This window comes from Callospermophilus lateralis, chromosome 2, assembly GCF_048772815.1.
Source record: "Callospermophilus lateralis isolate mCalLat2 chromosome 2, mCalLat2.hap1, whole genome shotgun sequence".
Lineage (NCBI taxonomy): Eukaryota > Metazoa > Chordata > Mammalia > Rodentia > Sciuridae > Callospermophilus > Callospermophilus lateralis.
The window spans coordinates 1,910,596-2,046,541 of NC_135306.1; the positions used below are offsets into that span (position 1 = coordinate 1,910,596).

Below are 135,946 nucleotides of genomic sequence, written 5' to 3' on the forward strand. Positions count from 1 at the left end.
AGTCGAGCCACAGCCTGACTCCCAGTAGGGTGCCTACAGCAGGGCGGAGGGGAGAGAACCAGGAGGACATAGCCAGGGACCCAGAGGGTCTCTTTTGGATGCTCGACATGAACCTGCCCTTCAAGGACCTGACTGTTGGAGACTGGCTGGGCCACCTGTGGGCTCTTGAGGTCCCTGTGTCTGTGAGCACAGCCCTCTCTCCTGAGTCTCAAAAGTGCAGCTTAGCGATAGCCCGTCCATGCCTGTCTGAGAGCCCAGTACCCCTTCTGGAACCTCCCATGGGGGTCAGCCCAGCCCTGCCAGGAAATACCTGGGAGAGGCCATGTGGGCCCCAGGAACCAGCTGCACCTGCCCCTCCCCAGCTGCTCTTCTCGACACCTGGGGCCAGGCAGACATCTCCAGGGCAGGCTACAGCTGAGCCTGGCAGAGATCAGCTCTTCTTCCAAGGGGCTCTGTCTTCCCCAGACAGGAGGTTGCAGACAGGGTGCGGCAGTTGGGGGACCCCTCCAGGTCTGGGTTCCCCCTGGGTGGCGGGGAGCTGGGGCAGCCCCTGGGCGGCTGGCCTGGAGTGAGATAAGCAGCCCCACCCTCCTGCACTGGGCTCCATCTATGTGGCCTGCCGACTGCCCACTGGTGCCAGGTCCTCCCCTGCATCATGTCCAGCCCAAGTGTCCAGCAGGATGGCTTCTGAGCACAGCATCCCTGCACCCTGGTTTGGGAAGGGGATCCTTCACCCCACAGAGACCTCTGTGCACCCTCCCTGCCCTCCCATAGCACTGGGCTGTCCACCAAACATGAGGGGCAGCCAGCACTCCTTTGACCCTGTCCCTGCCTCTGTGGCCAGGATCGATCTCTGGCCTGTGAAGGCACCTGGTGAGCGGGGTGTTGAACATCTGCAGCAGCACTGCAGGGACCCAGCAGGCCGGGCACTGCGGGCTTGGAGAAGCACACCTGTGTCCCGAGTCGAGTTCCTCGCCTGAGACTGACCCTGTCCATGACTTCCCCCACCCTGCCCCACCATTGCCAGGGCAGTAGGGGTGAGCCACTGGGCAGAGCCCGTGTGGGCTGGGTTGGCCCTGCCACCGTGCCCTGCCACCGTGAAGAGGAACTGCTGCTCTGAATGCCACGGAGCTTCTGCCCTTGGCCCTCTCTTCTCTACGATGATCTTGGGGATGTCACCTCCTTTCTGGGGGCATTTCCAGGGTGGCTGGCTGGCTGCTGCTGCCTGAGCTCAGTCACTGCCCCGAATCTCAGCAGAGGCCTCTGGAACCTCTGGGTCCCCAGGGCCTTCCCACTGCCCTGCAGCTCCACTATGGCTCCAAGCTGCCACTAGCCCTTCACTCTAGGGTCCCTGGCAGGGGCTGGGAGGGTCCCACTGTGTCCCGCTCAGTGAGAGAGGACTGGCAGCAAGCCCTGGCCCTGGTGTGGGACAGGCACGTTTTACCTTTTCAACTTTATTACAGGAGCGGGTGGAGCCTGGGAAGCCTGCCTTCTCCCCTGGTCAATTCCGCCCCTGGAGGCGATAAATCTCCAGGCCCATGATTTGTGACTCTGCGCTCCCAATAAATTAAATCTTTCTCGATGAAAAGGTTGGTGCTCCGGCTCAGCTTCAGGTCACTGTGTTTGTCCAAAACAAGTAGCTGAGAAGGAAACCCAGCCACCAGGCTCCTGCTGCCGACCCCGCCAGCTGCCTTCCCTCAGCCAGCAGCTCGCTGGCACCCTGGCCCGGTGGGAAGGAAAGGTGGCCTCAGGGCAGGGAATGAAGGGCCCTCCAGGGGGACTGCCCCCAGGCATGCCCCTGACACAGGATCCTTCCCCACAGGTGCATATTTTGGCTGCTGGTCTAAAAGTTCCAGAAGCTGCCAGTACAGAGGTGGGCACCTCTTGCCCTCCCCACACATCTGGGGCCGTGCTGTGAAGCTCTGCCTGTGAGTGGCCTTAGTGCTCTGAAAGAATGTGGCATTCTGCGTGACATGTGTCACCCGTGGGACAGGCAGAGGCCCGGGGTCAGACGCTGGGCTCCAGCATCTCTGCCCTCACACTTTCCCTGGCCACTCTGGGAGCCTCGGCTTCTGGTCTGAGAAAGGAAGACATGACCATCCGGGAGAACCGCCCTGCCTGGGTACAGCAGGTGGTGACCACACCCGAAGTGCTGTCCTCTGAAGCCAGGCCGCACACCACCCGGAACTGCACACCTCCAGGACCCATGAGCAAGCCGTCCCCCTGTCTTCCCCACTCGGGGCTCTAAGGTGGAGCTTGGTGCCCAGGGCAGCTTGGCCCTGGGCAGTAGGTCTCACCCAGTGCCCTCTCACACCAAGAGAAACCCAGGCCAGGGCAGAGAGTGCCACCTTCAGCAGATGGTGCCATCAGTGGGGACCACAGGGGGCTTCACAGAATCATTTAGGACTCTGAACCAGCTGCCCCCCCCCCCCCATTTAATAACTGCAGATCTGTCAGCACCAAAAGCCATGAGGCCTGCATTTTGGAATTAAGAGATTTACGGCCCTAGCCAACACTTGTTCTCAGGAAAGTGCCAAGAAGCTGCTCTGCAGGAGCACACCCCGCAGCCTGAGGACACGGGGTCTCACGTGGGGCCCGCCAGTGCTCGGGTTTCAGTGGGATTGGGCCAGGGTCCCGGAAGCCCACATTCTTGCCCGGGCAGGGGCTTAGGTGCTGGTCCCAGAGACAAAAGGCCTAACCCCGGGCTTCCTGGACTCGGGTTGCAAAGCCATTAGGCTGATGAATCGAGCATCTGCGAAGCTCTGGCCTTTCTGGCTGATTGCACTGGGAGAGCCCCCTCCTGGAGGCCCATCTATTCTCTCCACTGAGCTCTGGCTGGGAGGGGTGTAGAGCCGTCCTGTCCCGGGTCACCCTGGGCGGGGGAGGGCGGGCATGGGAGGAGGAGGCTGATGGGCAGGTGAGTGCTGCCAGGTAATATCAGTGTCGATTCTCACACAGTCATGACAGAGCACACCCTGGTCCCAGTCTGTGGTGTGCTAGGGACAGGAGGGGAGACAGGAAGAGGCTGGGTTCGGGAACTCTGGAGCCCAGGGAGCCCATGCCCAGCTGCTTGGGAGCATTCAGCGAGGCACCCTGGGAAAGCTGCCCACCCAGCTTCAAGAGCCCCGTTCACACAGTTGTCCTGCCTGGGGCGGCTTCAGGCCAGGCCCACCCTGTCTGTGGGACCCACGGTTGGCAGCAGGTGTCCCTGCCGCACCTCCCCCCAGCGCCCACTCTTCTGGGTTTGCACCCCCTCCGGCCATCCCCTACTGGAGACTGGCTCCCTCTGAGTCTCCAGCCCAGGCCTCGCACCGCTGCCTCCTTCACGTCCCTCTCTTCTCTGTGCTCCCCTTCCCCAGGCTCCCCCACCTGGTGGCCGGCCCCACCTGGAATCTCCCCAGCATGGGGCAGGCCTGTGCCCTGGGGACAGGAGCGGGAGGGCAGAGTGGGCTCCTCAAGGGGAGCGAGGAACACAGAGACCTGGGCTTTGCTGTCCCACACCCAGCTCCTGGAGGAGTGTCGTGGGACTGCCACAGCAATGACCCCGAATGGAATGGTGGCTTAAAAACAAAGGGAAAGGGCTGGGACGTGGCTCAAGCGGTAGCGCGCTCGCCTGGCATGCGTGAGGCCCGGGTTCGATTCTCAGCACCATGTACAAACAAAGATGTTGTGTCCGCCGATAACTAAAAAATAAATATTAAAAAATTCTCTCTCTCTCTCTCCCCTCTCTCACTCTCTCTCTAAAAACAAAAAAAAAAAAAAAAAAGGGAAATTATTCTCTGTGCACCGGAAGCAGAAATACAGGCGCCCTGGGCTCCGTCAGGAGGCTGCAGGCAGGACCCTCCCCATCTGCTGCAGCTCCTGGTGGGGCTGGCTTATGGCAGCATCAACCCCTGCCCTGTGTCTCTCATAGGATGCCTGTCATGGGCTAGAGTCACTGTCACCCCCGGGCCCTCTTCTGGAGGTGGCTCTCTGAATCACATCTTCAGGGACTGTTCCCAAACTGGGCAGGTGCACAGGTTTGGGGCCCAGGGCGTGGGCACACCTTCAGGAGCACTGCCTGGCACACTGGGTCCCAAGAGCCACCCGGAGCCTCTGGGCCAGTCCTCTCACCTGGAGGCTGCACATGGCCTCTTGGCTGGAGGAACACGGCAGGTCCCTGAGCCCTGGCCGCCTCTGGCCTTGGGTTCATGCATTCAGGGAAGCAGCCCCGCCCAACAGCCACGCAGAGCCCCCAGGAGGCCCCAGGCCAGCTCTTCCCCTGCCACAGGGACTTGGAGGAGTCTTGGGATGCTCGTGGGTGCTGTGCCCAGCTGAGGGTGCTTCTTGTGGGCAGAGGGACTTCTGACCCCCGCCACACTTGCACCTCTGCAAGCTCAGAGGCCACCTGGTCACTGCGGAACAAGACCAGAAGGGAATCTCAGCGTCCCTCCTCCGCAGTGCCAGTGTGGGTGAGGGTCCCACCCTACCCCCACCCCGTGCACCCTCCTGCTCACACAGGGCGCTACCCGGCTCCCCAGCCCCAGCAGGATTGCCAATGACCCAGTCCTGGTGCCAAGACCCCAGGACCTTCAGGGCTTGGCAGGTTCCTGCAGCACTCTGCAGGGGACTGTCACCCAGCTCAGATGAGTAAAGTGGCCTCCTTTCTGGGAGGCCACTTACTCAAGCTCATGTGGTCGCTGGGGGAAGATCCAGGCCACACCTGGGTGTCCCAGCCTGTTCCTCTCCGGGCCCATCTGCCCTGCCCACAGGTTCCCCAGCAGAGCAGGAGCCCCAGGGGCCTATGCCTCCCCAGAGGCCCCACCAGCCTCCCCAGAACACCTCCTAGGCCGGGGGAAGTGGGCCCAGGGTGCAGGGGGAAGTGGACCCAGAGCCCCCGCCCCCAGCACCGTGAACAGGCGCCACCTTCTGCCCAGGTGTGGGTGCAGAGCTCACCCCCTGGATGCCGGCTCCTTGCAGGGCAGGTGTGGGTGCTGGGAGGGGCATGAGGCCCAGCAAGGTGTGGTCATGCCAAGAACCTCTGGGGCCAAGCTTGAGCGCTCCTGCTGGCAGGGAGAGGGCAGGCCTGGCAAGGGGGCTCCTGCATAGCATCAGGTTGCACAGGACGGAAATCAGACCCCAGCAGCTGAGAAGGGCAGAGCCTTTGTGCCCCGGTAACCGCCAGCCCTCCCGCTGCCCTCCCGAGTCTCTGACTCTGTGCTTTTGTCTGGAAGCACAGGGGATTACCCTGGGGTCCGGTTACATTCCCAAGTCTCCAGGCTGCGAGGAGTTCAGGGCGGGTGGCCAAGGTGAGCCAGAGGCTGCCCCCACTCAGAGGGGCTTCCTGGTCTCTACGTCTGGGGGGCTGGACAGTCCAACCGAGAGGGCCCGAGGAGCCCCACTCGCTCAGAGGCTGAGAAGCCGAGGGGCCCACTGGCGGTGTGGTGGTTGAGCGCGGCTCAGGGAAGGTCTCCGCGGGACTGGGGGCATTTGGCCATTCAATTTCTTTTGTTTTCTTTTTTTTTAAATCTTTTTTTATTGGTTGTTCAAAACATTACAAAGCTCATGACACATCATCTTTCATACATTTGACTCAAGTGGGTTATGAACTCCCATTTTTACCCCAAATACAAATTGCAGAATCACATCGGTTACACGTTCATAAAACAAACTCTCTTCAAGTTGTTTTCTTTCTTAAGAGATGAGGTCTCACTGTTTGTCCCAGGCTCTGGAACTCCTGGTTCAAGTTACCTTCCTGCCTCAGGCTCCAGAGTGGCTGGGAGGACAGGTATGGGCCACCAGGCCTTGCCTAAGGGCACATTCAAACCCAGGCGCTGGTGGAGCTGCCACAGGGGGTGGGCATCTCAGTCAGTGAGCACAGCCAGTGCCAAGGGCCTGGGGCTGGGGAGAGCTGGGCAGGTCCAGGAGTGGGAGGAGACAGGGGAATGGAGCAGGGGAAGGGAGGTCAGAGATTGAGGTTCACGTGGGGTAGGTGGAGGGTCTAGGCAGGGAGTGGCCTAACTGGGCAAGTCACTAGGCCACCATGGGAGGATGGGGAAGGGCATCAGCTGGTCATGCATCAGTGCTGGTCTGGATCAGGTTTGCAACAGAGATGGGGGAGCACAGACTTCAGGTCAGTGGGAGGGGTGGGTGGCTGGCCCTTGCAATGGGTCTATAGGGACATGGGCAGGCAAGTAAGCACTGTTTCACAGAAGAAGAAACCGAGGGTCAGAGAGGGTCACAGGTGGTGCCCTGGTGATATAACCAGCAGGGGCCAAGCCAGATCAAACCCCCACCTGGAGATTTCCACAAACCCTCTTGACCGCTGTGGCCAAGGCCCACCTCCTGGGCTCCCTGACCCAGGCAGGGCTTACAAAGGGGGCTCAGTCCTGCAGCAGGGTGTCCCCCTTGCTGGGCGGCCTCTGCTGCCCCCTGGCTGCCACCCTAGCCAGGCAGCATCAACCTGGCCATCTATTACCTCAGTGCTCAGTTTGGGGCCCAACCTGGGGTTTGCAAACAGGTTCACCAAATTGTCGATTAAGTGAAAATCAATCCTGAGCCATTCATCACGGGCGCTGGGGCCCGCACGAGGCTGCCATCGATCGGGGCCCCCGGGGAGCGATGGAGGCCAAGTGCAGCCCACATCTGCTGCATCAGGGCAGATGCCGCGATCCATCATCCTGAAGGGCTGTGCCTGCCCTGGGAGAGCAGCTGGACAGGGTGCAGGGCCCGCACCTCCCAAGGCTCTGGGCAGTGCTGAGTCCCCGCCAGGTCACTTTCCCTCCAGAGCCAGGCAGTGCAGCTGGATGTGGGGACGGCCCTGCCGGCCTCAGGCAGGCCCACGGCTGACTTGGAGCTGCACGTCCAGGGTCAGTTCACAGCCAGGCAGCCCTGACACCTCTCATGACCAGCACTGAGGACAAGGGGGCAGAGGCTCAGCCTACCCTAGCTCTGAGAGCTGCCATGCGGGAGGAGCGCTCTGCCCACTGTGATCCAGTGACGGTCGGGGCACTGAGGCAGGAGGATCGCAAGTTCAAGGCCAGCCCCAGCAATTCAAGGAGGCCCTAAGCAACTTGGGAAGACCCTGTCTCAAAATGAAAAATAAGAAGAGCTGGGGTGTGGCTCAGTGGTCAAGCGCCTGGGCTCAGTCCCTGGTGCCATCACACACACGCACAGAGAACCACAGCTTTCTGACATTGGGCCAGGTGCCCCCAGGGAGGGTCCGTGAGAGAGGAGACAGGGTGTGGGGCTTGAGGCGGCCCCAGGTCCTGCAGGACGATAGCACACAGGGGAACCCAGAGAGGGCCAGGAGCTTAGGGCAGCAAGCTGGGGGTGGGGACCTGGCGGGGAGGACAGGGTGACAGAAAGGCAGCTCCACAGAGCCACAGAGGGTCCCCGAGAGGAAGCACAGGGGAAGGACGCAGCCGGAGGCTGCCTGGGCCTCAGAGCGGGAGTGGCGGCGTTCCTGCCAATCAGGCTGAGAAGACCTGGCGTGGCCCTGGTGGGGCTCGGGCTGCCTGAGGCCTGAAGTGCTGCAGGGCAGAGGCCATCTCAGTCAGTGAGCAGAGCCAGTGCCCAGGGCCTGGGGCTGGGGGAGGCCAGGCCTCCCAGGAGCCTTTACAGGGCATAGAAATCTCCAGCACCCAACGGGATAGAGCCACCAAGTCCGGCACCCAGTAAAGATCAGCAGGTGTTCAAAACAGGGGGAAGATAACCCGCAACGAGGAGAAACTCCCTTCATAGAACCACTCGGAACTGACAGGCCGGAGCCTTGGTGGGCATGGGAGGGTGGCCTTGCCCTTGTCCCAGAGGGAGCAGAGCATGTGGGGGACAGGTGAGGCCCAGGAAGGCCGGAGCCAGTGGAGGACAGAGGGGAAGCTGGCTGGAGTGAAGTAGACAGCCCTGGGCAGGCCGGGCCCCCACAGGCCGCAGACTCACAGGAGGCACTGGGCGGACTCTAGAACCCTCAGGCCCGGGAGGAAAACACGGAGAGAACCTGCAGCCACTGAGCCCGGCCCACGCAGCACCGAAGGATGGAAACCGGAGTAAACTGAGACTAGAGGGGAGAGAGCACCTCAGGGTCAGAGCCCAGAACTCGAGCTTCGTGCTGGGAGCCCCCAGGACAGAACCACCCAGAGACAGCCTCATTCCTTGGGAGCCAGGCGCACTCACCCCCTCACCCAGGAAACGCTGAGGGATGCTTCACACTCAAGAGGATCCCACTGTGAGAAGCGGGGCCTGCTGGGAAGGGGCAGCCAGATGGGCAGCCTCCTGGCCCACCCACACACCTCCACTTTTGTTTTTTAAAATCTTCTAAAATAATGGGGGCTGGTGTCGTAGTGGGTGGCTGGGGACGTAGTGGGTGGCAGATGGCTCACCTTGTGTGTGCAAGGCCCTGGGCTCAGTCCTGCAAAGATAGTGCAATAACAACGACTGACCCGTGCAGGAGAATGCCCAGGGATGGGGGTGTGCGGTGGCCACCCCACCGAAGTGGAGGTGGCCACGGGCAGAGGTGGGCCTGCTCACTGCCTGCCCCTCACTCCAGGGGAGTGGGACCACCAACTTAGACACAGGTGGGCCAAGTTCAAGAGGCTGATTCCCGAAGCAACCACTAAAACACATGAGGGTCATTCCTAACAAGACAGACACAAGGGACCCATAAAAATAAGAAAAGGGTGAAGAAGAAGGAAAAGGAAGGAAGAACAGGAAAAACTAGAGAGCCAGCTCCCTGTGATGTCAGAGATCATGGTCCAAAAGCTAGAAGGTGCGTTGGTCCGCTGGGCCTCGCTGGGACCAATACCAGCAAGAACCCCTGGAGGAGGTGGGCCTGGGCAGCATCATGGTGGAAGGGCCTGGTGGAGGAGCCCGCTGGCCCCGGGAAGCAGAGGAGAGAGCTCCAGGAGCCAAGGACCAGACCTACGCCCCAACACACGCCCTCAGTGCCCGCCTCCCCCAGCCCTGACCCACCTGCCCACAGTCACCACCCAATTGCTCCATTCGAATTCTTGATCCATCAAATGGATTAATCCACTGGTGCTGTCCCAGCTCTCACAATCCAGCCTCCACCTCTGAAGATTCCTGCGTGAACACAGGAGCTGTGGGGCCACCTCCCATCCAAACAAAAACCGGGGCACCGGTCGCGTTACTCAGCCGTAAGCGGGGGGCCATCCCACGCTCCACCACGTGAGACCGGCACTCAGTGAAGGAGCAGCGCCCAGGGGAGGGGCCCAGCGCGGTCCAGGTCCTGGACATAGAGAGGGAGATGGGGTCTCGGAGGCGTGGGACGGGTGCACAGTTCAGTTGGGGTGATGAGAATTTTTGGAAATAGCTGGACATGGTGGCCACGCCTGTCACGCCAGCGGTCTGGGAGGCTGAGGCAAGGGTCACATCTGAGGCAGCCACAGCCACTTAGCAAATGAAAATAAAAGACTTTTCAAAAAAAGTGCTGGAATGTCGGTCAGTGGTGAAGTGCCCTGTGTCCAGCTCCCAGTGCCAAAAAGAAGGGTTTTAGAAATAGTGGTGGTGGACGCACACCAAGTGAACGCATCACATACCCCTGGGCTGCACACTTGGACGTGGCTAAAGGGTACATTGTATGTCATATGGGTCAGTTTTTTCAAAATTAATAACATTTGGTCTGGGGCTGTGGCTCAGAGGTAGAGCGCTTGCCTAGCATGCATGAGGCACTGGGTTTGATCCTCAGCACCACATAAATGTAAAATAAAGATATTGTGTTCACCTATAACTAAAAAATAAATATTTAAAAATAATAACATTTAAAAAATTAATAACATAATGTGCCAAAATCCATTGAATTTTAAAACTGAAATGTTTTGTCTGTGGTGGTGTCGTGGGGTTCGGTGGCATGCATGAGTAGTTCCTCCATTCCGGAGGCTGAGACAGGAGGATCTCTTGAGGTCAGTTCAAGGGCAGGCTGGGCAAGATAGACTGTATCTCTCTCTCTCTCTCTCTTTCCTGCAGTTCTGGGTATTGAATCCTGGAGGGCTCTGCCACTGAACTACATCTCCAGCCCTTTTTTATTTTTTATTTTGAGACAGGGTCTCACTAAGTTATGGAGGCTGGCCTCAAACTTGTGACCCTCTTGTGTCAGCCTCCCAAGTTATTAAAACTGCAGTTGTGGGCCACCACCCTCAGCCACCCTGTCTCTTAGTGAATAAATGGGGAATTGTATGGTATGAGTTATATCTCAATAAAGCTTTTTTAAGGCAACAATGATCTGAATCTATTTTTAAAATCCTGGAGCAGGGCTGCAGGGTGCAGCTCAGGGGTCAAGTGCTTGCCTCGCGCATAGGAGACCCTGGATTCCGCCTCTGGGAGCCTGCCTGGCAGGACAGGCCCTGAGGAGGAGGAGGAGGAGGAGGAGGAGGAGGAAGGCTGGGAGAACAGCAGAAGAGAGCTCTGGGCAGGGCCCCAGAGGAGCACAGGGGGTGCCGCTCTGGGGAAAGCAGAGTCATGGATCCTGGCGGAAAACCTCCCCGACTCGGGAAGGGCCCAGTGGAGGGCTTCCTGCTTCAGCCAACCCCCTGAGGCTTCTGCGGCCGATTAGAAGATATTGCCAGGAGTATGGGGGTGGTTAGGGCTGGGTGTGGCCCTGGGCCCCACTGCACACACATGTGCACACAGGAGCACACACCCTCACAGGCAGGGGGACCCGGGGACGTCAGGGCCACTCAGGCGGCGTCCAGATGGATTCTCTCCTGGCTGACCCAGAGCCTTGGTGACACTGCCCGGTGCTGAACAGTGCTCCTGCCCCGGTACCTGGGACCCGGAGCGCACAGGAGCAGAACGGAGCACTTCCCCGCGCCCTCTGTCCTGCCGGCTCGGGAACAAATTAGAATCTCACTGGGATCCTCATAAATCTTCCCTCCTGACAAATCCACAGGAAGAGGAGGCCAGGGGGAGGGCGGAGGGAGCCAGTCCCTGGCTAATTCCTCCAAACTGCTGTTTATTGAAATGAGGCACCAGGGTAAACGGAGCTGGATCAATAGCAGGCTGTCTAATACAATCAGCTGGCCAGCCTGCCCCGCCAGGTGATGGCCCCCAGAGAGGCCGCCGGCCCCTCCTCGCACCAGAGGGGACGCTGAGGGGAGCTAGTCCATCTGTGGCTGCTGGGCCCCTAGGGGCTCCCCGCTTGGCAGCTACCCCCTCCCAGGGGGACCCAGAAAGATGAGTGCCTTGTCCAAGGCCAGGGCCAACTGGTGGGGAGCAAGGCCCGCAGGGCGCTAGGCTCCATTGGGGCGAGGCCATGCCTGGCAGCCATGCTGCCCCGACCTGTGAGCCCAGCAAGGCCACCCCTGCTCAACCTCCAGGTGACCTTGCACCCTGCCTTGGGCTCTTGGAGGGTCTTCGCTGGAATATAAGTGACCAGGGTCAGTTCTTCTAAGACCAGGGTAGGATCACCAGTATATTGCGTGGAGGCTTGGTGTCCTGGCGACTGACCTCACTGGTCACCAGGCCCTGACTCCCACTTCAGGTCCCCCAGGAGCAGCCCCCTGAGGTCTGTTTTCAGAGCAGCAGGATGGGCTGCACCTGGTCATCACTCTGGCAGGCCATTTGGTTCCAGGCCCCAGAGACCGGAGGGTTGGCCCAGTGTGGTGTGGCAACCCCAGAGTGCCTGGCTTGGCCCCGCCACCCATCAGCACGGAGGTGGACCCTGCTGCAGGTACCCTCAGGGGTCCTGGGAGACAGGGGTCACTGTTGCTCAGGGTGGCCCTCAATCCCCAACATCCCCAGCAAACATGCTGCATCTGAGTCCCCCTTTATGCCTTCCAAGTTGTCTAAAGATAACTGACCGATGGCCCTGGGGGCAGGCCATCCTTCCCCTCTGGGCTTCCAGCGAGGCTGAACATGGGGGAGGCAGTCAGCCAGTGCAGCAGGGGTGACCTACACAGCCACAGAGTCCCTGCGAATTCATCAGTTGTCTGAAAAATGGGCAGGGTGCTCTGGGGTGGCCAGGTCCACCACGCTGCCTGTCCATGTCCACAGGGAAAGGAATAGATCTCCACGCAGTGCCCGTCCCGTCCACCTCCCCTGAGTGCGAAAAGCATGGAGGGAGGTAAACCTCACCTTCAGCGGCCTTGGGTCCCCAGCCCTGGGGGCCACCTGCAGCCCCCGAGAGGCGGTGGGTGTGTCTGACGTCCAGGAAAACATGAGGGAGGGTCATGAGCCGCCACACAGGGCCTGCCCCGGCTGTTCTGCGGTGGCCTGGCTGGGTCAGAACGTCCGCCAAGGTCACAGTGGGGTGGGGTCTCTGTGGTGATGGCAGGAGGGGAAAGGGTCCGAGAAAAGGTCAGGTCAGTCCATCAGTCAGTTAATAAGTCCAGTGTCAAGTTCTGCAGCAGCCTGAGGGCCCAAACCCACTGTGCTTGCCCTGTGGCCTCGACTCGGGGAGGTTGGAGCCCTACTTCCAGCACGGGCTCAGTGCGTTCAGCTTGCGCAGGGTGACTGAGGTGCCAACCGGCAGCCTGAGGAGGCAGCTGGCAGGGCCTCACAGCTGGACAGAGCTCTCTGGGGTTTTCCCCTCAGCTACATGCACCCCACAGATGTGAGCGCTTCCCAGGACCAGCTGACCAGCGGGTTTTCCATGCATCCACGGGGATGTGTGAACAGAGTAGGCAGCCGTTGAGCAAGAGGCTGGCCTCCACCACGGCACCAGGCAGCGTCCAGCCCTCTGGCCTTCCCATGACTGGTCAGGCTGCTATCCCCTAGGGCCACAGTTAACAACAGTGGACAGATGCATGCCCTCAGGAGACACCTGAGAGGGGAACCACTAGGTGACTGACCAGCGGCCTCCAGGCCCATCCTCCGAGAGCCTGGGCCCCACCGTCCCTCACTGGGGCTCTTTCCATGAGCCACCCCCCAGCCAGATGACCTGGCAGCTGCTGCAGAACTAAACCTTGGGGACGCTGCTCCGGACCCCTGGTCTTGAGGCTGTGTCCACAGCCCTGGCCCCATGGCCTGGGGTCCTCTCAGCAGGGCCACTGAAGTCTGCTCAGAGCTTGCCATTTGCAGAGGCTAGAAAAGGTCGGAAACATCTGGCAGCTGGGGTCTTGAGGTGTCCCTGGGTGATCACAGGGACAAGGTGGGTCCTGCCCGAGGGTAGCTCACAGGTTGAAGGGAAGCTGTTGTGCAGGCTACCACCTGCCCCCGAGGCGGGGCCCTCATGTCAACAGGCCTGGGGAGGAGCAGGTGCCCTGCTGGCTGGAGGCCTCCAGCTCTGTCCCTCTTGTCCCCATGCTGGCCTGAGACCTGAGCTTGCAGCCACACCTTCAGCCCCAGCCAGGACCTGCCCCTGAGTCTGGCCTCAGCTTCCCCCTCAGGGGCCTCCCTGGGTCCCCCGACTGAGACAGCCCCTGACAACCTTCTCCAGGGTGCCCAGGGGGAGGCGGCTTCTACGGCCCCACGGGGAGATCCGGGAGTCCGTCCTCCTTGGCTCTGATTACTGGAGGTCCCAGGCAGGGAAAGCAGACAAGTGGGGCTGGAGGGCCGGGAGGCGGCTGCTCAGGAGCCCACCCTCCACGGCAGGCAGCTCTGAGCAGAGCAGACCCCCTCTTGCTGAGCAGCAGACCCCTGGGAGGCCCCCCAGGCCCAGCAGGGGCGGCTGGGGGCCGCTCCCCTCCCCACACCCCCGGCCCAGGCTCCCGCACAGGGAGAGAGCGAGAAGAGCTAAGAGGAAATCAAAAGCAAATGATTTTCGGGATCATAGCTCTTGAGCCCCAGCGAGATATTACCCATTTTTCACAGCAGACAAAAACATTTTCCACGGGATCAATTTTCCCTGCAGAAGTCGCCTTCTTTCAACTCACAATCCATCATATTTCCCCATTTGCAATTTCTTGGTGTCTGAGTGTTTTAAGTTTCCTATGAATTATTTTACAAAGCTCTTTCTTACTGCTGGGATGAGGTGGTCCAGCCCTGCAGGAGGGCCTCACGCCACGGGTTGTGGCCAAGGGCCGCCGGGCACTAGGAAGGGCTGGCGGGGCTTCTCAGCCAGGGGGAACCCCAGGGGCCATCGGCCTGTGGCCAGCACGGTGAAGGACCAGGGTGGGTGTCTGGCAGGGACAGAGGTGGCAGGAAGGGGAGTGGCGGGGACGGGCTGGGGCTCGGGAGGTGGGCGCTGGGGAAAGTTTTTGAAGAGATTTATTCTGATGTGTGGCGGAGGGTGAATCATCCTTCACCAGGCAGCCTGTGTGAAGTCCCTGGCCTGTTGATTGGTCTGTCACAGTGATTTGTAGCTCTCCCCCTGAGGTAATGGGCAGCAACTGGGCTGGGCGGAGGCAGCCGGACAGATTGCTGAGCAGAGAGCGGGAGCCGCGCGGCCCTGAGATTTATTGACCTCGACCCACGGAGGTCCCTTCAGCACTTTTCATCTGGCTTCTCCCCGTCACCAGTGAGGGTGACGCCCCACCAGCTCCCTGGGGCCCCCTGGGGCAGAGACACAAGGCCCGAGAGCCACATCCCAGGGGGCATGCCATCTGTCCCCTGGGGCTCTGCCCCTGGACGAGGAGAGGGTTGGTCCCTGTGCGGTCCCGCTGCCCTCTGCTCAGCTGGGCTAAGCTTTGAAACAACGGCTTGATTGAGATGTCCCTCACATGCTGCCCAGGCCACCCACTTAACACGTGCCGTTCAGGGCGGGGTTTGGCTCGGCGGTACAGTGAGTGGACACCCTGGGTCCCCTCCAGCGCCACGAGCATCAAGTGCCCAGGGCAGAAAGCGCTGTAGCTGGTCTCCAGCATGTCCAGGGCTGGGCCGCCGTCAGTCTCCAGGGTCGATTTTAGAACATTGTCAATCCTGTCCTCACCCCGTCCCTGCAGCCTGACCTGCCCTCGGCCCATAGACCTGCTCCTTCCTGTCTCGCCTCAGTTCTCCCTAAGCTCCAGCGCCAGGAAGGACCGTTAGTACTGCTCAGCGGGGTGGACGTGGGCTGTTCCCCTGGGCTGGGGACAGTGCTGCTGTGGACACTGCCCATTCCTGGCGGACATGCTCTTGTGGGTGGTGCATCCCACGTGGCATCTCTGGGCTATGGGCAGTGGGAGAAGCTGCCCCATGTTCCATGTTCCACGAGCTCCCTGGTCATCAGTCAGACCCATGCTTGTCCCAAAGAGTGGTGCCAAGAAGGGTAGAGGAGCCAGGCAAAGCCACCTGGGCGGCCTCTGGGCCCCGGGTGGCTTTGCCTGGCTGGGCCCAGAGGCCACCCAGCTGCGTCCACCTGGCCTCTACCCTGCACCACCTACCTGTGGTGGTGGGCCCTGGCACTGAGGCTGGCTCGCCAGCTCTGCTCGCCCCCACCTGCTGGTCACTGGCTTAGGCCTCTTTCCTCTTTGGAAAACTGAGGTTTGGGGCCAGCTTGAGGGTCTCTGCTGTGTGGGCCCTCACAGTTTGAAGGGTGGGCTCTGTCACCGAGGGGACAGCGACCCAATCCAGGACAAGTCTGGAGCTGCTGGGCTGCCAGACCCTGAGGGGTAGGTAGGGACACCTCTTGCCTTTCCCCAGAGGGTCGCAGGGCTTGGGACACCAGCCTTAGAAGGAGGGTGCTATGGGGCTGGGGATGTGGCTCAAGCAGTAACATGCTCGCCTGGCATGCGTGCGGCCCGGGTTCGATCCTCAGCACCACATGCAAACAAAGATGTTGTGTCCGCCGAGAACTAAAAAATAAATATTAAAATTCTCTCTCTCTCTCTCTCTCTCTCTCTCTCTCTCTCTCTCTCTCTCTCTTTCTCTCTCCCTCCCTCTCTCACTCTCTCTTTAAAAAAAAAAAAAAGGAGGGTGCTATCTGGCCCTCAGTGAGGGTGCTCCACTGAGGGGGGCACAGTGTGGCTGAGGCCCAGCGGGGGCTTTCCCACCTCCTCAGCCCACCTTCCTACCTTCCCAGCTCCCACCTCCCACCACCTTGCCTCTGCTCATCCATCCCCTGCCTGGTCCTGACAGACTGCTCTCTGACCCAGCCCCCAGCCCCAGGTGGAGCCCTGGCCCTGAAAAAGAAGGGTAGAGGGAAGGCTGCAGCCTAGGCCAGGGCTCCAAGATCACCTCACTACTGCAGGGCAGCAGGCCTCTCTCTGTAGGACCCTGTGTTGCTTGTGGCCAGGGAGGACCCTAGCCCTCCAACCCTCCCCTAAAGGCTTCCTATACCAGGGACCCCCATTCTGAGGGTTGGGGGTGGGCCCGGGGCCAGAGGGCAGCAGTGTAGACCCCCTCACCCCAAGTGGCTGAGCCCTGGGCAGCAGCACATGGCCTGGCACTGTGGCCTGCTGGAAGCTCCCAGCTCCCTGTGGGTGGCACCCCAGTGTGTCCGAGGGCCCACCACTCCTGGCTCCCCAGGAAGTGTGGGGACAGCCCGCCACCTGGGAAGGAACCTGATCCCCCTTTCTGCAGATGCCCTCCCCCCTGTTTAGAAATCAGCAATCACTCCCCAGGAGGTGGTGGAGCCCAGGCGAACCTCCCGGGCACCCTCCAGCATCTCCGGGCGGGCATCCTGGCTGGCGTAGGCACAGGCACCGCAATCTGCTGTTTGCCCCTGGAAATTAAATTCCCTCCACCCCGCCGGCAGCCACCGCCACCGTTCAATCAGCTGGAACTGGTTCCCCTCCCCCTCGGCATCTCTTAAGTATGCAAATGGCGACACTCGCTAAACGGTCAGCGGGATTGATCCTGCTGTTTTCATTGGGAAATAAAATTAAAACGGAATGGGGTTATTGGGCTGCCCCCGCGCTCCCCAGGGCCCGTGCCCTTCAGCTGCTTGGGTATTCTGGGGACAGGTAGGGCGGCTCTCTGGCCCCTGAGCCCCCTCCCGCTGGACAGCCTGACCTTGTGAACTTCTGGAGGGTGCAGGTGTGGCTGGGGCTGGGGGGCGGGACCCCAGTAAGTCCTCCAGGCCTTGGGGGCCTAGGTCCACCAAACGGCCCCAGGTCACCCTCTTCCCTCTCTGGGCTGTCTTCAGCAACCAAGCCCAAAGAGGGGCTTTTCCCACCGCTCCCAGCACAGCTGCTGGCACCTCCGCCGGAACTCAGGACCCCACTGGCCCACCCGGCCAACAGAAGGGTCCTTGGGGCAGAGAGGGGTCTTCGGGCCCCAGAGGATGGCCCTAGGATGGTGGGATTTCAGCTGGGTGGGGGGTCTTATGGCCTGCGGACAGCTTAGACTCCAGCCTGGCCTGCATACTCCTGCCGCCCAGGGCCTTGGCTCCCGACCCCCATCCTGAGCGGCTCCTTCCTGCCCGCAGCAGACCTCCCAAAGGCCTCTTCGTTCTGATGGCCACCGGGTCAGCACCTGGGCCTGTCGCCCTGCCACAGAGCCTCCCTCTGCAGTCCTCCTCCCTCGCCCTCCTCCTTGGGCTACTGGTCTGTCTCCCAAGGCACAGGAGGCCAGGCTTCAGGGGGCCAGGCTGGGCCCAGAGCAGAGCTTAGCGCCCAGTATCAGCTGGGTGCCATCTGAGCCAGCGTCTGCCCAAAATTCCACCTGCGAATCCTCGGCAGGCTCCCACAGCCCCTCGGACGTGTCCACAAGGTTTCCAGTCTGTGGGGCGTGGCATGCCCAAGGCCCCACAGAGGTGGAGGAGGGTCTGGGGCCCAGCTGGCCACCTCATGGATGGACACATGGCCTCTCTGGTGGGGCCTGAGTCTGGAGTCTCTGGTGCCAGGTAGGAAGCTCCTCCTCCATCTGGTTTAAAACTAGAATGTTAATTACAATGCATGATTCTCACCGTGATTAAACTGATTCATTCCCAACAATCAGGGCTACACTGCATAATATATTTAATTAGCCAGATCTCCTCTGCACGTTGGCAGGACGGAACTGGCAAGATCTCGGTGTAATACACTTAATTCTGAAATAAATCATTGTTCGGATTGACACTCGCTGGACCGGCCCTGCCCAGGGGACCAGTGGCACTGTGGGGTGGGCTCTGACATCTCCAGCCTGGGGCTGGAAGGACCCTCTCTCTAGCCTGGCGCTTCCAGGATGGAGAATGAGTGCCCAGGCCGGGGTGGGGGGCGGAGAGAGGCCAGAGGGAGCCGGAGCTGAGTCTGCCCGGCGGGCTGCTGGGGGCCTGAGCCAGGGGTGCGTGGGGTCTGTGTGGCTGTGATCTCAACGAACGCGGGGACCAGAGAGGCCCTTCTGGGTGCCATGCTGGGGGACCCAGGAGACCCATCTCAGCCCTGCCCCAGGCCCCCGTCTGGGGTGTCCACCACTGTGCTCTCCCTAGGACAGGAGGTCCACAGCGCTGCCCTCCTGGGGGCTGGTCAAGGAGGCCCAGGCCCTCTCCCTGGGACAGCTCACCGTAGCCCCCAAGGCGTGCCACGCATGCTGCCGCTGGCAGAGAGACCGGCCTTGCCAGTGGGTCAGGACTGGGGACAGGGGATGGCCTCCCCTATTGGGCCCCTGAAAGCCCGTGGGCTCTGCTACCCTCCCAGTGCTGGGAGGGCTGTGGCCCTGCTGGGAGGGCCCTCCTGCAGCCTCCCGCTGGGCTGGGCCCTGCACTTTCAGGCACTCTTCCCCAGAGTCTGAGCCCCACAGGGCCGGGCGGCTCCCAGGACAGGACCGATGAACCCAAGAGCAGACAGCGAGGTGCACAGCCATCTGGAGGTCAAAGAGGACACGTGCAATTCAGGGGGATGGTCCTGGGACCCCGATTATGCAGGCCCTTTGTCCCTTGCAGTGGAATCCCAGGGACAGGAGGGGATCCCTGTGTGTGTCCTTGGCCTCCTGGGAGAGGGACAGGAGGAGGGGAGGTGCCCGCCTACCCAGGCTCTGGTTACTGCCTGCTCCACCATCTGCCACCCGGGTGGCCCAGCCTCGTGCATAATTCAGGCACCTAGAGAGGCCCCAGTGAATGGCATCGAGGGTGGAATGGCCTGGTCAGATGTCGTGACACCAGACACTGGTGCACAGGACACGTGTCCCTCTGCCCCTCTCTGAGTGAGTCAGGCCGAGCAGGGAACTGTGTGGGTGGTCCTGGCCTGAGTCTGCCATAGCCCCTCAGCTGGCCCGTGGACCTTGGAGGGCTTGGGTCCCAGCTCTGCCCCTGCCACACCCTCAGCCCCAGGCCTCAGTTTCCTTACCTGTGAGAGGACCAGGGCAGCACCTGCCACTTGGAGTTGGAGTGGGACTGACCACCAAGCAGCCTGTGGAGGCCCAGCATGGCAGTGGTCAGCTGGGGCTGGAGTCTTGGAGTTCACCTGGGTGTGGCCAGTCTGCTCTGACCCCAGGATGCCCTCTGCAGGCCACGCCCTCTGTACGGCGACACCAGAGGCGAATGTGGCCTCTCCTGTCGGACTCTTTACTCTCTCTCTATATGAGGTCTTGGGCCCTGGCTGGCACCAACCGACAGGGACCCACAGCCTCACGTGGGCCACGGGCCTGTGCCATGGCCACCATGCCCACACTCTGGGGGCAGGAGTCTTTGAAGGGGGATCTGTTCCAGGTCTCATGGGAAGAGCAGAGCCAGGACTCCCTGACCAGGGCCCTGCCTCACTTTACCTTTCCATAAAGTGGACTGGTGCCCCCTGCTGCTAACCAGAGCCTGGGAAGTTGGGGCAGTGAGGCCTCCCTCCTGGCCCTGACTAGGGCTGCATGGTACCCAGGTGGCTCAGTCACCCTCTCCAGGGGCCCTGCTGCCAGTCAGTCCCAACAGCTCCCGGGCCTGGCCACACAGGCCCAGGAGCGACGTAAGCCAGCCCCTTAACCTGCTCCTGGAGAGGTGCCCACGGGGCCAAGGGGCGTGGCAAGGCACTGTGGTCCTCAGGGTCGAGGGCCCCTGCGAGGGCATGGGAAGGGCTTCCAGCTGAGAGGCCTCCTGGGCTCACTGGACAGGCCACTGCTGGAGGGCCACTGACCCCAGGGCTGTGGTCCCAGTGCTTCTCTAGACCAGCCCCGTCACCTGCCCAGTAACCTGAGCCACGCCTGCTCTGCTGCTTTTTTCAGAAAGGAGGGATCTCTGCCCTTGAATAATCCATGAGCCTGGTCAGCGGTTGGCCCTGGAGGACAGCTGGCAGCTGGCAGTTCCTCACAGTCAGCAGCATCAGAGGGGAGCCGCTGCCCGGGCGTGCGAGGGCGAGGGCGGGCGTGCGGGGCTCTGGGGTGGACCCCACAGTGCTCCCGGGCAGTGTGCCTACAGCCCTGGTCAGGCCCTCCCTCCCCACTGCCAGGACCCCAGCCCCCAGGCAGCTCCTCACTCGAGGCTCCCTGGTCATTGTCCCACAGGACCTGTCCAGGTGACACTGGCACTCCTCCCTTGCCCCCAACCTGCGTCGCAACAATGCCACCACAGCCTCTCTCCACCATGCCCAGGTCGCGGGGTCTGAGAGGACCAAGACCCTGTCTGATACCTCTGCTGACTGGACCAAAGGCAGAGCTATGACCCTTGTGTGTGGGAGCAGGTTGGCGCCACATCCTTCCCCACGGTGGCCTTCCTGGCTGTGAGGCCGCTTGGGCCTTGGTGCTCCTGTCTGTCGGTGGCCTGTCTTGTGAAGAGCAAGCCTGACACACAGTGGCATCTCCTGAGCACCGGGCGCCTGGACTGGGACTCAGAGGGTGTCCCTTGGTGAGTCCTCACCTCACCCTGGACTCTGGGGCAGAAGGGGAAACCAAGGTCTGGGAGCTGAAAGACCCTGGCTGACCTGTTTGTCCATGGTGCAGAAATGGACAGACCTCTGTGGCCTGAGGTCCCATCAGCGGGGGGCCCAGGACACTCCACAGAGGCCTGAGGGAGAGCTCATTCAGCTCCCAAACAGAAACTGGTGTCCTGTGCTGATGGGCAGGCAGAGAGGCCCCTTCCCTGCCACACTCAGCCACCCCAGGCGATTCCACCCCAGGCGATTCCAGCCCAGCCCAAGGAGGTATTCAGAGGTACTGCCAGCCTCGCCCAGCCAGGTTCGGGGTTCCCTGCACTGGTCCTGGCTGGGGTGTTTTTGAACCCTTCCCCAGGGACTCCAATAAGCCCCAGGTGAGTGTCCGCCCTCAGTGAGCGCCTTCCCTAGCCCTTTGGCTAATGTGGTCTGGATTTGGAGCTCAGGCAGGGGCTCCGGGGAGAGGCTACAAAAGGGCCCCTTCCTGGGCCTAGGACTTGGGGACCTCCGAGCAGCGGGCAGCAGGAAGGTCAAGCTGTCCTCCTCCTGCCCAGCCTGGCCTCCCTTCTCCTGCTCCTGGGGCCTGGGTGTTTCTACCTCCCAGCCACAGCCTGAGCTCTGAAGGGGGAGACAAGAGCCAGGATTCCCTGCCCAGGAAGTGCAATGTGCCCCAGCTGCGCCAGGGCCTCTGGGAAACCCTGGGGAGGAGGAGGTGGCAGGGCCCTGGGCAGCCTCCAGGCAGCACAGAAAGTCCTGCAGGGCAGGTGGGGGCCACAAAAACTCCCCAGTCACCCAGAGCATTAGGGAGGGACGGTGGGGCCCAGCCGACTGGGCTGGGGGACCTGGTACTTGCTGTGTCCAGGTCTGTGGCATCTGCCCCCACACAGGGCCAGAGCAGCTGGGTTGGGGATCCCTGCCCCAGGACCTGTCCAGTGGGTCCGACCCCCGGCTCTTTGACCATCCCTAAGGGCTCTCTTCCTCCACAACTCCACCTGAGCTGCCTGGGGGGCCCAGGAGGGACCACTCAAATGGGCGACCCTGCCTGGGGCTGCAGCCAGGCCTGGACAGCTCCATGCCTCGGAGCCCCTGTCCACCCAGAGGCCGCCTGGGACGTGTGGAAACAGAGGAGTCACATGTTTTAAATTTTTCTGGTTTTACAACCTGGAGACAGGCTTGTAAATGGCCTCGCCAACAGAGAGATGCAGTCTGGCTTTATGAGGGCAGTGGGTGGGCCCAAGCACGAGGCAGGCTGACCCCACCCCACCCACGGGCCCTTCCTGAGCCCCTGGGGGACCTTTGGCCATGAGCCATGACATCCAGAAGCCCAGGGGACTGTCCCTTCGGCTCATAGAATAGTGATTCTGGCCCATGCTCATTGATCTCCCTTGGTTTTTAAAGGAAATTTTATTTGTTTGGGGTTTCTAGTCATTAAGTTGAAACCAGTAAAACAGCAAAATCAATACACCCAGGACACAGCACAGCCATCCACCCCATCACAGCCCAGGGCTTGCCCTGGGGAAGGGCCCCGGCTAGCACCCGGTGGACAGGCTGCCTGGAGGTCCTGCCTGGTCTCCAAGGGGAGCATGGAGCTGGGGTGGGGGGCAGAGGATGCCGCAGCAGCAGCCACCCGAGCCTAGAGGGTCTCAGCCACGCCCCTCCCCTCTCGCCCTCCGCACATTTGGAGACTTTAATCTGAACCCAGGATGCCTGTGGGGTTGCTGGCCCCTCAGGGAGGCAGCCAGCTCTGCGGACGGTGCCAAGGGGACTCATGTGGGTCTCTGGCGGGGCGGGGGTGAGAGGCCCAGCATGGCAATGGCAGGGCGGAAACCCTGCCCAGACTAGGTCTGACCACTCTGCCACAGGAAGCCACAAGTCCCCTCCCCAGGTGTCCCCACAGGAAGCCACAAGTCCCCTCCCCAGGTGTCCCCACGGGCACCACCCACACAGTTCCCTCCCCAGGTGTCCCCACGGGCACCACCCACACAGTCCCCTCCCCAGGTGTCCCCACGGGTACCACCCACACAGTCCCCTCCCCAGGTGTCCCCACGGGCACCGCCCACACAGTCCCCTCCCCAGGTGTCCCCACGGGCACCGCCCACACAGTCCCCTCCCCAGGTGTCCCCACGGGCACCGCCCGCACAGTCCCCTCCCCAGGTGTCCCCACGGGCACCGCCCGCACAGTCCCCTCCCCAGGTGTCCCCACGGGCACCGCCCGCACAGTCCCCTCCCCAGGTGTCCCCACGGGCACCGCCCGCACAGTCCCCTCCCCAGGTGTCCCCACGGGCACCGCCCGCACAGTCCCCTCCCCAGGTGTCCCCACGGGTACCGCCCGCACAGTCCCCTCCCCAGGTGTCCCCATGGGCACCGCCCACACAGTGCCCTCCCCAGGTGTCCCATTCCCTCCCCAGGTGTCCCCATGGGCACCGCCCACACAGTCCCCTCCCTAGGTGTCCCCATGGGCACTGCCCACACAGTCCCCCTCCCCAGGCATCCCCAGGGCTGGTGTGATTGCTGTTTTGCTGGAGGACAGGTCAGGCTGGATCCAAGGTACAGCAGAACTGAGCTCAGGGGACCTCGGGCCTGTGTTGGAAAGCTCCGGAAAGCTCCTGTGCCAGTGGCGGCAGAGCTGAAGGAGGGGCAGCCCTGTGATGGCGGGGACGGCCTCAGGCAGCTCAGGGCCCTGCTGGCACAGGGTGGGTCCCAGCAAGGAAGAAGCCTGGCTCAGTTGTGTACCAGGACCTGCCCAGCCCTGTGCAGCCCCTTGTGCACTGGCCGGTGGGCCTGGCTGGAAGCGCAGCCAGCTCTGTTTTCCACCACTCGACCCCTGGCCAGGTGGGAGGGCAAGGCGGGCAGCAGGCCTTAGCCAAGCTCTGATTTGGGCAACAACTTTATTAAGACATTAAGACTGCGTTGTGGTCCACGGGTAGAGCACTTGCCCACGTGCCCAGGCCCGCAGCCAACCCCAGCACCACAGAAGATAAGGTCGAAAGCACGCAGCCCGCGGGCGCCCGGCTGAAGTGGAGGCTGTTAGGTACTCACCCATGGTGAACCGTGGTCCCAGGAACCCGGAGACCCCGACGCCTGCTCTAACGTGGACGAGCCTAGGAACAGCACGCCTTGGCATGAAGGACAAGAGTCAGGGAAGCCGGCTCGCTTGAGGTCCCCAGAGACTCAGTCCCTGGAGACAGAAGGTAGAAGGGGGTGCAGGGGCTGGGGCTGTGGCGTCTGTGTTTGATGGGGACAGAGCTGTCATCTAGGAAGAGGGACAGTTCTGGAGATGGACGGTGGCTGTGGCTGCAGGATGAGGATGCGTCTGACGCTCATGGCTGTAAATGGACACTAGAATGTACCACTGGACTCTAAGCTGCCACTTGAGGTGGCCCTGGGAAGCCAGGTGCTCGCTAGCTGTGCTCAGGAGGGTGTTCTGGAAGAGGCTGGCCTTGGCCTTGAGCAAGTGGAGCAGGGCCTCCCAGTCAAGCATCCAGGTTGGTTAAACAGGGAGGCAGGCCAAGTTCTCCCCGCTGACCGCTCAGCTGTTTCTAACTCTCGCCCTGTGGACATTTCGTAAAAATGGAAGCATAAGTCTGTGTTGTTTTGATCTGGCTTATCTCACTGAGCATGATGCCCTCAGAGACATACGTGTTGGGTACCAGGAATTGCTTGACCATTGAGCCACACCCCCAGCAATTTTTAGTTTTTATTTTCAGACAGGGTCTCACTAAGTTGCTTAACTTTGTTCTTTTTTATGGCCAAATAATATTCCACACCACAGGTGCTCCCGGCTCTTTTCTGAACTTGGCTGAACACTGCTGGCTCTCCTGGGACCCCAGAGTGCAGGCAGACGGCAGGAGGTGGACTTCTCGGCCCCCAGAGTCAAGTGAGCCACGTGCTTGTGATAAATCTCTTCTGGATATATCTGCATTTACATCCACATCTATTACTATATAAAGAGATTTATTTTGATTTTTATATGTAAGAGATTTATCATGATAGATGTGATCCCGTTGGTCCTGCTTCTCTGGAGGACTCTGGCTAATTCAGATGGGAATGTGTTTTCTTCCTTCCTTTCTTTTTTTTTACTATGATTGAAAGAAAGAAAGGGCGGGAGGAGGGAGGAGGGAGAGGCTTTGCCCCCCTTCCTGCCCTGTGCCTTTGCAGAGAGGACATTCCCATCAACGGAGCCGAGCACGGGGTGTCCAGTGAGGCTGCTTCCACTCGGCTGGGCTTGGGTCTCGGTCTTACCTGTGTGCTCCTTCCCTGGTGGCCTTACAGTTCATAGACTTGCCACCGGACAGTCTGGGCCCCCTGGAGTTCTTGTGTGGACGTGAGTTTCTCTGGGGTCTGCTCACATGGTCACTATGTTAGAGTTTGGGAACCGTCAAAGGCATGACCTACCTCCATGGAGGTCTTTGCTGAGGTCTTGGGCCCAGGGAGCAGCCGAGGGTGGACGGGAGCCTCTCTGCGTGGAAGGAGGATGCCCAGGCCTTCTGAGCCTGCAAGAATGAAGGATTGCTGCCCGCCTGCCGTCCTGGTGCGCTGCGGTTTTAATCTCACGGTGACCTCGGGGAGGTGCTCCTGCTTGGGGGCCGGCCGTCTCCAAGATGGATGGGCAGGGGGGTTCTGACTTGCAGACGCCTGACTGTTTTTATGTCCTGATGCAGCCCGGGGCCATTAGGCCCCAGCACGGCTGCTGCTTGGCTCTCTGTTCTGGGGACCTGTGGAGGACATTTGAAGCACTTTGGAGGGGCCCCAGCTCTGTCATTCCCAAGGCAGCTGGGCAAGATCATAATTTCAGAAAATAACTCACAAAATGGGCTCCCCACACCCCACCCCTCACCATCCCCCAACCCGGCAGCCACAGAGACAGCTGCGTAGGAGCCCAGGCGGAGACCCCTTCCCCACTGGGCTGCGGCAGGAGGCAGACAGGCTCCATGGGGCGCTGCAGAGCTGGCCCTGTCCACGGGGGAGGCCTTCTCCTTCCTGACCGTCAGCCTCCACCCCACCAGGATTCAGGAGTTCACACCAAAGAGGCGCTGGCTCCTGAATCCCACAGAAAATTAAATCAATTACGCAGTCTAATAAAGAACTCCAGGTTTTTAATTAAACTAAGCTTAATTAAATGGCGAATGCTCTGCTCTGTCGATGCTCTGATCGGACCCTGGGGGCTGGGAGCATCTGAATGGCCCATGCTGGCTGCTGACCGGGAGGGATCGATGGGCCACTTGCCCACGGGGGCTGGCTGCAGGACAGGCAGAGCAAGGTGGGCTGGGGGTGGCCAAGCCCCAGACTCAGAATTAGGGGCTACCAGGACAGCCTGGAGCCCTGCCCCCTGACAGAACAGCGGCATGTGGGGTCACAGCAGGCCAGACCTGCACCCCACCACACAGCTTCTTCCCCTTGCAGGTGGCCGAGTCCCTGAGTCTACCTGGGGACCCTGCTTCTGGCTGGACTGTCTGCCTGGCAGCTCCCTAGGCCCCTGGACTGGCTGCCCAGCCCCAGCACACCTCCTGGCCCCTCCCCCTGTGCTCACCCCCATCTGCACTTCTCAAGCTCCCTTGGCCCTGAGCCCAGGGTCATTCTGGTCAGAGGAGGCAAAGGCCTGACCTGGCCTTGGCTGTTGGCCTCTCACAGAAGCCTCTGTGCCGGGACCATGAGCCCGGGCTGGGGCAGGGGCAGGCCTGGGGAGAAAACAGCCTCCCTCAGCTTCCACTCTGCCCACCCTGCGCCTGCTTCACTTGGTGCTGACCACTGGGGAGGTGGCAGGGGCCAGGCTGGCAGACAGCCCCTCCTGGTCCGCAGCAGGCAAGCCTAAGTTGTCCGGGGATGCTTTGGGGAGTGAAGAGCTCAGGGGTACATTGGGGCTTCTCTTAGGATCTGGGGAGGCGTCCACAGGGCCATGCATGGGCAGTGAGCCGACGTGGGTTGGAGTCCTTGTCACCAGGAAGCTGTGTGCCTGGGACTTGAGTCTGCACAAGTCCTGCCTGCCGGACCCAGTGCACCCTGTAAAGTGCTAAAGAGGGCCTCGAGGGCCAGGCCAAGGAAAGCCCAGCAGGTTCCTCCATCTTGGGTCCTCCTGCCCTGCCTCCCAACCCTCCTGGAGCCCCAGGGACAGCAAAGCTGTCCCCAGCCTGAGACCTGGTCCCACCTTTTCACCCACTGTGCCCTTCGCTCCCAGCTGACTCCCTGGGGGAACCGGCCTCTCCTAGTGGCGTGGGGCTCCTGATGCCCCTGGGCACTGCCAGCCTCACCCTTGCCCTACGTCGCCTCCCACCCCTCCCCCACCTACTCTCAGGCTGGTGGTGTTGGGCTGTCCTGAGCCACGGCCGCCCAGGCACCCACCATCTGATGGATGTGTGTCGAGGGAAGCCGGGAGCTGGGAGCATCCCGCCCCAGGAGAGAGAACCAAATGCATCATAAAAAAATAGAACCTTGGCTGCGATTGTCTGATCTGTATTTATTTCATAACATGCAGAATTAATAAGATACTGGGTTTGAGGCTACCATGGCAACCGAATGCAGAGCGCCTTGTCCCGGCAAATAGATGAATTCATAAATAACACCCAAGGCTGACACCCACCACCGTGCCCCCGCCCACCGAGTCGGGGCGAGGGCTGCCCTGTCCCCCGGCACAGCAGGGCTCTCGGTGCCCGGAGTTGGCACGTGACGGATGAGTCTTCTGAGGCTGCCATGTTGGAGACTTGGCTGAGCTGCTGACCCAGGGGGCACCAGATCTGAAGATGAATGACCACTGGCAGGCAGGAGGGGACACACAGGGGAGCCCTCCACCCGCCTGCAGCTCTGGTGACCGGGACGTGGGGCCCCCTTTCCTTCCTTCCTGGGCATCCACCATGTGGTGGCCATTCATCTATTTGGTGAATGCCTACTGGCCACGCAGTACGGGCCAGGCAGGGACGCCTAAGGAGTAGCCTTTACTTACATAAGCAAGTACCTGCCTTGCTTGCCCATGGGTGTGATGGGCCACCTGGAAGCTACCATCAGCACTGAGATTTCCCCAGAGGACATTCCTGAAGCCCTTGATAGAGAGCTGGTCAGGCGCCATGCCACCCTGTGGCTTTCTGAGTCTGTCTCCTGGCTCTTTGAGGCTTTCATGACAATCAGACAATGGCTCAGTGTGGCTGTGGTTCTGCCAGGGGGCACAAGCTGAGGGGCCACTGCAGCTGCCCATGGGGCCATCCTCGAGACATGGCCAAGCCACTGGGTGATCTGTCCTCAGCCTGGTGGGCTGCCCCTGAAGGTGTGAATTCCTTTGCTCCCCAGCCCGGGTCTCCCTGTCTGGACAACATGATCCCATTGCCTCACCGGGGTCCCAGGAGAGAAAGCACGAGACCCAGAGCAAGAGCAAACAGACGAGCGAGCACCAGGGACGTCAGGACAGCAGAACTGATCGTGGGAGCCCCACGGTAGACATGTTGTCATCCATTTGCCAAAGCCCACGGAAGGTGCCACACCAAGAGGGAGCCGTCAGAAAGCTGCAGACATTGATAATCTTGCAAGAGTGAACCTGAAACTGCTGTAAGAACTAAAGTGCCTGCTGGATGCAGTGGCCACACCTGTGATCCAGTGGCTCAGGAGGCTGAGGCAGGAGGACCACGAGTTCAAGTTCCGCCTCAGCAGCTTAGTGAGGCCCTAAGCAACTTGGCAAAACCCTGTCTCAGAATAAAAATGAAAAGGTCTGGTTGGGGATGTGGGTCAGTGGGTAAGCACCTCTGGGTTCAATCCCCAGTACCAAATAAGTAAATAAATAAAATTAATAAAGTCCCTTTCTCTGTTTTTGAGGGTGTAAGCCTTTTGCCATTATTAAATGCTTATCAGACCATCACCTCCCCAAAGAAGCCGTCCTGAACTCCCAGGACTAATGACACGACCGTACCAGAGCCCTCAGCATCAGGCCTCATAGTCCCCCAGACCCCCTTTGTCCCTGGAAGACCCACTGGCCCAACAGGCATCTGCCTTAGACACAGGTCTCTCAGAGGGACGGCTGGGGATGCAGGGGGACGGGGAGGACTGCCCGAGGGGAGAAAGGGCCAGGCAGGGCCCAAGACCCCAGAAAAGGACCACCTGCCACCAGCTGCCCTGACACACGAGGGCACCAGCAGTGGCCGGTGGCCAGGAGGCCTCTGTGTACCTGCTGGGCTCCCAAAGGCAGCACTGTGTCACACCAATGGCTTTGCCTGTCCCCTGGTCCACCTGTGCCCAGCAGCCTGTGTGGCTAGTCACACCCACCTCACTGAACAGGCCTTTTAATGCCCCTGTCCTAGGTGTGCACCCCACTAGGAGGGAGGAGCCTTGGCGAGCATCCTGGGGGTGCCCAGCACCCGACCTGTCCCCACCACAGGTGCCAGGTGGCAGCCTGGCCCAGGCAAGCCCCGCCCACAGTGGCCCGCCGTCTTCCCACCTGGAAGTGGGTGGTCTCTCAGCTACTGACTGAAGGATGAACCTTAGGAGGCAATGCCGAGGAAAGCAACAGGGCCACCCCGCAGGACCCGGCTGCAGAGGGGAGTCCTGCACTCCTCCAGCGCCCGCCTCACCCCACCATTGCAGCCCTGATGCACCTGCAGGAGCTCAAGGAAGAGCAAGGCCGCCCCCTGGTGCCAATGGCAAGCACTGCAGCCTCCCCTCACGCCCCAGCCCTGCACCCACCAGGTCTGAGCCCTGGGGAGAGGACAGGCCCTCCAGGGAGCAGGCGGGCCAGACAGGGGGAGGGGGACCCAGCACACCGGGTCTGAGCACTCTGGTGCTGCAGCAACCCCAAGATCATCTGTAGTTCCACTTGGTGCTGTCCCTGACCCTCACACTCACGTCCCCTCCCATTCCACCCCAGGGACCCCATGACCAGGGTACAAGTCTTTCTGGGCTCAGTGCTCTGTCACCCCTGAAAGTGGGTACATGAGTGCCCCTAAGGAAGCCCAGATCCCTCAGCAGTTGCCCCCATCCTTCCAAGGATCCCGAGCCAGGGTCCAGTCCAATGGCACTTCCCATGGGACTATTTCAAGCTTGGCTGACCCCAGGAGTGAACTGAAACACCAGACAGCTGGGGTGAGCTGGGGTGAGCTGGGGTGAACTGGGTGAGCTGGGTGAGCTGGGGTGAGCTGGGGTGAACTGGGTGAGCTGGGGTGAGCTGGGGTGAACTGGGTGGGCTGGGTGAGCTGGGGTGGCTGGGTACACAGCTGCCCTTGTCCAGTCTCAGCAAGACAACTGGCAGGAGCTCAGACCTGCCCCTGCTCCAGCGGTGACCGGGGCTGGCGGGAAGAAGCAGGTCGGGTCCCGAGTGCTGACACTCACCCCAGGCCAAGAGCGCCCCCTGCTGGCCTCCCAGTGCACCCACCAAGCTGAGCCTGAGCCTCCAGCGGAGTCCTGGGCAGGTGTCCTGGGCAGGTCTGTGGGATGGGGGTGTCCTGGGCGCCGGCTCCTGTGTGGGGCATGAGGGTGCACACCCTGCCTTCCTTACCATGTGAAGGGGAGCCGCACACCTGTCCAGTGCACGGGGCAGGGCTGCATTTCTCACCACGGGTATAAAGCCCAGCTGAGCTCCACCCCAGCTATGTCCCTCTTATCCCCAGGGGAACCAGCTGCAGGCCCTGATGAGGACTGGCTGCGGACGCTGCTCTGCCCAGGGCAGCAGTGCAGGTGGTCTCGAGGGCTGCATTTTGGACAGCAGCATGTGCTGACGTGGAGTCTCCTGTATGACAAGGTGCCCAGGAGTCTGTGCACACCTTTGTCCCTCTTTGCCTGTCTCAACCCCACTGCATGGAGGGGAGCTGGGTTCCCACAGATGACCCCAGGACAGGGCTCCAGATCCCTTCTCAGCAGGGTCAGTTCCTGGTAAACAGGGCCAGGAGTGTCCCTTTCTGAGGCAGAGAAGATGTTTGTGGTGGCTGAATGACACCACCACCTGACCTGTACCCTGGCCCTGTGCTCTCTTCCCTGACACCAAAGGTGGCCAGTGCCAAACCTGCCCTGGAGGCTCCAGCCATGCACAAAGTTGACCCTCCTGGGCCCCCCGGCCCCTGGCCCTGGGCGTGGGCGGCTCCCTCGCAGCCCTCCTGCCCTGGGCTGGCTGCTGGGTCGATTCCCACCTGCCTTCTGTCCCTGAGCTCTGCCGGAGGCTGCCGCCTGCCCTAGAGCCCAGCCTGGCCTGAGGACCAGGTCAGTGAACAGAAACCCAGCCCCAGTTGGGCCAAGCACACTGGTCAGGAGGTCCACTCGGAGCTCCTGGAGAGCCAGCGGTTCTGGCCCGTTTCAGCCAGCAGGCCTTGGGCCCAACACAGGGACAAACAGCTCCACTGAACCCAGGCCTGCCCCCAAGGAGCTCTGTCCCAGCAGGTGGGGACAGACAGACAGCCTCCACAGGTTCTGGGAAGATACAACCACAGTGAGCTCTGCCAGGGGGCAGGAGGGCTTCCTGGAGGTGGAGGCTGAGCTGAACCTCTAAGGTCAGAGAGGAGCCTTGGCAGAGGGGCAGGCAGTGCCAGGGAGGGGGCAGGGGAGGATGTGCAGGACGAGCCTGGAGCTTGCCCTGGCGGCCACAGGTGGCTGGGTTTCCCGGTGTCCTGAGAGGTGACCTGGCCATGCTGGAGTCTCCAAGACTGAGGAAGGCACTGGAGTCCAGATCAGAGCAGCTGCAGGAGGACCCACGCGAAGACCTGGGAGGCCAGCTCAGGCGTCCAGTGTGACAACAGGAGGCTCAGGGCATAGCTGGAGAGGCAAGAGTCCGCCCTGTGCCGACCGACCAGGCCGTTCACGAGGTGGGACAGCTGACCTCACGCCACAGGGGTTTGGGTCACAGCACAGGCAAGGGAGGTAAAATCCTGGCCACGGCCAGGTAGGAGGCTTCTCCCTGTTCAGCGCAGCTGGTTTTCAATCAGGAATAGCCCATCTACTGAAATCCACTTAACAAACGGTAAGGGAGTACGACTGGCTGTCGGTGATGAGGGGGAGAGTCCTGGTGCCCATCTCTGTTCTTGGGGCAGGTAGACAAACAGGAGCTGCCCACAGAGGCCACAGATGGACACAGGTGCACGGGTTAATGGTCAAGACATGGCCAGACCACAGGCAGAGGGCACAACACCTTGCCCAGAACCCACTACCACTCAGCAGCCCATTTGTAGTGGCTGAATGACACTCCATCCACTCTGCCCACCTCAGCAGGGGACCCAGACACCCGGGCCAACCCAGAGGCAGGCAACTGGGCCACCCTTTAGGATGCCATTCCTGGGCCACCATTTGTCCCAGGCATTGGAAAACCCTCTTAGACTTGGCCCCAGCAGAGTTTTTATTCCAATTTCCTTCATACTGAGCAGAGATGTGGAACGCAGGAGATCGGGGACCCAGCCCTTCCTGTTTATCCATCTCCACCTCCTCGTTTTCTGTCTTGGAACCCTGTGGGTCCTCTTGAGAGTCCCCCTTTGCTCTCTTTCTGTCTTTCATCGGGGAATTGAACCCACAAAGACTCTACCCCTGAGCCACATCCCCAGCCCTTTTTATTTTGAGTCTTACTAAATTTCTGAAGATATCCTCAAACTCATGATCCTCCTGCCTCAGCCTCCCAAGTTGCTGGGATTACAAGTGTGCATACCATGCCCAGCTGCCTTTGACATTCTTTCCTTTTTTTTTCAATTGTGATATATATGAAAAATTTACCTTTCTTAGTTTTATTTCCATCCTGGGATCTAACCTAGGGCAAGCACTCCGCCACTGAGCCACATCCCCAAATCCACCATTTTGGTCCTTTTTTAAGAGCACAGCTCAGTGGCATTGAGTGCATCCACCACAGTGCAGCTGCCACCTCCGACCAGCTCCAGAACTTTTTCATCTTCCTGAACTGAAACTCGGTTCCCACGAACACTGTCCCCACAAACAGGACTGCTCACCCGCCACTCCACCTCCACTCAAGACTGAGGTATCACACAGGCTCTGTCCTTCTGTGTCTGGGCTCTTCCCTCAGCAGAATGTCCCCAGGTCCGACTGTCTTACTGCCCAGCACGGGTCGCCGGAGGCTGCTGATGGTTCCACAGAAACCCTCCACCAAAACGCGGGAAGGGCCAGGGGCCAGAACAACGAGGAGGGGGGTCCCCAGGGGGTGCAGAGATGGGGTCCTGAGACACAGGCAGCAGCTGGGAGGAAAGACCAAGTCTAGCCTCTCAGGCACGCTGTCCGCCCGCCCATGGACTCTCCTCCCTCCCCGACTGCAGCATGGGGGGAGGGCGGGTGGACTTGCCTCTGCTGGAGCTAGCCCCTAAGGCCCCAGACAGACAGAATGGCCACGCGACCCCAACCCCATCTGTAAAGCATGCACCCCACACTCCGCAGGCCTCAAGGTGCCATGGCTGTTGGGACTTGCGCTTCCTGAGACATGGCCAGCTTTGCAGCATCTGAAGAGAGCCAGATGGTCATGGGGTGCTGCACGAGTGCTCACAGCACAGGTGGCACAGGAGCCACCACTGGGCCCTAGCCTTGAGATGGCCACGTCCCCCCAGGCCCAGGAGCAGGCTCTACAGCACTCCTCCCTGGAGTGCCCACCCACCCGCCACCACCTCTATCTCCCGAAAGACACAACCCGCGATGAACTGGGGCAGCAGGGGGAGAGCAGGGGGAGAGGGTGGGAACGGAGCCGCACAGGCAGGCACACTCCTGTTCTGAGGCCAGAGGAGCCAGCAAAGGCATGGTGGCCTTCTTCCAAGTCTGGCCGGGCCAGGTGACCCCACGTGGAGGACGCCTGCTCCTGGAGGGAGGCTGGGGTGGAGGGAAGCCTTGTGCCCTATGGGGGAGTCTGCCTCCTGGGGAGGAGAAGAGGAAATAGCCTCCTTAGTGGGGAAAGCCCGGGCTGGGGTGCAGCCTAGGGGCAGAGCACTGGCCTGGCTTCGAGCCTCAGTGCGAAAAATGTAAAAGAACGGCATTCTCTGTGGCCAGGACCAGCCTGCTGCCCTGGCCCCTTGAGGGGCATGCTCACCGAGTCCATCTTCTCCCGGCCTCCACCTCACTCTGAGGCTGATTAAATTAGTGAATGCAATCACAATCTAAAGCAAGTTAATTGAGAGAATTTATTTGGGCCTGACAGTTTTATGCATGTTTGATTAAGTATTATAGGGTTTGTTTTTGATTTTGCATAATTTAACTCTAAATCCTGCACTGGGGGGCCCATCAACCATTAACGACCAAAATAAACCTCTTTTCAGATGCATCCATTTATGATTTATTTCTGAGTGCAATATCTTCCAGATTTTTTTGGTGCTGTTTCCAAAGTGACAAATATGTTTAAAGTAACATTTTGGGCCATCCCACTCATCCTATAAATCCTCCAGAATGCATACAATTCATTAAAAGTTTTGAAAGAAGTACAAGTTAGCATTTATACTGCAACAAGTGACACATAAATGCCTGCGTTTGTCTTCCAAGCAAGCCATAAAATATACCCGCTAGCCGGTTCCCGGGAGCCTGCACATCACCCACGCTCTGGGGTGATGATCAGCCTTATCACAAATCTTCAGTCCTGTCAAAGTGAAGCTGCTCAGTCAGGAGTTCAAGTCGAGTCTTTTGTGAAATTAGCACAGAGGCATCAGAGCCCAGGCCTGGGTCTGGGACGCGGGCAGCCCCGGGAGAGGGAGCACCAGCCTCCTGGGACTCCGTCATAGCTGGGTCTGGGTGTTGGGAGGACATGCCCACCTAACAGCCAAGGGGAGGTCCTGCTGCCTGTGGGAGGCCAGGACCACAAGGAGACAAGAGCAGCCCTGCCCTCTGGGGCCTCTGACTGAGGCCTGCTGTTTCTCGGCTTCCCAGGGGCAGCGCTGAGTCTGTCCTGGCCCCGGCCTTGGCAGAGGGCTTCCTGCCATAGATTCCCTGTTTTCCCTTTTGATGCTGAGGAGAAGCCCGGGCCTCACTCATGTTGGGCAAATGCTCTACCCCCAGCCTTACCCCAGCCCCAGGGAAGATGAAGGAGTTGCCCTAGGTTAGATCCCAGGGATGTTCCCTGGACCAGGGCTGGTCTGTGATCTGGCCAGGCCTGCTGCCCCCCCAGGGTCCTGGAGCCTCCGTTCCGAATGCCCAGCACAAAGCCACACTCTAAGCAACAGCCAAGCACACGTGGGGCTGCTCTGTGGCAGGAGGTCTCTGTCCCAGGGAGGAGCTCAGGCCACTGGAAAGATGGGGTGCAGGTGAGCCATCACGTGGAGGGAAAGGTAGGGCGCAGAGGAGGGGGTCCATGGCCCCGGGCCTCCATCTGAGGAAGCAGGGGGCTGTTATAGGTGTAGCTCCCGGTCACCAAGAGGGCTCTCTGAGCAGAGCTCTGGCCTGTGCTGTGGCCAGCAAGGCACAGAGCGTTGGCACAGGTCCTGCCCCTCACGACCCTGTGACCTTGAGCAAGTTACTAGTCCCTTGGTCTCCTGTAAAAGGGGATAGGAGCAGCCATCGGCTGTGGTACCCAGTGCCCTTGGGTTCAGTGACACAGAGACCAACAAGTGCCTGGTACACGCACAGCCGGTGTGCTCCCTTCTCAGGCTGGCCACCCGCCCCAGGACAAGGCAGCCAGGAGCAGTGACGAAGCCCCCTCGCAGGGGAGGGGTCTAAGGAGAGATTTGTTGCCCTCAGGCCCTGCACAGCCATCTCCTCCCTCTGCCCTCACGTGGTCACCCTCTGGTGTGCCTCTGTCCTGACCACTGGTCCTGGTGACCTGAGTGCCAGGAATACACAGGGTTACTGTTGGTTGTATGAATTCGAGTGTGTATTGAGGGAAGACCATAAGCAACGTGCCCCTGATGTGATGTGAGTGGCAGAACTGAGGCCAACTGCGGCCCAGGCAGACCTAGATAGTGATGTCAGCGTCTGCACTGCTGCAAGCACAACTGAACTAGACTTAAAACCCAGACTCTGGGGGGGCGATGGGACCAACAAGACCCGGACAGAGAGGGAGGTCTCGGTAGCTGCTGTCTCCCCACCAGACTCCTCCAGCTTGAATCTAGTTCCAGCGACCCCGACTTAGGACCCATGTCAGGTGAGCACCTGGGACTCCTGGGTAGCCTCAGTCAGGACTCAGAATCAGGATGTGTGTCTGAAGTGTGATGAGCATCCATAAAGTAGACCTGATGAACCCAGCTGTGCCTCAGACTGAGGCACTAACAACTGCTCATCACACTAGTGGATCACGGTCTTAGTCAGCTTTCATTGTTGAGACCGAAAGTCGTAGAACAACTTAGAGGAGGAAGAGTTCATTTTTGCTCGTGGTTTCAGAGGCTCAGTCCATGGCTGGCCGAATCCACTGTTCTGGGCCTGAGGTAGCGCACAGCATCATGGAAGAAGGGCATGGCAGAGACAGCTGGTCATCCATGGTGGCCAGGAAGCAGAGAGAGCGCAAGCTACAGGCCAGGGACACAATATAACCCCAAAGGCACATCCCCGGGACCCAGCCTCTCCAGCCACACCCTACATACTAGCTGCAGTCTCCACCAGCTAGTCTAGTCCAGGGGATGACCCACTGAGGCAGCCGCGGCTCTCACAGGCTATCATCTGACCTTGGAGCGTCCTGGCTCTGTCTCTCATGAGCTTCTGGGAGATACCACAGATCAACCATAGCAGGCCCATCCTAGGGAGCCTTGCATGTGTTGAGGGTCAGGCTTTAGCACATGAACGAGGGACACAACTCACTCCATAGCAGCCCCTCGAATATCTCCAGTTCTGTCGTCAGACTGACCCATGCCAAGGTGGGTCAGGCTCAGGTCTCTCGGGAAGCTCCAGAGAGGATGCCCGAGGGCTAGCCCTATCCAGCCTCACAGGGCTCAGGGTCTGTTCCCAGATGGCTGGCTGTTGTGGAGGCCCCAGCTCCTCCTTAGCAGGCCGGGAGCAGGACTGCTAGAACACCCACCCAGCACGGCGGCTGAGGGGAGACTGCTTGTCTTCCGAGATCCCCGAGAGGGAGGCAGAAACCCAGGCATTCTGTGGCCCAGCCTCAGAAGAAGTCACCACACCCCATCCACCACACTTTTCTTTGGTACTGGGGTTGAACCCTCAGTGCCTTACTCCTGCACTTACAGTTCAGATGGCCGGCTGGTCACCCACTGGTGCCCCTCTCATGGCCTCCCCATGAGACTTCCCAGCATAGCAGCTGGTGCCCAGAGGGAGCAGTGCCCAGGAGGCTGAGAGAACAGCCGGCTTCTCTGAGAGCCCAGAACCACACAGCACAGTCCTCTGGGCCTCCTCTGACTCCAGTCACTAAGGTGGACCACCATGGAGGGGGGGGGAAGTAGACTCCTACCTTGATGGCAAGTGGGAGGGGCTGCAGAAGAGGCGCGAGTGGCTGTCCAGGAAGACAGCGTGTCCCTCACATTGTCCTGTCTTGGGCCCCTCAGCACTTCCTGGAAGCAGGGTGGGGTGGAGGGGGATTATCATTGAGCTTGAAGCCACACTGGGCCTCCCCCAGGAGGGTCAGTGTGAAAATGACCCTGGAGAACTCAGTGACTTGGGAGCCTGAGGCAGGAGGATCTGGGAGCCTGAGGAAGAAGGATCACAAGTTCAAGGTCAGCCTTGGCAAGTTTGAGCAACTTAGTGAGACTGTGTTTCAAAATAAAAACTAAGAAGGGCAGGGGTGTGGCTCAGTGGTACATTGCCTCTGGGTTCACACTCCAGCACACACACACAAAAGACTTTGGGAGATTCTGGATGTGGCTCAGCAGCAGAGGCTTGCCCTGCATGTGCAAGGCCCTGGGTTCCATCCCCAGCACCACCAATTAAAAAAAAAAAAAGCCCAGGAGATGTCACTTGTCTCCCTTTCCCTCCCCCTCACAAGCCACAATGGATCTGGCAGCAAGACCTGGTCATGTCAGGCCCAGAAGTCACCTGGCTAGGCAAAGCGCCAGGTGTCCTTACCCCCGCACCCACCCCCAGCTGGCAGACGGTATGGGGGCAGGTGCAAAGGTCTCCCAGGCCGGCAGGCAGGACCCCTCCTCTCAGCTCTCCCAGGTGTGGGAAAGCCTGCCCAGCACCTGTGTACCAATGGAGCGAGGGACTGCCTGCTCGAATTGTGGACTGGTAGCCGCCCCTGGCCAGGCCAGGCCAGACCACAGGTATTATAGACACAGGGGGCCAGTGAATCCCTGAGGCAGCTGCTCACCTCTGCCACTCTGCTGCCAAGGCGCTAAGCAGCCACAGGCCCTGCACATGTGAGCGTCAGTCCCGTCCCGCCTGCATCCATCCCGCCTGTGCCGAGTTCCCAGCCCAGGCTGAAGGCCTCCCTTGCACTGGCGCCCCTCCCCAGCCCCATCCCGGCTTCTCAGGCCATCCCAGCAGGTGGCGCCAGACCTGCGCCCAGAGCTACACTGGGAGGAAGGCCTTGGCCGACCTGACCCAGGAGTGAGGACCGAGATGGGGACCCTAGCTACCTTTCCACAGCAACATAAGCTGCTGGAGGGCCTTTCGGGCAGGCCGCTGAGCTGCACAGGGCACACTGGGAGGGCCCAGCTGTGGTCACGTCCTGGGGTGGAGGTCATGGACTCCTTTCAGTAGGTGGCTTCCAGAACTTCCAAGGAGTGAAGTCACAACAGCAGGGCACAAGGTAAGGGCAGGGGGTGTTTCCTGGAGCTTCCCTGGCTTACCTCCTGGGGTAGAAGAGGAACCAAGGGAGCCTGGGGGCCAGGAAGGTGGTGACACAGGGCTGCAGGTGACCTCGCAGAGGCAGGGATCTTCCAGAGGGGTCTTGAAGGGTGAGCAGAGGTTGGCAGGTGGAGGAGGAACAGAGACTCATACAAGGAAGGCACGAAGGGGCAAGTCAGGGACAAGCCACCCCAGGATGTGCGGCAGCTGGAGGGGAGACAGAAATGTCCAAAAAACCATCAACCCGAGGGCCGCAGACACACAGCCCAGGGAAGAGGTGCATTTTAAGAGGTTTCTTAAAAACCCGTCGCCCTTCACCTGCTGCTGGGAAGTTTCCAACGCTCCCTGGCTACTGCTCAGCTCCACCACGGTGGCAGGAGGACCAGGGCCACATACCACCAAGCTCCTCAGACCCTTCCACAAGTCAGGGGCCAGTGTGAGCATGGGACAGGGAGGGAGCTACGGGGAGGCTGGGGCTCTGCAGGGCAGCCAGAAGAGTGCCAAAGGAGCGGCCACAGCCAGAGTCAGTCCTGAGGACAATAAGAGAAGGCCCGCATCGGCTCCACAGGGACCAGCAGGCCTGAAATTAGTCCCAGGTGGAGGAACTTGCAGCTTCTGCAGCTCCCCACCCAACACCCCTGCCCAGGTCACACCAGTCTCTTTCTCCTGGGCTCTCACCATCCTCCAGCCCTAAATGACACCTGGACCTGAGTGAAGGATGGGCAGGGGTTGGCCACACATGCTGGTGGTGTTGGCAACGACCTGGGGCCGGGGCCAACTGGATAGATGCCTGACAGGAGAGTCAGGGCCATTAGCTACAGACAAGGTGACAGGGTAGTGGGACCGACCTCAGAGCAAGACCAAACTGGCCACTTCCCTGGAAAGCACACCAGGGGACCTGAAGTCCCCACCTGGAGGCCTTGGGGAGGGTCCTGGTCTCCTTGAAGAGATTCTAATGCAGGGGTGTTGTGGCCGCTCCAAGTGATACATGCCTCCTTAATTTCTCCCCCAAAAGCTTTTTTATAACAGTGAAAAGAATAGGCACAGAAATGTGAAAAAAAAAAAAGTGAAAATGACCTCTGAAACTAAAGTAAATGAAAACGCTCTGCAGACATCCCCCTGCCTCAGGACCCACAGCCCTGGTGGGCCATCCTCACAGGCCTGCCTCACCTGGCTTGTGCGTTCCACCCGGGTCTCTCAAGAGTGGGCGCAGATGGCAGTGACTTCCCCCATCCTCAGGTCAGTCAGTCTCTTGAGGACTGATGCCACCCACAGCCCTCAATAGACCCTCACAACATCCGGAAGATAGTACTGCCCATCTGAGGGGAGGGCAGTCTGTGCCACCCCGTCCTGGGCCTTGGCCTATGGTGAGTCTGCACACCTGCCACCCACCTGCCATCTACCCTCATCCTTCCTCACTGCAAGATGGTGGGCACCTCGAGCAGGTTGTTCTATTCATGTTTCCCGCCGAGGGGCAGTGTGGGTGGATGTCCTGCTCTGGAGTCAGCCCTGTACTCTTCCCCAACTATGCACAACAGGATGTGGGGGGCTGAAAGGACTGGAGCCAACGGCTGTGGGGTCACTAAGGGAGAGCCAGGGAGCCCCAAATGAAGGCACAGGCCAGGGGAAGAGCTGCTCCACAGGGTGACTGCTGCTCTATAGGGTGACCGCCTCCAGTGTGTGCGAAGCCCAGAGTGGCAGACAGGCAGCCTCCTGCTGGCCCACGCCTCGTCCAGGTCAGGGACACAGCCCAATGCTGCACGAGAGGCAAACACTGGTTGGTCTGATCTTAACAGGCCCTTAAAACAGACAATTAAACCCAGCCATCAGGGCACTGTTTCACTGTTTCCGTGTTCACACGTGTACAGTGTGGGGAAGCAGTCGCCCAGGCTTCTCTGGGGAGAGCTCTGCTGGACACTGAAGAACTGGCTCCTGGTGCTCTCCCAGGGGCCCTCACTGGTCCAGTCAGTTTTTAGACTCCAGCTCAGGCTGGGTAAAGGCTCTCTGGTCCTCAGAGGGGCCTCACCCTCTCCCGCACAGTGGAGACTGAGCCAGTCCCCAGCCCCAGGTGGCTCTTCCAGCTGCTGGGAGCCCTTATCTCAAGGGCCTCCACCCAATAGCCTGTCGCCCAACTCTGCCACCTGAACAGCCTGCACCCTGTGACTGGACCGCAGTGGGCCGAGGGTCAATGGGGGAACTCTGAAGGGCCAAAGCTTTCCAGACTCACCATGGGTGGTCTGACCCTGTGGACTTTTCCAGCATACCCCCTGTCCACGACCTCTGTCGCCTGCAGGACCTTGGCAAGGTCATTACCGCTGGCCTGCAGGACCCACCCTCATTCCTTCCTTTTATATTTTTTGTGTTACTGGGGAGTGAACCCAGGGACGCTCTACCACTGAGCTCCATCCCCAGCCCTTTTCATTTTGAGACAGGGTCTTCCTAAGTTGCTCAAGCTGGCCTCGAACTTGTCATGCCCCTGCCTCAGCATCCCGAACCGCTGGGATTACAATTAGGGTCACCACGCCCGACCCAACTCCTTCTGGGGCTTTAGGGAACCCCGCATGGTGTCACACCCAGCTCGCCGCCGACAGCCCTGGTAAACCCGCTCGGCTGCTGCACTGCCCACCGCCGCCGGGCCTCGGGCCTCCGGCCTCCGGGGGTCTCCCGCCTCCGGGGAGCAGCTCGTACCCGATCAGCCCAGGTCCCCCGCAGCGTCGAAGACGCGCGCGCGGAACTCTCACGGGGGTGGGGGGTGCGGCCCAACTCATGAGCGCGCCTGCGCACTGCCGAGCCCTCGAGGCCCGCGCAGTTCCTTGTCTGCGCCTGCGCAGTTCCTTGTCTGCGCCTGGGCGGTGACGTCACAACCGCTCGCGGCTCGTACGCGCGCACCGTGACAGAATCGAGTTCTGGGACGCTTCGCGCGAGGCCAAAAGGAGCACAGCTAGGCTTCGCCGTGCCGGCGCGAGCGGAGTGGGCGGAGGGGGCGTGAAGCCCGCTCTACGGTGGCCGCGGAGGGACGGCGCTACGGCTCCCACGCTGGGCCAAACGCCTCGGGCGGCCGGGCCCGGGCACGCCCGCCCCTCCGGGCTTGCCCCAGCCGGGGGCGCGTGAGGGGCCGCGCCAGCGCTCGGAACTTTCGGCAGAATGCAGTCGCCCTGCTCTCGGAGCTTCGGGCGACAGGGGCGCTCGCAGGCCCAGTCCCCAACACCGCCGGCCTGCCGCCTGATCCAGGACGCCGGCGCCGCCGCGAAGAAGGCACCGGGTGAGCGGCCGGCGGGGAGGGCGGGACCTGGCCGCTGGCCGTCTCCAGGGCAACGCGCGGCGCCGACGCCCGGAAGTGGCGCCCTCAGATGCCCTGGGTGGCGGGCCGGGGTCGCGCGCGGCCCGCGTGGCTTCCGGGTGTGACGCGCCTGCGCGTGGCCCCCTGCGCCCCGTGGCATTCATGGGCACCGGGAGGGTGGCCGTGTGGTGGTCCGCGGGCCGAGCGTGGTCTGCAGGGAGGCTCCTGGTGTGGAGCACCCGGCGCGCAGCCTCATGCACCTGCCGGCTCCGCTGTGCTGTGTCGCAGCCACCAGTGCACCTGCCGAGGCACCGGGTGGCAGGAGCAGAATGGAGCCCTCTGCCAGCAGGCGCACTACCCCAGCTGCGCGGGGTACAGTGACACGCCCAAACGAGGGCGTTGTCCTATCCCCGCAGCGACTGGAGACTAGGTAAAGCTTAGCAGAAGCGCCCGGACTGGGCACAGGACGGATCAGGGTATCCGCCCCCTGAGTGCCTTAGGATGCGCAACCATTTGCTCTGGACCTGCGTCCGGGAGGGGGAGCTAGACTGAAGTCCATCTGAGGACGCGGAAGCTTTTGGCTGCCTTGTTACTAACTTTCGTTATCGGATTTTCTACATCCTGAACTCTCAGTTTGCTGTTTCCTTCCACAGATTATCGAAGCAAGTTGTAAATGGCTTTTACTAGGTGCAACTAGAGAGCCATGTGCCATTTTCTCCTTTCTTTTGTAGCCCAGTCTGAAGGGTTGCTGCATCCCGTGGCAAACAGCATGGACCCAAGGCTGTGGCCCTGCTTTGCCATGACACCCCCAGGTATCCTCCCTGGTTCAGGCAACCCTGGGAGGATAGAGCTGTTGCCCCCCACTCCCCTCCCCTGCTTACAGAGCAGGAGCCTGTGCTCAAGAACATTCCTAAGAAATAACACCACCAGGGCTCAGGCCCCACCTATCAGCATCCTGTCCCTCATCCTAATCCAATTGTTCCTTGTGGAATTGCCTTCAAGGACTATTGTCCCTGAAATCTGCAGAAGTCTTGAGCATTAGTAGACATACAAAATTAAAGCAAGACAAATCTAGAGAACGGTGACTTTGAGAAGCCTTTGGAAAGGAGAAAGCAGCCAGACTCTGCTTGTCTGGACCCCAACTGTTTTGTCACTGACTGCTCTCAGGGAGGCCCTCTTGGGTGAGGGGGCCATGGTCACTTTCCTGGCCTTGCTCAGCATTGTGGATAAAGTGCCACTTCTGGATTTTACATTGTGGGTCCCTTGGAAGAATCCTCAGGAGGGTTTATAAAAAGGAAAGGTGGGGACTGAGCCCCAGGCCTGGCATTTGAGCCTGCTTGGCGGGCTGATTTCTCAGGGAGAGACACCCTCACCGTGTCCTCAGACTGACTTGATGCCCTCCTTGTCTCTCCCCCCAGGACCACGTCTCTTCTGAGGTCTCCAAGGCCTAGGCGCCCATGACACCCATGCTGACTGCCTCCTGGAGGCTGCACCACCACTACAAGCTAGCGCCACCGCCGCTGCCATCGGGGCCAATGCCTGTCATGCCCATCCCACGACGGGTGCGCTCCTTCCACGGCCCGCACACCACCTGCCTGCACGCAGCCTGCGGGCCAGTGAGGGCCTCGCACCTGGCGCGCACCAAGTACAACAACTTTGACGTGTATGTCAAGACGCGCTGGCTTTACGGCTTCATCCGCTTCCTGCTCTACTTCAGCTGCAGCCTCTTCACCGCGGCGCTCTGGGGCGCGCTGGCCGCGCTCTTCTGCCTGCAGTACCTGGGCGTGCGCGTGCTGCTGCGCTTCCAGCGCAAGCTGTCGGTGCTGCTGCTGCTCCTGGGCCGCCGGCGGGTGGACTTCCGCCTCATGAACGAGCTGCTCATCTACGGCATCCACGTAACCATGCTGCTGGTCGGGGGCCTGGGCTGGTGCTTTATGGTCTTTGTGGACATGTGAGGGCATGGCCTCCGCCTGACTTTCTTGATTGTGCCCGCTGCGGGTTCTGTTCTTGATGGGGTGGGCTGGTCAGGGCATTGTGCGCCAGCTTCCTATAGGCGACCACTGCAGAACATGCTCCCCTTCAGGGGAGAAAAGGGCTGAGACTATTCTGTGATAGGAACCACTGCCCCTCTGGCTGGCCTCTGTGTCCCCTGCCGTCTGGGCTTCCGGCTCTGTGGTGGTCTGCTCACCTCCTTCCAGGTCGTCCTGTGGGGTGGCTTCTGTATGTTCTACACTTTGAGATTCTCTGTGACACACACCCCACAGTTAGACCCTACCAGTGGTTTGGGAGACTCTGGACACGGGTGTACTACCCAGGAGCAGATCTGGACAGGGTGCCCCCTGGCTGCTCGGCCCGCTTCCTGCACACCTTCAGCCCATCCTGGCCTTGGTCAGTGTTGGACTTCACTGGCAGACCTGCACTGTCTCACAGCTGCCCACTCCCTCCCGCCTGCCTGTCACCCTGAGGGGCCGTGTGGGTCCCCTTGGATTGCTCCGATGCAGTCTGGCTGGAGTGCAGACAGCCTTGGCTGGTCCCTGACGCAGGGGAATCCCAGGGTGTGTGGGAGCCAGGTAGAGCTCCCTCTACCTCCACCCGGCCAGGCCTGCTGAGAATGTCCCCTGTACTGCATGCTGCTGTGAGCGTGGGGTGTCTGGGGAGCAGGCTTTTGACCTGTCTTCTTGTGAGACAGCACCCAGCACTGAGACCTGCCTTTCTGGAGCAGGTGCCGGGGGTGGGCCAGGCCCACCACAGAGAGCCTCCCCCAGTGCTGTCCCCACCCTGCTGTGGCTGTTGAAGCATCCAGGTGTGAGAGAGCATGACTGAGGGACAGGCAGGGTGTCCTCGGAGCAGGGAGCACCTGGGCCCCTGATCTAGCCTCCTGTGTTGAAGGGGCTCTGGTCAGTTACTCAAAGTGTAGGACACTAGCCTGACCCTGAGGATGGCTACTTGGTCAATACTTGCTTCACCCCAAGTTGTCCCCACTTCCTGGGTTGGGTGGTGGCCCCTTTAAACTTGCCCTGCCAGACAGACCAGTGGCCAGGGGATCTGTGAGTACAGTTGTGTGCCACTGAAGAGCAACTTAGGGAAGCAGAAGCTCCTGGCCACAGATGGCGCTGTAGTTTGTAGCCAGCCTCCGTCCGCTGCTCTTCCAGAGGGAGGCTCCAGAGGGCGCCTGTGAGCCGGAGGGTGGGCGCAGAGCTTCCCGGACCCGCTTTTCTCCTGCTGCAGAGAATCTATTGCACTAGGTCATGCGCATTCCTCAAGCTGCTTTGTTTACGCTCACTGACTCCTGTCACAGAACCCGCAGAGCCCCTCCAGGGCTCACTGACTCCTGTCACAGAACCAGCAGAGCCCCTCCAGGGCGTAGGAGGTAGGAGGAGGAGGTGGGTGCTCCAGAGCCCGGGAGGGGCTGGCTGTGCTGCCTTGAATGTAAACACCATGCCAGGGGCGACAGGACCGCTGTGTGCTGCACCCCGCTGCCCAGTGTCCCGAGTGCCTGTCAATTCTTAACGAGATGAGCCACCTGCATTAAACCTATTTTTTTAACACGTTGATGGAGTAATTGCTTAAAGCTCAGAATATTTATTTGCTTTTTAAGGATATAATCACCAACCAAAAAGACCACAGACTACAGGAGTTTCTCTTCGTGAGGAACTTGGCCTCTGTGGAATGGAAGTCCACACTCTGGTCCTCCCACCCACAAAGACTTCTTACAGTCCTGATTTCAGGCATTATGGCCAAAAAGTTACAGAACCCTCCCATTGTTTCTGGATGAGACAACTTTGTCCTAGAGCAGCATGGGAACAGAGGGGCCAGGTTTGAGTATCTGTGTGTCTCAGGCTCCAGATGCAGTAGGGTCCTAGGGGTGTCGAAGCTGGGCCCGGGTCAGCCAGGTGTGAGGGTGGCTGTGCCCACGATGGGCCCTGCTAGGCCACTCGACATGCCCAGGGGGACATCACCTTCCCAGCAGCTGCTGGCCAGCCTTATCTTCCGCGGGTCTGGGGAATCTTGCTGTTTCCGCGGTGCTGGGGTCAAGCCCAGGGTCTTGCACACAGGACAGGCAGGTGCTGAAGCACAGCCCTGTCCTCGTGCCCACTGTTAACCAGGCTGCCTCTGTCCAGACTGCACAGGGGCTGCTCCATCCACACTGCAGTGCAGGAGCCACCAGCCCCACGAGGCCACTGAGCCTGTGGGCCCAAGGTGACTGGGGTCCCTTTCAAGGAGCCTCCTGGGGCTGCATGCACCACAGCTCTGAGGCACTGCCCCAGAACCTCTGACCACAGTGGTGGCACACAGACCTGGCAGTGCTGTAGGACTGGATAAGCACACCTGGGGGGCATACCAGGGACCCCCAACAATGGCTGTGCTTCCGTCGGGGGGACACAATCGAGAGCTATGTCCCTGGGCCTGGGAATTCCTCTGAAATGCCTTATTTAGAGCAAATCTATTTGCTCATTAATGACTCCAAGTCCCTGTGAAAAAATGGGGATGGCCAGCGTCCTTGGAGGCCACAGCAGTGGGTGGGGAGGAGTAGAGGGCAGGGGAGGTGCTGAGACAGACCCGGCCTGGGAGGGCAGTGGTGCCAGCTCTGCAGGGAGGTGGCTTAGGGGACAAGTTTGACCCCACTTGAGCAAACTGTCCATCCAGCTGCCTCCTCACCCCCTCAAGTGGCCCAGACTGCCTGTGAGGTAGAAATGGTCAGGAGAGGCAGAGGGACATCTCCAAGGCTGGGGAGGGAGTGGGCAGGAGGCCACCTGCTATCAGGTAGGTGGTGGGAGAGCAGGGACATGAAGACCAAGAGGCCACCCCACAGGGAGACCTGCCCAACCCAGGTGCTGGCTGAGAGGATGCTGGTGACTGCAGCCGGCCAGTGGTGGTGGTTGGGCAGTGGTGTGGGTGGGCAGCAGGTGGAGCAGTGTGGGAGAGGTGCTGAGGCCCGAGCCATCTTCCTGGTGTGTGGATCTGGCGGGTGGGGTGGGGGGGAGGAAGCAGCCCAGGGCCAGACCACCAAGAACATACCCAAGGCAGAGGTCCCATGTCCACAGGTAGCTGTGGGGCTGGCAGTGGAGTTGGGGCTCTGGGGAGGGTGCTCCTAGGCAGGAGGTGGGAGGAACAGGATCCCAGCAGAGGAGGAGGAGGAGCAGAGGACAGCAATGAGGGGTGGAGGGGGGGACAAGGAGGGGCCGGGACCGCAGCCACCTGCCATTGACTGTGTTGGGTTTGGTTTCCAGCCGGTCCATGGGCAGGGGTTCAAGCCCAGCTTTCTTCCATTGTCCACCACATAGGACAACCTCGCCCACCCACCTCCTGGAGTGGAGGACATGGGGTCTGTGGAGAGGAGGAAAATCCAGACCCAAGGAGCCAGCAGAGGGCAGGGGTGGCGAGAAGGCTGGAGCTTGGAGATTTCTAGAAATGAGATGCTCACTGGAGACAGGCCAGGGGCTGCCCAGTCCCCAGGCACAGGGTGGATGGTGAAGTCTCTGTGCCCTGTCTGCAGCCCTTGGCAGAGACCCAAAACAAACACAGGGGCAAGAGGTGACCTTCCCGGGTGGAGGGGCAAAGTCTCAGTGGGGTGGGGGTGTGAGCAGGGGGCCTGGTCTGACAGCCCCCCAGGAACATCCCCAGTGCTGCTGCAGGCACTGAGGAGCCAGCGTCAAGGAGCTGACCTTGGGAAGGCCCTGTCCCTGCCAGTGTGCGAGGGGGGAGGGCGGGAGCGGTGGCGGCGTGCCTTCCAGTGCTGATTCAGCGTTTCCCGGGGAGGGGAACTGAGCGGTCCACAGTGGCCAGCCTGCTTTTCTCTTCTCCCTTTTTGGCCTTGTTTGGAAGAAGGGTCCCTCTCTGCACCAGCTCCTCCCAGGAAGGCCCTCTCCTCCTCCTGCAGCGGCTCGGAGCTGGGCACTGGCTCCTGGGAAGCAGCATTCCCAGGCGGGTGCGCCCGGCAGGGGCAACTGTCCAGGAATCCCCAGCAGTCTGGCTGCCTCCCGACAGTTCCCCAAAGAGGGAGCTGCCCCCCAGCATCCTTGCCTGGGACTGTTCGGGAGCCGCTGATTCAGCTCCAGGGCCCTGTGCCCCTCCCCCACCCAGCTGGGCAGTGTGCCTGGGCTGCTGGCAGCTGTGTCACACGGGACCTCGGGCTGGGTGGTGTGGCTCTAGGTGTGTGGCCCACGCTGCGCCTGGGGGTGGGGTGGCCGCCTAAAGCTGCGGGGCTTGCAGGTGCCGCTCCCGCTCCCTGTGTCCTGCTCCCTGCCCCCCATGGCCCTCACACTGTCATCCCGAAGCAGGGTGTGGGTGGGCACCGAGGCAGGAGCTTGTCTGGGGGCCTCTGGCTGCAGTCCTGATCCAGCTCTCAGCAGCTACCAGCCCCCACCAGGGCCAGTTTCCGAGCCCAGGTCAAGTTGGGCTAGGACAGCCGTGGCCACCTGCCCTCCTGACCAGAGCTGGGGGCTGAAGAGGCCGGAGTGCCCTGTGCTGAGTCTCATCCTGAGCTAGCCAGGGCAGCAGCTGGGGTCCAGGGGTCTCCCAGGGTGTGGGAGCGCAGCAGGAACGAGCCAGGACCCCCAAGGGCCCTGCATGCTGCTTCGCCTGCCGCGGATTGGATTTGCTTCTAACTGTGGGCACAGGGTCAGGCCAGGGGGGCTGGTATGGGCCACTGACCCAAGCCAGGGCTTGGGGAAGCAAGAGGCCAATTCTGGTTGGGAAGTGGAACCTGTCACCGGCTTGAAGCATCCATGTGAGGCCCCAATGCCCCTGTCATAGTGCAGCTATGGGAAGGGGACAAACACCTAGACAGAGTTGGGAGAGGGTCCAGGTGAGGGGCCGGAGCTGGGGGGGTGTAGGAGGCTGGAGGAGCCAGCAGCGGCTCAGGGGGCAGTGGCTAGGTGGGGTCAGGTCACAGGAGCAAAGCAGGGGGGGCAGTGGGTGGGAAGGGCAGTCCTGCTCCACCCCCCAAGCTCTGAGGTGGCCGCTGAGTTGCCACCTTGGCCATCAGCTGCATATCGACCGCCATTCACGGATAGGCTTTCTGCTTTCTCAGAATATTAATGACATCCTGCTGAATGCCACATGAATATTCATCCAGAGATCAATCAAGTCCAGGCTGGCCAATGGCACCTGGAGATGGCTGGCTCAGCCAGGTGGCCCGACCCGCACTCTATGGTGGGTGTGGCTGGGGGTCCCTGCCACTCTGTTAGGGGTCCCTCCTCTCTCTGGACAGTCTGGATGGACATCCCTGCTCTACGGCCACCCTGAGCCTGGGAGCCAGGAGCTGGGGACCCCTGGAAGACTCAGGTTTTGCAGTGGGTGCTGCCTCCTCAGAAGCCAGGCCAGTGAGTGAGGCCTTCCTGTTGTCTCTGGGGTCCAGAGCCAAGGACTAGCTCATGAAGCCCAGGTGAAGAGGTGGGAGTTGGCCCTGGGCAGATACAGCCTGTTGCGCCAGGAGGACTCCGGTCTTCCCGGGAGCCCCCAGGTAGCCTTGGGTTGGTCTGGGGTCCCTGCACTTCCCCTGCTCACCCCCGCCAGCTACTCTGGCAGCTAAGTGCTCTCCTGAGCAGATTCATACGACAGAGCACGTGGGTTTCTGGCTCTTTCCTGTGGGCACGGCCAGTGCCTGTCCTGCCTCAAGTGCAGGCGTGGGCGCTGCTGCCCGCTGGGCTGCTGCCCTGGCTCCCTGCTGTGGATGAGGGGAGGCACGTTCAGCGGGCTGTGGGCTTGGCTGTGCTTTTCAGGACCGAGGGACTCTGCCCCCGCCTGCCTGCCAGGGTGCGGAGCCCTTTGATAATGAAACCCAGGTATTAGTGTGGACTCATTATTTACAGCAGCACCATGACATCATAGGTACATGAATTATTTGTGTGTTTTTCAAATCGTGATGCGATAACCCCGTCTGTTTGCCCAGCTCCCGTAATGCACAGGCGTCCTAATGAACACCATTATCCCTCTGGACGCAGCCCGGAGGCAGTTCCTGCCTTTGCCACTGCCCGCGGGGCCCTTTAGGGGGGCTGCAGCCTCTGTGACCCTCACCCCTCCTGCCGTAGCCAGGTGTGCCCGTCATGCCCGCGTGTGTGTTACCGTATTACCCGCCGTGCCTCCCTCTGTCCTGTGCTCCCTCTGGGTGTTCTCCAAAAGCACCAGGGGCTCGAGAAGCCCTAGGTGACACTAGCAGCCTTATTCCTGAGCTCCTACACAACACAGGTCTGCCCTACAGAGCTCAGGCAAGTGCCTCCCGGGGCTGTTCTCGCACTGGGCCGCTGTCTTGGAGCCGATTAGCAGGAGGTGCAGCCTCCAGGACCAGCTAACCCCAGGAGGCCAGGGCAAGGACTGGGAGGCTGGACCACAGCTGCAGCAGGGAGGCTGGCAGAGCTGCAGGAGGAAGCTGTGGGCAGGGCCCAGGCCAGGCTGACCAGGGTAGGGCGCCATCCTGCCAGGGGCTGGGCAGGGTCACAGTTGCACTGTGGGCTGTCCCTTCCCCTCCTTCCACTAACACTTCCCCAGGGAAGGTGGAGGCCGGGGCTGCAGGCCTTCCTGGGGCTGATGACCCTCAGTAGCGCACACCCACTCCTGGGTCTTGTCCTCAGAGACGTGTCCCTGGGTTAGTGTCCTGAGGGTCAGCGTGCAAGAAGATGCCAGTCTTTTGACACACCAACCCTCTGAAAGACTATTGGTGAATGAATGAGTGAAGACACACAATGGTCCCTTGTGTCCTTGAAGCCTGGTACATGGGCCTTCAACACCCACTTTCTGAATGACCATGTGGAGGGTCACCAAGACCTCCATTGCTGGATTTCTGTTCTCATGACTAAAAGGCTCAGGGGTCACTCCAGGTAAACTGGGCTGACTGGGCTGCATGAGATAACCACACAAGAGACACAAATACCTTTTTCTTTGGGGTCGCTGTGACGGCTCCTCTGACCTTAAGGGTCCGCAGGAGAGAGAGAGTGAGAGCACGTGCTTTTTATTGAGGAGAAGCTATTCAAATGAGGCAAGGGATCAGGGGGCTGAGTCTAGCTTCAGGATGTCCACTGTCAGCAGGTTGACTGACACCTGGGTAGGCCACACCCAAGGGCACAGTAAGAGAAGGGGACACACACAAGGCACTTCCATGGAAGAGTCTATCCTAAACAAGGCAAGGGGTTATAGTACAAAGGAACAGGTGAGCATAGCTCCACCCATGGGGCTGTAGCAAGACACACCCATGCAGGAGACACGGACCCTCGAACCCAAGAAGGGTGGGAAAAGCTCTGCCACATTTCTGTGACTGAGCGCCTCAGCACCCAGCCTGGGAGTGTGACCCAGTCAGGTGCAAGGTTGGTCTCCCACACTCCATAAGCTGGTTTCTCAGGCAGGATGCCATGCTTCAGAGGAAGGAATGGTGCTCGCCTTTTTCTGTGTTGTAGCTGCCCATCCTGGAAAGGTAGCCCCACTATTGGCCCTGGAAGTCCTTCCACTTGTCTTACCCAGGAATTTCTAGCTGTTGCCCCAGCCTGGATACCTTTCTGGGAAGTGTGTCCAGCTCTCTCCTGTGTCCTGCAAAGGACATTGGCTGTCCCTTGAGCTGCTACACTTACCCAGAAAGGACTTGGCCAAGACTCTGCCATCCCTCCTGGGAGGAGGTGAGTCACTGCAGCCTGCTCGACCCTCAACCTTCGCACTGAGGCAGCAGCTGCTTAACAGCTGCACTAAATGGTAGAGGGAAATTTAGGACAAAAGAGGAAGATTCGAGCATCCAATTTAAACCGGGGGGAGGCATACAGAAACCAAAATGGTCCTGCCCTAATTCCTGAGCGGAGGGAGTCGTGGGCTCTGCAGCCGCCAACAAGAAACCAAAATACTCACCCAGCTTCCTTCTGGGAAAGGGACCCAGACTTGCCTGGTGAGCCACAGATGTCCTCGGGGTCTGCAGAGCCAGCCTCCTCCTGAGGACCACGGGAACCCACATGTGCCCCAGGCACCACGAGTCCAGCACTGCAGGGCACTGTGGGCATCTGTGTAGGAGGCTCAGGGCAGAGGCCAGCAAGTGGGGGGAGGAGCCCACCCAGCTCTGGCCCCTCCAAGGCCTCCCAGAGCCTAGATGCCCCTGGATGTGTCTAAGCAGCGGGGCCACAGCTTCCTGGTGGGTGGTGGAGGCGGCCTGGTCCTCCATCTGGGAGGGCCTCCCTTCTGCCTTATCCTGAGCTGTGGGTGGGATGGACCTTACAACTGGGCAGCCCTGGAGCCTGAAGTGCCAGCCCCTGCTTCTCTGAGACCATGTTCCTAGTCCTGCGGACACAGGTCACACATATACCTGTAGCTGCTGGAGCTCCAGGACTGTGGCCCCCGCCAGCACCCAGGCAGGCTCGGCAGTGGTGGCTGCCTGACCCTACACTGCCTGTGGTATCCAAGCCAGTGTCCCTTATGATGCCCCCTGTTCCCCAACCCAGCTTTTCCAAAGGGCACCGGCTCCTTCACAGGGGCTCCGGTAGCTCTGGGAGGCACCTGTGCTGGAGGCCTGGCCTCCCCTGAAGCATTCTCTGGTTCCTCATCAGCTCTTCCTGCCTCATTTCCGGAGCCCACAGACCAGGTCATAAGGCCAGTTGATGGTTGCAAAGTGCACCCCTCCTGGCCACCACTGAGTCCTGAGGGTGTGGAGGGCAGCGCTGGCAGGCTGGGGTATGCCAGGGTGAACAGGCTAGCGTGGCCCAACCGGAGGACACCTGGAGGCAAGGGCTCTGCAGAGGGCTGCACAGTGCCAGCCTCACCTGTAGCTGGCTGTGCCCACACACCCTGGTCCCTCCTGTCCTGCAGGTGCTCCTGCAGCCTGTGCACGCTTGTCTGCGGTCATCCCTTGCCTACCCTCAGAACAGCCTACGAGTGGGTTTCAGCCCCATAGTGACTTCCAACCAAGAGCCTCGTTTCCTTGGGATGCACCCTGAGCTGGATCCATGGGGCTCCCAGGGACCTGCTCTCGTACCGTAGGGCAGAAGCCCCAGTGAGCGGCTGCCTGGTGCAGACCCGTTCCTCCCCAGAACCCCCTTGGGCAGTCTGACATCATTCAGGCACTCTCCCTTCCAACCCTGGATTCCAGGGCCCATGGTCACTGGCCAGGGTGGAGCCCCTGTCCTGCAGCTTGTGGGGGAGGCCAGCCTGGGCCTGGAATCCCTCCCACAGATGCCAGCATGGCTGGGCTCACGTCACCTGGAGGTCCTGTTAAATGCAGGTCCTGATCCAGTGGGCTGGAGGGCCAGGAGACCTATGATTCCAGTGGGCGCCTGCTCTGTGCACCAGGAGCCCGAGGACTGGGGGGACAAGGGAGGGGCAGGGAGGAGAAACCCAGAAGGCACCAGGAGACGTGTCTGAGGAGGAAAGGTGTCGGCTGAATGGCCAGATGGCAAGAGGTCAAGACAAGCCCAGGAACCAACCACAGCTGGATTTTGTGCAGTGGTGGCCAGAGGTGACATGGGGGCTTCTGGTGACTTTGTCCAACCCTGCCCTATGCAGTTGACCCCCAGCCCACCTGTCTGGATGCCCTGGACACTGGAAACTCAAGCAGCATGATTGGGTCCTCTGTCCCCGGAGAGCTGAGGTGGCCCTGCCTGGCCTGCCTGTCAGAGGCCCTGGCTTGGCACCACAGCCCCGCTGCCCAGACGGTGGCCTGAGCTCCCAGCTCCTTCTCTCTCAGCCTCCCTGACTCCACCTTTGGGTTCCTCCAGACACCCTCAACCCTGCTGGCCCCTGGAGAGGCCCGGGGTGGGGCTTCAGGACTTTCCTTTCTCCTCAACAGAGCAGTCCTTCTTGGTCCCCAGAAAGTCCTCTCAAATGTGGGGGTCACGGGCAAAAGCCTCTGTGCTGGCCACAGCGAGGCGCCTGTGTGCCGTGGGGGTGGGTGAGTTTCCCACTGTCCCCGCTGCCCACCCTGAACCTCGGCCAACGAAACAACACTTCTGTCCCTGTCACCTGTGTCTGCAGGACAACCAGACTCTTGCCTTAGAGGCCTGGAAGTCTAAGAGCCCCTCTCATGTGGGGGCCTGGACTGCCTGGGGGGGGCAGGCTTGAGCCCCAGGAGTCTGTGGCAGCTTCACTGCAGGGGGCACTCTGTCCCTCCTGGCTGTCTCAGCCTGTCCCTCCCGGCTGTCCCAGCCAGTCCACCTCCTTCCCAGCAAGGGTAGTGCCTGGCATGGACCCAGGTCTTGCAGGGGTGACAGGTGTCAGGCAGGGAGGGCAAGGGCTGCACCAAGCTAGCAGTAATCACAGCAGTGACCCCCCCAAAAAAGAGTCACCGAAGACCTCAATATTCCAGCCCAAGGACATGCCCTTTGGCCCAAAGTGACCCCACACAGGATGGAAGACACTTGGAGGACTGGAGGGGTGGCTGTGCCCCACCCAGGGATCCCACCCACAGGGATAGCCTGCCCTGGGGCTAGAGATGGGGGGCAGGGGACAGCTAGTGTGTGGAGCCTCTGCAGGAGAGGTGGGGCCTCCGAGTCACAGCCACCCCCTATTGTCCTGCAGGTGGCTGGACGTGTCCACAACACTCTGAGCTGACCAGGCTGCTTTGGTCTTGCAAAGCTGGGCATCGGGACTGGGCCCAGAACAAAAACAAGCTTGGCTCCAGGGCTGGGCTTTGGCTGAGGGTGGCTTGGGTCCCCTGGCCATTCTTGATGTGCAGCCCTTGCCCCCTGCTCTGTGGGCCGCAGGCCCATGCTCCTCTCTGGGGTTCTGTGCACCACCCTGGGGTACTAGGCAACCTTCTGAGAGAGGGGGCATCCCTACCAGGGTGGGCTGCAGAGTGGGGCCTGAGGGGAGAGCCCTTGTCTCACCGCCCTGGGCCGGTCCCCTGTACGGAAGCCCGAGGCAGGACACTAGCTTCCGGACAGACCCACCTGCTTGGGTGGAAGTCTTTGCTGGGAGTACTTGTCCACCAGCCACCATGAGCTCCTCCTTGAAGGTGGGGGCCATGGAAGCACAGTTGGGGTGACTTCCGGAGGCATGGGCCCCCAAGTGAGGTGGTTTCGTTTGTCCCTGCTCTCCAGAGGCCCCGAGGCTTCCTGCCAAGAGGGTACAAACGCTTCCCATTTCACCAAAGGTCCCTGCCTCTCCCTTCTGTGTTGAGGGGGATCACAGCAGGAGAGGGGACAGGAGACCTCTGGCTGTCCCCCTGCAGGGGGGACCTGGCCTTGGGCAACCTGTGCTGGGCCCGTGGGGAAGCCCAGTCCTCCCCAGGCCAGAGGGGTCATAACCTGGGAAGGGCTTGGCTTGTCGACCAGCACCTGAGGACCACTGCCAGGACTCAGGCAGGTGGGAGGAGGCAGTGAGCTTCTGACCAGCCAGGGACCAGCATCCTTAGCTGCCTCTGACAGCAGGGTGGAAATGGACAGAGTCAGGCTCCCACCCTGGGCATGGCCAGGCCCTCCAATGAGCCCCAGAGAGAAGACAGGGGACAAATGGGGAGCCTGACCCTGCAGGGGCTCAGGGTGAGGGGGCGCCCTAGCCCTTCTGGTCCTTTCATATAGGAGAGTTTGGAAGCTTATGAGCCAGGGGCCTTTGGGCAGAGACCCAAAGAAAGTGACAGGTCAGTCTCAAAGACACTGGGGAAGAAGGTACAGGCCATGGGCACAGTAAGTGCAAGGGCCCTAGGGCAGAAGGACGTCAGCACTTGGAGGGTCCCTGCAGAAGTCAATGCTTCTAGAGCTTTGGAGGGAGCTGGCACAAGGCAGGGATGGAGTAGGGGTGCACTGTGAGGTGGGGAGCCAGGCCTAGTCATTCAAAGGCTTGTATCCTGAGTCCTAGGAGGTGGGGAGCTGTGGCCTTAGTCTCTGCATTGGCCATAGTGACAGACTGGAGCAGGGCCTTGAGGGAGCTGGGAGTCCAGGTAGGCGGCTACTGCACCCTCCTGGGGAATGAGGTGTTGGACCAGGAGGATGTTGGTGGGATGGTGAGAGGTATCAGGATTGGGGCAGAGGGATCTGGGTGTGAGGAAGGCGGTGAGAAGCCAGAACTGCCAGAGGGTGGAGCTGCTGTTGGCTGAGTGGAGGGGAGAAGAGCAGCTCTGGGAAGACCCGGGTCTCCACTGGGCAATTCACAGTCACCCTGTGTGAGCTTGGATGGAGGAAAGCAGGCCTCACCTGGGCACGGAGCACAGGCCCTCACGTCTGCATCCCGGTTCCTGTGGAACATGCACCGCCCGCTCCCAAGCCTGCACGTAGGTTCCCCAGGACCACAGTGCTCAGGATGTGAGCCCCCAGCTATTTGGAGCTCAGGAAAACAGGAGGCAGTGCTTAGGCATGTGGCTGTCTGGGGGCCCCTGGGCCCACCTCTGCTTCACTGGTTTGTTCAGACTCTCCTGTGGCTTCCCCTTCCTCCCAGCCTGGCGCTCTCTGGATAGAAAGGGGAAAATCAGGCTGCAGGCCTTGGAAACTGAGGGCCAGATCCTAGGCTGGCACCCATCTCAGAGAGGCAATGGTGCGGTCACATTCCTGGAGGTAGGACTGCAGCTGCTGGGCCCAGGGGTCAGCCAGCAGCGGACCTTCCCTTCACAGTGGGCATGTTTTGTGTGCATGATTCTTTCTGCAGTGCTGGGGAGGGAAACCAGGTATGCCAGGCAAATTCTACCACTGAGCTGCACCCCTGCCCTTTACAGAGGTCATGACCTGTAAGGAGCAAATACAGAGAAGGAGAGAAGGTGCCGTGGGGCCACGCGGGAAAGTGAAACTTTCACATTGGGTAGGTCTCATTCTGCAGAGCCCCAACCCAAGCTGAAATTCTACCCTCAACCAAATCCTTCTCATCTGTAAAACAGGAATAAAGAGAGCCAGCCTCAGGATCATTGTGGAGATTACATTAGGCAACACGCACATGCTCAGAACACGTAGCGCAGGCCTGATACTCAGTGAGTTCTCCTGTCTGCATTTAAAATGTGCAAGTATAGACTGGCACATACACACACGCACCCAGAAATGGCACAGAGCTCAGACATACCGGGGAAATAGCTTTCTGGACAGCTGATGACTTTTTAAAAACTTTTTCTTGTTTTCCAAATGTCCTTCATTACAAAATAGCTTTTTGGGCTGGAGTGTAGTTCAGTGGTGAAGCACTTGCTTAGCATGTGTGAGTTTGGTCCCCAACAGCATAAAAAAGAAAAAAATGTCTTTAGTGTTTTGAAAATAAAAGTTATGAAGACAAATGGGCAGATAGGTAAGTGAGCCAGCTCCCCACCAGGAGTGTGTGCAGTGCCACCATCTGGACCCTCCGTGCATCCTGCCTGTCTACACAGTGACCCAGCCCTGGCCACTGGAGGACCTTGGGACCTATAACCATGCACCAAGCATCTCCCTCGTGTAGGCTGCCCCTTCCCTGGCCACATGGGCTGCCTGCAGGTTTGGAAGTGGTTGGCAGTGGCTGGGCTGGGGTTGGACCTGGGGCCCACTTCACACCCGAGTTCTGAGGTTCTGGGGGAACGCTGTGTTCTGGAGGTGCAACTTGAAGCTGGGGTCAGGGATACAGGCCAAGCTTCTGCTCCTTTGTCCTAGGAATGACCTTGGCCAGCTGTGCCAGGAAGGCTCTAGCCCCAGGTTCTGCCCATAATCTGCTCTGGGAGGTTGGTGAAGCAGCTTGTTCTTCACTTGGCCCCCCTTCCCAGTGACCTTTCTCACGACCTTTGTCATGGTGCCACCCCTTTTCTCCTCTAAGTACCCCTGTGTGGGTGCTGGATCAGGATGGCTCTGGCCTCTGAGGACCACTGCAGCCTGCCCTGACCTCAGGCTCCATGTTGGGAGGAGCAACTGCGAAGGCTTTCCAGGTCCTTCAGGAGTGTGCACCCAGTTTTGTTTCTGTGCACTTTTAAAACTGGATCTCTGTCCACAAGAGGATGGCCCTGGCCAACGAAGGAAATGGGACCGTGTCTGTTAACACGCCTGGATCACACTGGGCCTGAATGCACCCTGGGCCGCGTCCACGCAGCCAGCAGTTCCGCGGCCACTGGGAAGGAGGCGCCAGCGGGCGCCCCGTGGCGGTCGCCCAAGGTTGCTCGCGCACCACGCCTTCCACAGGCGGCCGGGGGATCTTCTCGCCCGCAACCCGAGGCCAGAGCAAACGCAGCCGCCGCGGGGTGGGGACGCTCCAGACCGGCGGGCCGGGGAGGCGTGCCCCAGGTTCCCGTCCTAACCGGCCGCCGAGCCCGGCCCTCCGCGCCCCGGCTGGACGCTATCGCGTCCGCCCCCCCGCCCGGCGCCCGGCGCAGGGTCGGACGCCTGACACTCCGGAAGGCCGGCGCCGGACTCTCCCGCTCGGGATCCCCCCGCGCCTGCTGGGACCCCCGGCTCCCCCGGGCGCCCACCTGGCGGCGAGTGCGCGCGCGCGGCCGGCCGGCGCGCTGTCCCTTTAAACGGCCCGCGGGCGCCTCCCCCGCGCTGCCCCGCCCCCGCCGCGGTGCGGCCGCCGGTGCTGGGCGAGGTCGGAGAAAGTCCACGGGCGCCGGAGCGCGGGGACGCCGGAGCACTTCCTGCCGCGGGCGGCGCGCCGCAGCTGCCCAGGCCGGACCGGGCCGGGTGCCCGCAGGTACGGCCAACTTGGCGCGCGCCGCGGGCGGGGTCGTCCCGCCGCCCCGCCCGCACTTCCCGCAAACTCCGGGGCGCGGGCGCCCAACTTGGCGCGCACGGCCGCCCTGCCGCAGTGCCCGCCCGCCGTCGCCGCGGGGTGCGGCCGAGTTCGGCGCGGCCCGCGGCGTCCGCGCAGGAGCCGGGTGCGGGCCCCTAACGGAGAAGCCGGACCCCGCGCCGGGCCGCGGCCGGAACTCCGGGCTGCGCGTTCCCGGGAGACCCCAGCCCCGGGCGCCCGGGCGTCTTCCCCTCCCGCAGGGTTCCTCTGGCCGCCGGAGACCCTTGGCCTGTCCCGGACCGAACTGCTCGAGCCCGGCCCTCGGCCGCGGGGAAGCCCGGGGCGTGATTGGCCCGGGGCCAGGGCGGAGGGGACACACCCCTCCCCAGCCCCGCGAGGCGGCCGGGTGCGCGCCCCACTCCCGGCCCAGGTGCACCCCTCTTCGCTGTTTCCCTGGGGTGCGGACTCCACCTGGGGCTGCAGTGGGAGGGGACTCCCGCCGTCACCGTTTCTGTGTCTGCAGAGTTGAGGTCTGGGACTCACGCCCTTCTCCAGGAACTCAGGTGACACCACTCCTAAGGGTGCCTGCTTGGTGTTCTGCTTCTCCTGTGCCGAAGGCCTGGGGATCGGCAGGCCAGAGGTCACCTCCCAGCCCTCTCCAGGCTATGAGCCGTTGGTCTTGGGCTGTTGGTAGCTCGAACTCGGGTTCTGGTGCCACTTAGACCTACAGGTCCTTGGGCTCTGAGGTCCTGTTCCGGGGAGCTGGCCTCACAGGCCATGGCACTGTCCCGTCCTCCTCCTGCCCCTCTTGGGGCCTTGGGATTAGAGATGTTTTGCACGTGGTGGCTGGCCCTCTTTCTAGTGGCATTACAGCCCTAAGAGTGTTTTGGATAAGCCTGTTCAGGTGGCCCTGGGCTCGGGTAGGCCTGAGGCCACCTCTCTCCTGCCTTCCCTGGGCTTGCTGTCCAGGGAAGGCTTTCTGATCCCCTGTGTGCACATCCGTGTCCCAGGAGCCCCTGTGCAGCCCTGAGTCCCCTGCCTCCTGACCTGTCTGCCAGTATCTCTCTGGTCCCCCTTTCTGCCCCCTCCTCCCTTCCTCACAGGGTCCTCCCACCCTGTTCTCTCCTGTTCTTCTTTGGCCAGGTGATGACAGTAGGCCCTCCTGCTGGGTGCTGTACTCTCTGCATGTTCTGTAATCCCCTGGACATCCCAGGGTGGGGGGCTGCAATGCACACTGTACAGATAAGGACACAAGGCCTGGGCGGCTCGGGCCAGGCGGTCAGCGCTCACCTTCTAACAGTCATCTTCCTGAGGCTACAGAGTCACCCCTCTTGTCTGCCTGGATTCCCTTCACTGCCCATTCCTTCCAGGAGGCCCTCTGGCATCTCTGCAGGTCATTCCACTGTTGGGTGGCACCTCGGCTGGAGCCCAAGTGAAGGGAAATAGAAGTGGTGAGACCCAAAGCAGCTGGCCCCCCTGGCCTTTCAACCAGCTGGTTGGAATTAGCACAGAAAGTGGAACAAGATATCACTTGTCACCTCTTGGTGGCTAGGGATCTTTTCTCAGTGGTCACACCCAGGGCAGGCTCGTGCTGGATATGGGCTCTGCAAAGACTGTCCGCTGTGGCACGTGTGGGCGCCACACTGGTTCTGTGAACTCACAGCCACTTAGAGCATTGGGAAGAGCATTCAAAGAGAAAATGTTTGTGCCATCACAGTGGGACCACCGGGCTATACCTTGGCTGCAGGGACACCCAATTCTGTATGAGGGACTGCTGGAGGGATGTGCAGGATACTCAGAGTGGCTATCCTGGGAAGGGGACTAGTGGCTGACTTTTGACAAAGTTTGCCAAATGTATTTTCCAACCAGCCCATGAGCCCACGTGATTCCCGTAACAGTGATTTCAAGCGCTGAGCTGGGCCTGGCCTCTGGGGTCCTGCGTTCCTGGTCAGGATTGTAAGCAGAGAAGGTGTGTTCTCCGGGGCCTGCTGTGGTCCTGGCCAAGGGGTTCAGTGCTCATGGGAGAGAACTTAAGAACTGCAGTGTTGTCCTTGACAGGGTGTGACTTGGGGATCCACTAGGCTCTACTTTAGGTCTGTGCCTCCACCTCATTCTTCCCAGAATGCACAGGGCACGGAGTCCCCACCAGCCCCAGCCTGCCCCCTGCATCTCAGCCCCTCTCTCCTGGGCTCTGCTTTCCAAGTCTGGTGCCTTCCTGGCCATTCTCCATGTAGTGGCTAAGAGGTCTGTGGGGCAGAATGAATGGCCAAAGCTGCCCCAAGTAGGGTGCTGAATGTCTGCTGGGTCCTTGGACCCTGAGCCAGGTGCAGACTGCAGCCCTCATCTCTTGCGGACCCCAGTGTAAAGAACACTCTTGGAACTTCACTGTGGAGCTCCCTCAGTGTGCCACCCTCTCTGCCCACCCTCACCTTGGTGCCAGTGTCTGTGGCCCAGCTGGCCTCGCCTGGCTGGGATGTCTGGTTGAGATGGACCACCTTCTGTTGGACACTAGCTCTCGTGCCCCTTCTCCCCAAGGTGTGGCCTGGGCTGAGGGAACCTGGGGTGGACTTCCAGGCCTGCTCTGTTGGTGATGCCATTGGGGGGGCAGTCTCTCCAGGGCAGGGGACGTTGCTACCAGCTCCTGTCTGCATGGTAGGCTCTGGGCTATCCCTGGTGAGTGCCTGCAGCCAGCCCCTGGTTTGAGTTTGTGAGTCTGTGGGGCCGGGGCGTGATGGCCGAGGAAGGGGTAGCCTCCGTGGGGCTGGCGCTGGGGCGTCTCCCTGCCTGAGACCTCCCCTGGCCAGGTGCTGTGTTCCCCCGGGGTCCCTGTCGCCATACTTCATTCCTCTTTTGCCCAGTTTTTCTGAAGAAGCCGGACCCCGCGCCTGTTCCTCCCTGGGGTGTGAGCAGTGTGACCATCAGGAACCTCCAGGTGGAAGGGGAGCTGGGCCCACAAGTCTCTACCCCACCCCCAACTCAGAGACGTGCCCCCCGCTGTTCCCTCAGACCTTGGCCTGTCCAGTGGGCTCTGAGCTGTCCTTGGTGAGTGCCTGCAGCCAGCCCTGGTTTTGAGTGACTGGACGATCATGTCCTCCTGGCTGGGGCATGAGATGAACTGGCCTGGGCCATGGTCCCCTGCCCTGCATGGGCAGGGATCCTGAGGACCTCTGTTTTTTTTTTTTTTTTTTTAGCAAATTCTCACTCTCACCAGGCCTGGCTCTAGATGAGGTCATTTGCAAAATATGCCTCCCAGCTGGCCGGGGGCTCCCAGTGTCACCTGCAAGTCGCTCATTTGCTGGGGCCAGAGCAGCAGCCCAGCTGCGGCCTTTCGGCCTTTGTAGTTAGAGTGGAGGTCTGGACGCAGCACCCTGGGCAGGGCTCCCACAGGCCAGTGAGTGGACACGGGTGTCTGCCATCTGGGAGCCGGGCATTAGGGCCCTGGTGTGAGCAGGGGAGGGATCGGGACCCTGACCTCAGGCTCTGCCCACCCAGGAGTCTGTGTGCCCAGAGCATGGGCCCCGGGGGTCAGGTCACCCAGGCTGTGTGACCTTGGTGAATGATCTACCCTCCCTGGGCCCCACCCTGGTACTAAGGAGCGTCCACAGTGGGTTGTAGGCCCTTGCCTCCTTGCCCATGTAGGCCCCCCTGCCTTGCGGCTGCTGGCAGAGCATAGTCCTGCCCACTGAACTGCTCCTGGCCCTTTAAGGGGAGGCTGGGCCAGTCCCCTGGGAGGATCCCAGGCACTTTCTCCAGGCCTGGTTTTCAGATCCCAGGGGAACAGGCTGGCTCGGGTCTCTCTAAAGGAATCTTTACCCTCCCCCTCTGCGCTGGGCCCTGGCATCCAGGAGGGCACATGGCCATGGATGGGCTGCCAGCTCCAGGCCCGCCCAGTGCCTGCCTCTGTGCCTGGGAAGCAGGCAGGGCCTGGGCGGGGAACAAAGGGGCCTGAAAGTGCCCATATATAGTCACTGGGGTGAGCGGCGTTCCTGCAGGGCGTTCTCCAGGCCTGGCAGCCTGGTCCTGGGGTGGGGGTGGCTTCCTGGGGAGGGGTGGCCATCTGAAGGCAGCTGGGTCTGGGGCAAAGCATTTGCTTCATTAGTCAGGCCTCAAGGAGTGTTTGTTGACTGAAAATAAAAATCTGGGCCCTCTGTAGTCAGTGCCAAGCACACTGTGAAAGCCCCTATTTTTGACAGTTGAAGGCAGGAATATGGCCATTGACCAGAGCCATTAGAAATTTAAGGGCCTGCTAGGGAGGCTCTTCAGCAACCCAGCTCTGGTCCACACAGCATTAGTGTTCCTCTCATTATGGTGACTCTTGGGTGTCCCCTTCTCCCTCGCACCTTGGGGGAGGGAGACTTCCGTCCTAGTGTCTGTTCCTGGAAGTGCCTCCCCTCCATTCCTGGCCACTGCCTGGAGTTGCAGACCAGGCAGGCTCTGGTGGTCTTTGGAGGAGGTCGGCCCCTCTTGTCTCTGGTCTGCGCAGAGGGACGTGGTGCTGCTGGGATCCCCTCTGACCACAGTCTCACTGCCGGCTGGGCTCTGCCCGGGGTTCGTCCTTGGCCTTCCCTTCCTGCTGCTCTGTGCCAAGAAGGGAAGACTCGCCCTCTCTGCGCGATGGACTCCTGCTCTTAGGAATCACAGTGTTAACACAGTCTTGCTCCTCTAATCTCCTTTCCACCGCTCTGCTGAGCGCCTTTGTTAAATTTTGTATATTGATACTTTTTGTTGTTGTCAGCAGTTTTTTCTTCCCTTTTTTTTTTTTTTGGATATAAAGCCATTAGGGTGAGAGAAGATTAAAAAGATACATTACAATTAAAATGTTAATGAAATCATACAACTTTTGAAGCCCTCCAGGCATTAATCTCGCCTGTGTCCTGTCCATTTAACTTTGGCTATTCTTATTCCACACTGACCCCTGCTGAGAGATTGGTGCTATAATTGGATTTTTTTTTTTTAATAAAAAAGGAAAAAAAGCTTTCAAGAAAATAGAGGTTGAGTGGTGGGATGGCCCCTCCAGGGAGAAGAGCCTGCTGGGAGGGGCAGGCCCCCGGGTCCCTTGGCTGTGGGACGTGTATTTGGGGTGTGCTTGTGCAGCCTGGGAGCCCAGAGGGCCCAGGAGGCCGGGGTGGAGGCACGTGCCGCAGGGGGTGCTGTGGTGCTGGCTGAGGGGAGCTGAGCCTGAAGGGTTGGGAGTTCCCAGGACCCTCGTGTCTCACAGGAACCCTGGCCGTCAGCCCTGGGTGGGCACTGGGGTTTCCAGCGCGAGGAGGGGGCGGGGGCAACAGCAGGGTATCCCCTATCTCCTTCCCTGGCCCTTGCACTTCAGGATTCTGAGGCCACTGGCCCTGCAGAGCAAGGGGCCCCTCAGGCTCGGGCGGGGGCTGGGAGGGGGCTGTGGCTGCCTCCCCGGTCTGTGCTGCTACAGACAGGGAGGGGGTGGCGCCGGAGCTGGTCAGGTGGCTGGCAGTGGGCTGCAACAGACAGATTTCACGTCTGCGTGTTTTTGCAACACCTTTCTATAAAGGGAAACATAATTTAAAATATGATTACTTAGTGTTGTAACAGCGCCTCAGCTCCTAGATGCCGAGATCATTATCAGAGTCTGATATTAACTTGCAAAGAATATTATGCAAATTGCCCGCCGGCTTGGGAATCCTCTTGGGATGCGGGGCCCAGGCTGGCTCCCAGGGGCCCGAGACCTCCGGTGTCCTCCTTCCTCCCCAACCGCCCTCTGCACCCAGGCCTGGGCCCCCGTCCGTGGCACGGATCCCAGAAGCTGGGGTAGCAGGTAGGATGGGCCCGCAGGGGAGCAGGGGACCTGTGTCCTCCAGGCCTCGTCAGGAACCTGTGTGCTGAAGACCCTCCAAGGCCGTCGCCCACTGTCTTAGTGACCCGGTGGGACCACAGTCATGCCCTGTGCTTATGATGGCCATGACTGTAACGGGACCTGGGCCCTTGAGCCCCAAGTGCTTGGCAGTCCCTGGAGAAGGGACCTGGCCTGACCTGGGTGCAGTGTGCATCCCACTGGCCGATTGACCATCCCTGCTTCCAGGGGCCTCAGGGGCCCCCACTAGGAAAGAGCAGGCTGTAGTTTGGGTCTGGTGTGGGAGCTTGGACTGCTCTCTTGGTGGGCTTGTCCCCCACATCAGCCCTTCCAGCTGGTCCTGTTGGGTCGTGCAGTCTGCCCACTAGCAGGTTGCCTCCCAAAGCTCTGTTCTATGCCAGCCGAGTCCCACAGAACAAGTTCAGGGCCCAAAGGCCCCGCCTCTGTAGCAGGAGGACCTGTTTGTGGATTCTCAGGAATAGTGTCCACCTGGTGACCATAAAAGCCAAATAGTCCCCAGGTACACTCGCCTGGCTGTGGCCAGGGCCTGGACAACAGGGACCTGCCTGGGATGCTGCAGCCCCTGGCGGGGGGGAGGGAAAGGCCCTCTCTCCCTGGGATACCTCAGATGGGGAGCACAGGGCTCTTGGGGCAGCTGGGGCTGACCAGAGCCTTGGCATGGATCCTGCTTTCCTGTCCAGGGCTGCCCTACGCTGGGCGGCTGTGCCTTCAGAGCCAGGGTCCTCTTCAAGGCCTACTGCTGTGGCCCCTGAGCCTCAGTCCTTCCACCTGTGCAGTGGGCAAGCACACCATGAGCTCGGACGACTTTCTGGTCAGCAGAGTCACTGGCTGGGGCTGACTCACAGGTGGCTGTGGGGACAGCACCTTGTGTCCTCTCATGAGGGTGTCCCAACCTGCTTTTCCCTGCTGCAACTTGACTGGACGTCACAGTCCTGCAAGCTTGTTCCTCTCCTGCTGTGGCTTGTGTTCCCACACTGTGGTGACTGCGCTGGGGGGTCCCAGTGGGGTCTGCCCACTGCAGGCCTGTGGGGTTTGCGTGTGTGCACATGACCTGTGATAGGGCCCTGGCATTGTAAACGCCTGGGGTGAAGAGCTGAGAGCCTTGGGGGCAGAATGTTGATCTCCCAGGGACTCCCCTAATCCTGGAGGCCAGAAGGCCAGCATCTAGATGTCCACAGGGCAGAGCCCCTGCAATCCTGGGCTCCCAGGCTGAGGCAGCCTCTGCTGCGTGGTCCCAGGCCTCTCCCTGCGCTGTTTCCACATCCCTCTTCCGTTTTGCCCTCAGTGCTGGGACTGGACCCAGCACCTGCTCAGACCGATCCATCACTGAGCTACACACCGGCCAGATCCTGCTCATGAGGACCCCCGTTGTCGGATTTGGGGCCACACTTGATGCAGGAGGATCTTGTCTCAAGATACTCAAGTGATGATATCTGCAAAGACCCTGTTTCTGAGTAAGGTCCTATTTGGAGAGTCTGGGTGGATGTGAAGTTCTAGGGACACTTTTCAACCCAGCACGGAGGGGGACAGAAAACTTTAGTGCCTGGACGGCTGCTGGCGCCAGTCACGGTGTTGCAGCCAGACATGGGTGATGGGGCCGCTCTGCCAAGCCCTGCCAGGCCACTGTGGGCAGTGCAGGGTGGGTAGTCGGGCGGGAACTTTTTAGGAACCCGGCTGGGGAGAGCCAGGGGTTGTGGGCTGGAGATGGGGCCCAATCTTGTAAGTTTTGAGATGGGAGAGGCAGGGGTGGTATTGATCGTCATGACCCAGTTTATGTGAGTCTGTGTCATTTGAAGTGGCCTGGAAGCCAGTAGTGTGTGGGTCACAGTAGAGCCCTGGGCACCATGGCAACTCAGGGCTGGGCAGTGGACTGTGGCCACAACTTCCAGGCAGGTGGCTGTAGGGAGGGCCAGAGGATGTGATATACTTGGGCCCAACCAGTCTAGACTGTGGGGAAGCCCAGTCTGGTCCTGGCACCCCAGAGCCAGGCTGGGTGTCGTCCGGGCCAGCAGGCAGCCTCACCTGCCTGAGCATGTGGTGTTGACGAGGAGTAGGCCCTTCCTCCCACACACCTGAGGAGCAATGGCAGGCCCTGGTCTCCAGCTCTTCCACACCCATGCGGCTGACCAGCTGGGGGCCCCTGAGGTCCTGGGAGGATGACCTGGGGTTTAGTGCTGGGCACTCATCAGATCCTTCAAGACTCGGGAAAGTGGGAAACCCCCCACAGGTTCTCCTGGGAAGCCTTGGGGTGGCCAGAGGTGCCCCTCTATCCCAGCCCTGCTAAACCTGGCACAGGGCCCCTCCTGGGAGTGTGGGAGGCTGGCAGCTGCCCTTGCTGCTCAGGAGACCCAGGGTCCTGGCTGCTTCCAAGAATCACTTCTGAGGGTCCTAGAATGTTAGGCTGGGATGTCCTGGAACAGGCACCCCTTTTCCTGGGGTGGGACAGGGGACTTGGTCTCCTTCATCTGGACCCCTTGCAAGATGCTGTCCATTGGAGTCAGGGCCCACCCTCTATCTGCTAAGAGCTCAGTTTAACTTGGTTGGTTATCCTGGGTTTATATTCATTCATTCATTCATTCATTTGTTTTTCGTGGTGCTGGGGACTGAACCCAGGGCCTTGTGCATGCAAGGCAAGCACTCTACCAACTGAGCTATGTCCCCAGCACTTGGTTACCCTGATTTTAAATAAGGTCGCAGCTGGGCTCAGTAGCTTGTGCCTGGAGTCCCAGCTACTAGGGAGGCTGAGGTAGGAGGATCACTTGAATCCAGGAGCTCAAGGCTAGCCTGGGCAGCACAGGGAGATCCTGTCTCAACGAAATAAAACCAAACAAAGGTGACCAGGCCCTGAGCCTGGGAGAACTGCTCCCAGTGGCCTCTGACCCCTCCAGCCCCACATGCTGGCCACTGGCTTCTTTGGGGGATGAATGGGACCCAGGGACTGAGGACAGGGGTCCTGAGAGTCCATGGCAGGGTCTGAAAGGCTCTTTGCCCATGATGTCCACCTACCAGGAGAGGGTCAGCCCACTGACATCACACCAGCCTGCATGTGTGAGAGGGACACTGTCGCTCAGCCGTGAGGAGGGTCTCCCTGGTGCTGGCGTTGGACAGGACTGAGCCCCCCGTGTGATCCTTATCACGAAGGGGGCTGTGTGTGGAGGGGAAATGAGTGAGACTCCGCTCGGCTGCTCAGGAAGGCGTGTGTGTTTCTCCTTTGGGGAGAGGGAGGGGTGCAAGCCAGGGTTGTGCTGACCGCTGGGCCACTAACAGGTGCCCGATTGGGAGTCAGGGCAGGTCTAGGCCTTCCCACCGTGGCTGCAGGAGGGGCACTGTGGGCAGACCAACCTGGTTGGTCAGTAGCAGTGGGGCCTGGGGTGCTGGGGTCTCCCACAGCTCAGCAGCACCCACCAAAGTGCCTGAGCTCCTGATGTTTGGCAGGACCTTGAGGCGGGGCCCAGGCTCGGTGAAGGAGGACACTCCTGGGTGACAGTGATGCTCAGCATTAGTCCCACCCTGTGCATGCTGCCCCCACTCCTCATGGCAGGAGGAAGCTTCAGAGGCCAAGCCCCTGGCTCAAGGCCACAGAGCAGAGGGGCAAAGCAGGCACTTGAACTCGGGATGTGGCCACAGAGCCTGGCCACCCCTGATGCCCCAGAGGAGAAAGGCCTAGGGCGGCAGGCAGGGGGGACCTCCTCAAGCCCCGTCCCCCACATGGCCAGGGTCCTGAGCACTCACGGTCTTGGTGGCGAGCTGGCTCAGAGTCTCTGCAGGCCACACCAGGCCACTGGTCTTTGGAGGAATGTCTGCTACCTGCTTCTGGCATCTCGTGGAAGGGAAGCAAAGGCCCCGAGAGGTCGGGTGGCTCCACAGTTGGGCAGCAAAGCAGCTCTAGAGATGGCTCTACCCCTGGTGTTTTGGGGCTCTGCAGGTGCCTTGGAGTCCAGCCCTGCCGTGGTTTGATGAGCCAGGTCCTGTAAAGGTAGCAGGAGTCCCACAGGCTGTGGCCTGGTTGCTGGCCACCCTCCCAGCCCTCCTCATGCCCTGGTATTGCCTGGTCACCTGGGCCACAGACTTCTGTAGCTGTCTCAGGACAGAAAAGCCGGGCCATGTGTGCTCAGCCTGGGGGGCAGGTGGCAGGGTTAGGGGACAGGCTGACTGGGGCCTGCAGCTCCTGCAGCCTGGGGCTTGCCCCAGGCTTAGGCTCCTCCTCACCTGAACACAGTAACCATGACAGAGAGGAGAGACGGAGCCCTTTCCGAGATGCAACAGCTCTGATGACAGCCACTGGTTTCCAGGAAGCGTCACGAGGGAAGTCCGGTATAGCTTGAGGTGAAGTGGACTCTCATGCCAACTTCCCAGGCAGCCCAGGCAGGGGGAGCCAGCCCAGCGTCCCGCTCTCTCACTGTTGCGGAGCAGAAGAGCTGCGCGAGCCAGTCACCTGTCCCTGGCCTGGCTGGCTTCCCCTGGGGCGTGGGGTGGGCTGGTCATTCCGTTGACTCCTCCAGCCAAGCTCAGGACACCTGCCCTGCTGCAGAGCCAGGTGCTGTCAGGCCTGGCCGTCAAGGTCCCCATTTGCCCAGGCCTCCTTCCTCTGGGGACTCTTTCCTGGGCCCCTCTTTGGTTCTGGGATATATGAACTGTTTCTTTGCCTCCTTGACCCCAAGCCTGAGGTGTTTTAAAGTGTCCCCAGGCCCTTGTGGCAGAGGGCACAGTCAGGGTCTGCCCCAGGCCCATGTCCTCCTGCCCTGGGCACATGGACAAGGTCTGTGGTGATTTCTGGTTTCTTTCCTGCAGTCCTTGTGCCTCCACTGGGATCTGAGGTTGACTCTCAGGTCCCCTTCCCTGGGACACCTATCTGATCCCCCCCAGTTTCCCCGAATCAGGTAAGCGCACCACACAAATTGTCTGCTGAGGGTCACGTTCATGCCGTGGGCAGGGTGGTGGAGCTGGTGTGCTGGCAGACAGCTGGCCTTGCTGACCTACTGCAGTGGCTGCCTTTTCCATGCCCTGGAACCTGGACTGGGTTCTGGATGTCCTGCAGTGAGGTGGCCCAGGCTCAGAGAGGAGCGGACATGGATGTGGTGTTGGGGAGGCTTCTGGAGAGGGCCCAACTCGGCACCACCCCCTGTTGCGGTGTGGCCGCACCCCAGGGTCCGCATGGTCGAGTTGTTGGCTTTTGCAGGGCTTGGCGGGGTGTCCTGCAGGTGGTGTGATGCACAAACAGCTCGGCACCTGTGAAGTGCTGTCCCTGCAGCCCCAGGCAGCAGTCCTTCCTAGCACCCCAGCTTTGGGAGGCCCCCACAGCTGGGGTACCCATCTGCAGTTCTCCAGTAGAGCCCCCATTTCTGTGGCCTACTGAAAGGAACAGCCCCAAGTGGGTGCCAAGGAAATGGGAACACGCGGAGCCAGCGACCCCACCATAGCCTGGCTCTGGCCCAGCCCGGGCTCTGTTGGAAGCCTGGATTTTAGACTTCCTCTTTCCTTCCTTCCTTCCTTCCTTCCTTCCTTCCTTCCTTCCTTCCTTAACTGGGGACTGAATTCGAGTGCTTTACCACTGAGCCACGTCCCCAGCCTTGCTAAATTGCTGATGCTGGCCTCCAACTTTGGATCCCCCTACTCAGCCTGCCGCGTGCTGGGATTACAGGTGTGGCCCCCGTGCCCAGCTTGGATTGTAGACCTTCTTGGCTTCCTGCCATCCCCCAGTGGCCTTGTGTCTTACAAGCTGCAAGATTTCTGTAACTTCCCTCTTCCTAGCTACAGAAAGGGGGGGGCTCGAGACCCCCATCTGTGCGGTACCGCCCCATTCCAGGGCTCTGATGGCTGCTCGGACCTCCAGAGAAGGGGGACCTGGGATCTCACTTGTCCCGGGCAGGACGTGCACCTGAGTGGCTTTCTGTACCCTAAACTAATATAGCGTCTGCTTTTTTTAAAAGCCATGATTGAAGTCAAATTAACATATTTACCTTTAGTGCTCCCACGGGAACTGTTAGGGAATAGGAGAGGTGCGGCGTCTGTGGCACCGGCGACAGTGACGGGGACGTCAGCTCCCATGGGGACAGGTGCTCCTGCCTGAGCCACCCAGGGCTCCATGCTGCTTGTGGTACTGCTGGGAGAGGAGAGGCCACACCCTGTGAGCTGTGAGCTCCAGGTCCAGGAGGGGTGCATGCAGTGGGCCACAGGACTGGGGCCAGCACATGGCGATGGCCACCCCTGGGCCGTGGCAGTGCCTCCCTGTGTGGCTGACCCCGCAGGCCCCACCTGTCCTCCAGGTTTCCTTGTGCCTTGCTGTCTTGTGCTCTGGCAGTGGTGTGTCTCTGGCCCGGGAAAGCTTTCCCCAGAGTCCCGCCGGTGCAGTTCCAGGGCCGTGGGTGAGACGTGCCCGTATCCTCCCCTGTAAGGTGGGCCGTGGCATCACCCCGAGTTTTTCAAAGGCTCACACAGAGGCATGAGGCCAGGAGCTTCAGCCTCAGCATCATTGAAATAGGACAGCAAATTATCCAGGGACTGCCTCACACGTACCTGTCCCCCTCGCTGAAGCTGGCTTCTGGCTCAGAGGCATTTAGAGTTTGGGAATGGCTTGCAGCAGGCAGGGCCAGGCAAGGGTGCTGGGATCCCTGGCAGACGGGGCACCTGGGTCCTGGGGACAAGGCCCGTGCCCACCTGACCTGCCACTGTCTTTTTTTTTAACCTTTTCTTTCCGAGCAGGTAATGAACCAGGGCTTTAGGCCAGGCGAGTGCTCTCCTGCAGAGCCGCACCCGGCCCTGCCACTGTTCCAAACACTTGTGCTCAGGCTGTGTGGAGGCAGGACTGAAAGGGCTGGTAGAACATGCATGGCCATAGAGGCCAGGCCACCGTCTGCACCTTTGGAGCTCACTTTGTGCAACGAGTTGCAAAGCTGCGTTCCTCGGTGATTGGTGACTCGGCTCTCCAGATCCGGAACCTTACCTTTTTTTTTTAATATTTATTTTTTATTTTTATTTTTTTAGGTAGACACAATATCTTTATTTTACATTTATATGGTGCTGAGAATTGAATCCAGGGCCTCAGCATGCTAGGCGAGCGCTCTATCACTTGAACCACCTCCCCAGCCCCCCTTTTTAATATTTGTTTTTTAGTTGTAGTTGGACTTAATACTTTTATTTATCTATTTTATGTGGTGCTGAGGATCGAACCCAGGGCCTCGCATGTGCTAGGTGAGCACTCTACCTCTGAGCCACAATCTCAAGCCCGACCCCCACTTACCTTCGATGACATGTAAGTGGGCGTGGTGAGCATGCCTGAGCTGGAGAGGAACCACAGAGCAGTGCAGGAGTGCCACACGACACCTGGGTCTGTCTTTAGGGAAACTGGCATGCTGGTGTCAGGACGTGGAGAGCGTGGCAGGCCCATCCTGGCCTGCTGTCCAGCGTGCTGTTGGTGAATTCCACGGAAACCGGCTCCGCTCGCAGGAGGGGCTGCTTCTGCTGGGCCTCGTGGAGGTGTAGGAGGTTGGGCCTCTCCGCTGGGGCCGCCCACTGCCTCCTCTGCCCCGCCTGGCTTGTTCCCACTTAGGTCTGGTGCAGGGCACTGCCAGGGACGTCAGGGATGAGGTCCGTGTGAGGGCCCCCCACCAGCTGTGGGCATGCCCTGTGCCCCCTGGCCCTGGGGCCTCTGCTGTCCGTCCTGGTAGGATTCCTGGAGTTCTTCAGACTCCAGCTGCTCACCAGTCACTGAATCCATAGGTCCTGTCCCCTCCTGGGTGGCCTTTTCGCTGGCTTGATGGTGGTGTTCCAGCTGTGCCCTTCGGGAAGCAGGTTAGGTCCTTTAGGGCAGCGCAGGTCCTGTGGGTGCTGGCCTGGCCCCAGGGCCTGGCACGTGGTGCTGGGGCACTCACTGCCCCACTGTGCTGCCCGCTTCCTGTCTTGTGTTTTCGCAGCTTTAATCTTTGACCTTTCGCACACGGGTCTGAGTCAGACTTTCATTTTGTGGGATAAACGTGGCACATGACACATGGTCCTCCCCGTCCCCAGGTGTGCAACTCAGCATGCCCAGCACATCTCTGTTGCTGCACGGCACCTGCACTGTTCCCCAGAGCTCTCATCTTGCAGAGTAGAGCTCCATCCCTGCTGAACACTGACCGCCACCTCCAGCCCCTCTGGGTCCAGCTGCTTTCACGTAGCATGGCGTTTGTGTTCCCCCGGGTGGTAGGGTACATCAGAACTTGGTTGTTTTCTCTTTTTTTAATATTTATTTTTTAGTTTTAGGTGGACACAATATCTTTATTTTATTTTCACATGGTGCTGAGGATTGAGCCCAATGCCTCACGCGTGCTAGGCGAGCACACTACCTCTGAGCCCCAGCCCCAGCCCAGAACTTGGTTGGTTTCTTACTTAACAGTGTTCCATGGTATGGGCAGGAAAACTGGCTCTGAGAGCCTCTGAGGAGCTCTTGCTCTTACTGGATCTTCCATCCCGAGTGTGGGAGCCCAGGCAGGAGACCCGTCTGCGGGGTTCACCAACGGGCTGCAGGTGTGGTTGAGCTGTCCCCCCACAGCCTGTGCGCCTCCCAGGTGGCTCTTCCTGCCTGCTGGAAGGCGGGTGCTGGGATCCAGCAACGTGAAGCCCCAGCTTCCCTGGAGGGCATGTGGCCTGGGCTCCAGTGCAGTGTGGACACCCTGGACTGGGGCCAGGGGAGAGGGCTCTACCACATCATCGTGGTGCCCTGGTGTGGTCCTGACTGTGGCAGCAGTTTGTCCAGCTGCTTGTGATATGAAAAGGGGAGGCGCTCTGCACCTCCACCAAGAGCCATGTTGCTTCCAGAGCCAAAAGCTTCCAGGAAGGTTCATTTCTGAATTCTGGGGCTCAGGAGCACAGGATGCTGGGCAAAGAACTTTTCATTTAGTCTTGGAAGTGAAGTTGCTTTGTGGAGGCCAGGGATGGTCTAGAGGGAAAGGTCTGGCTTTTCTTCCCCATTATTCCAAAACAGACATCCATAGGACAGCTAGCCTGGTCAGTGCGTGGCTGTGGTCAGCAGCCCCTGGAATTGCTGTGGCCTGGACCAGGAGGTGTCCTGGGGACCTTGTGCCCTTCCCTGGTGCTGTGTGACAGTTGTCTAGTGTCCAGGCCTGGTGGAGGTTGCAGGTCAGCACACCTGATGTGGCCCGCCCACTGTGGCCCCCTCCCTCACTTTCTGGCCTGTGGACAGAAGGAGGGACTCAGCTCATCTCCCAGGGATAGGCGTGGAGGCAGTCAGGTCTGCAGCGAGGGCCTGCCTTAGCTGATGGAGGATTCCATCGCTGACCCCCGACCCCAGCGTGAGCTCCGGGGCACACAGTGTCTGTCTCACAAATGGCCCTGAGGGTACGTGCGTTTAGGAGGCTCTGCGGCCCTCGGTGCTCCTGCTCTGCGTGGGTCTCCCGAGGCTGACCGGGGCCTAGCTGGTGCTCCTGTTCCTGAGTTTAGGAGCAGGCACGGCCTCTGGGAGCACAGGGAATGGTGAGAGGCACAGTCCAGCCCTGTCCACTCAGTGTCTAGCGTCTGTGTGGGGAAGGCGCATGGATATCGGAGAGACCTGAGGTTGGTGGAGGTAGTCCCGCCTGCCAAGACCAGCAAGTGGCTTTAGGTTGCCTGCGTCCTCGGGCAGGGACGGTAAGTATTGAGGAGTCTTGCGGAACAGAATGCCCGAGGACTCCGAACCTGAGCTTAACCTTGACTTCTGAACCCGGGGTGCCCTACCACTAAGGTCACCCCCTGCCCCCACCCAGTTGCCCAGGCATCCCGCTGTGGCCCGTGCCTGGCCGAGGACTTTGAGCTTGTCATGTGGTTGGTGCAGAAGCCGCTCTGTGGTGTCAGGGCGGGAGGGAAAGAGCACCTGCTGCCCCGTCGCTGCCGGCCAGGAACCCCGAGGCCTGCCGTGGACCACGGAGACCACGACCGCGGCATTCGCGAGCCCTGGAGCATCAGAGGTGCCCGATGCCAACCCTCCACGTCCTCCTCAGGCCCGTCCTTGTCCCTCGTGCGGTGAACCGGGCCGCGCGCTCGGCAGGCCTGCGGCTTCCCATTCACCGCGGAGCCTCTCATCTGGTCGCAGGCTCTTTCAGGTTTGGAAACGACCGTTGGCTTCACTTGAGGACAAAGCGCCTCTTCCCCTTGATGAGCAGACGACTCTCCGAGCTGCTCTGGAGCTGCTCTGGCGCATGGCCGCCCCCGCTGCCCCCTGCAGCTCCCGCCAGCGCCCCGTTTCATCCCTTTTAACTTCTTAACTTCCCAGCTAACCTCTCTGGAAAGAGGGGTGAGGTGGCACGAGGAAGGTGGTGGGGCCTGCTTGTCTCTCAGCGGGTGCTGGGCGCGAGGGCACGCCTGGAGCACACTGCACCCAGTACCCTCGTGCACAAACAGAGAACTCATGTGTGCACATAGCACACATGCATGCCACACATGCACCCCAGCTGTGTGTACACACATGCCACGCACATGCATGCACCACGCAGTGCAGACACACCACGTGTCTGCCACATGTGCACACAGGACACTGTGTATGCACACATAAGTCACACAGATCACATATATGTGCACACATGCAAGGGACGTGAGGACACACATGTACAACACACGTGTGCCTACACTCACAGGCCACACAGGTGACCTTTAAATCTTGTAAGAGTGACCAGAAACATGTTGGTCTCATCTGTGATTTAAAATAAATAAATAAGTAAAAGCTTGTTTTAAAATTTGGCTTGCTGACCAGTGTGCTCCCGCACTTACAAATCACCCAGGTATGTAGGCATTGATCATTATTGATCTAGTCCAATACAGCTGGGGTGTTAGGCCCAGCTTTCAGGGCAGGAGGGAAAGAGCAGCTTGTTAAACTAAGTAAGGATCTTGAAAATTTTATTTTAAGTTGACCCCCCACAGAGTAGACAGTTACTTCTTTAAAACAACAACAACAACAAAAGGAAAGATTGAACACAGTGGTGTGTCCATGCAGTGGAGTCTTCCTTGACCACCGGGAGTGGGCACTGGAAGTGGTAATTGCTCTTTGTGACCTAGTGCGCTGGGGGGACCCAGGGCTTGTGCCTGCCCCGAGCTATTCCCCAGCCCTTGGTGTGAGTTTCATGGTGTGTGGGTTTTATCTCACTGAAGCTGTTTTAAAGAAAGGAAAGAGGAAGGCACGGGAGGGGAAGAGAGGGAAGAGGGCATCCTCTCCCACAGCGGTGTTTTCTCCAGTTTAATTTCTAGGTGTGCAGTGGCGTCTCACTGTGGCTCGAATATGCATTCCTGCCTGCCAGCGTGCCGACACCATCATTTGCCACCTGCAGGTCCTTTCTTTTTATTTCTCTCTCCTTTTTCTCTTTTTGATTCTGGGGATTGAACCCAGGGGTACTCTACTGCTGAGCCACACCCCCAGCCCTTTTTATCTTATTTTGAGACAGAGTCTCGCTGAGTTGCTGAGGCTGGCCTCAAACTTGCACTCCTCCTGTCTCAGCCTCTCAAGCTGCTGAGGTGACAGGCGTGCCCACCATGCCCAGATTTGTAGGTCCTTTCTTGTGAAATGTCCCTCGCGTTGTCTGCCGTCTGCTGACGGGACTGTAAGTCCGTGGTCATGCTTGAGGTTCCCCATGTCACCTGGGCACTAGCCCTTTTCAGGACATGTGGGTTAGCTCTGTTTTCTCTCTCAGGCTGTATCTCACCTTTTCATCCTCTTAACTGGGTCTTTTGCTGAGCAAAAGCTTCACGTTTTGGTTTGTTTACATTTCGCATTTTGCGTTGCGAGTCCGTTTTCATGAGTGCTGGCAGTGCGTAGTCCAGGGCCAGGATGTGTTGCTGTCTGCCTCTGGATGCTGCTGAGCCATCCCTCTGCTCCTGACCCGCTGTTGCCCCCCTGCAGAGGACTCGGCTGGGGGCTGGGGCATGGCTCAGGGCAGTGCTTGCCTGGCGTGCCTGGGTGCTGGGTTCTGTCCCTACCTACGTGGCATGTTTGTGAGGGTTTGTTCTGGGGTTTTCTGTCCTGATCCCCAGATGTGCCTGCCCTTCTGCCAGAGCACCCTGTATGATTACTGCAGCCATGATCCGTCTTGAAATCAGAAGCATTGTCCCCCCATCTCAATCTTTTCCCAGTTGTCTTAGTCATTGTGATCACTTTGCCTTTTCAAAGTACTTTATTTACTTACTTCTTTCATTTTTTGATGACTGGACAGGGACATGAATCATATGGTTTATTTTATTTATTGATTTATTTTGCAATGCCGGGCCTCATGTATGCTAGGTACTCTACCAATGAGCTGCACCCCCAGCTAAATTTTAGAGTTATCTTGTCTATATCTACAAAAAGCCTTGCTGGATTTTTTTTTTTTTTTCCTGAGACAGGTTTTCACTGTGTTGCCCAGCCTGGCCTCCAACTTCAGGGCTCGAGCAGCCCTCCTGCCTCAGCCTCCCCAGTAGTGGAACTGCAGATACCAGCCACCAGAGCTGGCTGTCTTGCTGGAATCCGACAGGAGTTGTGTTAAACCTGTGTATCAATTAGGAAAGAACTGGCATCTTCTGTCGGGTCTTCTGTCCATGTATATAGTGCATTTCCAATGATTTACATATCAATTTCTTTCTTCAGCACGGTGCAGTTTCCTACATACAAGCCTGAGACCTCTTCGCTTTGCTTTACGTGAGCTATTTGCTCTTTGTTTTTCGGAGTGATTGTAGAACTCTGTATTGTTAATCTTGGTTCTTGCTAACCTGAGGAACACCGCAGTTCGACCTGTATCCTGTGACCTTGAGAGACGAACCTGCAGTCAGTTGTAGGAGTGTTCACAGGTTCCTTGGGGTTTCCTGTGCAGGCCTCTGTGTTGCCTGCAGTTGGGGACAGCCGCAGCTCTCTGCTCCCTTGCATTGCCTGGCCCCCAGCTAGAAGGCGCAGCCCCCTCCTGGTAGAGTGGGTGGCATATCCTGGCCACACTCCCGTCTGAAGGGGAAAGCACTGGTATGGGATTTTTCTGATGAAGTTTTCATTCTCTCTATTTTGAAGATGGGGAATCTCGCTCTGTTGGCCAGGCTGCTCTCAAACTCGGGAGCTCAAGTGATCCCCACCCCAGCCTCCCAGCTCATAGTTTTAAATCTACTCTACCAATTTGTCTCTTTTGCAGGGTGTTGGGGATACAGCCAGGGCCTCTTGAATACTGTAGCCAAGTACTCCGCCAGAGCCCCTCAGGTTCTGACTTAGTCTTCCTGATGGCTAGTGATGCCGAGCATTTTCCTTGTGCGTTTGGAAATCCTTGTGTTCTTTGGGGATATCTCTTCCGGTGCTTTGCTTAGTGTTAAGTAGCGTCATCTGTCTTTTCATTGCTGTCCAGAGTTCCCTGTGTGTCCTGGATGTCAGCCGTCAGCCTGGATGTAGAAACATAATTGGCAGATGTTTCCTCCCATTTTTAAATGCCTCTTCACTTTTTTAAATATATTTTTTTTGGTTGTAGATGGACACGATGTCTTTATTTATTTATTTTATGTAGTACTGAGGACCAAACCCAGTGCCTCACAGGTGCAAGGCCCCAGCCCCAGCCTTTCTCTTCACTTTCTTGATGGTATCCTTTGACATCATCAAGGAACCCTATTTAATTTTGATGGAATCTGATCTATCTATTCTTCCCCATTGTGGCTTGTGCTTTTGGTGGTGAGTCTCAGAATCCAGGGTCAAGACTCACCTTCTGTTTTCCTGTAAGAGCTCTGTGGCTTCAGCTCTTGCATTTGGAGCTGTGGTTTGCCCTGAGTCGATCTTGGTGTCTGATGTGGGGTGGGGGTCCTCCTGCGCCATCTTGGTCACTGTGGCTCATGAGGAAGTGTGAAGGCTTTGTCCTCCCAGGAGTCTTGGGCCACTCCTGATCCCAGAATCTCCATATGTACTGAGCTTCAGCGGTCTCTATGTGCAGAGAAATTGGCTGGCATTTTGATGGGGGTGGCACAGGTCTGCAGATAGTTGGGGAGTGCTCTTACTCAAAGGTGCTCGACCCTCCGATCCACCTTTACCCTCCAGTGAAGTGGGGTGGGGCGGGTTGGCGAGGTGGGGGGCAGATGTCTGTTCTTGCTGGAGCTTGAGGTCCAGTCCCATAAGATTGGGAAGGCCTCATGCAGTTGCTGAGGGTGTTCACGTGCAGTGTTTTGGGAGTTTTGTTTTTGAGATGGGGGTCTCAGCATAGTCTGTGTTGCCCATGTTGGCCTCGAAGTTCTGAGCTCCAGCGATCCTCCTTCCTCAGCTTCCTAAGGAGCTGGAGGCTGGCGTGTGCATCATGTCTAGCTTGCGTGGCATCTTCAGGTGTTGGGTGCTTTGTGTTTTCAGATTGGAGGGATTTGGGTCGACATGAGAAATGTTTTTGGGCAAGTTGTACCTAGTAGAGCTCTCTGTTCTGTCTTTCTGAGCTGGAGGGTTGGGCCTGCACAGGGTTAGATCCAGGTGCTGCACAGATCCCTCTGTTTCCTCCAGCCTAATGCCTCTCCTCCAGGAGACTGTGGCCCAGCAGAATTCTAGGCTGGTCCTTCCTGGCCTCTGTAGGGAGAAGGGCTGATCCCAAAGGGACCTGGTGGGCTGAGCTTCTGGTGTGCAGGGGAGGGGACACTGTCCAGGGGATATTCCCCCACACCTGCAGCCCCTGAGGGGAAGGTCTGTCCCATCCTAGAATGTGATGGTACCAGGGCCCTGTCCCCACCCATGGTGTGTGGCCTCAGGCCCGGGGACACAGCCCTCTCCCGACCTCTGTATGCCTCCTGGGCAGACCCTTGCTCCCCCCTTGCCCTCCACCAGTCTCCTGGGCCCAGGTTTCAGAGGCTGGCTGAGTTGCAGAGGCTTCCAGATGCAGGCGGAGATGTCCTGCAGAGGAGTCCCCAGGGACTGCAGGAACTTGGAGCCCCTCCTATGTCTTTGATTCCTTTCGCTCAGGAGTGACGAGTTGCCATATTGTCGTGCCCCCTCTTGCACCCTTGAAACCTGATAGGACTGTGAGTGCCTGGTGGCAGGGTAGGGTCTCTGCAGGTCCTGGCCCTGGTGACGAGGTCGCTGGCCTTGGAGGCCAGCAGGTCTGGACCTGATCCTCGGGAGCCACACACAAGGCCTCCCATCCACTGTGGCTGCTCTGCCCATCCTGGTGGCCTGCTTATCCCTGCCAAGAGTCATTTCTTGCACCTCTTCTGGAGACCTGGGTGTGATGGCCCTGCTGCCCGCCTGTGAGCACCACACGGAGTGAAGGCTGGGGCTCAGCCCTCGCCCTTCCGGAGGCTGAGGTAGTGGAGAGGCGATGGTCCTTCTGCAGCAGGGCTGGGCCAGGCTTAGGCCAGGGAGGGTCTTCTGAGCCCTGGGCCTGACCCCGAGGGAGAGGACCGTGAGTGAACTGTCCGCTGCTAGGACTACCAGGCCGTGAAAGCCGCGCGTCTGTATTTATGGACTTTATTTTTCATGTCAGTAACTAGCCTTTATGTTCCCTGTTTAAAGTAGCCGGGGCGCCCCAGGTGCTCCCGGGATCCCAGAGCCAAGTGTGGACCCTGGCCCTTTCCCCTGCAGTCCTGGTTGTTGTGAGAGCACTTGGGGAGACTTGGGGTTTGTGGTTGAGACTCCCACGCCCGAGCACGAGAATGATTATGTGCAGCTTTTATTTGGCCCCTAGGATTCTTGCTGCATTATCCGTATTTCCTTTAATTTGTGGGATTTCTAGTAAATGGGCTTAAAAATAGTTCTGGGCATGTTGCCAGGGCAGATGCGGGCAGCAGGCATCTCTGCGTTTCCCTCTCCAGTGGTGAGTGGGGTAACCCCCGTGTCACTCACGCCTCCTGCAAGTCCCTGGAGGTGGCCCGCCCATACACCCCAGGGGGCAGGTGCAGCTCCCCACTCCTGGACAGGAAGTCAGGTTGGGTCTTGGCTGCAGCCCAGGGACTGGGACAGCGTGGAACATGAGGAGTGTGTGGAGTGCCCTGAAGGTGGGCAGCAGGGCTGGGTGGGTCAGGGTCTGTGGGAGGGGGTAAGGGTGGGGCCCAGTCCCCATGGGACTATGACAGGATGGGGCTGAGCAGAGGGCTGGGGAGGCCTGGACACACGTGGAGAGGAGCTAGACCTCTTTCTGGAGCTGTTCCTGAGGCTAGCTGAAGACCCTGGCAGTGGTGTGACAAGGGTGTTCCTGGGGCACAGACCCCTGGCATTTGTTGGAGAAGAGACATGGCTGGTATTTAATGCGCACAGACTCCAACAAGCCCCTCCCCTAAGGTCTCTGAGCCACTCCCCCAATGAAAGGTCCCCCCACACCTGCAGGCTGTCCTCCCTGGGCCCCCTCAACTCTTCCCAGCTTCAGGAGTAGGCGTGGCCTCTCGCGCACAGCCCCAAATTCCATGTTCTTGTGAGCTGCTGACCTGGACCCCTCGGGGCCCTGCTTGCACTGGGCCTGGGTGGGTGTGTGGACCCTGAGCTCTTCAAGTTCTTGGCCTCAGCTCTGCTGACCCCTTGGGCTACTCTGGCCTGAGGGTTCAGATGGTGTCCATGGTCCCAGGACACCCAGTGCCACCCACGGGTTGGTGCCACATGCCATGCACATGTTGGGGGCATGCCGACTGGCCCATTCCTGTCCTGGAGCCTTCCATCCCGAAGGTGCTCATCATGTCTCCTTGTAGGCTGGAGAGAAGGGCCAGAGCCAGGGCACCAGGCCTCTTGCCCAAGCAGGGTTCCCACCCTGCAGGGCAGTGCCCTCTTTGGGGTGGGGCAGGGTAAGTGACTGACCTGCCACAGCCTCTGTTGCCTTCAGTGGCTTGGCGCTGTGCCCAGAAGTGCTGCCTGGCTCCTCACCCGGGGCCGGCGATGCCTAGAAGTGGCATTCCAAATCTCTGCTGCCTGTGCGTCAAGTCCTGGACGGGGGGAGCCAGGGTCCTGGTGGACACGTCCTGGGGCAGCTGCCTGCGGCTCCCACCTGAGCCAGCACCTGGCACCTACATGGGGGAGGTGCTCCTCACAGGCCTGATGCCAGGAGCCCCGGGGTGAGGGCAGGATGGGTGGTGAGGGCAGGATGGGTGGTGAGGACAGGATGGGTGGTGAGGGCAGGATGGGTGGTGAGGGCAGGATGGGTGGTGAGGGCAGGATGGGGGTGAGGGCAGGATGGGTGGTGAGGGCAGGATGGGTGGTGAGGGCAGGATGGGGGTGAGGGCAGGATGGGTGGTGAGGGCAGGATGGGTGGTGAGGGCAGGATGGGTGGTGAGGGCAGGATGGGTGGTGAGGGCAGGATGGGGGTGAGGGCAGGATGGGTGGTGAGGGCAGGATGGGTGGTGAGGGCAGGATGGGTGGTGAGGGCAGGATGGGGGTGAGGGCAGGATGGGTGGTGAGGGCAGGATGGGGGTGAGGGCAGGATGGGGGTGAGGGCAGGATGGGTGGTGAGGGCAGGTGGCCTTCAGGTACATTCACGTTGCTCCTGCTTCAGGGGCGAAACAAGGGTGAGGTTGGTGTACCCAGGGTTGGGACCTGGTTCATCTGGGCCACTGTCAGCAGCAGCCACCTTGCTAGGGGCTCAGGGGTGAGGGCGGCTCCTGAGTGGTAGCCTTGTCTCAGCATAATCCCCCTCCACCGCCACCAGTGGCTGATTTAGTGCTCCTGTGTTGGTCTGATTTACATTAGATTTTTAAGCATAATTAGAAATGCAGGGATCTTTGTGTCTTACCTCGCCTCTGACTATTTATGGCACGATATGCAGATGGGGAGAGCCATGAATATTAAACAGGGGTGTGCTGGGAAGCCGCGGGGAATGAGTGGTGACCCAGGGCCAACACTGGCCGGACACCTCCCTGTGCCTACCTCCTGCAGCACCTGGGACCTGGCTCCTGGCCCCACATGGGGAGGGTCAAGGTCACAAGCTGCTCTGGGACTCCTGGAACCCACAAGAAATGGGGAGAGCAGGGCGAGCTCCTGGGCCTCCTCAGCCTGGACCACCCCTGCCCTTCTGCCCAGTGCCCGCTGGAGCTGGAGACCCGCTTCAGCAGGTGAGGGCGGCAGGGCCGTGTGCACGTGGGGCTGGTGCTGGCTTTTTAAGTTATTAAACTGTGCCCAAGGGAGACACTCTTCAAGCTTATGTTATTTAAATTACAAATACGGGTGAGGGAGATGTCGGCTCTTCTCAAAACACTGCTTAATTCTTTGGAAACCTTCTGAGCGGTTCCGTGGCTCGGGGGATTCCTCATGACATGCGGACTCCAAGGGCCGCAGGGCTGGGCCAGCAGGGCTGGGGGTCGTGGCAGGGGGGCCATGGGCTCCTGTGGCCATCCCCAGCCCACTGCCCTCCTGCTGCGGGTCCCACTGGGCCTTATTTCCCACCCACCCACCCGTGTGAAAGCCAGAGTCCTGTGAGGGGTGCAGGCAGGTGTCCTGGCAGGGGATGTGCCTTGGCCGAGCCGTGGCTGCCTAGAGGTGCCACCTGCTTGCCTTGTTCTCCATAGGCATGGGGTTTGTCTGGGCCACACACATGCCAGACTGGACTCTCAACAGAGCTGACCCCTGAGACCAAGTGCTGTTGAATTTGAGATGCTGCCATCCATGGGTCTCGGCCCAGCCTGCTCCCAGCCCTGTTGTCCTGGGGCTGTTGGGACCTGTGCTCTGGACACCCAGCAGGGGCCGGTGATGGAACTGTCCAGAGGCCCTATGCTGGGGCAGCTAAAACACCCACATGCCCATGTCCCCTCCTGGCCAGTTGTGTCCCTTCTCTCTGAAGACCAGTGCAGACCCAGGGGAAGATTGATAAGCACATTTTTGAATTTGCAGCTTCTGGCAGGCTGCCCTTCTCCTTCTGGAAAAAAGAAAAAAGAAAAGAAAAAAAAAAAAAAAAACAGCTTTCCAGGCAGACATTTGTTGGTGCAGTTAGAACCGGCTTTTACGGTCGACACTGGTCCAGGCCTGTGGTCGGGTGGAGGCTTCCCAGGGGCCGCTGAGGGAGACGCCGCTGCCCTGCCGCCTGGCTCCTTACCGGCAGCGCAGCCCCTCCCAGGCTGGACAGCCCCATCCAGGGCTTGGAGGCCGGCCCCGTCTCCCAGGACCTGCAGCTGGGGAGGCCTCGGTACCTGCTTTTCTTTTCCCAGCGCAGAGTCTGAGGTGGACTCTCTGCAGTGGAGTCCTGGGGACCTCAGGCAACCGTGGTCTCACTTGTACAGGAAGGTGTGCTGAGCAGGGCAGGCATGCCCTCTTGCTCTTATCATTTGGTGACTGAAGACCCCAGGACACTGTGTGTAGAAGCAGGAGGCCAGGAGGGTGGTGATGGGGACCAGGACTTACCCTACCCCAGTGGCTCCTGGCAGGGGCCTGTCCTTTCTGGGCCTTGATCTCCTTGTTTCTACCACATGGTGGGACAGATAAATAGCGTGTGCAGTTAGCGGGCTGTCTGGGCATGGTGGGGAGGGGGCTGGGGAAGCTGTGCCCGCCCCACATCCCTTGCTTCTGCTTGCCTGAGTCGTTGGCGGCTGGCAGTTCCATTAGCAGCGAGACCTGGGTGGCCCGGCTCTGCCTCCCGGTATCTTAAAAGTTTAATGCAAACCTCAGGCCAAATCTGGTGCCCCCCCGCAGGTGCCTGTGGGACCTGGGCACACCCCAGCCAGCAGGAAGGATGGACCTGGGGCCATGCTTGTCCCTGTTGTCCCCTAGTGAAGTGGGGATGGGACATAAGAGACCCATCCCCAGAGCCTGTGCAGGCACCTTCCCTGGGGAGCCCCAACAGGCTGTCCCCCGTGTCTTGTGTTCCTGCTGGCTGGGGCATCACCACAGTGACTGCCCTGGGATGGCCGCCTCACACCTGGAGCGCCTGGACTGGCCTTTCAGGAGCCATTGCTATTTACTGCTGGGCTGTCTTCTCCGAGGTGGTGGGGCTTGGGGCCACATAGCAGCAGGGACAGCCCCTGGGGAGGGGCCTCTGACAGGGTGGACAGGGCTTCCTGGGGAGGGGTTTCTAACTGGAATAGATGGGGCAGGGCTCCCTCTTCTCCACAGGCACTCACAGTGCCTCCCGCTCGCCCCTCCTTCCTCGACTGCAGAGGGCTGCGTGTCTGCTGAGGCCAGGACCTCTTACTAGTTGGTAAAATTAAATCCTGCAAAGTAATGTAATTTAATTGATCCTCTCGCCTTGCTTTCCCTGCTGGTAGTGATCCTGCAGAAGCCAAGTGCACGTCCCTCCAAGAAGGCGGCCCTCCAGGTCGGCCGTTCTGTCCCTGTCCCCACACTCTGGCCTGGGAGATGCTCTTGGGTGGTCTTGTGTCTGCTGGAGCACTGTCCCCAGTCGCACCCGGAGTCCCATGTGGCCAGCCTTGGCTTGGCCCCCTCCTGGGACTTGGTGTCCTTATTTGAATCCCTCCTGGGACCAGACTCTGGCAGGGGTGTCCTTTCTGTCAGGTACCGGCCAGCTCCTATGTGTGTCCAGCTCTTGCTCCTGTACCCACCCTTCTTCTGTGGTCCTTCTGTGGTCACACTGCCTTTGGGGGCTGCCTGATCCCACCTCATCTGGGGAAGTGCCTGCAGAGAAGACCCCCCTCCCCTCCTCCCAACCATCTTCTCTCCCTCTGGGAGGGGTCTGTGGGCCCAGAGGAGCCTTCTGTATGTGTCTGTGTGGGGTGAGGGCACAGGCAGGCTCTGTAGTGGGGCCTGGACCTGGGCTTTAGGTTATTTTCATGGGTTTCCCAAGCGGTTTCCATTCTGAAAGGCACCCTGCTGGGGAGGTGGCTGGTGCACTTTCTGCTCAACTCTTGAGAAGTTTCTGTGAGTAAAGGGCACGCAGGGGAAACAGGCTCGGTAGCCTTGCCTGGGCAGCAAAGGGATGGGGAAACTGAGTCACAGAGGGAGAGGTCACAGAGCATACTGACCACTGCTGTGTGGGGAGTGGCGAGGTGGCCCTTGTGTTCCGAGACCCAGGCCCGGTCCCTCCCCTGGGCAGCTGAGCTGCAGCCCATGGCCTGTTTAGACAGAGGCCCTTTCCTCTCCAGCTACAGCTTGAGGGGCAGCCCTTGGCTTGTCCTGCTTTCAGTCCCCGAGAGTGTCCACCAAGCCTTTATTTTATTCTTTCCTCCTAAAGTTCAGCTTTGTTCTTGCCCCAGGCAAGGCTTCTAAGAAAGCAACCTAAAACCAGCTCCTATCCGGTTCTCGCGGGCCAGGTGTGGGCAGCAGCCTTGCCAGGACAGGTGGCCTGAGGACAGGGAAGCACAAGTGCCAGTTGTCCTCAGTCCCCAGGGATGAGTTGGCCTCATCATTTTCTGGGGGTGTAATGGCCCCTTCTCTGGCTCAGGCCCTGAGGCGTGGATGCAGGTGCCCACCTGCCCGGGTCACGGCGAGTCATGGGTATTGCCAGCACGCCCTGTGCTCAAGCTGAAGGCTTTACGAAGGTTGCCTCTTTTTGTCTTCAGTGGCTGTCCCAGGGTCCACCCTGACCCTGGGTTCACAATTGGCACCTGAGACTGCAGAGTCATGGGAAGGACACTGGGCCTGGTGCCAGCAGGACCTGGGCTTTCAACCTGGCTGAAAGGCCAGGGCCTGCTCTGTTGGAAGGGACAGGCCCAGGAGCACGCTCTGCTCCCTGCTGTGTTGCACCTGGCTGCATCAGGACCCTCTGGAGCCAGTGTACAGGGTGCTGGCCTCTGCCTACCTGTGGCCAGGCTAGGCCACCCCTCCTGGCAGGAGAGCCCTGCTGCTCAGGTGGCCCTGCCTCACTGCCCTTGGCTGAGGTTGCCTGCACAGAAGCAGAGGCTGACTGGGAGGCCCTGGTGAGGGGTGCCCAGGCCTCTGTGAAGGGAGCCTGTGGGGCCCTTCCCTTCATGCTGTGGGTTGCTGGGCAGCAGAGTCTCCATCCAGCAGTAAGCAACCAGTTCACTACCCACCAGGCCCTGGGCACACCTGGCCCTGCCCTTGTGGGCCTCCTGAGGCAGGTACCGGATGGATTTCCTGGAGGAAGCAGCGACAGCTGCAACCTGATGGCAGAGGTGTGGCCTCTAGGGAGACAGGACTGAGCCCTAGGCCTCCTTGCCTCACGAGCCCAGCTCTTCGTGCAGCTGAGCCATCCTGCAACCATCCCAGTGTCTCTCAGTCACCCCAAGAGTTGTCATTAATCTCTAATCTCTGTAGAAGGCAAAGAAGACTGGGCACAAATCCACCCCAGAGGCCCTCTGCATGGCCCGCGGGTGACTTCCCCACTGCATTTCCTCTTCCCCTGTGCCGGCTTTTTGTCTGGTGTTTGGAAGTGGAGCCCACAGTGTGTAGACAGGGAGGTGCAGATGTCTCCACCTTTCATCTTGGGATGGCTTGGAGGGGATGCTGGGCTGAGGGGCTGGGTGGTGTGGCCGCCTCCACCAGGCCTACTTCCTGCTGTGGTTTCAAGGGTGCCAGTGGCAGGTGGCAGAATCTCGGCTGGAGTGCCGCAGACCTCACCACCTCCCACTCCAGTCTGTCTTCTTGCTGGTAGAATATGTTCTTGCTGGGGAACACTGTTGGTGGCAGGTGGGTAACCTAGGTGGCTCTCCATGGTGTGCCCCAGGGTCCTCGAGGTTTAGCAGGTGTTGTGAGCCAGGAAGGAGGTGCCTCCTTTTGCACTAGCACTGCACAGCTGCCCATCCCTAGAAAGTGCCCTCAGGGATGCACAGCTGAGGACCCTCCGACGCTGCACAGTTAAACTTCACTACTGGGTGTGCAGGGAGACCCTGTAGCCACCACCGGGTGTACAGAGGAGCAGGTGCCCACCGCCACTATGGGCAGGAGCAGAGATGCCTGGCCACAAAGTTGTTCTTAAAGGGCCAGGCAGGGATGAGAAGAGTGGGGTGAGAGGGTTCTGGGACAGGACTCGCTGGGTCTGCTGCTTTGGGACGCACTGGCCACACAGGGGACATGGTTATGAGGCCCCAAGGAGAGGGGGAGGAGGTGGAGCCAAGGGCCCTGATCCGTGTCTCCCCTGGGCCACTGCTGTTTTCCCTCCTCCCTCCTCCCTCTAAGCTTGCTCCCCTTCCTCACCCAGCTGTCCCCTAGCCCATTTGGCCCCCAGCCCCTGCCCAGCCCCCCACCCAGCCCCCAGCATGCCCTGGAAGAGTTAAGCTGTGGCTGTGCCAGCCCTGCAGACTGTTTGGAATAGTTTAAATGCTTTGACACTGGGGCTGTACTGGATGGCAGGGAGGCAGTTTACTGGGTAATTCATATGCAAAACTGCACTATAAATTTCCAGGCTGTCTCAGTTGCCGTGGCACCACCAAGCATTTCTCCACGTACAGTACAGTATTTCTGCCATCTTTGTTTGCATTGCAGTGAGTCATCAAAAGTCTGTCTTGCACCAACACCCGGAGCCGTGCATTCCTCTGGCACCAACGCGCCACTGTTTTTAAAGCCGGGGCTGGGAGCTGGCATTTACTTCAGCTCCCAAATCAAAGGCGGCTATTCATTCCTGAGAGCTGCCTGAATGTTCGTCTGCATCCGGCCGCTTCATTGAGATGCTGCGCGCTGCCCGGGAGGGCCGGCCTGGGTGCAGCTGAGCTGCGGCCGCCGAGCCCCGCGCCCGGCCGGCCCCCCCTCCCGGCTCCCGCCCTCCCCACCCGGGGCTCCGGCTCCGTTTGCTGCATTCCCGGAGCAGCGGGCGGGCGGGCGGGCGAGCGGGGAGCCTGCCCTGCCGGGCTGAGCGGGCAGCGTCGGCCGCGGCCGCAGCGGCTGAAGGTAGGTCCCCGCCGCGGGTGCCCCGGGCCGCGCCGGCAACTTCTCCGCAGCGGGGGCACTGCGGGCCTCCGGCGGCGCCCACCTGCCCAACTCCTGGCGCGGGTAGCTCCGCCCTCCTCCCGGCGCCCGGCGCCTCTGCGGCCGCTGCACTTTCCTCCGCGGGACACAGCGGCCCTTTGTGTGGCCCTGGAGTTGGGCCGGCGCCTTCTCCGGCCACCCCCGCCCCCCTCGCGGAGGCGCCCGGTAAACAGTGGCTGTGGCCCCCGCCTGCCCAGCCCCCGCACCCTCCCGAGACCCCTCCGGTTACCTGGGCTGGGACTAGCCAGCAGGGATTGGCCAGCGCTGGACGCGGGCCGGGAGGGAGGGCGCCTGTGAGCGGGGCTGCGGCAGCTCCAACTCCAGCTCCCGGCTGCGCGTTCCAGACCGCCCGCCTGCCCGCCGCTGCGCTTGGGGACCTGGGTCAGGGTCCGCGCCTGCTGGGGGCTGCCCGGGAGGACGGGCACACCAGAGCCCTTCTGCTCGGACAGAGGCCCCTCCGTGGGGGAGGAGTGGGGGTGCAGCTGGCCGAACTCAGCTCACTTCCCGGGGCACCCCCTGCGCCTCCCCACCATCCCAGGGAGGCTTGGGGCTGGGCAGGAACCCGAGAGGGGACAGCTGCCCAACCCACTTCCCCAAGGTTTGCGCAGGGCTACTCTGAGGGGAAAGGGAAAGGCCCACAGGAAACTGACGCCTGGAAAGACCTGGGCTCTGAGATGGGCCCCTCCCCAGGTCGCAGGGAGGGGCTCCTTGTCAGCAGGGAACTTTTTCCCTGAAACCGTTAGTTGCTAGTTGCTGCAACTCTCACAGACTGGCCCTCTCCCCTCCCCCACCCTCCACGGGTGACTGGCCTGTCCCAACCAGCCCAGTCCTGTCCTGTGCTCTCCCTGGGTTCAGCCTCTGCCCTGTGTTTTTTGCAAAGACTGGCATCTGAAGCTCTGCCCTGGGGGGCCTCATGGAGCAGTCCAGGGGTGCCATGGGCAGCATTACCCTGTGGGTAAGCAGCTGCCCCTGGGTGCCATGCTCTGGATCCTATTGCCCTGTCCCTCAGCCAGGGTGCTGACCGTAAGACCCCCAGAGCCTTTCTCTGGGGTTCCTTCAGCCAGGAGGGCACATTTGTACTTTGCCCTTTGTAGGGGTCAGGGACACAGGTGGGTGCTTGGCAGGCAGGACAGGGAGCACTTGTGAGGACAGGGAACTGACCATGCTGTCCCCCCACAGATGTGCGCCACTCGGGCCACCCCGCGCTGAGTCTGAGGCCCATCCACACGCCATCCACCATGTCTCAGATGCTACACATCGAGATCCCCAACTTCGGGAACACTGTGCTTGGCTGCCTCAACGAGCAACGGCTGCTGGGCCTCTACTGCGATGTGTCCATCGTGGTCAAGGGCCAGGCCTTCAAGGCCCACCGGGCCGTGCTGGCTGCCAGCAGCCTCTACTTCCGTGACTTGTTTAGTGGCAACAGCAAGAGTGCGTTCGAGCTGCCAGGCACGGTGCCACCTGCCTGCTTCCAGCAGATCCTGTCCTTCTGCTACACAGGCAAGCTCACCATGGCGGCCAGCGAGCAGCTAGTGGTCATGTACACAGCCGGCTTCCTGCAGATCCAGCACATCGTGGAGCGCGGCACAGACCTCATGTTCAAGGTGAGCTCGCCCCACTGCGACTCGCAGACCACCATGATTGAGGACGCCAGCTCCGAACCCCAGAGTCCCTGCAACCAGCTGCAGCCGGCTGCTGCCACCTCCGCCACCCCCTACGTCGTATCCCCCTCTGTGCCCATCCCGCTGCTGACCCGTGTAAAGCATGAAGCCATGGAGCTGCCGCCAGCTGCAGGCCCAGGCCTAGCTCCCAAGCGCCCGCTGGAGACGGGGCCCCGGGACGGCGTGGCGGTGGCGGCTGGCGCGGCCCCTCTCAAGCTGCCCCGAGTCTCCTACTATGGGGTGCCCAGCCTGGCCACCCTCATCCCCAGCATCCAGCAGGTGCCCTACCCCCAGGGGGAGCGGACCAGTCCGGGGGCCAGCAGCCTGCCCACCACCGACAGCCCCACCTCCTACCACAACGAGGAGGAGGAGGAGGACGACGAGGCCTACGACACCATGGTGGAGGAGCAGTATGGCCAGATGTACATCAAGGCCACGGGCAGCTATGCAGGTAACGACAGGCCGGCAGGCCTGCGGGCACGGGGCACTGCAGCCTGACTGGGGAGGCCTCTGTGCTGCAGGCACGGGGAGAGAGGTTGGAGGAGATGGGAGCAGCTGGCCTGAGTGGTGGGTGGACAGGGTCCCTGCCACCAAGGAGCTCAGGCTCGATGCTGATGAGATGGCAGGTCACAAGCCTCTGCCAGAGCTGCAGTGGCACATGCAGGAAGGGTCCTGACACTGGACAGATGAGGAAACCAAGGGTCTCAATGGCCCAGTGACCTCCTGAGGGCTCACAGAACAGTTGCTGCCAGCTCAAGGCCTTGGTGTCCCTGTGAAGTGCCCGGCACCAGTGTGGTACCCCACAAGTCCTGCCTCCCTCCCCTTCCACTTCAGTGTCTTTGTCCTCTGTGAGGTTTTGTTTCCTCTGATCCCGAGGTTCCGATCTATTGCCCACCTCCCTGGGCCCCGCCCCAGCGGACAGACCAGAAAGTTCTGAGAGCTGCGTGAGTGCCCTCTCATTCTTTTTGCTAAGGGGGGGATGCTCCCTCTTTGGGGACCAGCAAGCCCAGGATGCCCTAATTTGAGATGCAGGCCTTGTGGAGAACATCCTGGAGACCACAGGGCTCACTAGGCAGAGGGACCAGCCTGGGGGGCCTAGGCAGGGGCATCCCCTGAAAACCTGTAGTGTGCCTGGGTCTCTGCTTGTCTGATTTGCATGCAGGGCCATGTGTGGTGGCCTGGACCCAAGCACATGGTGCTGCAGTGGGAGGATGGGCCAAGGGGCAGCACGGGGACTCTCTCCACCCCGTTTGCCACTTGTCTCATGCCTGAGGGGTCCATCAGTGCTGGGGCAGTCAGGAGCAGTGCCCAGCCCGGGCTCTTGGGATGGCCAGCTGCCTCTGGAGCAGCTGTGGCTGCAGACTGGGTGGCAAGGTCTCAGCTTCCGCTGGGGCCACCCCACTCCTTCTCGGAGCCTGCAGGGGAAGCCACTGCCCTGGCCCGAGACCCTGTGGCGTCGTCTCTGTGTGAAAGTGTCGTCCTGCACACGTCCTTCAGAACAGTGGCTTTCAGGCTGCTGAGGCCAGGGCCGGATGGGTTTTCTTCTTGTGGCAGGGTCAGGTTGGATTTTTTTCCTGAAATCAAGAAGCACAGCAGTGCCCGAGTTGGCCTGGATGTGCGGGCCTCACACTCAGGCACCCACTTCCTCTGACTTCAGGGAATCCGCCCCATGTGCAGTGTGCTCTGCGCCCGCTGACTGCCCCTGTGCAAAGAACAGAAGGGCCCTGATCCCCCTCCCGGGCCCTCAAGGCTGGGGGTTTGCCCAGGATGGGGCTGTCACTCTGATCCACTCCCAGAGTAGATCCCGGCCAACCGGCGTGTCCTATGGTCCTGAGAACTCACCATGCTGGTGGCTGGACACAGCCCTGTGGATGGGTCAGGGGAGCATTGGTGCCAGGGCCCGGTGGCAGGGGGCCTCACTGGTGTTCTCTGGTGGTGAGCCACAGAGCTGGGGACACGTCTCTGGTCTTCTCCTGTCCCCTCACAGTCCTGCCTCCTGCAGTGACCTTAGCTATGGCTTGTTGGGATGGTGGGAAATGGGTATGTGTCCGGATGCCTGGGAGCACGGTGTGGTCCTACAGCCTGTGCAGTCCCCTGTGCCTTATGCCTGGTCGCCAGAGCCCTCACTGGACAGGGACACGGACAACCCCCCTGCCTCCGGGGGTTTTCTGAGGAGCCGGGGGATGTGGCCATGAAGAGGCTTCCAGAGCTGGCATGTGCAGGGTGGGGGTCAGGATGTTGTGCTGCTCCAAGGGGCCCGCTGCCCAGGCCAGGCCTCTCTCCAGCTCCCCCAGTGCTCAGATAGAACATAGAGCCCTGGGGCCAGGGGACCCCTGCAGGGGCTGGTGACAGGTGGGGGAGGGAGCCCTGGCTGGCCCTGCCCGACCTGGGCAGTGTTGGCAGTGGGGCCGTGTGCTGGGTGCTGTGGGGCTGTGGGCCCTGTCCCGCGTGGCTCACGGAGCCACAGTCTGGGTTTTCTTGTGGCTTTCTCTTCAGCAGGTCCATAAGTGGGGCAGAGGAGGGGGGTGAGATTTCTTGGTTAAAATCTAGGTTATTGGCAGTGACGTTGCTGGCATCAGGGTGTGCTGGGGGAGGGAGGCCATAGGGAGGCAGGAGAGGAGGGCTGCCCCTGGGGAGCCGGGCCCCGTGCCCTGGGCTTCCAGCACGGGGCCCAGCCTCCTCTGGGGACAGCTTGCAGGGCCAGCAGTCTGCTGCCCCTTGCCTGGGCCCCCGAGGGCTGGGCAGCACTCCCGTCACTGAGCTGGTGGAATGTGGAGTGCTCCCAGTGTCCCCGTAAGGTCTCCCTTCTCCCTGTCCTCAGTTTCCCACTGTCAAGGGAGAGGTTGGTCAGGGCGACCGCAGGGATCTCTGGTCCAGTGCCCATTGTGTGCCTGAAATTCTGGAGGCCCACATCCCCCCCACTGAGAGCCCGGGCAGCCCTGTGCAATGAACAGTCATGAGGGGACAGCCAGCCAGTTGCCTTGGGACCCCAGCCCAGCTGTGCATCTGGCCGCACCCGTGTCTGCCTTCTTCATCTCTCATGACCCATACTGACCTCCACCAGGCAGAGTCACACCCTTGATTTACCTAGTGTCCTCAAAGGACATTAGTTTTTTTCAATTTATGTCACTAATGATGCCACTGGAAAGCTGGGGGGTACACCTGAGCCTCCATGCACATGATGCTTGCTGGCTGGGTCCCCACCTGTGGGTGCTGGCCAGGCCCCTCTCCGCTGCCCCCCGCCAGCATCCCTCTCCACCCCCCTGGGAGATTGCCATCACTAAATGGGCAGGGCAACTTGCCTCTGGCCCTGTGGTCTACCTGCCACTCCAGCCTGTGGCCAGGGCACTCAGGAGCAAGGCGCAGAGGGGCCAGAGCCCCCAGGCAGGGGGATGTGTCGCAGGGCTAGAGTGTCTGTGCCCAGCACAGCTCCCTGGGCTGCTGGGAGCTCTCAGAGTGCAGCACACATGGGTGCACACACACACGGGGTCCCCTTCTAGAGACTCAGTCTGCCTGCGCCCATCCCAACGTGAAGCACGTCAGGACCGGCTTCTCTAGAGCCCCAGCGCCCAGGCAGAACCTGGTCCTGGCCCACACAGCCACCCCACTCCTCACCCGCCCTTCCCTAGAGGGTGGGGCTCAGGGCCAGGGTCACCTGAACTCTCCAGGGCTTCTGGCCAGGTAGGTGTCTGCATATCCCATGGCTAACCCAGGAGTGCTGGCTGCCCCCACCAGGCTGCGCACCTGGGTCAGCTTGGGATGGTGGGGATGGAGGACTCCAACTGTCCCCAGGTTCCTTGGGCCCACCTGGTCTCCCAGGCCAGTGTGGTGGCCAGAAGGTCATGCTGCTGCCTTGCCTCTGCTTTGCCATTGAGAAGACGGACAGCATGCAGATCCCTGAGCAGCTACCGAGCGTGGCTGGGGCTGGTGTCACCCTGGCCCGTGAGGCCAGGAGCAGGCGCAGGCCGGGCATGGGGAGGAGCCCACGGAGGGTGCGCCCGACCGCACCAGCCTGCCCTCCTTGTCCTGGCCTTAGCTAGAGTTGGGGCAGGCCGCCCAGCCTCTCTCCACCTCCTGGGTCCCACGGGGCCCTCGCAGCCTCCCCGTCTCTGCCCTTCAGCAGGCCCACACGTGGGCCAGCCCTCCCGGGCGGCAGATGTTTAATTGTGGCTGGCAGCTGTCACTCTCTGATGTCGGAGGCAAAGGCCTGCCTTAGTACTTATGCCAGCCACACACGTCGGTGTCAGCCCCTTCCCAAGGGGGCTGCAGCTTGTCGGTCCCCCACCCTGGGCTGCTGCTTCTGGGGTTCCACACAGTCTCCTGCATACCATTCTGTGGGACAGCAAATTGAAGTCCATGGCTGAGCCCAGTGTCCAGCCTCATGGGCCGGCCTGTGAGGGCTGCCTGAACCCAGGGCAAATTAGAACCACTCAGGGCCTGTATCAGCCCTGCACGAAGCCTCAGCCACTGTCCAGGCTCTGGACACGCGTGGTGGTACACCTGCCTGCCCAGTGTGACATCACAGGGCCCCTGGCTCTGGAGGGAAGCAGCAGAGATTCCCGCTCCGCCTGTCCCTTTTCAGTGAGACCTGTAGTCCCTTGGCATCTCCCTGTCCCAGGGAGCAGGGTGCTTTGGGTCCTGCATGGCTGGGGTGAGGCCAAGAACCCTTGGCACAGATGGGCAGCTTTTAAGTGTATCTTCCTTTTAAATGACCACCGAGTGGGCAGCTCTGGCCAGGCAGGGGAGGTGCCAGTCCCTGTGTGTCTGTCCTACCAAGCATAAAGTGGCTGTCCTGTGGGTCCCTGGACACCCCAAGCACTGTCCTGTGGTCTTCCCTGGGAGCGCCCACTGGTGGCCTCCCAGAATTGCCCTGTCCACCCTGTCCTTGGCTTCTGCTGGGAGAGGTCCAGGGCTGAGCATGTCCACGCAGCTTCCTGTCTACTCCCCAAGCCCCTGAACACCCAGAGATTTCTACTTGAGCCAGTTTGGGTGAGAGTGACTCACCTGCGGCAGAACACCCACGCGAGTCTCCAGGGCACCATCGCCACCCGAGAGAGCCTTCCTGTCCCCCGAGGCTCTCCGTCCTCTGCAGCCATTTCCCCTCCGCTGTCCGGTGGCCGCAGGTGTTCATCCTGTGCCTGGGCAAGCCTGGCTGTCAGAGCTTCGGGGTGGGGCGGGGTGGGCCTATGCGAGGAGCAGGGCCTTCACCAGTGTCCAGCGCGAGGCCTGCGAGGCTGTTTCCTCCTCCCTTTGCGTTTTGGGTCTTTCCTTACTGAGGCATTACGTGCAGGTGCAAGGTCAAGTGTTCAGGTCGAGCGCCCTCACGGTCACCACACAGGGCAGTTGGACCCCCCAGTGCTTCCCTGCGGTCCTCTCACTGGTCCGCCGTGTCCCAGGTTTGCCACCTGCTTTCTGTCACTGTCACTTGCCTTCCTAGAATCTGCTTGAGTGCGACCACCCAGCAGGAGACTCCATCTGCTCTCCTGGCCGTGTTTGGGATCCCATGTGGCGGACGTACCTGTTTCCTGCTTTGTCGCAGCTGCGTGTTCTTCCATGGTGTGGCGGGGCCACCAGGGCAGAGTGCATGTCCCCGGGCAGGTCTGTGTGGACCCATGTCTGCTTCTGTGGAACGGCTGGCTCAGGTGCTGGGTGTGTCCTCCCAGGAGACTGGAGAGCTCAGGTGCCCGTACTCTGGCCAGTGCAGGTGCCACCTGTTAACTGGCTCAGCCTCTTCCACCCCAGGGGGTGGTCGGCAGGACCCCCTCATTGCTCCATTCGCACCCCTGCAGTGGGTCCTGCTGTGGGACTTTTCTCCTGTTAGGTGTTCACTCTGTGACGTCCACTGGGGCCCGGGACTCCCCATTTTCACTTTTCTTAAGTGTCTTAAGAGTTCCTTTGTCAGTGTATATTGCAAATATTTTTCCTCGTCTGACCTGACTTTTTATCATCTTATTGGTGTATTTCAAAGACCAGAAGAAGTTGGATGAAGACCAGTTGCTGTGTTTTATTTTCTGGGCAGTGTTTTTTGCAGCCTGTTGAAGAGGCCTTCGTTGGCCAGGGGTGCGGAGCTCATGCGTGCTCTGCTCTGTTCCGTGGTCTATCTCCATAGGAGCCACCAGATGCGCAGACGGGTCCGTTCTTCCCAGGCAGCCTTCAGCTGCCTGGGTTGCCCGCTCCGTGGCTCCTCCTGCTGTGGTTTCTTGGGAACGTCTGCGGACGCTCAGTTGGTGTGGGTTCAACCTAGAGCGTGAGGGCCACGGCAGCGCCTGTCACTGCGGTCTGCTTCCTGGTGTTTGAGAGAAGCAGTTCACAGGGAAGGCATTTGGCCTGGAGTGTGTGACCTGTGGGGAGGTTCTAAGTTTCCCATTTATTTTAGCCACCAGTGTCACCGCTGACTGCAGTCCACCTAGTCCCCACGTCCCACCAGACAGAGCTGTTCAGATTCCCTCTTTTGCCTTGTTCCAGCTGTGGTCATCTGGTCTCCCACGGGATCTGTTCATCTGGGCAGTTTACTTCCGTATCTGTCCAGCCGGTCCACTTGCTGTCTTACTGTCTTCCTTTCCCCCTCCCACTCCCCTTCCTTCTGGGGTTGAACCTGGCTGCACACACTTTGCAGGCACTTAGAGCCGTGCCTGGCCTTGGCTTTCTTGGGTTTAGTGTCCGCTTGTTGTTGGCTCTTCCAAGGCTTCTGCTTCTCACTTGCCTACATCCTGAATCCACCTCTTGTAGACAACAGGGGCTGGACACTGACCATCGCCTTGTATCTGGAGTCCATACGCCCGGGTGCAGATGTGATTCCCATGCCTCACGTCCAGCCTGCCGTCTGATTTTACTTGCTCTTGCTGCCTTCTCCCGTCTCTGGCACTGTCCTCCACTGCCCTTCACTGGGTACCTTATGGCATTTTTTTAAACTCCACAGTTGACTTATTAGTTATTCCTGCAGTTTGGGATTGCTCTAGAGTCGGTGTTTGCATCTCGGTCTTATCTTAACCCTCTTGTTGAACTTGACTCCTAAAGCAGTGTCTTCTTTTGCCTCCCCTGGTCCTTTGTACCCTGGTGTCCCATTTTACTTCTTCATGTTCAGGAAGCCTTATAAGGTCATCATTTCTAGCTGTTAGTTCTCTTTTGTCATTGTAAGAACTTATATGCCGTCAGACTCAGTTCTCTGTGTTAAAACAAGTGCAAGGAGCTGGTGACCGCCCGGCTATGACACGACGGTCCCTCCACTCCCACGGGCCCCGCCCCACAGTCACCATGTCTTCTCCCTACTCTTGGCAGCAACAGCTCTGTCTTGGTCCCGTAGATGGAGTCACACGCAGCCTGTGCCTTTAGAACTGAGTCTTGGCATCCGAGAGCTGTTCATGCATGTGCTTTAGGGTTTCATTCTTTTCATGGCTGGGCCGTGGGTGGGGCCTCGGCATATGTGTCCACTGCTGTTAGAGGGCTGCAGGCTCCTGACGGGGTGACCTGAGCTGCCGTGAACTCCGCGAGCCGGTTTTCAGACGCACTTTCGTTTTCTTTTCTGGAGGGTAAGTGAAGCGGGTGGTGGTGGGCTGGCCTTGGGGCTTGTGTAGCAAGTGTGCGTCAGCATCCCCGGAGCCGCCGGCTGTTTTCCAGAGTGGTCGTCCATTCACGATCCCACCATGGGGGGAGATCCAGGCCCTGCACCTTCTTCTCGGCACTCGGTGTTCCCTTTCTTTAAGCCGTTGTAGGGGGTCTGTTCTACTCCACAGCGGTTCAACCTGCATCTCTCTAGCACTCACCACGTTGAGTGTCTTTCACGTGTGTCTCTGCCCATCCTTGACTTGGGGTCTCACATCTAGGTCTGTGGCCCGTTTGGACCATGTCAAGAAGGGTTGCTCCGTGGGAAAGCCCCTCTGAACACGCACACAGGTGCCTGCGGCTCCTCTGCCCCCGCGGAGCCCGTGCTGGTGGGCGGTCTCGCTGTGTGGTCTCCTTCCCCTGGGATTGCCCTGTCTTTCTCACGTCCTGTGTTTCACCAGTGATGGCTTCTGAAGAGCTTGAAAATGTCTTTATAGCACTTTTTTTTTTTTAAACAAAGCTTTTTAAATATTTTTTCAGTTGTCAATGTGGCACTGAGGATCGAACCCAGTGCCTCCCACATGCTTGGCAAGCGCTCTGCCACGAGCCACAGCCACCCTTACAGCACCTCTCTTAAAAATCTGCCTGATGGGCGTCAAGGTCACATGTGGACGCCTGTTTCTGAAGGATGCTGTGGCTGGACGTGGATCGTGGGTTGGCCGTCACCTTGTTGTGTGCAGTAGACGCCTCTGGCTTGTCCCGGGTTTCTGACCTGAGAGGTCGTCCTGGGGCACTGCCTCCGGGCTCCAGGTAGACCTGTGCCAGGCTGTCTGCCATCCGTCCGCTCTCGGGCATTCTCCTCTGGGCCGGGACGCGGGTGCTGGCCTGTGTTTCTTGTGTTGTTGGGAGAAGCTGTTCTGAAGCCCCACCTCGTCCCCGTGTCACGTTCTCCTTCTGCCCCCTCGAGCTGTTCTGCTGTCCTTGCTGCTCGGCCTGTTGGAAGAGCCAGCGTGATGCCGCCTGCTGTGCCACCACTTGGTCTCCCTGTGGTGTGCCGAGTGGTGTCCCCGCCCCAGGATCACTCCTCTGTGGTCTTCAGTCTGTTAGTGTTTAGCTCGATGCTAGAGCTGGAGCACGTGAGGTGGCCGAGTGTCTGTGGTTTCTTGTCTCGAGCCCCACAGTGGCACTGAACCGAAGCTCGGGTGTGTGGGGTGCCAGGCGCCATCGAGGGTTTACTGGCCATTTGGATGCTCTCCTTTGTGAAGCTCCTGTTTAAATGCTTTGCCCCAATTTTGCACAGTAACTTTTCTGTCCTTTTCCCCAAAATATATGTGCTATGTGTTCTCCTCGGTGTCCTGTGCCAGGCACACCTGCTGCAGGCGTCGTCTCCACGAGACTTTTCATTTTATTACTATAACTGTATCACTATTGCTGCTGCTGCTGTTGTTGTTATTATTATTATTATTATTTGGGCGCTAGGGGTGGAACAAAGGGCCCTGTGCCTGCTAAGCATGTGCTCTGCCACTGAGCTATGCCCCCGGCCCCTCGTAATAGAACTCTGATGTAAAGTTTATTAAATTTTTGAATGTATAGCAGCTTTTACATCCTATTTAATGAAACTTTTTCTCACCTTGAGATCAATATGTAATCTCCATTTATAAGAAAAAAGTTGTTCAAATTAATTTTAAACTTGAAAAAAATTTTCAAGAACAGTTTAGAGATGTGCTGTGGACACCCTTCCCCTGGGGTCTCTGGAGGGTGAGCACCCCATCTCACCGCCCTCTGCCTGTCTCCTAACGCAGAGCCTCTTCTAACCTGACAGCCTGTTACGCGGGCACAGCCCAGCCTTGGCTCAGGTGCAAGCTCCGCCGGTCCACTTGTGCAGCCCCCAGTGCTCCACACAGGGTCCGGCGTGGCCTGGGTTGGGTCGGGGTGGTCATTGCCGCCCTTTCTCCAGGCTGATCCCTCGGCTGGGTCTTTCCTAACACTTTCTTCCAGAGCCCTGTCAGGTTACTTGGAAAGACCACCTCTCTTTTGGGCGCTCTGCTCTCGTCCCAGGAAGGCGTTGGGTGCTGCACGGCTGCCGGTCCACAGATTTGCAAGTCCCTGGGGGACCGCCACACAGCTTGGGTCAATATGGTGGTGTCACCTTGGGATTTGGTGGGGTAGCCTCTGCTTCCCCCTTGGCATCAGGGGCTGGTCGCTACCCTGTGCATCAGTCACCTCCTCGGTCCTGGTGTTGGGGTCCTCCTGGAGTCCATTCTGAGGCTGTGAGGAAGGTGACTTCCAGCCCCACGCGGCTGTGCTGGTTGGTCGCAGTCTTTTGTAGCAGAGAGCTTCCCACCGCTAGCGCCTGCTGATTTATTTTATTCCTTCGTCTGTTGTGATGATTTATTTACCATCAGTGTAGATTTTTTTTAAGCGTTTTCTTACTGCCTTGCTCAGCAAAATCTCCCTGGCTCCTTTTACACTTTCCCTTCCCATCCCTGGAATCGGTTCCTTCCCTTTCAGTGGGGAGTATATTTATTCATCTACTCGTTCATTTCTGCAGCGCTGGGGCCTCCTGTACTCCCGGCAAGTGCTCTACCACTAAGCCACACCCAGCCTAGTGGCTTTTAAAACCCAGGACCTGGGGCTGGGGTGCAGCTCAGTGCTAAGCACCCACCTGGCGCATGTGAGGTTCTGGAATCAATCCCCAGCACCACAGAACAAACCAAGCCCTGGGTGCTGGGCTCTTGCATTGCTGCGGAGGTGTCTGTTTTTATAATCTTTTAGCAATTGGAGCTTGAGGTCTACATATTTAAAAATCGTGAGGGCCGGGGATGCAGCTTAGTGGTAGAGCACTTGCCTGGCATGTCAGAGGCCGTGGGTTCCACCACAGCACATACACACACAGATCACGAGTTCACATCTGGATGGTGGCGCACACCTGCAGCCCCAGCGCCTTGGGAGGCTGTGGCAGGAGAATAGCTCCATCCCAGGAGTTCAAGACCAGCCTGGCAACATACTGAGACCCCCCCTCAAAACCAAACACTCAGAAGCATGAGTTCCAGCTGCAGTGTCCAAAGCCGGCCAGCTCCCTCCACGTGTGTGCTGTTCTGGTGGTCGGGTTTGGGCTCTCCTGCATTTGCCTGGAACCCATGGGAGTGGCGCCACACTGGGCTCCAGCCCCCTTCTGCCCTTGTCACCATCTGTCACCTGCCAATTGTCACAGGAAGGGCATCTTCTGCCTGGCAGGACAGCGCCCCTCTGTGGTGTTCCAGATATCTGTGCTGGGAGCTTGCCCTGACCCCAGTCCTGCCCCTGGCGCCCCCTGTGAGGCCCAGGCGTCCCTGTCTTGTGGCTCTCGGGGTCTTGCCCTGCCACACTTTGCACTGTCCTGTGCTCTGTGGAATCCTGCCACACTGGCCAGCTGGAATTGGGGGTTGTGTCCACTCTGCAGGTCAGTCCAGGGCAATCTGACATCTTCACAGAATTGGGTCCTCCAGGCCCTGGATGTGGTGTATCCCTCCGTTTACTCTTTTTCAAGTTTTGGGGGGGATATGTGCTAGTTCTCTGCACATCCTTTCCAAGATTTATTCTTAGAAATTCATTTTTTTGGTTCTAATTACATGATATTTAAGTTTCCCTTTTAAATAATGTTTCTAAAATACAGAAAAAGAATTACTTCGCACATGTGGTCACCTTGCCAAATGTACTTGTTTGCTCTAATCTTTCACCTGCAGATGCCTTTGGGTTTTCTGTCTATGTAACCACCCGTGGGCTAACAAGGACAGCTTTAATCCCAACCTTAACCTTTGCTCTGCTTCCTTGCCTCATGGACTCCCCGAACTTCTTGTACACCCTTGTCTCCTTTCCACATTCAGGAAAAGCTTTTGATACTTTCTGTCTTTCAGCCCAGGATGGACGCAGGCCCTGGGCTAGGAGGCTGGGCGCAGAGCAGTCCTGGCTGTGGGATGTTAGATCTGGGTGGGATGTGCCTTCAGGGCCTTGAGGTGATACATTCTGTCACATTAAGGAAGGTCATTCTCTTGCTAGGTTGGGAGGCTCCCCCGACAAGTAAGTTGAAATTCCACTCAACTTTCTTCCCTAAACGCAGTCAGGCAGTGCTCACATAGGGGTACGTGTGGGACCATCAGGGTGCGTCTGCACACAGTGAAGGTGCCATCTTGGGACCACCTGGATGGGGCTATCTTCGTGTGGGCGGATTTCCTCCTGTTCTGTCAATGTGCTTAGTTACATTGGTTGCTTTTTCAAATATTGGAGCAACTTTGTATTCCTTTAGTGAATATCAACCCAGTTTTGATATAGTGTCCTTCTGTACTCCTGCCCCCGAGTTAATCTGTTAGAAGAGGGCCTTGGGCAGAAGCCACCAGTGCCAGGTATCCAGGGGTTGATAACTCTAAGGGAAGTCACCTGTCCCTGGCCAGACCTGAGCCCCCACCCCCAGAGGTGTTGCTGAGGATGGTCCTGGCCGGAGTGTTGGGAAACCAGGTTTGTACCTGCTCCCCCTACCCGCCGCCAAGTAGGCCCTGGCTCTATGTGACAGCCTCCCACGGCAGGCCGGCCTGCTTTCCCACCGTTGCCTCTCATTTCCTTGAGGGACATGTCTTGTTTTGATATCATGGTTATCTGCCCTTATAAGACAAATTGATCTCCATGCCTGGGTCTCCCGGGTAGCTGGGATTGCAGGACTGGTCACTGTACCTGGCTGCTTCCCTTTACTAATGATCTGGAAGAGTCTGTGGAATGCTGTCTGGATTTTGTGCAGGGAGATAATTATTCAGATTGTTTCTTCACTTGTGCTGGGACAGGCTCAGAATTTCCATTTCTTTGTGTGTTAGTTCTGGCAAGTTGTGTCTTCCAGACGTCCGTTGGCTTCAGCTAATGCTTCCTCCATTAGGAGGCAGTTGTTCTGTGATGCACTGTCTCACAGGAATGGGCACTGATCTGTCCTGGGGCCTGCACAGCCCATGAGTTAGGGATGGAGAACAGATTTTTTAAAGAATCACTTTCCTTTTTGGGGGTGGGGTGGGGACGGGTACCAGGGATTGAACTCAGGGGTGCTCGACCACGGAGCCACATCCCAGCCCTATTTTGTATTTTATTTAGAGACAGGGCCTCACTGAGTTGTTTGAGATTATAAACAACTGAGCTGCTGGGATTACAGGTGTGTACCACTGCACCCAGCAAGAATCATTTTCTAAAAACAAGCAAGCCAAAGCAAAAGCCAGAGACACATGTGGCCCAGCAGCAGAGAACCTGTCCTGTGAGGCCCTTCCTGGGACCGAGACCCCGCTGCAGCACGCTGGTGCTGGTGTGCTTGGGTAGTCTGTCCTGTTGCTCTCCCCATCAGTAGGTTTCCTGTTAGCGCCTCAGCGCCTCAACCTTCTGAAACATGCTCCATGTTTCCTGCTCAGCCTTTCTTACTTCTTTTTTGCTTTTTCTTGTTTTTGGTGCTGGGGATGGAACCCAGGGCCTCATGCATGATGAACACATGATCAACCTCTGCTCTATGCCCCCAAGTCTCAACAGATTTTGAAATGTTATATTCTCTTCATTGTTATCCAGATGAAAATATCTTCCCCTTGACCCTGGAGTTCTGCAGCAATTCAGAAGCAGTTTCTGAATCCCCTGTCAGACCACTCCTTGCTCTGGCCCTGGTGGGGACTTGCTCCATGCCCTGCATGGCTCCCAGACGCACTGCAGAGAAATGGTGCTGTCCCCCCGGTCCCCAGCATGCTGCACCACAGATTGAGGCAGAGCTGAGCACCCTCAGGTGGTCCCTGTCGTCTTGGCTTGAACAGAGATGGTATGCACCACTCACGGCGTGGCCTGCCCAGCTCCTGCTGGCCATGCTGGACATGTGTTGACCGCAGGCTGGTTTCTTCTCGCTGTTGAATGGATGTGTCGTGGAGGGTCCCTGCAGCACTGCAGTACTCCTGCCTTCACACCCCCGGGGGCTGCGCTGGGCTGAATGGTTTCCGTGCTTTCTTGGCTTTCAACATTTCTTTATCCTTTCGGTTATTTCTTGACAGGGCCTCACTGCGCTGCCCAGGCTGGCTGGGGGCTCCTGACTCCAGCCTCTGACCTCCTGCCCGGGACTCCCCATGCCCCCCCGGCAGCTCTTACCTTGGGAGCTGTGCTCTCATCTCACTGTGCTCTGGGCTGAAGGCACCATCATGCTGGTTATTTGCCATGGTCCTCTGATCCAGGTTGTGTCCCCTGATCCAGGTTGTGTCCTATTCTGTTTTTTCTCGTGAGATGTCGTGAGTTTCCATCCGCTCCTTCAGGGGTGGCCCCCTCAGCATGCAGCTGCCTCGCCGTCCTCACGTCAGTGCCTGCGCCACCCTCCAGCCCACAGCCACGCCTCTGTGCTCCATCCCAGGAGCCTCCTGGCCGTCAGGCTGTGGGCCTCTCCTGCACCCTCACCTCTCTGGCCTTGCCCCTTCTGTCTGGAGACTTTCCTTCCCCGGGTTCTTGGGGCCCAGGTGCACACCGCGAGGCTGCCCGCGCCCCTTTTCTCTACGCATCTCTCTCCTGTGTCTTGGCCTCTTGTTTTTTTCTTCTTCCGTCTGGATATTTTGTGTTGAATTATTTTCCAGTTCACAAATCTCCCCATCTGCTCTGTTTAATTTCTCTCTTCACCATTCTTCTGAACTCGTAATTTCAGTTACTGTATTTTTGTTTAATTCTGGGCTCTGGTCTTTCTTATTGATTCTAGTTTCCTGTGAGAGTCTCCATCTTGTTACCTACGTTTCTTGCTCATATTCAGAGCAGTTGTTTTAAAGTCGGCGTCTGTTAATTGTCTTATCTAATGTCTTTTTTGCAAATTGGTTTTGTATAATTTGGTCTGTATCTAGTGTCTCTTTGTAGATCCCCCCCCCCCGCCTCCCCAATTTGGTGCTGTTTCCTGGCATTCCTGACATTGCTTTACTAATTACCAGGCACAGTTTAGAAGGGGTTACCAGGATGCTCCGGGGGAGCCTGGGAACTGCCCCTGGAAGGGCTGCAGCCTGGGGGACCTCCCCCCGGGTCAAGGCCACCTGCAGTCTATTCAGCGTCCCAGACCTGTTCTGGGTCTCCAGCTGGGAGCTTGGTACTCTCTGGCAGGTCCTCCTGGATACAGGAGACACTAAGTCCTGGACTTGGTTCCTGGTGTCCAGGTGGCTGCTTCCTCGGCATTGTCCTGCACACGCGTGTGCCACTTAGGTTCTGCAGCTGTCCTGGGGGAAGCCGTGGATTTGCACCAGAATGCCCGTCCAGGTCCCTGGACACCTGCTTCCAGCCCTAGCTCCCTCTCCTGAGGGTCTCAGCCCCTCAATCCTGGCCACCTGGGGGCCCTTTTTAAAAGAGGCTCTCACCATTGTCCAGTGAAGGGGTTAGTCTAAAACTGGCCACTCCAGCCCACCCCACCAGGAGTCTTTGGGGTGTTTTACAGGCAGTGTATCTGGTCTTGCGTAGCTGGTGCCAGTCTGAGGACAGTACATAGATCTCCCTGGGAGTACCTGGTCACAGCGCTGCCTGTCTCCTGGAGGTGCTCACAGCACACCACGCCCCGGTCTTGTCCATACCCCATGTGTGTGTGCCCAATCCAGTGCCTGGCTATTTGCTGAGAGTCCTGGTGTCATCCCGGGCACCCAGAACCCTGCTTGTGCCTCCACACTGACCAGTGCCCCTGGTCAGACTATCCCCTGGCTGGACAAGGAGGCTGTGAAGATAGTTCAAGGATGTCATTGGACAGGTATAGAAATTTGTGGGGAGAGCAAGAGAAGGCATGCAGCTGGATGGGCAATGAGAAGGATTTCCAGGATGGCTGCCTGAGGGTCCAGAGACCATGAGGGACCATGGGGAGCCTCCAGGTTGGATTGGGCACCTGGGAGTAGGCAGCAGAGATGCGCCTGGGCTAAAGCAGCCATGGCTGCTGGGATTGGAGACCCTGCTCCTGGGAGGGTGTTGGCCGGGCATGTTGCAGGGACATGTCAGCTGGCCTGGGTCAGTCATGGGAGCCCCAGGTGCCAAGAATAGAGGTGGCAGGCTGAGCCAGCATGGGGTGTGTGGAGGGCGGGTCCTGTGGCCCTTGCCTTCACCGCAGCTGTTCTCACCCCTGTGTGTGGCAGGTGGCTGCAGGGCCTGTGTGCCTGCTGTCCTGCTCTAGGGCACGCAGAGCAGGGTGTGTGGCAGCTCCGTCTCTGCCCGTCCTTCCTCCCCTGGCTGTTGTGCCCGGCCTGTGCTCGTCTGCATCCGACGTGCCCATCTCGGCCTTCATGTTCTACACCTGTGAATAGAGGCACCAGCGGGGGTTCTGGGTGCCCAGGATGACACCAGGACTCTCAGCAACAGCCAGGCCCAGGACTGGATGCCAGTGATTGTGGGGGGCGTGGTTATGCTGATGGCATTTCTGTCCCCTGGCACATAGAAGAGGGGCGTCTTACAAGCAGTGCACCTCTGCTCCACTGGGTGCAGCCTGATGCCCCTTTCTGGAGCAAGGCAGGGCTCTAGGAGCCTGTGCATGAGGAAGTACCACTTTAGAAACTACTGGTACTACCAAGGCCTGCACATATGAAGTGCTTACTGGATGTCTCTGTACAACAGAAAATGCCAGGTCCTGGGACAGACTGATCTGGCTAGCTGGGACCCTGTGCCAGGAGAAAGGTTTCCCAGAGCAGTGCCCACTGGACCATGAGGCTCAGGGGCTGTGCACAGATGGTGGGGCACAGTCCTGTGTGGCACACAGGGGCCCAGAGGGGCTCCCCTTGTCTCAGCATGGTGCTCTCCTGGAGAGTCCCCACGTCCCCTTCTGGTCATAGCCAGCGTTCTGAAGCCTCTCCCCAGGGATGGCCCCTGCCCCACCCCGCCCTGTGTGTCCCTGTACCCCTGTTCCTAGGACCCAGGCACCACTGGATACCGGTCAGGGGTGTGGCCTTTGCAGATCACCAGAGTCTGGCTCAGGCCAGGCTGGCAGCTGCCCAGGTGGCCTATGCGTGCTTGATTGTGCACCACGTGTGTGTTTGTGTGAGTCGAGGCCACTGTGGCCCAGAGCTGGGAGGCCACCCTGGGCCAGGTGACCTGCCATTCCCCGATCCTCCCAGGCTGCTCCTAGAGGGCCGTGCACACACCACTCCAAGCTCTGGCAGCCACTGGTCTGCACTCTGAGCCTGGAGTCTGTCTTGGAGAACGCCACATGGTGATGAGCACATGGCCGTTTGATCCTGGCACCCTCTGCCCAGCGGGAAGAGTCTCGCACTCATCCGAGTTGTGTACCCACAGTCTATTCTTCTTCACTGCTGACCACTGCCCCTTTTGGGGGTGGCCATGCCGTACCCATTCGCTAAGGCCTTTCTGCAGGGCCGGCTCCCGCCCTGCTCGGCCTTCTCTGCGGCAGTTTCCGCCTCTCACTCCTCCTGGGTGAACCTGAGGCGCAGTTGTGGGTCAGCTGCGGGGTCAGATGTGGAGTGTTTGTGACTTTACAGAACTGGCCAGGCCTCTTGCAGAGCCGCTCAGCCGTCCCACGTTCTTACCAGCCGTGCAGGGCTGTGCCTGTGCCCGTTCCTCCCCGGCCCTTGGCGATGCTGATGTACTTGGTCCAGCCATTCTGGCGGCCGTGGGTGGCTGCTCGCAGGGTCAACTTGTATTCCCCCCGGCCGACAACATGCAGCATCTTTTCAGTGCCGAGCTCCATCTGTGACTCTGTCTCTCTCATGAATCTGGGCTGTTTTCTTCTGTTCCGTGTTGAGAGCTCTTTACAGTTTTGGATGCACATCCTCGTCAGATGTGGGCTCTGCTGCCTGTGGTTATCTTGTCTTACCTTCTTTTGCAGAATGGAGGTGTTCTGCTTTGGTGGGGTCCAGGTATCAGTTACTTCTGTTATCCCAAGAATGTTTCTTCTGAAAGGTTCTTGTTTGGTGTTGGGTGTGAGATCCACTTTTGTGCCTTCTGTGCTGGTGCGAGGTCCAATGGAGGGCAGCTTTGGTTTGGTTTGCACATGGTTGGCCAGTTGCTCAGCACCAATTGTTGAGGGGGTCTGTCACTACCACAACTGAGTGACTTGTGCCCCTGGGTGGAAACCCAGCTAAGCACCCCATGGGGTCTACTTGAGGGCCTCTGTTCTGTGCCGTGGAGCCGCGTGTCTGTCCTTGCACCAGCACCGCGTGGCCTTGATTACTATCGCTGCACAGGGAGTCTTAAAACCAGAGTGTGAGTCAGCGCTTTCCCATCAATTTGGGTTTATGTTGTCTATTTCTCTATAATTAAGAACTAGGGCTTCATTTTCCTATTCTGCATCTTCAGGGATGGTATATACTCTGTGGGGCCAGGCTTCCTTCCTCCTCCCTCCCCTGCCCCAGGGTTCTCGGGACCTTTACCAGGGTGGCTGGCACCGATGGCAGGCAGGACAGCGGCTAGGATTTCTTGGTGGGGGCTCCTGGGATGGGGGCTGCCCATGCTGCCTGTCGTTGGGTCCTCTGGGTCAGTCCCCAAGGATGCCTCATGCATGGGAGGCTGGAACTGGACCAGTCTGGGCAGTTCTCTGCTGGGCAGAGTCCATGCATTGGCCTGGAGTGCTGGGCTGCAGAAGGCCTGTGGGGGGCCAGGGCTCCCGTCCACCTGCACCCCTCATTCTTCCATTTGTCTTTTTTTCTGGTGCTGGAGATTGAACCTGGAGCCTCACGTGGGCTAAGCACATGCTCTACCACAGAGCAACACCCAGGCCCCTCTTTTCCTCCTTTTTAAAGTGTTTCTGTTGTGCTAAGATGCGCAGACTGTCAGGCGGACTGTGACAGTCATCTTACGAGCACTGCGGCATCGAGCGTGTCCTCAGGGCTGTGTAGCCATCGCCCCTCAGTCCACAGCACATCCATCCCCATTGCACAGACCCCCACCCTGCCCCCACACCCACCTGTCTCCAGGAGTCAGGTGACTCTGGGACCCACACAGGTGCAGTCCCATAGGCTTTGTCCTTTGGTGTCAGCTGATGTCCCTCAGCTCCAGATCCCCAGGGTTCCTTTCCTTCTCCGTATGTTGGGTCCCTGTGGGGCCTTGAAGGCTCGACGGGGCCCCCTGAGGAGCCCAGAGGAGCCCCCATGTGTTGGTGCAGCCACATACCCAGAGGGAGGGTTCGCCCCCCTCCCGGCTGGTGCCCCGTCTGCCCAGATGAGCTGCTGCTCCAGGTCTCTCCCTTGTGACCGCTGTGTGGAGGGCACTTGATCGCCTCTCTGTACACACAGCTGGTGGCCCCTCCTTGCAGTGCAGTCCTGGAGACTACAGTTTGGTCCATAGGCCCTTGATGGTGAAGGCAGCAGCACCTCTTGGGGACCCCACTAGTCCTGGGGCACCAGGAGGCCATGGGACTAGTCCTGGTGTGACCTGTAGGGTCCCTGCCCTGCTCACGGCCCACCCAGGTCCTCCTGTGGAGTTGCAGGGACAAGCTGCCCAGCTCCCCTCTGAACACATCTCCAGTGCTCCTTTAACACCCTGTGAGCAGTTCAGCTCTCCACGCTCCAGGTGGTGACTGCAGCCCCTCAGGTTGGTGATCGGAGGCCTGGGGAAGGGGTGGGGTGCAGAAGAAGTTCAGACACCTTTGCAGATGAGCTGCAACTCAGTTCAGGGTATTTTTAGCCACGGCAGCATCCGACACTCGGCAAAGCAGAAATAGAAGCGGTTTTTCGGGTGTTCTGGTGCTGACAGGCTCTGGCTCTTGGGGAGCTGGGCTGGGGCTGGGGAGGGGCATGCGAGCTGAGCACAAACAACTTCTGCTGTTGAGAAAAACATCTCGAGGCAGGGGAGTTGTGGATGGGAGCGCTCTATGTAAATGCCACCGCGCAGCTTGGCCGGCTCCTCTGCATGTGTAATCACTGCGGGCTGAGGGGGGCGGGGGGCGGGTAATTATGTTTTAAAATATCACCCAGATTGTTTTCTGTATTCCCTGAGCCCCCAGGGGGTTCCAGGCTGTAAGGATTTTCCGATGCTCCACTGGGTGGAAAGTGCCATCTGACCCTGCTGACCCTCCAGCGGCAGGAGGGACTCTGGGTCTACCCCTGCAGCCGGCCACCTTCCTGGCTTCTGTGCTTACTTGGGGTGTCTTTTACCTTTGGGAGATCTCCCTTCTCCCTGGAATTCAGCCACAGTCAGACTTAAGGTCTCAGCATGCTCATTCTGAGCTTGGGTGGCAGCCACTCCCTTAGGGTCTGAAGCCATGCAGGAACAGGTGGAGGCCCCGGGGACCTGGGAGTAGCATTGGGTGATTCCACACCCTGGAGGTGGACGCTAAGCTGCAGGTGGTCTTGACACCCCACCCACTCCTGCCAGACCCTCGGGACTAGAGCCCATCCTGCAGTCTCCCGCAGCTGCTCCCTGTGGTTTGGGGGTGGATGGTGTCACCCTGTTACCCAGGTGTTGGCCCTCAGAGACTGGGTAGCCCTGACTCCTCCCCCTCAGAAGCTTGATGGGACGATGACTTACAGCTAATTCCTACTGGGGTCCCCTGCTACGTACCCTTGTCGAGCCCTCCACAGCTGCCCCTGCTGAGGTGTTGTCCTGGGGCCCCTTAAGGCGGGTTGTGGTGTGGGGATGGGTGCTGGCTCTGCTGGAGTGACCTGCTCTGATTGTCCAAGTCTGAGCCACCTGCCTTCGCCCCCAGGACTCTGGAGTCTCAGGGCCAGCAGGTTCTGGGTGTCTAAGTACCAGATCCTACAAGCCCCTCCTCCACAGGGGCTTCCGGCTCCACTGAGGGTGACAAGGGAACTGCCACCCTCACTGAGCAAGGACTGTCTCAGTGGCAGGGCCTTTGCCTACCCACGGACCTCCATGGGTCTGGGAGGGATGGGCCTGGGCCTTCACCTGGGCCTTGCTGCCCAGCCAGGCGTGAGGAGCCTGCCCAGAACAGGACCCTCTGACCAGGGTCAGGTGGCTCTCTCAGGACCACCTTGTGCGCTGGGGACATTGGAATGAGTGAGGTGGTGTCCTGTGTGAGCAGGTTGCTGTGCGTGTGGCCTGCCAGGTGTCTGAGTCAGGAACACAAGCCTGGTGGCCATGGTGGCCTGTGGGAACACAGGCTGGTTCTACTGGAGCCCTGCTGACCTGCTACTGACCCTGGGGGTCAGGGCAGGGGCCATGGCAAGGCTCCATGGGTTGAGGGGCAGCAGGGACATACATTCAGGGGTGCGTTGGCAGCACTGGGCAGGATTTTGGGGTGGGTGAGGCTGCATCCTTGGCTTACAGCACTCGGAGTACCCAGTAGGTAGATGCAGGGTCTTGATCCAGTCCACTGTGAACCCTGGAGGGGACCCTGAACCCCAGTTGTGGTGTCCTGCTGGAGAACCTGGCAGACCAAGCTGGTCAGGAGGTCTGGGGAGGGCCTGGACACCTGTGCTCAGGGGAGAGCTGATGCTTTTGGCTGGCATCCTGCTTTCTGGGGATGGTGTAGGCACATTCAAGGGGCCCTGGGTACCTGGGAGCAGCATTGGGTGATTCCAGACCTGAAGGAGGTGGGGATGGAGAGGTGTTCAGACTGGAGTAACCTCCTTGGTTTGCCCATGAAGTCCCAAATGTCCTCCTCTGGGCAGTGCAGTGGACGCACACTGCAGAGCTGCAGGCCCTAGGTGGCCCCGGGGCCCTGGCTGCCCATCCCGGCAGTGGTCCTGATAGGCAGCAGGAGCCTGGAGTTGCCTGCGGTGACACTGCATCTGCCTGACCAGCCCCTTACACTGACGTGGTTTGAGAGGCCATGTCCTCCTCACGTTCGCCAAGTCCCCTGGTCCCCTGACCCATGAAACAGGGCTGCTTGTGCCCCGCTGCCTCTTCCAGGGAGCTGGTTGGGGAGATCCTGGGGTCTGCCGCTGCTTGGCACCTGGTTGCAACTCTGGCCTCTCCCTCTGCCAGCGCTCCTCAGGCAGAGCTGGGCACTCCCCCTGGCTCAGAGGCATAGGCCCCGCTGCTGCCCCATCTCTCGCCATGGTGCCTCTGGAGGAGCTGTCCTGCCTCCTGCTCCTGGCTCAGGCTCCTCTCTGGCCTCCTGCTTAGCACAAGCCCTCATTCCCCCTGGCCTGCAGCCCTGCAGGGGGACACCCCTTGGGAGCTGCCTCCAGCCCTCAGTGTCCTGGTCCTGGTGGGTGTCCCTCACTGACTCCCTCTGCTCATTCGCTCAGGCTTCCTGCAGGGCAGGGCTGAGCCAGCCGAACCTGCTGCAATCAGCAGGCCTGGAGGACGGCTGGAGTGGGTCTGGCTTGGCACAGGCTGGCACAGAGCAGGTCCAATCCCAGCATCAGGGGACATGGTGGGCAGGCGCAGGGCAGCCTAGCCTAGCCTGGCCAGCAGACACCCACCTGAGCAGGTGATTTCTGTGCTGCAGTGCAAGAGAAGCCAGAGCCGGTGCCACTGGAGAGCCGCTCCTGCGTCCTCATCCGCCGTGACCTTGTGGCGCTGCCAGCCAGCCTCATCAGCCAGATTGGGTACCGCTGCCACCCCAAGCTCTACTCGGAGGGCGACCCTGGGGAGAAGCTGGAGCTGGTGGCAGGTGAGGATGTTCCACCCTGTCTATTGTATGCAAATGTCCTCTCTCCCTTTATTTTTTTCAGAACTATGAACAATGTACTCATCACCAATCAGTCAAAGGAAAAAAAAAGAACATCTTAAATTTCCTCTAATTTCCTTTTAGAAGAATGTGTCATTAAGAGGAGTTATTCAATTGAATTAATTTAGCATTTTAATTGAATCCCCTGGGCTGGCCGCCTTGCTGATTGGCAGGGCTGCATTCGTGGTGTTAATGTAGGTCACAGACTGAACCAAGTCCCATAGTCACCACTGTCCTTCTCATGTGAGTGCCCACTGCCAGCCTGAGAGAGTGGTGACCAGAGGTTCCGGGTGGCAGCTCTCAGTCCAGGCTGGAATTCTGCAGGAACAGGGAACGCAGTGGGGTTGAAAGCCCATGTGGGCTGCAGGCCTCCCCAGAGCCTGGACTTTCCAGCGCTGGGATTCCTCTGGCCTCCCAGCCCCTTGTAGGATTTTAGGGCTACTCAGCAAAGGGTTAAAAAGTCATGGCACTGTCAGTACCTCGGGCTCTTCAGCCACTTTCTGGTCATTTCTTTTCTTGGTTTGCCCCTGAAGTCCCAAATGCAGGCTGGACGGGGTCCCGAGGGGGCCCTCCCCCAGCCCCAGCACCAAGCTGTCCCCCTCCCCCAAAGGCCTGGTCTGCCTCTGACTGGCTCCCAGTCGCCGCCTGTGCTCCAGGTTCTGCCCAGTGGTCCCTTGTCTGGGAACTGCTGCCTGAGGCAGACCTCACCACTGGGCTGCAGGTGGGCAGCTAACAGTCTGGGCTGGCCTTGCCTTTCAGCTCACAGGGACTCCTGGCCTTACCAGAGCCCTACTTCCTGGCTAGTGTGTGGTGGGCAAGGGCTGCTCTGGTGGCTGGGGCACACTACTCCCTGCCCTGCTGTCTCTAATAGCCACAGCTGCTCCAGGGAGAGTGGGTGTCAGGCTGGATGGATCATGAGAACTGGACAGGATCCCAGGAGGCTTCTGGCCTGGTTGGTCCCAGGAAGGGGTGCCTTCTGCCCTCTGCCCTCCACCCTCCAAGGCAGCCTCTGTTTAAGGTGTGGGGTGCTGGGGCTGGAGAGATGCTCAGGATGGAGTAACCTCCGAGTTGGGCCGGCCCAGGTTCTGACAGGAGGGTCTGTGGCAGGATTGGGGAAGAATTCAGGGCTCCTGGGTATTGGGCATGTGGACTTCAGGGAGTGGAGCCTTCCCAGTTGTTGAGACTGCTGTCCCCAGAACAGATCCCTGGGGAGCTAGGGAGGGTTCCTCCAACGGTGCCGGCACCTTTTCCAGGGCAGAGTTGGTGCTGAGGGCACCAAGCGAGGTTCCCCAGGTGAAAGCAGGTTCCTCCTGGGCCAGAACTGGACGGCCTTGGCTCCTTCCCCTGGGGCACCAGTCTGGTCCTCAGGGCCCCATTGCAGATCAGATAGTGGAGACCCGAATAAGAGGTCACTGACAGAGCCACGGGACCGGCAAGGGCTGGTGTACCCTTCAGTGATTTCACCCTGCTTTTTCCTGCACACAGTGGGGTGGCCAAGTGATTTGGGTAAGCTGCCCTCACACATGGCAGTGTCCAGTGTGCACATAACCTCCCCACTGGTCAGGCAGGTTCAGTTCTCTGGAGGTCCTTTGCTCACCAGGCCTTGGGGAGCTCCTGGGGTGTTACAGCATGGGCCTCCCTGGTCACTCCTCTGCCCTGGCTGGATTCTCCTTGATGCCCCTGGGGGACATTAGCTGGCCCAGGTGAAGTGCCGTCTGTCTCCCCATTTGCTGCCTGGGAAGGGACAGGGCAGAAAGCACACACAGGGACAGAGCCAGCCCCTCAGAGCACATGCCCAGGGAGGTGGTCAGGGCTGTGGTGGCTGCGTCCTGCCTTCAGGGCCTCCGCCCACCAGGGAGAGCTGGGAGCAGGGTGTGTCATCAAGTGGTGTGGACACCGTGACTTTCTCAAGACCTGCTGGGTCCCAGTTGTACAGGTGGCAGGTGGCCTCCATGGAGCATATCTTAGGGACCAGTGGGTGGGAGCTGAGATGGCTCCTAGCAAAGCAGAAGTCCTGGGGCCCTGGGGCCCTGGGGCCCTGCTCACCTCTTCTGGCTCTTGAAGGTCATGAGCCTTGGGTTTTGGATCATAAGGCCATGGGTCTAACATGTTGATGTCTGCTGACCACAGGCTCCGGGGTCTATATCACACGTGGCCAGCTCATGAACTGCCACCTCTGTGCAGGGGTGAAGCACAAGGTCTTGCTACGGAGACTCCTGGCCACCTTCTTTGACAGGTAAGTGGGAGGCACCAGGGAGACCTTCAGAAGGTTCTAGAGTCTCCTGTGGCTGTGATCTGTCTGGTTGTCATGGGTTTCAGCAGTGGAGGTTCTGTGCATTCCTGACTTCTCAACAGAGCCTGTTAGTGCGAGGACAGGGGAGGCTCCAGGAGGGTGACCAGTCGCCTTGGACCAGGGCTGGGTCTAGGGAGGGGCCAGTGTTTCCCAAATGACTTGTGCCCCCCCCCCAATGAAGTGGAAAGCACTGTACCCATGACACTATGGGCTAGGAGAGCTCCTGCCCCCATGCCTAGGCAGCTTGCTCAGGTGACCCCAGGGTCCCTGCAGACGAGGTCAGGACCAGCGCATCAGCTTCCTGGCCCAGTTGATCAGTCACTCACTGAGCCCTGGGGTCTTTGCTTTCCCTCTCCCTTAGAGGGAGGCTGGGCCTGCACTCCACATGGACCCGACTCCTGTGACAGACACCCCAGTGCCAGGGGGCCACAGCGAGGGGTGAGGGGGCTCCTCCTCGAGTCCCCTCTGGCCTGGCTGTAACCCGTCCCATCCCCACCCTTCTGCAGGAACACTCTGGCCAACAGCTGCGGCACAGGTATCCGCTCGTCCACCAGTGACCCGAGCCGCAAGCCACTGGACAGCCGGGTCCTGAATGCTGTGAAGTGTGAGTGGACCCTGGGGTTTCTGGGAGGGTCTCTTGGGAGCTTGGAAGCTCCCTTGGGTTCAGATCCCAGCCCCAGAAGGTTGGGTGGGCAGCGGGTCCTCCACCGCACCCGGCTCTCCCTGAGCGCACTCGTGAGAGAAGGAAAAGAGCAGCACCAGAGCCGGCTCGAGGTGTGAGCGTCCTTGGGAGGTTTCCAAGCATGATGAATTCAGCTGCGGAACTATTTTAATATGTGAAATAGATCTAATTTTCCTTTTTGAACAAAACCCCTTATTTACATGTTGAGGTTATTTTGAGCCTTTGCCATCTGTTCGGCCGGCTTCTGCCTCCCGCTCCTGGGTGGCGGGGCGGAGCCCGGTCCTTCTCTGTGGCAGACACCACCCAGCTCCGTGCCCCAGATGGGGAAGGAGCCGCTGCACCAGCGCAGGCAGACTGGCCCAGGGCACAGCCTTCCACAGCCAGTGGCCCAGGAAACATCTCCCTTTCTCCAAAAAAAAAAATCCCTCTGAGGCTAATTCTGTTTAGCAGAAGGCCCTGTGTAGCAGGAGCCTTGGCAGCCAGTGGTTATAGTCCCCCAAAAAAATAAAAATAAAAAGCACAGGGTGACAGCCAGGCCCCAGGAATTTGTGGGGTCGGGGTGTGTCTGATGCTCCCAGCAGAGCTTGTCAGAAGGACCTGCCCTGAGCTTGCTGCTGTTTGGGGGACCTGAGCCTGGCCTTGGTGTGAGGCTCCTGGTGGAGCAAGGAGAGTTTTTCCAAACTGGTGGCGACAGCCGCTGTCCAAGGCTCCTGAGGATGGGGACAGGGAAGGCTCTGGGTGCACTGACTTCTCACTCCGCTTGCCCTGTGAGGAGGGCCCTGCAACAGGTCCCAGTTTGCAGGTGGGGAGACCTGGAGAGCTTAAAGGAGTCCAGTCTGGGTGGGCAGTGGGGGCTGTCCCACCCCACCAGGCAGAGACTGTCCCCATGGGCCTCCTGGACCGACCAGGGAGAAAATAGACCACTGCTTCCATGGCTGAGATCAAGAGAGTCTCTGGGGCCACTTGGTCCCCAACCAGCAGGGACTGAGTCAGGGGATGGTCCCTACAAGTCCCTGCCATGGGATTGGCCGCTGGCCCGTGCAGGGTGTCTTATGCCCTTCCCGCCCCTGCCCCTACAGTGTACTGTCAGAACTTCGCGCCCAGCTTCAAGGAGAGCGAGATGAATGTGATCGCGGCGGACATGTGCACCAATGCTCGCCGCGTCCGCAAGCGCTGGCTGCCCAAGATCAAGTCCATGCTGCCGGAGGGCGTGGAGATGTATCGCACCGTCATGGGCGCCTCGGCTGCTAGCCTGCCCCTGGACCCCGAGTTCCCACCCGGCGCTGCACAGGTGTTCGAGCAGCGCATCTATGCTGAGCGGCGGAGCGACGCAGCCACCATCGTGGCTCTGAGAACTGATGCTGTGAATGTGGATCTGAGCGCCGCCGCCAACCCTGCCTTCGAAGCCAGCGAGGAGGCTGATGGGGCTGGCTCCGTCATCCAGGAGGTGGCTGCCCCTGAGCCGCTGCCTCCCGATGGCCAGAGCCCCCCGCAGCCCTTTGAGCAGGGCAGCACCAGCTCCAGCAGGCCCCAGACGCCAGCAGCCGCAGCCACAAGAAGGCCGGAGGGCACCTATGCAGGGACTTTGTAAGGGCCCGCGTGGCCACTCACAAGGGACCGAGTACTAGAGCTGCTTGCATGCGTTACTAATACAGACAAATGTGATCAAGCCACTTACCTACTGAACTGCTACTGCTGCCTGACAAAAATGTGATTTTTATTCTGCCTGTATTTAAAATGGATGAAGGAAACAAATGCATCGTTATACTGTAAACAGCTAGGCCGCTGGCCACGCTCTGGGAGAAGGGCCCAGGGCTCCTCTGATACCCGCCAGGTCAGTCTCCTATTGTAGCTTTCCCCTCCCGCTTCTTGGGGAGGGGGCCAGAGGCCCAGGCCCCCATGCCCAGCCTTGCCCCTGCCTCACCCACCTTCCTGCTCCTCCTGCCCCAGAAGGGGAAGTTGGGCAGTAGGTGCCTGTGACAGGTGGGCACACGACACTCCGTTTCTTATCATGGGGACCCCACCAGGGCTCTGGGGCAGCACTGGGCCCCCAGGGGCCAAAATCCCTTTTTTCCTTCTTCCTAAGACACCACCTGTATGGGTGTGTGCATGTGTGTGTGTGCGTGTGTGTGTGTGTGAGTGTGTGTGTGTGCAGGGACCAGCGGCAGTGGTGCAGAGGTGGCTATTAGTCACCTGGGGTGGGGGAAGAACCCTAATTCCCACCACCACCACCACCACCACCATGTCCTCCCTCTGCCCGGCCTTGGCCCTGTGGCTCCTTGGTTCACCTAAAGCCCCAGGGGCTGGCCTGCTGACCCCAGGGCACCACTGGCTTCAGCCTGGCTACCTGCCATCCCATGGGGTAGGGCTGCCACCCTGTGCCCACCATGGGACACACGCGGCTGGTCTTGCCCTCACTACCCTGACTCCCCAGCCACTCTGGGATTTTTACTTTGTTTAGTGTTTCTGTTTAGTTCAGATCTGTTTCATATATTGGAAATTTTCAGACCCAAAAGAGCAAAAAATTGGGGAGGGACGGTGTCGCTAGCCCCAGCCTACTGCTCACTGGGGATGAGTCCATGCCATGTTCCCCCAGCCCGGGCCAGGGTCCTGTCACCTCCTGTTGGAGATGGGGCCCCAGGTAAGTGCAGCAGGAATGTGTGAGGTCAAACTCAGGGGTCCTGGGGGCTCTGCTGAGCAGGCACAGCCACCTGGGCAGGGCCAGGGTGGAATGGCCCCTGCTATGCCCCTCACTCATGCCCTGGGCGACTCTGGGTGTCCAAGGCTGCTGAGTGGGCAGCAAGCTCGGGCCTGAGCTAGGGCAGGTTGCAGGTGTGGATTCCCGGTGGACTGGAGGGTCAAGAGACCACAGGGGCAGGTGGGGGCAGTGGAGAGGGCCATGGAGGCTAGCTGGCCTGCTGGAGGTTAGAGTGCTCGATTTGACCTTGAAGTGCTGTCCTCTGTGTGGTGGGGCTCACAGAGCCATTTGCCCAGGAGTCTCTTCCTCTGCCTTGTCCAGGAACTGCCTGCAGACCCAGCCACTCCCAGTGTGGCCAGGGACCCCCATGCCCAGACTTGAAGGGTCTGTTGCTCCCTCCGTCCATCCTGAACTCAGCTGCCCCCTCCTGTATGCACTCGTGGGCAGGCTCTCCCAAGCTGCAGTGCTGGGCACTGGGTCCCACATGGGGAGCTGGGGCTCCTCCCACCAGGCCCCTTGTTTCCATGTGGAGAGGCCTTGGGGAGACCTCACAGGGGGCCCCTCATACACTGGCCCAGCATGCCTCTGCCCTCCATGGAGATCCAGTGACTTTGGAAAGGGAGCAGGAGGACCAGGGTTGGGCACCTCGGGATCTGGCCTTGGCCCCTCTACCTGTCCCTTGGGGCCTGAGTCCAGGGAGACCCAAAGCCTGCATTCCTGGGGTGCTGGGTGGCTGCAGGACCACTCCTACCAGCACCTAGAACCTTCAGGCATAGAGGTAAGCTCCCTCTACCTGTCTCCTCCCACTTGGGCTCTTGTGGGTTGGAGTCCCCAGGGTGTCCTCTGAGAACCTGGACCAAGCCTTCTTGACACTGGGAGGAGGCCAGGGGCCAGTAGAGGGGATGTTGGGTGAGGTTGAGCTTCGCCCTGGTTTCTCTGAGTTTTTCCTTCATCTGCCGCCCCCACCCCCCGATTTGCACTTTAATTTGACCATCCCTGGGGACCTTTGGGAGGTGGACCCACTTGTCCTGGCTGTTGACAGAAGGGCTCTCTCTCTCTCCCTTCCACTCCAAAGTGGGCACGGTCCCCCACCCTGGGCCAGCACAGGGAGGGTGCCACTGGCCACTAGAGGAGGTGGTGGCCGCACAGAATGCCTGACCATTGCTCGGGCTAGCACAATGTCCTGTGACCTCTGTCCCTTAATTGTTTATAATCGCCGTCTGTTTTGTTCTGGGTAAGGAAGGCAAGAGCTATAGGTAAAACTTAAATAATAATAATTAAATGTGAATGGGTTCTGAGCTCTCCCTGTGCCCCAGGCGGGCCAGGCCGAGCGTTTTGCACTAATGTGTCCACAGGGGACATGGTCGGGAGCGTTTGCAGACGTGCGTGGCCGATGACTGTACCTGCCAGGGGCGCTCCCTCTGCATCCTGAATGTACCGCGGGGCAGGCGGGCGGGCAGCGGGCCTGGGCTCGGAGGGGCCTTCCAGAGTGCCTTAGCATCTTTTGATCATTTTTCCCAAGGAAAACCAATTAAGAAAACCGGACCCTCCCCCCTCCTTTGTTTACAAGATGACTAATTCCAGAATCGGGGGCTGTCTTGTCCTGCGCGCGTGACCCTGACTCATCCAGACCCTGTAGACCAGAGACGAGCCACTCAGTATTTATGAGATGTCTGCACCTTTATTCCCAAGCTTGACTACTAGCAATACGCATATACTATATAGAGTCTATTATAGAGCTAAGTTATATTGGCGCCTTTTCCAGGAGGACAGTCGGGACTGGACCGCATTGGAGCTGCTGAGGCAGGTGGCCAGCCTGGGGGTCCAGCCACCGCTCTGCCCTCCCCTGCCCTTCCAGAGGGGACAACCCTGGAGGCAGCTGGGACAAGTGCAAAAGGTCCAGAGGAAGGGGCCAGAGACGGGACAGATACTGTGAGCTGGAGGGGCGGTCCGCCTGGCCGGCGCCTTGGTACTTGAATTCTGTCTTGTTTTCTGCACCAGGTCTGCTCACCGAGTTCTCTGTGGTCGCTTCAGTTTGCATCTGATTTGGTGTCTTACTTTTGCCCTGATTGTGAACGCAGCTGTGTGAGAGGCCAGCAGGGAGGGACCCTCCGGGGACCCTGCAATGCATGACTGCTGGGCAGGTAGAGGGGAACCGGCTGTGTGGTCTCATTCTCCCGCCACTGAAAACCATCCTTCCTGGCTTCCCAGGATCTGTTCAGAGCCAGAGGAGGGCTAAGGAAGGACCTAGGAGGGGCTAGTGGCCAGCTGCTGTCCTGAGGCAAGCCTGGTCCTGTTCAACAGCTGGTCTTTTGGCCCAGCCTCCCCGTTGGGTCCTGCTTCGGCCCCCCAGGGGCTCTTCTTATGAAAGTATCTTTGCCCAAGTGGGAGAAACCTGTTTGCCTCTGTCAGCAGCCAGTCCTACTGGGAAGGGGGCACGAAGAAGCCTCTCAGCTTTAACTACTGTTTGAGAATGATGCTGCCTGTTCCTGTCAGCCAGCCAGCTCCGTGCGGCCACCGCGTGAGCTCACAGGGCTCGCTACAAGATGTTTCTAAAATGGCAAAGGTGTTTTGCTTTTGTTTGTTTGTTTTGTTGTTTTAAAAAAGAGGGAAAATCATGCAGAATCTAAAGCATTCAGATTGGATGACCTGCTTGTGTTCTGATCAGTTGCCTCCGTTGTTAGGGTTTTGCACACGATTGTGATTTTTATGTCAAAAGAAGCCAAAACTTGCAATACTATTTTTAGCAGACAAAAAAAAAAAAAAAAAGAACTAAGTATAAAATGTATAAATATTTTTGACTTGAACGTTTGGATGGCACCGGGTGCAAAGAGAACATTCATCCTTTCGACAGAATGTTTGGAGGAAAGACTTGAAGAGGAGACAGTTGTTTGAAAGGTTCTGTCTGGGGGTTAAAGTAGTACTGTAACTCACGACTGTTAACTAAGGCACTGAGGTCACTGGTTGTGCTGTCCAGGGCTCCACAGAGCCAGAGTCTTGGCTGGGAGAGCCTGCTGTGTCCTTCCTGCCTTTCTCAGCCCTTCCCTGCTGTTCTCCCTAGCGACCAGACTGTTACTTTGTAGCCATGGCTGACAACATTGTATCAATAACTAAACCGACAGCAATGTGCGCAAGCGACCAGGGAACCCCGAGGGCTTCGAGCAAGCGTGCTCAGAGCCGTGTCACACGGCAGAAGTCCACGACAAAACGATGTCATCGTTAACTGTAAAGCGCTTTGTAAAATTCACATTTACAGAATAATAAAGTCAGTTCAAACCCATGTATCTTGGGCTTTGCTTGACTTGTGGGGTTTGAGGGGACTTTGAGAAGTCAAAGTCAAAGGGGGCGGGCTGTTGGGACCAGGGGGCCAACCCTCCAAGAGGCTCCTGGTTTCAGGATCCGAGGCTGCTGGAGCCCCTGGAGAGGACAGGAGAGGGCCATCCCCAGGCGAGCAGGGATCCTGCTGGGTTCAGGGCCACTTGACCTTACCAATGTCTTATAAGTGAGGGGAGCAGGAGGGGTTGGGTGTCCTGGATGTTTCTGTGGGGCCCTGCTCGGAGCCTACCATGATAGGAGGGAGGGCCTTTGCTGGGTCCTGGTTCTGCTGTCAGCAAACTGGGGCTCACCTGCCACCCAGCTTGTGTATGGTTCCCTCCTGCCCCTCTGCTTCATTCAGGGCTGCCCCCAGGTGGACAGATGGGCCACTGCAGTGGACAGAGCTCCTCCCAGATCTGCCTGGGAGCCCCTGGGCCTGGGCTGATCCGTTCTACCACACAAGTGGTTTCCTGGGCTGGACCAGGCCAGGCCAGGCACTTTGCTCAAATGTCCCTCGGAAGCAGATCCTGGAGCCGCTGCTTGAGTCTCACCTCAGGCCCTGGAACACAGCTTCCTGCACTTGATGACCCTTCTTCCCCAGTACCTGTGCAGAGTCTGTGTGTCCTGCAGTCCTTCAGAGGTCTTCTCAGGGGCCGCTCTGCCACCTGAGAGGTGCTTCCTAGCACCTGCTTTGCTGGAGGGAGGTGGGTGGTGGGTTTGTTTGCTCAGCCACCTACTGGGGCTCAGTGAGGGCATGTAGATTTGCTCTGTGGCCATGTCCCCAGTGGCTTCCAAGCTCCCCAGCAGCCAGGACAGCTGAGGCCCAGGGAGGATTGTGAGACAGGTCTTGGCTAGAACCAGGAGTCCTGTGGCTCTGGAATGGCTGCCCAGCCCAGCCCAGCTCCTTCCAGGTGCTAGTCTTCCCTGGGTTTCTAAGAAGGAGTGAGCTACCTGGCATGGTAGTCACACCTATAATCCCAGCAGTTCCAGAGGCTGAGGCAGAAGGATCCCAAGTTCAAAGCCAGCCTCAGCAACTTAGCGAGGCCCTAAGCAACTCAATGTGACCTTGTTTCTAAATTAAATGCAAAAAAAGGGCTGGGGATGTGGCTCAGTGGTTAAGCACCCTTGGGTTCAATCCCTGGCACCCAGAAAAGTGGGGAGCTGGGCAGCTGCTGGGCAGTTGCTGCTAGGCTTCTGCCCCCAGCCTCCACCCTGCTCCTGGCCTGTGTCCTGGGAGCCTCTGACAGAAACTGGCTGAGCATTGGAGGCTCCGCTTCACAGCAGCAGCCCCTGGGGTTGAGCCCCAGCTGCCCTCCCGAACCCTTTATCCTGCCTACAGGGAGAGGAGTGCCACGTCAGCAGGACACACTGGCTTTGTCCCCAGCCCTTTGTGCTCCAGCACAAATGGTCAGGAGCCCATGGGGGGAGAGGAGCCCAGTGCAAGGGTGAGCAAAGAGTGCCCGGGACTGTGCTGACCACCTCGTGCAGCTCCTCGGATTTCCAGGAAAGACAGCTGCTTCCCTGGCAGGCGCAGCGGTGGCCGGCCTGCCAGCTGGGTGGAGCAGATGCATGCTGTGCTGGGAGGCAGAACTTGACAGGTGGCCTAGGGCCACTCAGGTGTGTGGCTCTATCCTGTCTGCCAGGTAAGGACAGAACCCACCTGGGGATGAGCCAGCCATGTTTCCATGTGGTTTCCTTGTGATTGGAAGGTTCCCAAATGTGTCCCCCTCAGCAGCAGGCCTGGCCCTGGGAGCTCCAGGCTGCTCTGCCCTGGCACCCACACTGACCATACTTGCGTCCAGCCTGCAGCCCCCCCGCCTCCCTCAGCCTGCCTCCTGCAGTGCAAGCAGCGCTCGTAAGCCCCTCTCTAGGAAGCAGCCACAGACCCCAGCTGGGAAGGGAGGTTGCAAGTCATGGCCAAGAGACTCTGTCTCCGGGCCTCTGCCCTGAGCGCTCCCTCCCCTCCTCCACCTTGGAGACCTGAGTGGCGGAGGCCCAGCCGCGTATGCAGCTTTCTCCGCAGACTGGGGTCCCTGTGCCTTGATGGTCTCACTTTTCATCAGTGGATCAGGCCCTCCCCTGGAGGCCCCTGTGACTCCCACTGTCGGGGCTGAGGGGCTGGACCTCCCTTGAGTTCAAGGCTGACGTGGTGCCTATGAGCTGGTGAGAGGGACACGCGTCTCTCCACCTGATTCCCGGCCCGGGGTGGCTCAGGGACTGGGACCCCAGCCTGGGATCGGTGTGTCCCTCTGGCAGTACCCAACACTCAGGGGCTTCACATCCATTCCTCTTACTGGCCAAACCAGAGTGTGAAAGGCCACACCCCACCCTCACTACACGTGGCTTCCCCGTCCTCCCGCCAGACAGGAAGAACAAATGTCCTTGGGGAAACAGGCCACACAGAAGAGGCTCTTGGAGAATGGGGGCAGTGGTGGTGACATGAGCCAGTGCATCAGTCAGTCCAGCCTCGGACACCCAGAAGACGGGTACCCGGAAGGCGACTGTCCCGGGCACCGGGAGCAGGAGCAGGCAGCCAGCCCCGCCCAGCCGCTCCCCGAGCAGCCCCCGCACGAGGTGGCCAGGTGCCGGCCGGGAGGGTCCTCGCCAGGGCTCTTCAGACAGACTGGCTCTGACCAGGCAGGTGGAGTTTTGCAGGATCCGGATCCCTTGAAAGCAGCTCAGGTGTGGCCCAGAAGAGCCAGAATGACAACAGCCAAGGGTGGCCCAGCCCCTGAGACCAGGGATGGCGGATAAGCAGTGTGTGGCCGAGCCACCGTGGGATTGGCCTCGAGCGCCTGCTGCAGGGTGGCTGGGCCTCGAGGACACCATCACAGAGGACAGGTACCAAGAGATCCACCAGGCCACAGAGACAGGAAGTGGGATGGAGGGTGCCGGGGCTCGGGAGGGGCTGGCAGTCAGTTTATGGGGACAGAGTTCCAGTTGGGGGGATGAGAGCACCTAATGCTGCTGAACTTGAAGATGGTTAAGATTGAACACGTTATGCCGTGAATATTTGAGCAAAAACACGCAGCCACGAGTTGCTGAAAGATGGGGTGCGTTCTGAGAAAGCGTCGCTGGCTGGTTCTGCCTGGTGGGAGCTCCAGAGTGCACTCAGCCCAGGCGACCTCCCGTCACCAGGCGGTGCCATCTCCTGGGGCCATAGGGCACAGCATGTGGGCTAAGATGTGACTGCAGCATGACCACGTGGACACACCTGTAAAGACGGGGAGAGGGTGGACACCAACGCAGACCTGCTGCTGGAGTGGGCCAGGCCTCAGCCCCTAGGTGCCGTGGGCCAGCGTCCAGCCTCCAGCCTCGAGGTCTGTCCTGGGAGTGAGCCAAGCTCCTCTGGCCTCAGAGAGGGGCTCCCCCAGCATGTTCTGTGCTTCCCAGCAGCCCTCTGGCTTCACCCAGGGTCTGCACAGACAAAGAAGGACTCAGCAGCCCAGGCTGCCCCACACCAGGGTGGGGAGTGTCCATCCAAGTTGGCTGGTCCATCGGCCCAGACCGCCAGTTAGGAAGTGGAAGGAGCTCCCTGCTGGGGAGCAAGGGACAGATGACCAGGGCACTGGGCTCCTGGCTGAGCTCAGGAGAGCAAGGAGACCCGAGCCCCTGCCCAGAGGCCTGTGTGTTGTGGGCACCCCCAAGCAGCCTGGGCATGGAGCACACTGACCTTATGCCCCTGGATGGTGAGCCCCACATCCCTCCCAGTGCAGGCCCATGTTCTGTCTCCTACTGTCCTGCCTGGCTGACACCCTTGGCATCCTGCCCCTCCCCCTCAGACTTTGCTCACCAAGAAGGCCAGTGCAGTGGGGGCATGCCCCAACACTGGAGTGTGCGTCTCCATGCCCCAGTCTCCCCAAGTTCAGCAAGTTGTGGACAGTACCCCTCATCTCCACCCTACTGTGTCCAAGTCGTGGACAGTACCCCTCATCTGCACCCCTTCTGTGGACAGCACCCCTCATCTGCACCCCTACTGTGGACAGTACCCCTCATCTGCACCCCTTCTGTGGACAGCACCCCTCATCTGCACCCCTACTGTGGACAGCACCCCTCATCTGCACCCCTTCTGTGGACAGCACCCCTCATCTGCACCCCTACTGTGGACAGCACCCCTCATCTGCACCCCTACTGTGGACAGCACCCCTCATCTGCACCCCTACTGTGGACAGTACCCCTCATCTGCACCCCTTCTGTGGACAGCACCCCTCATCAGCACCCCTCATTTGCACCCCTACTGTGGACAGTACCCCTCATCTGCACCCCTACTGTGGACAGTACCCCTCATCTGCACCCCTACTGTGGACAGTACCCCTCATCAGCACCCCTCATCTGCACCCCTACTGTGGACAGTACCCCTCATCTGCACCCCTACTGTGGACAGTACCCCTCACCTGCACCCCTACTGTGGACAGGCTCCTGCCCATCTTGTTAAAATGCAGGTCTGGTTCTCGATGTGGCAAAGGACTTGTCGCTGAAGTGGGTCTCAGAGGACACAGAGCTGGCCTGGGGGGTCACACTTTGCACACCACTGTAAGGGCTGTCCCTCTGTCCCAGAGAGGGTGACCCACATCCCCCGGTGGCTGGGCCTTCTTTTTCCTTGCAGAGTGTAGGCTGTGGATGGCATCGCACACAAAGTGCATGTTCGCAGGTTCCTGGACACTGGTGCCAGCCCCTCTGTGAGCCGTCTGTATCTGGCCACCTGCCATCACATCCACACTGTTGGCTCCTGAGCCCTGGGCTTCCACTCATGTGACCACCCATCTCTGCTTAGTTCTTTCTGCTGGGCCCCTAGGAGCTCCTGGGGGAAGGCTCTCCCTACCCCCTGGAGTGGTGTCCATGGCCTCCAGGCAGCCCAGGCTGTGCCTGTGGGGCAGAGGCCCAATGGCAGTGTCCCTGATCAGAGCACCTGCTGGCTCTGACTGGGGGGCACAGGCTCCTGGAGCTGGAGGGGCGCCCCCAAGGACCACCCCTGTCCAGTCCCACAGAGCTCTTCCTGGTATCCCGAGGACTTCCCGCTCTCCTGCTGCGCCCAGCTCTGGCCCCAGGACTGCCTGGCGGGGCCCCCTTCCCACCTAGAGCGGTGGTGAGAGGCGAGCGCCCGTCAGCTTCAGCCCCGGTGGGCCCAGGCCAGGGAGCTGGACCAGGGGGCAGAAGCAAAGAATAATGCAGGACCCCTCCTGGAGGAACCTGGGGAGGCCAAGAAGGGCCCTTGGGCTTGTGAAGTGGCCAAAGGGGTGCTAGTCCTGAGCAAAGGTGTCGGGGGGCCTTGCTCTCTGCATGCTCCAGGGGCTCGGGTGCTGGGTGATCAGCTCCAGGACCATCACTGAGCCTCAGGACCAGTGGATCAGACAGACCCAGGACAAGCCCGGCCAGGGCCCAGGCTTAGGGCTTGCCTGAGTGGGGACTCTGGAGGGTCCAGCCCCGGCGGCAGGGGGAGGATGGGACAGATGGGCTGGGCCACAGAAGAGGGGACACCTGGACACGGGTGTGGAAGGTAGCAACAGGCGGACGGTCTTGCAGGACAGGGCCAGGAGAGGGCAGCCTGGCTGGGCAGGGAGTCATATCCCCTGCCCCTCTGCAGAGGGTGCAGGGCCCTCCCCTCAGATGGCAGGGAGCCGGTGCGTGGCCCTCCCCAGGGGAAGACATAAAGTATTCGGCCTAAAAGCTTCGGCCATTTAGCTTTTATTTGATTGGCAGAGGCCCACGGTGCCCTCTGCATTTTTCCGTTTGATTATACGTCTGTACTGAGCACTGGCTTCTCGAAATACCCTTCCTGGAACCCAGGCGGACAGCAGGACTCGTCGGAACGAAGACCGATTTGATTAGAGAGCAGGCAATTACCGCCAGGACTGTGGCTGTGATCTGGGCAGAAAACCAACTCCGCCAAATATGTGAGACTTTCTGAAGAAGTGCTGACCCCAGAGGGGCCTGGGTGGGGGCGTCAGGCCTGTGGCCAGATTGTCCCCAGCCCTAACTCCAGGCCCTGCCTCATCAGGAGGCATGCAGGGGACCAGCCACTGTCCCTACTTGGCCTTGGCCGCTCTTCTCTGCCAAATGGGACCGCGTGATGCCCACCCCACAGGTCTGGGCTGCGAGTGGAAGTTTTCCACATGCACTCAGTAAAGTCCCAGGCTGAATTTCAGCTATCCCAACCCAGGTGCCCAGGGCCCCAGGGACTTCGGGTGATTCCGTGCCCAGAGGCAAGTGATGGCTGAGATGCCTGAGAGGCAGACGGAGGGGAGGGATCCTGGGCTTAGAGCCGTGCATGGGGGCCTGGCCACCCTGACCCCAGTCTCCTCCTCTGTGGAGCAATCACACAGGTGCCGGAGGGGAGGGACACCTCCATGGACTGGTCCCGGGGCTTCCCTTCAGTCCCTCCTATGCCAACAGCGGGGATGGAGGGCATCTGGACAGTCAGCCCTCCTCTCCAGGGCTGGCACCAACGTGGGCTGCGTCCCCTCCCCAGACTCCACCCTCGTCAGCCACAAAGACAAGTGGTGCCCTCGTTACAGCTGCGTGTGGTGGTGACAGCCCCACAGCTTCTGGGTGGGCCTGGCACAGTGTGGACTTCACCAGCCCATTTGTGGCCTCTATAGGGGTCACAACAGGGTGCCCCTGGGCACAGCCAGAGGTGGGCACAGGATGGTGGGGTACAGTGAGAACAGGTGCTGGATGTTTCTCCTTTTCTGCTCTTAAGCTTGGCTTGAGCAGTGAGCAACCGGCACACATGTGCACTGCAGCCTTGCACTCAGAAGCCAAATGACCTATGTTGGGGTCCTAACTCCATCTTCTGACTTGAGGGACTTTTGGGGTCACCTAAGCTATCTGAGATTTTGTCAATGAGGGGTAAACAGATGCTACCTTGCTAGGTGTCATGGACATTAGGAATCATATGTCCATCTAGCATTTGCTGACCACCTGCTGTGGTGTCCCAGGCAGGAGCTTGGCCCCAAAGAACAAGTCATCAGGAGCATCAGACCAGAGGGTGCTACAGGAATGGTGGGGCTCAGGGCCAGAGGTCCTGCCCAGGGCTGTCCACACCTCTGGTGGCTCCAGGGCACCTCAGCCAGCCCTCCTGGCCCAGTGGGAACCCCCTTCCCTACCAGTTCCACAGCCACCCTCCTGGCATGCTCAGACCTAGGAATGGGCTTGGCCTCTCACGGTCTCTGCAGTCCCATGGCCAGGTGCAGGTGCCCTCTGCATGTGGGCACCACCCCTCCTGGCTCCTCCCTCACATTTCCCACCTGCCAGTGGGCTCTGTAACGGACAGGAAGTCATTCCCATTTAGCTGATGGGAAAACAAAACTTCATGAGCCTCCAGGCCGGTCAGAAGGGAATTCGGCTAGGCTTGGAAATCGGCCTGGTCATCTTGGAGGTGTGGAGTCACCCAGGGTGAGCAGTGACAGCCGATGGATGCCCGTGCACCAGTGTTCACAGCAGCTCTGTCCACGAGAGCCTAGTGTCCACCAGTGGAGGGTGGACACGCTGGCCACAGCTACACGTGGACATGAGCCCCAGGGAGCAGGAGGAAGCACCACACAGTCAGCACCACGCACCCTCAGCGGAGAAGAAGCCAGACACGGGGCTCGCGTCCATCTACAGGGAGTCCCAGGAGGGGCAGCTGCCCGGGGCTGGAGGAGAGAAGGGTGGGTGGCTGCTGCATGACTGTGGGAGAAAGTTCTGGGACGAGGTAGAGGTGTGAGTTTCACACCGTCCTTGGGAACGTGCTTGAGGTCACTGAGTGTACCACTGACACTGGCTAAAATGGTAAATATTATGTTTTGAGTATTTTACTGCAAAAAAAAAAATATATACACACACACACACACACACACTCACACTCACACTCACACACTCACACTCACACTCACACAGATAACAGAAACCGAGACACCTCATGGCTAGTGAGTGGGGGGGCTGTGATAAGAACTGAGCCTGCCCACCCAGCACCATCCAGAGGGGCAATGCTGGGCACCTGCAGGCCGACCCTCCCTAGGGCTGGCTGCTCTGCGCTGCACACTGGGATCCTGGCCTCCCCACGCAGACGCGGGCTGCAGCTCTGAGCTAGCCACATTAGCCCTTCCCTGCCGGGGCTTCCACGTGGTAATGGGCAAGTTTAAGGGATGGCCCTGGGTGGTGGACAGCATCCAGGCTCACAACGAGGAGCTGAGGGGGCTACCCCCTCCCACCGTTTCAGGCCCGGGGTGGCCTCAGCCATGAGGGGCCTCCCAGGGCCATTCTGGAAACCCAGGGGAGGGGCAAGGCCATCGAGGTGGAGGGCGGGAGGAAGGGGCACGAGCAGCAGGTGCCCTCCGCCACCCGGCTCAGCACCCCTCCCAAGCTGGGAAATGAGGGCACTCTGTGGACTCCTCCTGCCTTTCCAGCCCCAGAGGTATCTTGTCCCGTTCCCAGGGAGGGAAGATGAGCTGGCCCAGGACACACAGGTGCTCAGAAGCCAATGCCTGACCAGGGCAGGGCCAGGTGACGCCAGCTGAGGCAGCTGGATCCATAGGTGCCCAACATGAGCTCATGAGGAAGGGACTTCTGGGGTCACTCTGACATGCGTCCAAGCAGGGAGAATCAGAGGGCAATGTCCAGGGTCAGCTTCCCCTGGGCCTTCCAGACAGGCCTGAGGGAGCCCCCCTGAGGGCTGTGGGGGCAGAGGGAGATGCAGACAGGACTGGCAGAGGACACAGAACCAAGGTGTGGCACAAGTAGCCTCACCCAGAAAGGACACTGGACAGGGCTGGGCGGCTCTGCTGCCTCAAACGCGAACACCAGGTGTGGCAGGCGCCCCTCTCCTGCCGCCTCCCAGGCATCTGGGGCACTGCCAGCAGCCCCAGGTCAGGAGTGACCTTGGCATGCCGATCCGGGCACCCTGGCTGGAGGAGCTGCTCCGAGTGGCACTCACGCGCTGCCTTTGTATTTAGAGAGCAGAGCTGCCGAGCAGATGGTGGGTGCAGGAGCACTTTAAATTAAGGATTCCAAATACACATTAAATTTAGATTTAATAAGACAGTTACTGTATGGAAATCAAGGGCCCATCGATTATTCCTGAATACCGAGGTCCAGCAGCACCAAGCCCCGTGCCTCCGCATCAGCAGCGCAGGTTCGGGTCGGCAGGAGTGGGGGTGCGCTTCCAGCTGTCCTCAGGGTGCCCCTGCCCTCCTCCACCCCGTGGCGCACTCAGGGCCCAGGCAGGATGAGAAGGGCCCAGAGCAGCCGCCCTCGGGCTGGGCCCTGGGGACAGGGTGCCTGCTGGGTGCAGGAGACCCCCAGACGCAGTTCCTTCCTGGCCTATTTTGCAGGAAAGAAAACTGAGGCTCAGAGATAAGAAGGCCCTTGACCTGGGTGTGGTGGGGCTCAGTGGGGAGCCCAGTCGGAGGGACTTGGACTGCAAGAGAGGACGCCCATCAGCAGGGAGCAGCCAGCCTGGGAAGGAATCCTGGTGGGGAGGCCCGGGCCGGGGAGCCTCAGAGACAATCTGTGGCCCTGTGAGTGCCCGCCCAGGAGAGAAGCTCGGCTGAGCAGGGACAGGGGGAGGGCACTTCCCGGCCTCTTCCCTCCTGCTGCCCGCTGTGGGGGAAGGGAAGGATTCCGGGAGCCCCTGCAGCTCTCCCGCAGGCCAGCCCACCTCAGCCCCCACCGCTGCCCACTTCCCCTCATACCAGGCCGGGAGCTGCTAAGTGCACTGATGATCTCTTGTGCCAGCCGTAAATCTGATCATGTTGTCCCTCCAGAAAAAGGAGGGGCCTCCAGTCTGCAGACTGCACCAAACTGCAGCCCCCGCAGAGGGCCAGCGCCCGCTCCAGTTCCTGTAACCAGCAGTTGTGTTCTTCATCGTCCATCTGTGTGGGGGACACTTATCACCTGCTTCTGGGGGAGCTGAGTGGCCTCCACCGGCAGGCCGTAGCAGGACAGATCTGCACTGCCCGGAGCCCCAGACTGGATGGTCTCTGTGCCTGGCCAGCAGGTGCAGCAGGGAGCCCCGCCCCGGCCTGGGTGTGTGGTGACCTGGGAGACACTGCAGGACAGGCCACCTGTACGTGGGAGTCAGGCCGACGGAGGAGGGGCCTCGGCTCCATGCTCCACAGAAAGCCTCTGCCCAGGGCTGGCTCAGCTCCTATCCGCTCCTCTTTGTCATCCCCCATAAAGGACACGGGACAAAGGCTGAAAAGCCAGAAGAACTACCTTGACCACCAGGGCAGCAGTAGGTGTGGACAGGATCCAGCCTGCAGCCAGGGGATGTCCTCAAACATGGATCCCCACCACAGGCTGCGAGACCTAGCAAAGGAACTGCCGATCACGATACATAATGCACATTTGAATTTCATGCTAACAACAAGTGATTTTCAGAGTATAAGTATGGCCCATGCAATTTGGGGATATACTTTAGACTAATTTTTTTTTTTTCTACTAGCTGGGCATACCTACTGTCCAGCTACTTGGGAGGCTGAGGGGAAGGATCTCTTCAGAGTAGAATTTGAGGCCAGCCTGGGAAGCACAGTGAGACCCCATATCCAGGGGAAAAAATATTGCTTGTTGGAAACTCCAGCTTAACTGGGTGTGGAACTTCTCCTCTGGTGCCCTCTCTCCTCTCTGGCCTCCTCACCGCCCTGCCTCAGGACCTTGGCCTGCGCTGGTCCCTCTGCCAGGAACACCTTCCTTTTGCTCTGGCTGCCCCAGGCAGCCTGCAGGGAAGTCTCAGCTGTCCCCGGGGCGGACTGTCTGGCTGGCCAGGCAGGGCACATCCTCACACTGGCATCCAGACTGGACAGAACTTGGACTTTCTCCTTGGTCTTTGGCACCTGATCAAGCTCATGAGCTCAGGACCTCACCTACCCCTGTTGTCCCCAGGGCTGGGCACAGAGCTCCTCCTGAGGTCCCCTGTGTACCACGACCCAAGGATTGGACCGCCAGCCTCTCTGAGCCCAAGTTTCCTTGTTTGTAAGGGGAGGACAGCGCTAGCCAGCGAGGCCAGCGCTGGGCTCAGCCACAGAGGCTACCTTTGCCTGCTCTCCTCAGGGGCCAGTGCAGGCCCAGAGCCCTCAGGGGAGGTTGAGAAGGGGCCGGGAGAGTCCAGGTGGAGGACCTGCCCCGAGAAGAACTGCCAGACACCTGCACAGGCCACCTGCCTCTGCCTCCCGGTGGAACTGGGCCTTTGGAGTTGAGAGCAACAGGCAGCCGCTCACGGGGTGGGGACCGGGGGTCCCAGGAGAGGGACCTGCCCTGCAGGTGCTTGCAGAGCCTAAGGCCAGGACAGGGCCCAGGACCCCTCCCTTCCTGTCCTCCTCACCTCTCTGCCCCACCCACAGCAGAGCCACCCACCCTGCCCTCTACGTGGCCCTCTACAGCGTGCTGCCTGTGACTGCCCCAGTCCCGCAGAGCTCTGCCCAGGCCTGGCTCCCTGGCCCTGTGAGCTGGGGACAGCAGAGCGCTCCACAGCTGGGGGCAGCAAAGTGGGTGCACACATCAGCTCCCCACGTGGGGTTGAGGTCCCAGGCCCCCCTTCTCAGGGTGGCACCCACCCACCTTGTGATGAAGGCTGGGGCTTCCTTAGAGGGTACCAGGTAGAGATGTGCAGGCGGGACCAGAGTCTACCCTAAAGGACCCAAAGCAGACCACAGGGCCCTCCCCCAGCCCTGGCAGCCCCCAGGGCATGACAGGCTCAGAGGGTCTGCCCGTCCAGGGATCCCAGCCCTGTCCCCAAGACCCCTCTCCAGTCTCACCACAGCTGAGGGTGGTGAGGCCCGGACCCCAGAGGCGGGAGGCGGGAGGCGGGATGCCCACTGGACATGGGAGACCCAGAGGGTCCAGTCACCCCCGAACATGGCTCCCTGCCTCCCGCCCTCCCGGGCCGCCGTGGGCACGGCACACTGCTGTGTTTAACCGGGGCGGTTTCGGCTGCGAAGCTGTCGGCGGCAGTCTGCAAACACCCTCCCGCCGCCGCCTGCCAAGCGCCGACAGCGCCAGCTTGCCTGGCAGGCGGTTCACACAAGCTGCCTGGCCTGGCACCCGGCCGCCGCCGGCCCCCTCAGAGCTGGCAACCTCCCCAGGGCTCCTGTCCCCACACGTCCTGTTCTGTCAAGAGCTGTGTCCCCCTAAAACGTAGGAGGAGACCGGCCCCTGGACTCACAGACACCTCCGGGGGGTCTAGGGAGGGAGGCCCTGGGGACCTCTGGGAGGTGGCAAATCTGGGCAAGCTGAGGACAGGCCTCCCCTGGAGTGCAGACCGCCAGAGCCCAGCACCTGGTGAGCAGCCGGGCAAAAGCTGAAGGACTTGGAGTCTGCCCTGTGGGTCCCCTGACTGCCCCTCCTCGCCCAGCAGACACTGTCCCCACACCTGTTCTTGGTAGAGGAGTGGCCACACCTGGGACCTTCTCAGGCTGAGCTCCCCAGGGCTGCCTCGCATGGGGGATGGGCTGGGAGGGCCCATCTGGGAAGCTCTTGGCACAGCTGGGACTCCTTCCAGTGGGTTCCCCTTCCAGTGGGTTCCGACTGACCCCCTCTCATGCCCGGGAGGGGCTGGCCTAGACACACCTCCGGTCAGCCCTGTAGCAGACAGCCTCTGGGGGCACCAGGGCCCCGCCCCCCCTGCTTCCCTGCCACCCCCTGGCAGGTCCCCCTGGGGCCTCCAGAAACCCCCAGTCCTGGTGTCTGGGGCCCTCAGAGCCCCGGCCTCAGTGCTCCCCCAAGCCCGGTCTCTGAGCGTGGCCAGCACTCTCCTGCCAGATCCCTGGGGCTGCAGCTACCACTCCCGGTCCCCACGAGCCCCAGGATGCCGCCAAGCACAGCCTTCAGCACAGCCTTCAGGACCGGGTCGGGTCGCAGCATTCAAGATTGATAGCCGTGCTGTCTTGTGGCCTCGTAATGAGGCGTCTCTTCATCCCTGTTGCTGTCAGAAAGATTTGTCGTCCTCTGGGCAACAGAATCAACCTGCCCACAGTGGGGGCTGCCGGCGGCTGGGACCATGGGGAAGTGGGCAGCCCCTCTGCAGCACTGTCAGCTCCCTGCCCAGCTCCCTGCCCAACACCTGGAGACTTGTAGGTGGCCTCAGGACTTTCTTGTTGCATTTGGGGGCTGCCAGAAAAGCAGGGGAGGGGAGAGCTGCAGAAGGCCTGGCCCCAGGGCTCTTGTCCAGCAGAATGGCAGGCTGCCTTGGACTCAGAGGCTCACGGGAGAATGTGGATAGATCTGAGGGTGCTGTGCCCCACTTGTCTCCTACAGGCATGCACACACACACACACACACACACACAGGAACACCTGGACACAGCTCATTAAGACCCAGAGCTGCTGCTCTCCAGGGCTGGGTCTCTGGGCCTGGTCCCCACTCTTCCCTCTCGTGCCTCAGTTTCTCAAGGATCCCATGCCTTCTGCACATCCAAAGAGCAAGGGTCCACAGAGCTGGCACTGCAATGGGCAGCCTGTCCCCAGCCTACCCACTGGACCTGTGGCATTCCCAGCCTCCAGGCCAGGCTCCAGGCCAGAGCTGCCTCTCCAATCCTGTGGCCCTGTCCACTCCTGGCAAGTATCCCATGGCATGGCCTCTTAGGATGCCCAGTCTGAGCCAGGTCCACAGGGAGCAGCCCCTGAGGCTCCAGATCTTAGAGGACAAGGGACACCACCTGTCTGCGGCCAAGGCTCTGTGCTCCACCTGGCCTGCAGACCAGAGGACAGGTGAGCAAGTGGGCAGGCAGCTGCCTCTTCAGTCCAGGGCCAAGGGAGAGGACTGATGGCTGCAGAGTTCACCAGTGGTCATACCTCGCTATCTCCAAAGGCTCCAAGGGAGACCCAAACTGCAGGAGTAAGTCTGTTCGACAGTACCAACGTTGGGAAGAGGGCACCCAGCTTCTACACCTGGGACCAGGGACAGTGCTGCCCACCTGCCACTCACAGGGTCCTGAGGTTGTGGGGCCATCTTGGAACTCAGCTAGGCCCAGAAAACCCCCATGACACAGGGCGGCCCAAGGTCACCCCGCGACCACGTTTGGCACGTGCAGACATAGTAACACAGTGTGAGCGAAGGACTGATTTACATTCCTTGGGGCATTTTTAAAATTATGACTAAAACATACATAAAGAGATTTTTTTCAGAGGAGAAGAAAATGTGAAATCATGAACTAACAAAAGAAATTTGGTCAAACACAACCTCCTAACAAGAATTGACGTTAAAATTATGGTTATTAGCCATATTCCTTCCAGAAGCAGTTAAAGATGCTTTGGAAGGTGAGACAATTAATTTTTAAGTTTATATTACACATTATAACACAGTGGGCCATTAGCAAGATGGCGACATTAACCTTAATGTACTTGGCAACGGCAGCTGTGGACACTCTCTGGAAGGGCTCCCAGGCTGCGTGGGTGTGGCCCCGATGGCCAGGAGGGCCTGCATCCCAGCACCCCCAGCCAGAGGGCCAACAGGTGCCCAAGGTCACCAGGGACTGGTGGTGGAGGTTAGTGACCACCCCAAGGGAGAGAGCCGAGGTGGGCCCTGGGCCAGGCCCTTGGCAGGGATGGGCTGACAAGCCCTCCCATGGCCTGGGGGCAGCTTGAGGGACCTGTGAAATGTGAGGCTCTGTGTGAGCTGAGGTCAGAGGTCTGGGCTTGGCCTGGAGGCGGGGTCAGAGGTCAGGGACAAGCTCTGGCCTTTGTCGAGCTGGGCTGATGGTAGGCCCTCTAGAAAGCCCCGGCTACTCTGGGGCAGGTGCTGGCTGCCAGAGGTTGATGACTGGCCCTGTCTGATGGCTCTACGGTTGGTCAAGGTCTGCTCTTCCCTGGCCACCCACTGTGTGACCCCATGAACTGGCCCTGTGTGCTTCCTTCCAGAAGCCCTCAGAGTGGGGGCTGCAGACACCCCCCTCACAGGGGAGCACGGCTCACCTGGGCAGGTCTGCATTCCTGCCTGCTCTCTGACCCTGAAGCCAGCCAGCTGGGAGCTGTGGGTCGGGCGGGAGTTTCTAGACCCCTTCCCAGCCTCCCTGGCTCCTGCCGCTGGCTGGGACCCCCGCTCTCTGAGCTGCTGCAGCCACAGCTGAGGGCCCTGGGGCAGGAGGGGGCCACATGGGGCTGCCTTGCCCCGACATTCCCTCTACACTCAGCTGTACCCTCGAGACCCTTCCTGCAGGATCTGCAGGTCAGGGAGAAGGGGCACAGGAACTGTTGTGGCCAGCTTTAAGTGCTCTGGAGCCTTACATGGTAACTTCCAGTTAGTAGGGAGCCCAAGATAGGCCAGGGTCACAAGTTCAAGGCCAGCCTGGGCAGCAAGGTGAGAACCACGTCTCAAAAAGAGAAGCACCGCGCCAAGAGGGAGACAGCTGGGCTGGAGGGCAGGAGGAGGCCCTCGGGCTGTGTCCAGGCAACGCAGGGATGGGGACCACCAGGGCTCATGGGCTGTCAGGGACGGGCATGCTCTGCTCCAGCCAGGCCTTGCAGGCTTCCAGACCACTCTATGGACTGGGAGGTAGAGATGCCCTGTGTCCAGTGCCCGAGGTGAGCTGGGAGCCTTGGTGAGGGATGTGAGGCTCAGATCAGCTCTGGAGTAATGGGTGCAGACTGGGCAGGCACCAAGGCAAGGGGCAGGCAGGAGGGAAGGCCTGTCTGCAGGGCGGCTTG

The 135,946-nt window shown here is 59.7% G+C and overlaps 3 protein-coding genes across 7 annotated transcripts; 2 read left to right on the plus strand and 1 right to left on the minus strand.

The window, feature by feature from the left end:
- Window positions 1–33,791: 33,791 nt before the first annotated feature.
- Window positions 33,792–41,374, minus strand: LOC143392201 (uncharacterized). 3 transcript variants are annotated; one of them, XR_013090318.2, is made up of 4 exons: window positions 40,848–41,374; window positions 38,162–38,366; window positions 36,826–37,060; window positions 33,792–35,929 (listed from the first exon to the last, which is right to left on the minus strand). XR_013090318.2 is itself a non-coding variant. In XM_076845103.2 (4 exons), exons 1-4 carry the CDS (start codon window positions 40,925–40,927, stop codon window positions 35,809–35,811), a joined length of 420 nt encoding a protein of 139 aa, XP_076701218.1. In that variant the 5' UTR covers window positions 40,928–41,374; the 3' UTR covers window positions 33,792–35,808. The 3 variants fall into 3 exon arrangements, 1 of the variants encoding a protein (XP_076701218.1); XM_076845103.2 differs by having other exon boundaries at window positions 33,792–35,843; window positions 36,826–36,925; XR_013090317.2 differs by having other exon boundaries at window positions 33,792–37,060.
- Window positions 41,015–44,985, plus strand: Tmem250 (transmembrane protein 250). 3 transcript variants are annotated; one of them, XM_076845101.2, is made up of 3 exons: window positions 41,015–41,421; window positions 42,171–42,251; window positions 42,858–44,985. In XM_076845101.2, exon 3 carries the CDS (start codon window positions 42,897–42,899, stop codon window positions 43,392–43,394), a length of 498 nt encoding a protein of 165 aa, XP_076701216.1. In that variant the 5' UTR covers window positions 41,015–41,421; window positions 42,171–42,251; window positions 42,858–42,896; the 3' UTR covers window positions 43,395–44,985. The 3 variants fall into 3 exon arrangements, with proteins under 3 accessions (XP_076701216.1, XP_076701215.1, XP_076701217.1); XM_076845100.2 differs by lacking the exon at window positions 42,171–42,251; XM_076845102.2 differs by lacking the exons at window positions 41,015–41,421; window positions 42,171–42,251 and adding an exon at window positions 41,714–41,869.
- Window positions 44,986–57,858: 12,873 nt separating this feature from the next.
- Window positions 57,859–120,294, plus strand: Nacc2 (NACC family member 2). Its single transcript, XM_076845105.2, has 6 exons — window positions 57,859–57,966; window positions 88,749–89,681; window positions 111,120–111,284; window positions 113,472–113,577; window positions 114,141–114,238; window positions 115,396–120,294. Exons 2-6 carry the CDS (start codon window positions 88,808–88,810, stop codon window positions 115,905–115,907), a joined length of 1,755 nt encoding a protein of 584 aa, XP_076701220.1. The 5' UTR covers window positions 57,859–57,966; window positions 88,749–88,807; the 3' UTR covers window positions 115,908–120,294.
- The last annotated feature ends 15,652 nt before the right edge of the window (window positions 120,295–135,946 follow it).

Excerpts from the sequence above, each read along its gene's own strand:
- LOC143392201 (XM_076845103.2), bottom strand. The coding sequence starts at position 40,927 with ATGAGTTGGGCCGCACCCCCCACCCCCGTGAGAGTTCCGCGCGCGCGT. Across the intron at positions 38,367-40,847 it reads GGGGGACCTGGGCTGATCGG|CTGCCGCACATCCTGGGGTG; the intron begins GTACGAGCTGCT and ends TCTCCCCTCCAG. Across the intron at positions 36,926-38,161 it reads TTCCTCTTCTACCCCAGGAG|GAAGTGCTGAGGGGCCCAAG; the intron begins GTAAGCCAGGGA and ends CCCTGCTTCCAG.
- Nacc2 (XM_076845105.2), top strand. The coding sequence starts at position 88,808 with ATGTCTCAGATGCTACACATCGAGATCCCCAACTTCGGGAACACTGTG. Across the intron at positions 89,682-111,119 it reads GGCCACGGGCAGCTATGCAG|TGCAAGAGAAGCCAGAGCCG; the intron begins GTAACGACAGGC and ends TCTGTGCTGCAG. Across the intron at positions 113,578-114,140 it reads CTGGCCACCTTCTTTGACAG|GAACACTCTGGCCAACAGCT; the intron begins GTAAGTGGGAGG and ends ACCCTTCTGCAG.
- Tmem250 (XM_076845101.2), top strand. The coding sequence starts at position 42,897 with ATGACACCCATGCTGACTGCCTCCTGGAGGCTGCACCACCACTACAAG.